Below are 131,155 nucleotides of genomic sequence, written 5' to 3'. Positions count from 1 at the left end.
CCGATAGTTACAAACGGTCGCATACCGCCTCCGCCAGACGCCACAGAGCAGCTGGAAATCCGGGCACGAGACGGTAACAGGTGTTGTATCACCGGCAAGACTGGCACTGCCCGGGATCCCCTAATTGTTGTCCCTGTTCTCCCTGTCCCGTCTGGATGGGTTGCAGACAATGTGCGTGAATGCCTCCTTCTATCAAGCCATAAATAACACTCCGCATACTAACCAGCCGTCTCCGAAGCCGCGGATATTCGAAATGCTTGGGGTGTTCTTTAGTCCTCCTTACCGCGACTGGTGGCTCTCGTATGTCAGAGCTCCTGAACGAATGCTGCATTATTACAGCCATTGGTTAGTTCAGAAGTCCGCTGCTCAGGCTTTTGCCCAGGGGTTGGTCAAGTTGGAAAGACAGCAACCATCAATGATTGAGGTGAGATTGACTCGACAACACTTGTCCCCCTGACCTTTGCAGCCAGTCGCTGACGCTTGCAATCACAAGTACAAAGTTGAATTCGTTCACATCGGGCCAGAGAGACCTATTGAAATTAAAGGTCCCTACCCGCTTTTGGGTGATCACTCGCGCGCTGGCATTCTCACCGTAGACGCACGGTTTATCGGCACCCAGGCCCGACTGGCAAGAAGCATCCGGTATGTCAAGATCGCCAAAAGCATTGCGCCGCAGATCTTGCCTCGTAAACCTGGAGAGCTTGTCCTCCCTGCCATGAACACCCGCAAGCCCTCCTCCGGACGCTCTCTTCACTGGGCCTGGTTATCGCCTTTGTTCGGACACGTCAAGTCTCTGATCAACTTCATCGGCCGTGGCTTCGTCTCAAGCTTGAGAATTCTGCCTAGGAGCGCCCGATCGGTCACCTACGATGCGCTGCGAAAGATCGGGGAGATGATTTACGGGCGGGACGACCCGTCGCTCTTTGTTCAGAGACTACCCTTTGAGCTCTTCTTGAAGTACAGGGGAACCGCTAACCTGGCCCGCAACGAGTTCAACGCCTTGCGGATGGTCCAGCAGAGGACTTGCATACCGGCCCCAAAGCCTCTCGACGTGATTCCCAACGGCGACGACTCGTATCTGCTCACGACGCGGCTGCCAGGGGTACCCCTTTGGCTCTGTCAGGAGGTCATGTCCGATGCCGACTGTGATGCGATCGTTACTCAGCTCAAAGACTACTTGAGCCAACTTCGAGACATACCGCAGACGGTCAATCCCGAGGCGCCAATCTGCAACACTCTCGGCGAAGCATGCAGAGACCACCGCATCCGCGGTGGCGACCCCATCGGACCGTTTGCCGACGAAGCGGCCTTCAGTCAATGTCTACGGTTCTCGGACGAACCGAGCCGCCGCGGGCACAAGATTGTGTTTACGCATGCCGACCTCAACCCTCGGAATATCCTGGTGGACCAGGTCGCCCTGCCTGACGGGACCACCGGCTGGAGGGTGACGGGCATCGTGGATTGGGAGACTGCCGGTTTCTACCCAGAGTATTGGGACTACACAAAAGCATTGTTCGAGGGCTTCCGGTGGAAGCCACGGTATATTAAAATGGTGCATAGGGTGTTTGAGGAATTCGGTGACTATTCTCGTGAGTTGGATGTTGAGAAGAGGAGCTGGGAGGCCGGTGATGGCATTTGATGGCGACAACCACTCCAGTTCTGACCAAACACTTGGGTGATATATTAGGGGTTGCCTTAGATTTCAAAGGTAATCTGACCACGCGTTTCAGAGCGCTCGTACCAGAAAATTGCATGAGCCATGGCGACGGCACCTCATTCCGAGAAAGAAAGAGAGAAAAACAAAGAAACAATTCACAGGAAGGAGAACTGAAAAGAAGAAAAGTCAAGGCGCGATATCCAGGCACCGTCTGAAACTCAGTCTACTAGTTGTGTAACGAGTGCGCAGGATTACTAGACGTGTATTATTCCATACAGAGATTTTGCCCATAAAAGCTCCCTGTCTGCTCATAAGGGTCCAGAACTGGTAGCTATGAGGACAACAAACCGCACCTTTTGAACAGCGAAGACCAGAAGCTGTCGTTGTTATGGGGAGGGTGAAAACGTGATTCTGGACCCGGTACTTTCATTTAACTCTACTGTGGTGTGATCCTAACATCGCCTTGTAAACAAGAGTTCCACCAACGCGTTTGCGGATTTTGTTAGCCAACCAAACGTGTTTGCGGCACTTCAACACTTCAATTCGACACTTCCACTTCATGTTTTTCGAACCTGCACTCAACTGGCCGCAACAAGTTCGTCATCGGTCAAAGTCTCAATTCTTGCTAATGAACATGGCCGTGCCCGAGGACAAGCGCTGGCCACCAGTTCCACCAGACGTCGACAGGAGCACGATTGAAGTCGAGACGCCTGAACTCTCGATCACAGGGAACAGCATGCTCTACAGAGTCAAAGGGCACCCCGGCATAGTCTACAAGGCCAGAGCTGAGCTTCGAGAATACGAACTCCAGAAGGCGGCTGGCGATTGCGCAATTCCGGTCCGGGGAAGAGTCATGCTCAAGTCAGCATCCGACGGCGAAATTGATTGCATGGGCTTCCTGATGGATCTCGCAACTCCGATCACCGTTCCGACGGGCCCGGCCCCGCCCTCGGCCCCGGTCCTGCCGCCATCTCGACGCCATGACATCATGCACCAGATGATTCGGCTCGTGCAGCGCTTGCATGCCAAACGCATCGTGCACGGAGACGTGAAGCTGGAGAACATGCTTCTCGACAACCAAGGCAAACTCCGGCTTTGTGATTTCGCCGAGGGGCGGTACGTGGACGAGGACGAGAGCGTCTGGGAGGGGAGTTCAACCTGGCATTACGAGTCTCCAAATAGGCTTCTGAGGGGGGAACGGATGGGAAGGGACCCGGCACCACCTACAATCGAGGATGACTTGTATGGCCTCGGTCTGAGCATCTGGCACTTGTATACTGGCAAGATGCCACATGAGGATATGGCTGGCGATGACGTGGGTCTGAAAGAGAGACAACGGAAGGGAGAGACAGTCGATGTGGCCAAGGTAGATGATCCGGAAGCTCGTGAGATCATCAGAGGCCTTCTTCGCCAAGGAGGAGCTCGGATTTAGTCCATGCAATTGGTAGATTGTAAGGTAAGGACTTCTAGTTTGCATCAGGGTTAGTTAATAGAGTTGATATTAGTTACGCACCTGACACCTGTTCTACGAGCATCTGTACTTGGTAATTTAGGTCCTATCCCCACTCCGTCAAGTGGGTATTAAATGGCGTCTACCTCAGGTAGGTAGGTAAGGCTTGAGGAGTTCGGTGGCATGTTGAAATGGACCATCACCCTTGTCCACACGTTCATCCGATGAAATTGAGTGCTCGTTTCTCCCCGCTGTGGCACCCCGCAGTGCCAGGGCCCCTTCCATGAATGAATGACTGTACTGGGTTAGGGTCTGCAAGATCTCCACTTGGCGTGCCAACTCGGAAGTTGTTCACATGCTGGCGAGTACCTATTCCGCAGCATACTCCGTACGTCCCGTAACTGAACTCGATCCACCAGACTGTTGCAGTTGGCTTGGGGTGCCTTTGCAACTTAACACCACACGTATCCATCACGACAACGAACGGTCTGCGCCCGCGACAAAACACCCGCGCGAGTCCCAATCGCCCCCAAGGAAGCATGGCTCGGGTTAATCTTGGTCCCGGCCAGGGGCCGCCAAGCTTCTGGAAACGACAAATTACGTTATGGGAACATTGAATGGTCCACTGCAGCGGTCGAGCCGGCAATTATTCACGAGGATGCGTCTCGCCGTTCCTGCAACAAAGTATCCGTATTTTTGCCTTGGTTCTCTTGGGGCTTCTACCGCGCATTCATCGCCCAAACGAGGTCGAAGAGCGGCCGCTTAGTTCGGGAGCGAACACCAGCGGGTGCATCCTGGCCAGCACTGGCCGCAGCAATCCACGATCATGGGCCAAGATTTCTCCGATGCCAGCTCCCGTTCTTCCTTCGACGACGACGACGACGACCCCGAGGCCGCCCTCAACCCGCACGGCGACGACGACGACGACACCGACAACGTGGCTCCCCTCCGCCTCCGCCGCCTGCCTCCCCGGGGAGAGCAGGATGCCAGCAGCGCCGTGTTGCTGCCCGGGGACGGCACCATCATGTCAGTATACATGATGATGCACCGGTACGTTGAGGGCCTACCTTTGCCCACATTCGGTCCGGAACGGGGAGCTTGGAGGCTGATGCGTCTGCAGGATCCGGCGCCTGGTCATTGCCGCCATCGGTGAGCCGCTCGCGAACTCAATTTCGAGGGATGGGAGGTCCGGCAATGTGACTGACACTTGACAAGATGACATCTACACGTTGGACGAGCTTCGAGCGCCCCATATGGACCGCCAAGTTGTGCGGCCGCTCGTCGACCGGCTTTACAATCCGCAGGACCCCGCGATCGGTCAGTATCACTGCGGTCTAACTCACCACGAAACGAATACCACAACTTACGGCAAGCTTGTTTGCAGTGTACTGTCTCGTCGCCAATCGAGTCCAGTTCCTCCGTCCCCGTTCCAGCGAGGCGCTGCACCAGGGTGTTCACGAGTCGCGTGCCATCCTCTGCGAGCTTGTCGCAACCCGTATCCTCCGCCGATTCCGTGAAGATCATCCAGGGCGCCCAGGTCTCCTCCTCCTGGCCAACATCCTGGTCTCCGGCTTTGATCCTTGTGATGCGGCGCCCGAGTCTGTGCGGTCCCGTCGTCCGCAATGGGCGATTCAGAAGCGCGGTGGCCACGAGCGGAAGCTGACTGCGCTGGAGCTCGCCATCATCTCGGAGAGCAAGATGCTCATCAAGTCTCCGGCCTGCCAGCTCGTCGTCGACGCCGTATACAAGGGAGTCGTTGTCTACACCCCCCTCTCTTTCGTCGACTTCCTCCCGGACCACTACAAGCACCACCCCGTCTCGCTCTATGAGCCTCGCCGGGCGCCCATTCTCAACCACCACCGGCTCATCGTGCCCCAGATCCGGAACGCGATAGAGCTGCTGCACTTCGCCATCCTACTGCTCCTGTACATGCTGACGGTGGCTCACTACGGGCTTGGTGCCGACATGGAGGGTCTCCGCCTCTACGAGACGTTATTCAATGTCTTCGCCGCTGGCTGGGTGCTCGAGCAGTTTGCGGCAGTCGTCGAGCACGGATGGGAGGTACACGCCCAGAACCTCTGGTCTTTTCTCGACCTTACTTTTGTCGCCATCTACGGCGCCTATGGCTTTGTGCGCGCGGTTGAGTTGCTGCTTTTCGACGACGCCTACTACGCCCTGCCGGTTCTCTGCACCGCGGCGCCCGTGCTGCTGACCCGGATCGCGTTCACCTTGATGCCGGATAACATCGTCTTCATTGCCCTCCACGCCATGATGCGAGACTTCACCAGGCTCACCTTTATTGCCGTCTGGTGCTTCGCCGGCTTCGTCGTCGGCTTGCTGTTCCTCGCAAGGACAAGCGGCGAGGACTCGCTGAACGCGGGCGTGACCTGGGCCACAATCACCAAATGGCTGCTGTGGTATGTAACCCGCAAACAGAAGAGTTCGATATCTAGAGGGGAAACATACAACGCTCGTTTGCTAACACACGCTTCAGGATCTGGTTCGGACTCGACGGGACGGGCATCGAGCGCTCCGCCGATTTCCACCTGATTCTAGGGCCGACCCTGATCATCACCTTTGCCTTCCTCGGCAACACGCTGTTCCTTACCATCCTCGTCGCCATCCTGACCAACACGTTCTCCAAGATCATATCGAACGAAGCGGCCGAGATCCAGTTCCGCCGCGCAGTCCTGACCTTCCAGGGCGTCAAGAGCGACGCTATCTTCTCATATCCGCCGCCCTTCAACATGGCCGCGCTGATGATTCTCCTGCCGATCAAGTTCTTGGTCGGGCCGCTCGCCTTCCACCGCATAAACGTCGCCGCGATCCGGGCGCTCAACGCCCCAGTCCTCCTGCTCATCGGCCTGTGGGAGCGGCGGCGCGTGTGGGCCCGGCGGGCCAAGTCGTCTCGGTTCCGGTACTGGCGCTACTTTGCCGGTCTGTCTCCCCACGGGGACATCCAGGCCGTCTTCAGCTCGGAGCCGCCGCCCGAGATCGTGGACGCCCTCGAAAAGATGGATGCGCTGCACGATCTGGCAACCGTCGACCGCGAGCTTGCCGCTCACTCGCCCAAGGATCTGCGCGCGCCGCCCGCATCGGCTGTACGAAGGCGAAGGACGTCCAACAGCAGCAGCATCAGGAGGTTTGAGGTGTAGCACTTGTTAAAGGGGGGGGGGGGGGGGGAATAACGTAACTCATGGCTTTGTTTATAATTATCTAACCACAATCACCTCTCCCCCCCCCCCCCCCCCGTCCTTTTTTTTTTTCCCGCCTCTTGAAGAGTCTTGACGGTAATTAAGATAATCAAGGTTCAACCAAACACGGGCGCGTTCCAACAGTTCGGACGGGCCGAGATAGACTTTTTTTTTTAAAATTCAAGGCATCAATCAGACTGCCCGTACAGCATGTCCCTGACGATGAGACCGACGTCTCGGGCGGCGTCGCGGGCGGCGGCGGACCAGGCCGTCATCTGCAGCCAGGCGTGGGTGAGGTCGGCATAGTGGCGCCAGCGGGCGAGCCCGCCGACGGCGCGCAGCTTGCCCGCGTAGGCGAGCCCGACGTCCCGCAGCGGGTCGTACCCGTTGGTCACGACGGCCGCCGGCGGCAGGGACGCCAGAGCCGCGCACGGCTGCTTCCCGGGGGCGACGTACATGAAGGTCGGCGAGGGGCCTGCCGCACGGATATTTCGCCGAATCGAATGAATGAGTTCGGGTGCGCAAAGAAGGGATCATTCGGTTAATTATTTATTAACTTACCGCTGATGGTATGGGGTAGGTAGTGGTCGGCGAAGCCAAAGATGCCGTTGAACTGCAGGTAGAAGCCCGCCCGGTTCTCCTCGGCGGCGGGGGTGTCGGTCGGCAGGCTGGTCGCCGGATACAGCAGCACCTGGGCGGCCACCGGGTGCTTGCCCTCGTCGCGCCGGCGCATGCAGACGGCCGTCGCCAGGCTCCCGCCGGCGCCGTCCCCGGCCGCGACCAGGCGCGTACGGTCAACCCCCCTCTGCTGGGCCGCCCCGTCCAGCACCCAGTCGATCACGGCGTCGAACTCGTCCAGCTGCGTGGGATAGGGGAACTCGGGTGCCAGCCGGTAGTCGGGGGCGAAGATCTGCAGATTCAATGCCTTCAGCAGCCGCTTTTTTTTTTTTTTTTTGTGTTCCGTTCCCGCGTCCCAGCAGTGGCCAGACAAAATGGTTAAATATTTAATAATAATTAATATAATTAATCATGGGTCAGGAGGGATGACTATTAGGACCTACGATGCAGGCCGACTCCTCGGCGAGGAGCCTCAAGCCGTTCTCGAACTCGTCCACGCTCCCGGTGCAATAGCCGCCGCCGTGAAAGTAGATGATGCCCCCCATCTTGCCCTCTCCCCTCCTGGGCTCCCCGTTGTCGGGATACAGGACCCGGATCGGGATGGTCCCGTGGGGCCCTCGGATGGCGGTGAACTCGACAGCGCGGATGGGATTAACCTTGAACTTTGGGAGCCTGTGGAGGGCAAATACCTCCATGTGCTTCCGGCGTTCTATGGTGTACCCTTGGGCGCCGCCGAGTTCGAGGTCCGGATGGTTGGCCAGGAAGTCGGCTATGTCTCCGTTGACCCTCGGGGCACGAGTGCCGACCTCAGGCACCACTATGTCGAGCGCTTTGCCGTCGCTCATGATGACCTCAAATGGAAACTGTCTTTCTCAAAGGTTAGGATTCTTGGCAGGAAGAGGGTAATTAATTGCAGAGACACAGGGGCAAAAATTAGTAATTATCGCTAAACTATCTCACCGTGATCAGGGACTTTGGTGTGTTCTATACGTGCTTACTCACCCGTGTGTGTGTGTGTATGTGTCCTGGTTTGATGCTCATCATGATGGTCGAGGGATGGGCCTACTGGTGTATAAGTGAGGTAAACTACGACGTAAGTTTGGGTTTGTTTGGCCAATTTGGCCACCTTGTACCCACTGGATCTGTTTCATCTCATCTCTTTTGGGATGACACCGCCTGCTTACACGTGCTCGCTAGTTAAAGATGCACCTACGAAGAATAATGTACATACTTTCTCACAAAATATTGAGTCGCTTCACCGAAATATGTGAGCACCTGACCAAGCATATAATTTGTATATTTTTTTGTAGGTTCTTGGAGTATAGTGCATTTGAAGTTCAAGATTTCAGTCCTTAATAATTATTAATTAAATACTTAATTGGCAATACCTAGAAACCTTTGACAACTATTACCTGAATTATTGGTTTTCCCACGCCTGCTGCGTCATTCTATGAGCCCAGCGTCGTTCCCTACGGTCCTGCTTCTGAAAACCACAGAATCGAATCGACCATCCAAGTGTTGATCCTAAACTTTGATATCTTGGCCATCCTTCGCCGAGCTGCCGCTTCCCTGAGAAGTGGCCAATGGGGCAAGCTTGTTGACGGTTCCCAGTCCCACATGGTTTTTTTTTTCTTTTTGCACAATCCAATCATTTTCAATTGCTGCCAATGGGAAGTTGTGACGGCCGGCCTCATTGGCAGCACGCTCCTGCTTGTCCTACCAGTGTTATCCTCGCCGAACACGGGGGCTGTGCAACGGCTGCCCATTTTGCACTGCGGCACCATGATCTCCTGGAAGGCGATGCGCCTCGTCTGACGCGATCAGGGTCGGTCCCCTAATGTTGTGTGTGTCGATGGACGAGTCGCTTCTTGTTGTTTTGGGAGCCGGCGCCGGGGGAGCGCTCTTGCAACGACAACAACGACGCTCGGCACCGTCCGGGATAACGGCCAGTGAGTTATTATTAATTATCACCAACCCGTACAGATTTACCTCTAAATCCATCTTTTTCGTTCGGTACTACCCACGATACCACCCGGCCCGTCCCCTTACCTGCCTGACTTTGGTAATATTAATTATTAGTTACTGGAGGCGATGCGGGACACGAGCCGCGAGGGACTGGTTTGGGTTGACCACGGCCTGGGCCCGGAGGCGCAGTGGACGCGGGAACCCGACCTGGGGGCCATCAAGCGCGTCTGCCGCCGCCACCTGGGCATCCCCGAGGACGCCGCCGAGGAAGCGCTGACGGTCTCGTTCCACCGCGACGGCGCCTTCAACAAGCTGTACCGGGTCGACTGCGGCCGGCGCCGCTTCATGCTGCGCGTGTCGCTGCCCGTCGACCCCCGCAACAAGACGCTGGGCGAGGCTGTCACCCTAGAGCTGGTCCGCCGCAACACGGACGTGCCCGTGCCGGCCGTCGTGGCCTTCGACGCCTCCCGGAGCAGCGAGATCGGGTACGAGTGGCTGCTGATGGACAGGATGCCCGGCGTGCCGTCCCACTACCGCTGGCGCAAGATGACCATGGCCCAGAAGGAGCGCCTGACCGCCCGCGTAGCCGAGTTCCAGGCCCAACTGCTCCGCTGCGGCGGCCATCATCTCGCCGAGGGCTTCCGGGGCATCGGCACCCTCGGCACGGAGCCGCCCCGGTCCGACGCCCACGCCCACGCCCACGCCGACAGCGCTCCGGAACCCGGGCCGATCGTGTCGAGCTTCTTCTTCTCGGGCCAGCGCTATCACTACCCGGTCCCCCGGGGCCCCTTCAGCTCGAGCCACGACTGGCTCCGGGCCCAGCTCAACGTCATCGTCCGGGAGCACACGGCCGCCCTGGCCGAGGCCAAGACGGACCTCGACAGGGAGTACGCCGAGAGCGCCCTGCGCGTCGCCCGTAAGCTCCTCCGGATGCTGCACAAGATCTTCCCGGCCGTGGTGCACCCGCCCGAGCGCACCGTCATCTGGCACGACGACTTTTCGCTCCGCAACATACTCGTCGACAACAGCGGCAACATCACCGCCGTCATTGGGTGGTACGTAGAGTCACTCGAGAGAGAGAGAGAAAGAGAAAGAGAACACTAACAAGAAACGGCAGGGAATGCGCCTCGGCAATGCCACGGTGGGTGGCATCCCAGGTACCCGAGTTTCTGCGAGGCGCGGCGAGGGAGACGGAGCCGGACCGCAACTGCTACACGGACGTCGACAAGGGAGCTGCCCGCGCCGCCGTCAACGATGGCGATGGTCCGGGAGAGGGCGGGGAAGATGACGACGACGACGGGCTCGACAACGAGGGCAAGACGGAGCTCTACTGGATCCACCTGATGGAGTACGAGCAGACGCAGCTGCGCAAGGTGTACGCGGCGCGCATGCGCCAGCTCCGGCCCGACTGGGACCTCGAGGTTGAGGAGAGCGCCCTCAAGGTCGACTTCCTCGCCGCCGTCGCCCGCTGCGCCGCCGGCTTCTACCTCCGCCGCATCGAGCAGTGGGTCGACGCCATCGAGCGCAGAGAGTACCTCCCCCTGATGGAGGTCCTCAGGGTCGGCATGCATCAGGCGGACGGTGCGAGCGCAACGAAGACAGGCGCTATTAGATCGGCGGTGACGTGGTCAACCAATACCCTCACTCTCGTGAGCAGGTTATCATGAGAACTGTGCTCCTTCTCTTTTCCTCGCCCTTTCTAATTTGTAGGATATTTATTTAGGCCTTGTACCTCCTATGTGCCTCCAGTAATTTGGGAGAGCGATCTACTTTTGTCACTACTCCGAAGAGTTCATTGATACATTTAGAGTTCACGATCTGTAGTGCCCTACTGCCCCGTGCCGCTGCCTATCCTTAGACACATTATAGAATTATTTGACTGCACTATAGTGGCGGCCTAAAACTGCTCGAGAACCTGAGGTAACACTTGGCAGGTATTATAAGCGCCCCCTGCGCCCCCCGCGCCCCCCAGGTCATACCAAGAGGTATATACTCTAGTCTAGTAGTTAGACGTATTAGATAAGAATAATAGCAAGTATGAAGCACTTAACGGACCGAATAGGTAAATCAGAGACTTGTTAAGGTTTATCTTCATAATGATAGAAGGTAGAGGAAGTCTAGGGAGTGGAAGCAGGGAAAGGAGAGCCTGTAGATATGCCCACAGCCCACTCAAAGAAAGGAAAAGGGCAGTCTGCAGCCACAAAGGGAGCCACAGGCAGGTGGCTATAATTACCTGCCATATTAGAGCATGATTTCTAGTTTCTTCGATACTATGCTATCAGAAGCTAGGGAGCTTCTAAAGCTCCAGCCACGAGCAATACAAGTCACCCTTACAAGCTTATGGACGTATAGATCATCTTTTCTTTATCTATTTATATTGCTCTTTCTCTCCTTTATAGATAGTTTAATAAGGCACTCTTTCCATTCCTTCCTTACCATTACTCTTAACGCCTCCTAAATGCTTATTCGAGCTTGTAACTATATTTAGTAGTTATAAGCCTAATGCCTTAATTACTCCTCTATTGGACTAATATTAACTAGTTAAGAGCTTGCTCCTCTATAAATATATATACTTTACTTTTATTATTACTTTATAACGTATTTAACTATGACTAAGTCCTCGAACAAGTACTCTATATACCTTATTAATACTAGTAGTTAGCCTTCCTAGTATAGTACTTTTAAGTCAAAGGCTAGATTCCTAAAGATCTAAAGGGAGGTTAACTTAGAAGATAATCATAAACTAAGTAAGTAGATACTACTATACCTAACTTATAAATAAGTACTAGAGAATATTATTAAAGCAGTTCGAAAGTAGCATCTTAAAGCACTTATACTAGTATCTAGTCCTTCTGGGATTTTTACCTCCATAATAGATACCTTTACTCTATTTACTAACCATATACCTACTATAGAAGAGATTAGTAAAGAGCTTTTAAGTCTAAATAAGTAGTAGAAAGTTAATATTATTCTTCCTACTAAGAACTCTAGGAATTATATAATACTCCAAAGCTAGATTAAGAAGACTATAGAATCGCGTCTCTACTATATAGCTAGAGCTAGGAAAGAAAGGGGTATGAATGATAATAGGGCTATAGTATAAGCGTTTTAAGATATAATTACTCTCTTGGAAATAGGTATATATACTCTAATTATAGCTTAGTACGTTGCCTACCTAGATATTACTAAGCACTTAGGAGTCAATCCCTAATACTAGCTCTGGGAATTTAGTATTATATTCGAGTAAACGCTCTAGTATAATATTCTAGAGGTATAAGGTGCTTAAGGAATCTTTACCTTCCTTAACGCTATTGGTATACGAATTTTACTAGACTAGGTGGTATATAAGAGAAGAGAGGCCGAAGTAGTAGACGCCCTAGGCAAGAGTCTTCTAGAGCTTAGAAAGCTTATATATCTAATAGAGATCTTTATTAATAATAATAACTTAGGGGCAATTTTATGGAAATATTCGATATTTATAACTCTATAGCTTACTATAGCTAAAAAGAGTAGTAAAGAGAAAGTAAAGAGCTTCTAGACTCATTAGAAAGATTATAAATATCCTTATAAGCGACCTGGATATAAGTAAGATCTAGTAGATTATAATATACCTAGGTAAGCCCTATATAGTAATAAATAATATATATATCTCTCTAAGAAGGAATATAAAAGAATTTATAAGTAGCTTAAATAACTAAGATAGGCTAAGCTAAGGAGTTAGCTTATTACTAAGTAAAGAGAGTTATCCTATTCTAGGTAATTAAGGGTAAGATATCTTAGTTCCCTTAATACTTTGGTAATTAACCCTTAGCTACTTAGAGAGCTTATAAGCTACTATTATATATTTAGTACTATTAGTACGTAACGCTATCCTCTATTAGAAAGCATTATAGTCGATACTTATAGGTCTACCTATCTAGTTAATAATAAGAAGTTTGTCACGGAAATATACATATAGGACGCCGCCTAAGCCGCCTTCCCCGACAAGCCAATAGGACAGCAGGCACGAACGGACTAATCAGGAAAGGATCACGCTTAGCAAAGTGATCTATACGCTATAGGATCACTATTACAGCCGTGATCCAGACAACAAAGGATCACTAGATAAAGAGTAATCCTAGGATTATATATATATATAGATAGTCACTCGTTATAGTAGACTCTAAGAGTTTACTAATAGTAATAATCATAATCACAATACTTATACCAAGCATTGCTAATTACTATAAGAGACAACTCTAAGTGTTATTATAAACCCTTTAGCTTTACCGAATCCCTTAGACGACCTGCCTGCCTGTCTCGCTTAATCTACCTTCGTCTAAACCCTTTTAGAAGAAGTCTAAGCTAGGTTCGTTACACGTTATTACCACTCCCTTTGTTCTGTCATGGTTTAGAACGGAGGTGACCTTGACCTCGATATCGATATAGCTACTAACGTTACGGCCGAACAGCTGCTTGCCTAGATCGGTTAACTCTAGTAGCAGATCTAGGAGTTAGACTAGAGAGATAAGGTTACTTAAGCCCGAATTAAAGAACTTAAGAACAGTAAAAAGTACTTATAGAAACTAGTTAACGAGGCTTATATTAAAATCGAAGTACTCGAGACTACTAAAGCGAGTTATATTAAGATTAAACTATCTAGCAAATATAGAGGAACTAAGGAGGATCTTATAGGATTCCTAATAAACCTCTAATCCTACTTCTGGCTTAATAATGATAAGTTTCTAGATAACAAAGCCAAAGTTCTCTATATAGCTATAAGATTAGAGGGTAAGGCACTTAGATAGTTCGAGCCTATATAGAACGACTATCTTACTAAGGAAGACGAAGATGACCAAGATACGTTTACATAGGCAGTCTTCCGATCTTACGACCGTTTCGAAGAAGAGCTTTAGAAGGTTTTTAGCGATAAAGACGAAAAGATTTATATATAAGAAAGACTCGCCAATCTCTGATAGACTAAGTTAGTAGCCTCCTATACCGTGTAGTTTAGATAGGACATATTCAAGTCTTAGCTTAATAACAAGGCGTTGATATAACTATTCTATAACGGCTTAAAGGAAAAGGTCAAAGACAAGCTATATAAGTACGACCGGCCTAAGACTCTAGACGAATATATCATATAGGCTATTAGAATCGATAATCGACTCTATATATAAGAGTAGTAGAAACGAGGACAAATGAACGGAACCACGGTTAAGGCTAACGACAAGAAAAAGCAAGTATACGTCAGTACCTCGTACGGGACGTACCCCGGAGCTATAAATGTAGACGTAACGTAAAAGCAGGACTAGAAGAAGACGACCAAAGACAAGTCTAATGCTACCTACTATAACTATAGAAAGAAAGGGCATTATAAGCAAGAATGCCGGAGCCTAAAGAAAGAATAGAAACTAACCCCTAGGAAGGAAATTACGGCTATTGACGAAACCACCAAGGACGTCATCGAAGTAGTAGCTATAAGCTATAAAGATAGGGATAGCGACATAGATAGTCTCGGATACGACGATAATGGTAAAGACGAACAAGCATCGTACTCCGAATTGGTCATTATAGACCTAGAGACAGGTCTTGCTAAATAGGATATGGTAGGAGAGTATGTACTACTAATTTCGATTCTCCTAGCCTTAAGATAGTAGGGTTTTACGGTTATATAGAGGTAGGATAGATCGTAGACAACCAATATCTAAGGAATCAAAAGACCTAGACCTAATGTTCTATTCCTCTAGGAATAGATCGAATAGTATTATAATAAAATTTTCTAGCTTAATACGGAACTACGTAAATAGGATAGACGCTTGATCTGACTTACCTAGTAGAGCAATAGAATATAGGACGAAATAAGGGAACTCTGACGTATCATAGAAACTATCAAAGGAAAACAGCCTATAACATACGATAGGCCCGATAGCTACGCCGAGTATTCTAACAATTAGTAACTTAGCCACGACGTATAAAACCCTAAGTACTAGTTTATATATACAAACCGCAGAAAAGATAAGCGTATGTAGGAAAGCTATTAGAAGAAACACTCCTACCTTAGCATTAGAGTATCTATAGTCTATATATAGTAGGAAGGATTTAGAAAAGAGTTTTAATACCTTCTAGGCAATGCTATACAACTATACCCGCGACACGAGGCATATATACAAGTGCCCTAGTTCCAGTGTATGTTACACAAATGCCAATACCACTTTCGCGACAAATTCGAAAATAATCACTAGCCGACCCGACAAGGAAATGAGGACAGAAGCCTCCGCCCTATAGAATGGGTCTATGATACAGGAAATAGAGCGGCCGAATTGCTCTGGAAGATCGAAGCCCGCGACCTAGAAGGCATTATGGTAGTTCTAAAACGAGCTTGGCCTAGGCACTACGGAACAGGACGAGACATATAGGACTCGTGCCGGAGTAACGACTGCCTCTACCATACAGACGAAAAGAAATCGCGGATCTAAGAGCTTCGGATGAAGCTATGGCATATACGACGAAAAGCAAAATAGACCTAATAGTAGGAAGCTATAAGTACTTAATAGCTTATAGAAATAAGTATAATTAATAAAGCTACTATTAGCCGAACAACCGAAGAGGTTAGTACTAACCTAGGAAACGGGTTAGGGCCTTTCGAGGGGCCTAAAAACCATTAACGCCTATATAGCAGCGAGTAGTAGCGTAGTACAGGAGGAACTGGCGTAAGAAACTACTATATCAAGACCTCTTAGTAGAAATATAGGAAATCGCCATAATCTTTGGACGATAGCGGCAAGACAAGCGATTATAGATAATAGTATAATGGAAATAGCACGAAATGCTTGTACTAGTAGATAGTAGAGTAGAGATAAACCTAATTTCGCTAATACTTATAAATTAGCTACGGATACCCTAGAGAATGAAGCAGAAGTATAGTATAGTCAAAGGGCCATTTCCAATATAATAGGTATATAGGGAGACTAAACCGATCGATATTACTATAGTAGGGAAGACTATAGTAGTCATATTTAGTATCGTAGATATAGGTAACGATAAAGATATAATATTAGGGTTACTATAGTATAAAGACTATGACCTAGACATTAGCTAGAAGAATAGTAGCTACCTACGACCCTAAACAGAGTTATATTCGACTAGCAAGATAGGAAGCGCGCAAGGATCGCAAGCAGACGATGCTTAGGGGAAGACATATCCTATAGATCTACTACAAAAGACGGATAGTGGCAGGCAGATTACTATAGACTCTAGAAGAAGCGGTATAACGACACCGACGTTACGATAGGAGGAACAAGCTAAACCGCCGATAGCTATTCTCTCTATTAACGAATATAGAGCACTATAACTAGAGTAGTAGGTTAAGATAGGAGAAATCGCTAGCATCGCCATAAATAGAACTAAGTTCGTATATTATTAGAAAATCGAGAAACGAGACGAGACTAGGAAAGTACCAAAGGAATACGAAGGACACCTAGCATTCGAACCGAAGTATCTAGAAGGATTACTAGAATACGGCCTATAGGATTACGAGATTAAGCTTAAAGAAGGAGTACGACTAAAGTTCTTTAAGATTTACTATACAAGCTAGACATAGAACGAAGAACTTAAGCGATACTTGGAGGAGAACCTTCGAAGAGGATATATCTGCCTGTTGACATCGTTAGCAGGCTACCTAATCCTATTTGTGCCTAAGAAAGATGGAAAGCTACGGTTATATATCGATTATTGGTAACTTAACGAACAGACCGTAAAAAACCGATACCTATTACCGCTAATCTTATAGCTCCGAGATTAGTTAGTAAGAGCCTAATATTTCACGTATCTTAACTTGCCATTAGCCTATAATTATATATAGATCAAAGAAGGCGACGAGTGGAAAACGGCCTTTAGGATACCCTATAGCCACTATAAGTACCTCGTCATGCTATTCGGACTTACAAATACGCCGGCAACGTTCTAAGCCCTGATTAATCAAGCTATCTGATCCTTTCTTGACAAATTTATAGTATGTTATCTCGACGACATACTTATCTTCTCCAAAACGATAGATAAACACCGGAAGTATATAAAAGTAGTACTAGACGTGTTATATACGTACAAGCTATTAGTTAACAAGGAAAAGAGCGAATTCCATATTAGGAAAACGGTGTTTTTGGGATACGAAATATCCCTAGGACAAATCTAGATAGAACCTTTAAAGATTAAAGCTATTAAGAATTAGCTATAACCGATATCAGTCACAGAAGTACGAAGTTTCATCGGGTTTACGAACTTTTACTAGATGTTCATTAGGAACTTTAGAGCGATCGTACGACCTTTGTATAAACTTACTAAGAAGAACGCTAAATTCTAATAGGAAGAGCAATATAAGCAAGCATTTACGTAGATCCGTGATGCCATTACTAAAGATCTAGTACTAGTGCTACTAGACCCTAAGAAGCCATTTAAGGTGGAAACGGACGCTTCAGACTATGCTATCGGAGGACAATTAGGATAACGAGACGAATAAGGGAAGCTATATCCTATAGCCTTCTTTTTAAAGAAGCTCGATAGACTACGTCTTAATTATTTGATCTATAATAAGGAACTATTTGCAATTATCGAAGCTTTTAAGGAATAGCAATTATACCTTAGTAATATAATTAAACTAGTACAAGTATATATAGATTATAAGAATTTGCGATACTTTATAATGACAAAGGAGCTTAACAGACGACAAATACAATAGGCAGAATTCCTTATAGAATTCAATTTTAAGATCTGCTACAAGAAAGGCAAAGAGAACATACAAGCAGATGCCTTAAGCCGACGAACGGATTATATAGAAGGACGAACAGAAATAACACTACCGTTATTTAAGGAACAAATAGACAGAACGCTATATTACGAAACGTAGACACCTATAAAAGATAATCTACTTGACTTGTTCCTAGAATATTATATAATCTTTCGAGAAGAAAGGATTAACGAGGTATAATATTAAGTAGCACCCGGACTATTAGTACCTGATAAAGTGAAAGAAAAAGATAGGAAACTCTGGTACCGAGGCAAAGCATATATCTACGACAAAGATCAACAGCTACGAATGATTCGAGAACTCCACGAGTCAAAACTCGGAAGATACAAAGGAGTTATAAAGACTGTCGTACAAGTTAAGAAATATTATAACTTTCTATAGTTAACGATATAAGTTAAGGAAGTTATATGGAACTACGACATTTGTAACTAAAGCAAAACGGCACAATATAAGCCGTATAGGCTACTTTAGCCACTGCTAACAGCTAATAAACCATAGAGCTTAGTTACGATAGACTTTATTACGAAGCTACTAGAATCTAAGGATATAGCTATAGGAGTAACTTATAATAGTATTCTTATTATAGTAGATTGCCTGACTAAGTAGGTATATTTCTTTCCCTATAAGGAGTCCTAGATAGCAGAACAGCTGGTAGACGTAATCTATCAGCAAGTCACATTAGTACACGCTTGGCCATAAGAATAGATCACCGACAGAGATACCAAGTTCATATTAAAGTTCTAGTAAGCGTTAATATAACGATTAGGCGTCAATAGCAAGCTATTAACAGCATATTACTTATAGACCGATAGACAAACGGAGCGACTAAACCAAGTTGTCAAGCAGTATCTCCGCTCTTATATTAACTACTAGTAAGACGACTAGGTCATGCTATTGCTAACAGTATAACTCGCTTATAACACGACGCTAACGGAAACAACTAAAGTCACACCGTTCTTCGCGAACTATAGATATAAAGTAGACCTTAGGCAAGGACTAGAGGTCACAGTGCTAAGAGCAGTAGTTAAAGTAAAACAAATATACATAATATATAAGAAACTCAAAAAGGAACTCGAATTTGTTAGAACTAGAATAAAGAACTATTACGACAAACATAGGCTTAAGGGACCTTGCCTAGAGAGGGGAAACAAAGTCTACCTAATCGTACAAAACTTACAAACTAAACGACTAAGTACGAAGCTAGACTTTAAAAAGGTCGGACCCTTCGTTATCAAGGAACGAATTTCGATATCTAACTACCGACTATCGTTACCGTTATCTATGCAATTACGGACAGATGTTTTTTATATTTTACTTCTCAAACCAGCGCCGAAGAACGTCAAAATCGCTACGAATATCAAAGCAAAGGACAAAGAGGAAGAATAGGACATCGAAGAAATTCTAAATTCATGTATTATCAATAGGGAACTATAGTATCTAGTTAAATGGTTTGATTTTGGACTAGAAGATAACTCATAGGAACTAGTTAAGAATTTGAACTACCCTAAGAAACTAGAATAGTTCTACTAGCAGAACCTAGATCGACTAAAGGAAAACCTAGGACAGAATCGAAGACAGCGCCCTAATTAATAACGTCAATATTACTATTAAGTTACATACCTAGAACCGCCCCTAATTCTTGTTACTCTACCTCTTCCAATTCATCCAAAGACATAAGACCCTGGCAAACCATCTCTGATCCTCGAGATAATAACGATCGCTTTTGACGACAAATGCAGTCTAAACGAGCTAGAGACTTGTCTAGACGACGCTACGCTTTTGCCAACGAATTACGGTCGGCACGGAGAGCCTCCTCAGCATCTTATTCTAATCGGTCAAGGCGCTTCGATTCGTCTACAATATAGGATACTACAGAAGTTAGTATAGGAAAAATACATTAACAAGGGAACACCGACAAGACGAGACTAGAACCCTAGAACCGTTATATAACCTCCTATAACGAACACATTCGCTATAACGAGAAGAACTCTCTATTATACGGCAGCAGAGGCCGCGAGAAAAGTAAAAAGAACAAGGCATCACTTCAAACCCTAGCTCGTTAATAGTAGCAGCCAGGGCAATACGCTCCTTGGTCTTTACAGACCTTTTTATTAAACGCTTCGCTATACAAGATATATTATTAGTAGTATACAGAAGAAAGAGGGAAATACAGGAGACAACTTACTAAGGGTTATTAGCGCTATTTAAAACGGCCTAAGATAGGCTTTCGGGTCGAAAGCCTTAAAGAAGGGGCATCGTATCACGGAAATATACATATAGGACGCCGCCTAAGCTACCTTCCCTAACAAGCCAATAGGACAGCAGGTACGAACGGACTAATCAGGAAAGGATCACGCTTAGCAAAGTGATCTATACGCTATAGGATCACTATCGCAGCCGTGATCTAGACGACAAAGGATCACTAGATAAAGAGTGATCCTAGGATTATATATACATGTAGATAGTCACTCGTTATAGTGGACTCTGGGAGTTTACCAGTGGTAATAATCACAATCACAGTACTTATACTAAGCATTGCTGATTATTGTAAGAGACAACTCTAAGTATTGTTGTGAACCCTTTGGCTTTACCGAATCCCTTAGACGACCTGCCTGCCTGTCCCGCTCAATCTACCTTCGTCTGAACCCTTTTAGAAGAAGTCTGAGCTAGGTTCGTCACAAAGTTCCTTATTCCTAGGTCCTTTATTAAGCTTAATAAGCTAGAGTTTATAGAAGTAGATATAATGATATTTCCTATAAGTAGAAAAGGAACTTAGATTATCGAGAATGCTCTAAACAGACTGTATAGTCTATATATAGAGAGTCTAATACTTTAGGATATCGCTATCATCAAAGGATTCTATATAAATATCATTCTAGAGACTCTGCTACTTAAGGTAGGAGTATAATACTATAGTCTAGATTACTTATTATAGTATAGAACGCTAGAGAAAAATATTATCCTTAGAAAGTTAGAATATAGGTATGACCTTACTTTCCTTAAATATAAGCCGCTTTCTTACTACTTAAGCTTTCTAAGCTATATGATAATTAGTAATATAGGTTTAGTTAATACCCGAATATCTTTCTAGAGTATGTTCATTATATAGGGGAGGAGGTCGTATATATAAGCTTCCTTTACTATAAGGGAGGATACTAAGGAACTCTAGCACTTAAAGGTAGGATACCTTAGTCTAGAAGCATTAAGAGTACTTATTAATAAAGCTAGGAACGTCAAGATTAAAGGGATAGTATATATTAAGTACAAGAGCTATACTTGTACTTATACTAGGAAGGTTATCTTAAGAAGACTACCTAAACAAAAGTCAGCCTATCCGTTCTAACGCGTTATATGGGATCTTTTTGACTTCCTGGAAGCAATTAATAGATTACGCTAGTTACTTATAATCGTTAACGAGTATAATAGTAAGCTATTCCCTTTTCTATTAATAACAAAGATATTAGAGGAGATCTTAAGAGTTATTTAGAACTTCGAGAGCTAGGTAAGACGTTAGTATAGGCTTACTATCTATAAGATTAAGTAGGATAACGATATTACGATAATTAGTCTCGTAAGGCAAGCGCCTTTATAGTACTAAATATAGCTAATAGAGAGCGGTATCGATCTTAAACTATCGCCGGCATATACTTATAAACCTAACGGACTGGCTAAGCAAGTAGGGTAAGAACTGATCTTATACTTAATTAAGATAATAAATAGAGCGAATCTACCCAAGAAGCTCTAGTTAGAAAGTATATAAGCTATAGTATACCTATATTTAATTAGTTTAAGCAAAGCTTATGAATTTAAAAGCCCTAACGAGATACTATACTCCTAGTTTAAATAATATTTTTACTAATATAAACCTGGATTTATAATTATAATGACTAATGACTTATACCTAGATTAGAGTAGTTTCTTTATATATAAGTATAAGGTATATATCCTCTATAGGGATAGGGAAGTAAATAGATATATAAAGGACTTTAAAGTGCTATTATATAGACTAATAAGGTATTTTATAAGATATTATATATCCAATATTTACTATATCTAGATATCTAAGCTTAATAAGGTCATTATAACTTATAACGTTCGCTTTAATAAGAAGATGTTCTTTTACCTAGAGGAGATATAACTAAAAGAACAACCTATTACTATCCTAAGTTATAAAGTTAATCTTTTTAACCTAGGCAAGGATTCCTAGGATAGTTAGTTTCTCTAGTAAGTATTAGAGTAGACCTATTAACCTATATAGGACTCTATTATCATAATTTAGCCCTTATTATAGATAAGTCTAACGATAGAAGAACCTCTCTAATAATAAGGTTAAGACTCGAAGGTAAGGGAAGAGCTCTTGGAAATGTAGCCTATAGCTAAACCAATAGCTTCTTAGCCACCTATAGTTTAAGAGGGAGCAACAGAAGAACTTACTAAGTAGATGAAGAGCTTTAGAGGGCTTTTAACCCCTAAATATATATCTAAGCCTACGTTAGTATACTCCATACTAGTAGAAGAAAGAGCTTACTATTAAGATAAAGGTTTAGACTTAGGGCCTCCTAATACTCTAGCTAGCTAACTAGTAGCTTAGGAGAGCAGGGAAGATCCCCTATAGAAGGGAGAAGTGCCTTCTATGGATATATCTAACATATATAATAAGTTAGCGGAAGAGCTAGAAGCTAGGGACAATACTACTAATATATCTTCCTAAGTATAGGATTAGGAGGAATAAAATACTAAGCAAAGTCCGGATTAGCTAGCGTATCCTCTAGAGCGAGTAGACAAAGAAGAAACAAATCGGTAACCTCCTATATAGAGAGGTAGAGATAGGAGGAAGGCTTTATAGCTACAGGCTCCTATACAGTCGAGCGAAAGACTATACTATCGAGAGAGAGTCAATTATAACTACTCCTTTCGAACTATTACTCTAGAGTTCTAGCAGTTTTATATAGCTTACCTGCCTAATTAATAGGAAGCTTGCCTAGACGACCAGAGCACGAGAATACTATATATAGTGAGCTAGTGCCAACCCTTTAGGGCACTACTTAGCACCTCCAGAACCTAACCTCCGTCTGGTCAGATAGGGAGGAGCCTCGGCTCAAAATGTCTAGGGCATCTGAGTATTCGCGGTCACAGTAGGCAAGTCCGACCATCCGGACGATAACAACAATAGAAGCGAAGGTAGCGATAACGATGTCCCTTTGGATAGACGTAGAAGAGTCTACTTACGTGGAAAAAGATACCCTAACTTACAAAAGAAAGAAGAACTACATCCCGTCACTTAGATCTATTAGAGCAAACGAGTGTTAAAAGCCATCTGTTGTCCTTGTCTATCTGTCTAGTGCCCCTAGATAGGCAATCCCTATTTATGCCTATCGTATATAGCAAAGCTCTATGGAACCGGAAAAATGAAACTGTACCCTATGTCCCTCTAGTCATATTAAAAACTTCTAGCCCTAGTCTAATGGTATTTATAGCTATAGTATAATAGAAAGATACTATGTGCCTAGGAATATCTCTAAATAAGCTATATTAGTATATTAATGAACTTGTCTAATTACCTAATAACTAAAAGGATCTATATAACTACCTATTAAAAGAATAGTTTAAAGAAGCTACTAGAGACAAGATATATAACTTAGAAAGTAAGGGAACGTAGAAAGTCATCCCTTATAAGTAGGTAAAAGTATAACCTATACTATTAAAGTAGGTATTTATATATAAGTTTAATAAGGACGGATTCCTGAAGAAGTATAAGTCGTAAATATATATATATAGTAATCTATAAGATACAAGCAGTCTAGAGAATATATATACTGCTATACTAGCGATATAAACATTCCAAATGATAATAGCGCTTATAGTGTATTTCGATCTTAAAGTTAAATAGTTCGATATAGTATAAGTATTCCTTAACGTAAAAAGGCTAGAAAATGACCCTATTATCTATAAACTTCTAGAAGGCTTTAAATAGCTAGGAAAGTATATAGAACTCCTATAAGCCCTATATAGCTTAAGGGATTTACCGCTTCTATAGTATAAGGAGTTCTATAAAATGCTTTCTAAGCTTAGCTTATAGCCTTTAGAGGAGGAGAAATGTCTATTTCTAAGCTAAGATAAACGTATTATACTTCTATATTAATGACTTCTTTATCTCTTTCTATTAAAAGAACGCTATAGCCGCTAAGTATATAATAGAAGGAATCAAAGCTCGTTATAACGTCTATAAGTAGGGGGATATTAGCTAGTTTCTCGGGATTACAGTAATTTAAGATAGATCTATACGTAAAGTCTAGCTTGTCTACAATTAGTATATTAAGAAGGTAGTAAAGCGGTTTAGGTTAGACGTACCTAGCGCTTTCAGGCCTACTCCCTTAAGCTATAAAGAACTTAAGAAGTTCGAAGGGACGGCTATTAATATATAGATTAAGGAATACTAGGAGCTTATAGGCTTAATCCTATATTATATAGTAATATTACGACCTAACGTAACATATACTTATATAGTACTATCTTAATATCTAACTAACCTAAGTCTAGACCACTTGTTAGAAGCAAGGCAAGTTGTAAGATATCTATATAGGACTTCTTACCTATTAATTTAGTATAGCAAAGAGTAAGCGCTAGATGATCTAATGCTTCTAATAGCTAGAGACGTATCGTATATAGACGATCTAGATATACGGTATTCGTTATAGGGGTATATTATCTTCTTATTTAGAGGACCTATTACGTAGAAAGCGTCGCGCTAGAATACCGTTATAACGTCTAGTACTAAAGTAGAACTTCTAACGCTCTCTCTTGTAGTAAGAGAGATTATAGCGCTTAAGAGGCTATTCGAAGATATCGCTTTCGATCTCGGCAAGCCCTGGAAGATACGCTACGACAATTAGCAAACTATTTAACTAATAGTTATAGAGAATAAACGTATTAATACTTACCTATGGTACGTAGATATCTATAACTTATGGCTATGCTAGGAAGTTATAAAAGGAGCGTTCAAAGTAGTATACCTACTAATTAGTCAAATGCTAGTAGATAGGCTTATAAAATGACTTGGCTAATAAGCGTTCGAGCGATAGAGAGCGCTCCTTAATCTCTAAAATATTAGTTATAGGCTTATATAAGTGGAAAAGTAAAGAAAACTGATTAAATTAAAAAAAAGCAAAATAAACTAAGGCGCTTACTAGTACCTAAAATGCTATCCTAAGCTCCTAAAGACATTAGACTAGTGTCTTACTCCATCTAAGCATTACTATTATATAAGGGGTAGGGTCTAGACACTTATAGAGGCCTTAGCACCCTCTAGTAGTACCTTAGTTAAAGCTAGAGTTACTTTAACGTAAGAGGAAGGACTAACATTTTAGTTAGTAAGAGCATAGTAGAAGCGATTAGTTACTAATAAGCAAGGGACGTATATCTTAAAACACTTATAACCACTATGGTAATAATAATAACAATAGGAGCCAGGGCCGGAATGATTATAACATTTGCTAAGAGAACGACTAGCTAATGCCAAGTATATATATATATTATAAGAGACCTTCTAAAGCTCGAGAGCATTAACCGTACTATAATCTGTTAGCTTGTAAGACTTAGAAACGATTAGTATAGCGCTTAGAAACTATAATCGAAGTCGACTTTTCGACTAGGAAACTATAAAGCGAAACTATATAATAAAGAAATAACGAAAAATCGCTAGAATCACTTAAAATCGATGGATTTAATAGAAAATTATAAAATTAGCAATAGAATTAAAGAAAATTAAATAAATAGAGTAAATAGGAGCACTTATAGCAACTTACTATTAGTATGTTTACGCTTCTAAGATATAATAGGTATAGGTACTAACCTACTAGCTATAGTAGCCCTAGCTAAACTAGAAGTAGTAATAGAAGACTTACTAAGCTTAACTAAGGCTATAATGGATATAATAGATATAGCTAGTAAGCTATTCTCTAATTTAGGTATAAAAGGTACTATTTTACTATTATTATTACTATTATTATTATTATAGTTATTATTACTATTATTATTAGTATTATTATTATTATAATAGTAATAATATTTAAATTACTATTTTAGAAGAATCGCTTAAATATCTTTAATTCTTTTAAAATTACTAAATTAAGAAAGTAGACGCCTAGAATAATTAGTCAAGGAAGGTATAATATAAGATATAACACCAGAAATAACATTACAATAAGCAGTTAAAGCAACTACCACACTTAACTAGGGGGTATATTAGAAGCTAGGGAGCTTCTAAAGCTCTAGCCACGAGCAATGCAAGCCACCCTTACAAGCTCGTAGACGTATAGATTATCTTTCCTTTGTCTATTTATATCGCTCTTTCTCTCCTTTGTAGATAGTTTAATAAGGCACTCTTTCTGTTCCTTCCTTGCCACTACTTTTAACGCCTCCTAAATGCTTATTCGAGCTTGTAACTGCGTTTGGCATATGCTAATTTTTAATTAGGAGTGTGCCTAATATAACTATGATTGGACTTGTAGAGGACCTGAAATCAGGCTACCGATAAGGTACGGTCTAAGAGCAACTGGTAGCCAAAGAGAGTAGAGTAGAGATAATTAGTAGAATATATCTGTAGTTAACTGCAGAGAAGGCTTCGAAATTGGTAGGCCACTTTGCATGCTTCAGTTTGACTATCTACTGCACATAGCTATTTAGTAGTGTGCCCCGTGCCCGGCGCAACTCATGGGTGTGTTTCTAGCCCTCTAGAAGTGGGCGAGATAGGGGAAAATGGCGTTTGGCGGCCACAGAGGTGCTTCTGTGAGCCCCGTCGCCGCGCCGCCCTTCACGGTCGAGCCCAAAAAAAAAAAAAAAAAAAAAAAAAAAAAAACATGGTAGGCGCCAGCTACATTCGGCGGCCAAAACAGCACTTTCTCGACCAAATATGTAGCTTTGGGTCTGTTTCAGTCTACGATGTAAGTTAATTAAAAGGTCAAACGGAGGCACTTATCCTTCCAACGACCTTGCCATCAAATGTGTCTCGGAAGACTTCATAGTTGCCCTCGTTCCTCCGGTCAAACACGGCGAACCAGATCTCCTTGAACCAGCCGCCCACGAACTCGGCCTCGCTGAGCACCTCGTCCCAGCACTTTGCCACCTCCTCGGGCGGGTTCTTGAACGCGCCGCAGCCGATGGCCCCCAGGACGAGCATCGTGTGTCCCCGGGCGCCGGCCATGCGGAGACACAGCCGCATCTTGTCTTTTGTCAAGTCGCGCGCGGCAGCGTCGGCAAACACCAACGGGCCCCGGGGTGCTTTCTTCGCCCCCTTCTCGTCTCTGCCCTTGTTGTCCCGCCCGCGCTGTGCTCGTTGGTCCGTTCCCAACGCTGCGCCATTTTTGGATTGAGACTCCCCCTTACTAGCACCACCGCCGGGCCCCTCTGCCTTGTTCCCGTCTGCACTCTCCCCCTCGGTGTTTAGCACCGCTTCCCCGGCACGCCTCACCTCGGGCCTCCGGATGCCCGCCACGCTCAGCACGCTCACGACGGGCAGCTCGGGCTCGGGCGTGTCGGGGACCATGAGGCGGTGGTCGGCGGCCATGGAGCGGCGGAAGACGACGACGTCGCGCGTGTACAGGCCGGCACGGGGCTCGATCGGGTAGTGCAGGTCCCGGCGCAGCGACGCGGCCAGGGTGCTGCGGAAGCATAGCGCCTCCTCCTGGGCCGCCGCGCCCTTGAGCCAGCCCCCACCCGGGCTGCGCTCCGACGCCATGTTGAGCACCGCCACCCGCCCCGCCGTCGCCGCGTCCAGGTTCTCCGGGGCCGACGCGCTCGCCCGGAGCTGCTCCACTCGGAGGGCCTCCTCCGCTTCGGCCGTCAATGGTGTCGTCGCCGTCGCCGTCGTCTTCGTCTGCTTCGGTGATGATGGGACTCCCAGCACGGCCGAGGGCATGGCCAGGGCGGCGTCGAACGTGTCCAGATTGAAGACGCGAAGGACGGTCCCGCAGGCCAGGCCGGGCTTGTCGCTGTCGTCGCTGCTACCACGCGCGAGTGCGAGCCGGAAGCGCGGGCACTTGGACGGGTCGAGGGGCGCGAGTTCCGAGAGCTTGAGCTTCTCGCACTTCGTCGTGTCCAGGTGGGGCAGCTTCGCCGCGATGGTGGCCGTGAGCTCCTGGGTCTCCTTGGCCACGGCGGCGAGCGCCAGGCGACGCGGGTTTTCGTAGTACTTTTTCCTCCACATCGTGGTGCTAGTCGAGTTCTCACAATGATTCTCTCAGAGAATGAAAGTTGGCGTTTGCGTGTTCGATGTGCTCCCAAGGTCTTTTGTGATTTGCACTTGTTGACTTCAGGTCGAGCACGTCTTCATTTCGTTCACTTCTATACCTAGGACTCAGAACAGAACGAACTGAGTCCTAGATCATCACTTTGTGAGTATATCGGTAGTTTTGTGACTCTCTTTTCGGTCAACCAAAACAGTTGCTTCGCCTTGATGAGGGGCTGCGCCTGTTTCGCCGGTGTGCGTCACAGGGGAAGGCACCGCCAAGCATCGTTTCCTGATCCGGCAACGCATCAACTTCAGGCAAGCGTTACTGCAAGGCGTGCCGAATCAGGCGACCTTTGCGGGAAGGTCTAGACCCGGGGACCCTAACCCTTGTCTCCCTTTCCCCATGCTCCCCATCTCCCTCCTTTCCGTGCTGTCGGGAGGTTAGTTGCATGGTCGGTGGAGTTGTCGACGTCAAAACACTCCTATCGACTCGTACACTAGGCAGCACTTTTTGCCTGAAAGTAGCTCCGCGCAACGGTGCTTCCGAAGCTTCGGTCGTTTTCCAAGGCTCGCAAATCGGGTTTAACTCCTTCCCCTCATCGCCAGCCTGCAGTTGACAAACTTAAGGTCAATCCAAAACAACAACAGCAAAAAAAAGAAAAACAGAAAAGAGTAAAAATAAAAATAAAACTTGATATCTTTAGCTCTTGAAGCAAGCGTTTAGCGCCCTTGAGTCAGTATATTCTCGGCAGTCCCCTCTAATTAACCAATTTAATCCACCATCGCAGTCCTGGTAATTATATCACGCCACATATATACCACACACACAAACGCACACTCACACTCCCGATCTCAGAAGACAGACCCAAAAAAGAGAAAAAAAAATGCCCGTCTACTGCATCACCGGCACTAACCGCGGGCTGGGGCTCGAGTTCGTCCGGCAGCTGGCCCGGTCGAGCGACAACACCATCATCGCCGGCGTCCGGTCGCTGGCCTCGACGGACCTGAGCGACCTCAGGGCGGCGGCGTCGCCGTCGACGCACATCCTCGAGTGCGACACGGGCAGCCTGGCGTCGATCCACGCCTTCGCCAAGGCGGCGCGGCTCGCGCTAGGTGAGGACCGGAAGATCGACTACCTGATCAACAACGCGGCCGTCAACCTGGCTTCGCACCAGACCTCGCTCAACCTGGGGCCGGATGAGCTGCAGGCCCAGATGGCCGTCAACGTGATCGGCCCGGCCAAGACGCTCGAGCTGTTCCTCGACGCCGGCCTGCTCTCCCAACACGTCCGCGTCCTCAACATGACCTCGGGCCTGGCCAGCCTCCACCTCACCGCCCAGAGCCCGGCCCGCAAGTGCGCCGGCTACTCCATCACCAAGGCCGCCCTCAACATGCTCACCCTCCACCAGGCCGCCGACCTACGCAGCCACCTGCCCGGCGCCGTCGTCGTCCTCGCCGACCCGGGCTGGGCCAAGACCCGCTTGGGCGGCGAAGGCGCCGTCATGGAGCCCAGCGACAGCGTCGCCGGCGTCCTCAAGGTCCTCCACGGCCTGCGCCCCGAGGACTCTGGCTCCTTCTTCAGCCACTCTGGTGACAAGATTCCTTGGTAAATGAAAGGAGTGGAGAGGAATATAACGACGCTTTTTTTCCCCTCTTCTTTCTTCTTTTACTTTAATTATTTTCTTTTTTTTTCTTGACATTCGATAGCTGGAAAATCATAATCATGTAACGCTCGATGTGACATCAGGTCATAATTAATTATGCTGTCTTACTCGCCATCCATCAACGTGACTAAAGGAGGAAAGTTGCGTTGATGTTGAGGCGTGAGATAACTCAAATGGAAAGAAACTTCCTTAAGAAGAGCGGAACGATGATAGAACGGCGGGATCATAAATGCGTTGGAGTAATGGGACGAGCAAGGGGAACGACAGCACGGTGCAGAGGACCGAGAGCACGGCGACGAGAACGAGGTGCCAGGCGCTGAAGCTCCGGCTGTTGCGGTATGCGTAACCCCGTGGCGCGGCGGGGCCGACCATCTTCTCGATGGGCGCGATCCCCTCCCTCTTGTGCGTCTCGTAACCGATGCGCATTCCTGGCAGGCCGTCCACGCTGTACGAGTTCCTGTACGCCCAGTACCTGCAGGACTCAAGTCAGCACCTGTGATCACCTACTAATAATAGTTGCCAATCAGGTAATTAATTTCACCCGGTAATTACTATCCACGCCGATGCCGGGAGGAAAATAATAAACGCACCTTTCCCTGCTCTCATCCGACGCGCCCTGCACGAACTTCTCTTCCTTCTTGGCAAACACCTCATTCAGGGTGGCGCGGAAGCCCTTGAACTCGTAAAAGGGCACCGAGTAGCCGCACGAGCTGGCGACCTGGTGCAGGCGGACGATGATGATGGAGCGGGAGCTCGGGATGACCTCGACGTCGTGCTTCTTGACAAAGTCGTCAAACGTGCTGCCCGCCCCGCCCCGCTCCGGGCTTATTCTTATCGGTATTAGGCGGGTCTCGTGGCCCGGCCGCTCGAGGACGGTGCCGTGGCCGAAGAGGCGGACAATGCGCGGCGGGCCCTCGAACGAGCCGAACATGACGGTGATGCGCCCGTTGCCCGGCTCGTACAGGTGCGCGATCGTCTCGGTCCCGCTGCCCGTGAGGTCCATGTACCAGAACGTCCGGTCGTCCAGCAGGCCAAAGTACGGGCCCCCCTTGGGCGACACGTTGACGTGCCCGGACGCCGCCAGCGGCGCCGTGGCCACCCAGAACATCTTTTGTTCCAGGATCCATTTCATCAGGTACTCTGGAATCGTCTCGAAAAACTGCCCCATCGTGTGTGTGTGTGTGTGTGTGTGTGTGTGTATGATGTCTCCTCCTCCTCTTCCTGCTGCTGCTGTTGTTGTTGTTGTTGCAATGGAGGATTTGAAAATTTGTGGCGCTCAAATTACCTTACCTAATTTCTCCCCTCATTACCTCAGTTGGTGCATTTCCGCATCACCACTAGAATCCGTATATCCTCTGTAGTAATCCGTCCAGTTTTCACTGCGGGTGGTCAAGTGACTCAGTGCGCCCTTCAATTTGAGAGGGCTGATTGGAGTACGTCCGTACTGTACCTCGTCTCGCAGCCAAGCCTCTCTGGCTGGTAGCTAACTAACTACTTGCAGTAAAGCCTGCATGGGATGCAACCCTTTCTGCCAATGAAAATGAGTTTGTCTACTCCGTACTCCGTAGATGGGTCCGCAACCTGGTGTCTCAATTAGGGCCGGATGCCGACGATGTCTCCCAAGTACTATAATCTGCAGTGAGAAGGCTCTTGGGGTACACGGCACCTGGCTGAAGGGCCTCCAGAAATAGCAGTTTGTGGCTGTGGGAAAGTTTCGATCTCCGCTACTTGCACAGATCTATCCCACGTGGTTCACATGAGCGTCAGTTTTAAGAAGATAAGTAAATTTGAGCAAGTGAGTCCAACAAGCGGCCATGGCATTGGCCCTCGTGTTGTCGTTTGGCTACAAGTTATAGCGGACAAGACCATATAAGTTTGTAAGGAACCAGGCAGGTATGTACAATACATACATACATACATACATACATGGTTTGCTGTGTACTGAAAGAGAGCACCAGTACAAATACTTGTATTAATGTCCTGGGGTAACATCGCCCATCTCAACGACAAGGGTTTGAGCACCCCTGAAGGGATGGCGCCAAGATTGGATCGGCAACGATTGGACCGTCTTATTCCCCCCCCACCGGCCGTCAATTTAAAGTGAGCTAACGCCTGAACTTTTGCTCTGTCCTTCCCGTCGAAGCGTGGCAGGACGACGACTCCGCGCCCACCGTCAAACATGAAGCTCGCCGCCCTTCTGGCGTCCTCGCTCCTCTGCGCGGGTGTTTGGGCCGCCCCGGCCACCAAGAGCGATGACAAGAGCAGCACCAGCGAGATCGATCCCCACCACGGTTACGTGAACCATGAGGGTCACACGTGTGAGATTATAGACGAGGACGACGTCAAATGCCGGGCGGGCCCAAGCACCGAATTCGACATCGTCACGACGTTCAATAAGGGTTTCAAGGGCACCTTCATCTGCGCCGAGAAGGGGAAGTGCGTGCTAATAGACGGGTTGGAGAACTGGTATGTGCCTTTGCCTTGCTCACAGTCGCCGCTGGGGGACGAGCAGATGTTTGGCCCATCAGCTCTAGGCCTATGGCCTACTCGTTAAGATTCCCGACTAACTCCACAACTCCACCCTTGTAGCACATGGGACCTCATCTATATCTTGGGCGTTCCTTGCTATGTTAGCGGACATTACACCGACTCTGAATGCGGGGTGGCCAAGTTGGGCCTCTGCTCGGGTGGCTGAGTGATCTGGTCGCATGCAGGGTACATGGGGACATGGGTTTTGGGTGTTGGTTAGAGGTTAAAAGGGAGAAGGAAGAAGGAGAGGACGGGAAGCGAAGGGGGGGGGAGGAAAGGGGGACCGCGCAGTCACGACACGAAGATTGGGACGTCTCTGCAGCACGACTCACCCACTTGCCGAGGACGTCATTTTGAACTTCGGATAAGGAACGGACTGTATTAACTCGATGATACCTGTATGAACCGATAGCGCGTGCTTGGGGCTCTCGGAATTGAAGATGTGCGACCTTCTGTGCACATTGTGCTTGACTCCACCCCTTATGGCTGCACCCAAGTTGTTCGTCCGGATCTCAAATGGGGTTTTTTACAGGATGCTTTAACCCTGCTCTACAAAAGTAAACATCACCGTCTCAGAAACCTGATCTCTTCTGCTCTGGCGCTTTGGCCACGAAACACGCACCCTGTGCGGAAGACTCGTGTCTCATGAGACCTTATTTGTTGCCCCTGAGAAGCCGTGCCTTACCAAAATATGCCTGGATAAGAGAGTCTGCGCCATCCATAACAGAAAATTTCTTCAGTATAGAACTGCCGGACCAGGAACCCCACGTGAATGACTTCCTGGGCTGTGTCCCCAGGAGGCTATAGATTCTCGATTGGCATCCTTCAGGTTAGGGAGGGTACTTTGAAACCCCAATCAAACTCGACATTCACCGATGCCCAGGTATGTCTGATTTCACAAATCCATTGTCTTGTCATCGTGCGTAGATCCCGGAAGGAGAGCCGTGTTACAGTATTTGACTGCCAGTGGGTCAGATCTGGCTGACCCACCAACAGGGATGACAAGCCAGGGTGTTGACATGTATTTAGACAGCATCTCCAAGTGCCTCTGGCACTTGGAACAATTAACGCTTTTATCACCTACTTCTGCAGACCGTAACAGTTGGTCCAGGAGTGCCGCCCACGGCGCAAATACCGCTGTGGTGTCGTACCTGTTTGCAGCCTTTCTGAGCTGTACTGATTTGCAGCCACCGAGCTGTAGCAAGCCGTATCGAGCAGCGTGGCTATCTTCACGAGGAGTTCGAGCCGAGCCTCGATCATCCGTTATCAAACCGACGCTCAGGGAACAGGCTTTCCCGCATCACCAACGGCTGTGACTTGGAACCGAACCAACCGAGGCCGGCCACCACCGCTGTGCCTACTTACTCCGGCTCATCCGTGAACGCCCAGAGACAGCAACACTTTCCTTTTCTCAGTCGAAAATGGACTGATGGTCTTCTAGTCAGCGTTCTTCCCATGGAAGAAATCAACAGAGTTTGGTGCTAGCTAGAACTCTGCCGGTATTATTTACCAATAACCGCTAAACTGGCTGCGGCCGTAGGGATTCGACTGTGTATCGACTTATCGCCTCGTCTTAGTTGCATAGGTGCCTACCTTAGGTAAGTCTTCTCATCTGCAATTAATTATTATGTATTTGTCTTGTTTCGTTCCTTGAATCTTATCGAGTATCCTGCGCTTCATAGCTCAAATCCGTTCTGTTTTGGGACCAGACATCCCATGTCCAAAGGAGCGACATGGAACACTCGCAGTTCTTCAAATACATGTGATGGTAAACTACGTACTAGGGAGCTAAGGAGGCAATCGCGATATATACCTATGTGGTGGGACCGGGCCCCACTGGGGTTCCGGGCCCCACCAGGGTTCATCTTCCCTGCAGGATGGCCCTGGTCAGCCTCTTCCTTCTCTCCATCATCGAACTCCATAGCAGTTATACGAAGATCGTTGATTTCCGCATCCATCCATCTATCTACCACAATCGGTTATCGTTGCTCGTATACCAGAACACATAGCTCCCCCGGCGCTTTGCAGTTACCGACCCCTGCAGCTAAGTCACGACCAATCAGCATCACGGATCGGAGCACACCCCCAGTGTTAACCGCTTCCCGAGAACAATAGCTGCTCTTGGCGACTATGCAAGCGGACCATCGATGGGATAATGGGAAGCTTCCCAACCGCCACGTGCCGAGGAAGAACAAGTGCAACTCAAGAGCCATAGTGACAGTGCAGTTCCTCATTGTCGGGGGGACCGGGGTCAGATAAGGACAGTGGAGTGAATATGTGGGCAGTAATTAAGTTGGGAACCGAGATCTTTTTTGCTACACTAGAGAAACTGGGCTAGGTTCGACACACGTGCTGTCCCCGGACAGCCCCCTCACCCAAGGGTCGTACGCACATAAAATGGGGAGTTGATCTCATACTTTCCAGCCGTTTGTGTGAGACAGGTGAGACCACAGCTCTCTCTCTTTCTCTCTCTCTCTGTCTTCAGAGAACCAGACCAACCGGGCCCCTGGCATCCACCATGGTCATGCTTCGTTCACTGATATGGTCGGCCTTGGTAATCCCAAGCCTTCAAGCCCCCCAGGGGCATGATGGCTTTGGTTCGGGCCAGGGAAAGGGCAAGGTTGCTCCCGTTAAGCGGATCTCACTCGGTCCTCGGCCGTACTGGCTTGTTGACAAGATGGACGACGGCCCGCTGAAGCAGAAGCTCGCTTCGTGCTCCGAGAAGGAGATGAAGAGGAGCGACTGGAGCATATCGCACCGCGGCGGCGGGACGTTGCAGTTTCCGGAGCATACCTACTCGTCCATCATGGCTGGGGTGAGCAATAAAGACTTTTCCTTTTTTTTGTGCTAGCCAGGACATGGATTCAGTGCTCGAGGATTGGTTATTAATTAATATTCTGGAATCTAACCCAAGACGTAACAGACAAGAATGGGGGCCGGGATCCAAGAGTGCGACGTCACCTTCACCAAAGACAAGCAGCTTGTGTGCCGCCATTCTCAGTGCGACCTCCACACCACCACCAACGTGGTGACCATCCCCGAGCTGAACGCCAAATGCACCGTCCCGTTCCAGCCGGCCTCCAACGGCACCGCGGCCAAGGCCAAGTGCTGCACCTCCGACTTCACCGTGGACGAGCTCAAGCGGATGTGCGCCAAGATGGACTCCTCGAACCCGGCCGCCGCCACGCCGGCTGAGTTCGTGGGCGGCACCCCGGCCTACAGGACGGACCTGTACGCCAAGACGACGTGCGAGCGGATCCTGACGGTGCGCGAGTACATCGACCTCGTCGACGGCCTGGGGCTCAAGTTCACCGCCGAGCTCAAGACGCCCGAGGTGCCCATGCCCTTCCCGCCGGGCGGCGACTACACGCAGGCCCGGTTCGCGCAGCAGCTGGTGGACGAGTTCAAGGCGGCCAAGATCGGCCCGGAGCGCGTCTGGCTCCAGTCCTTCCTCTACGACGACCTCCTCTACTGGATCAAGGCCGAGCCCGAATGGGCCCGGCAGGCCATCCTGCTCGACGAGAGCGCCACCACGCCGGAGGCCATGCCGCAGGCGGTGGCGCGGCTCGAGGAGTACGCCCGGGCGGGAGTCCGGATCATCGGGCCGCCGCTGCCGTACCTGGTCACCGTCGGGGACGACGGCGAGAAGATCGTCCCGAGCGCGTACGCGCGGAGGGCCAAGGAGCTCGGGCTCGACATCATCACCTGGACCCTGGAGCGCAGCGGCTGGCTGGGCGACGGGTCCCATGGCGGCTACTACTACCTCAGCATCGCCAACGTCACGGACAGCGAGGGGGACGTGTACAACCTGCTGCACGTGCTGGCCCAGGACGTCGGCGTGCGCGGCGTCTTTTCGGACTGGAGCGCCACCGTCACCTACTATGCCAACTGCTTCGGTCTCATGTTGAGTCGATGACATGGCCTCGAAGAGGACTAAGTACGTGGACGATGCGGGTCTTGCAAAAGTCTAAATGGTTATTGTTTTTCAAAAAAAGAAAGATGCAAATAATAATGACTGGCATAATCAGTGCGAACGAGCCTTTCGTCATATACCTTGATAATCTAATTTAGATGCAGTAGACGAGACAGGAAGGTTGGGTTTGGCTGCTCAGGTCCCCTAATAGTTTACTTGAGGTGCTGCACCTTACATAATTAAGGCAGGGTGTAAGTTCTGATTTTGTCTCTCCCAGTTGTATCCTAGACCTCTTCTTAGTTCATTGTAACTTGCAATTTGCGTTTTACAATGACTCGGACGGAACTACCAGTAATTACAAACTGCTTTTCTGCATAGCTAGCTTAAGTACCTAGGTATGTATTTCGTTCCGAGTCTGTTTAGTTCTCATTAAACTATTATCTACAGTAGGTACCAGTATCCGACAAGTAGAGTACCATTCTAGTGGTCCCGCAACCGCTGAAATTAGCCGGCGGTTCAAATGTCATGAAACCCAGAAACTCAGTTCAAGCCAATGCCGGGCCCACTAATTAGGGACACATTGCATCTTGCTGAACAGAAACACAATTAATTAATACTGTCTGGTGAGAAGACTGCCTTCCTTTTGTCCAGACTTTCCCTACCCGGCAGATTTCCCCAGATTTCCCCCATTATTAGCCTCCGAAGATGGCAGATGTAGGGCCAGCGACACGGGATCGCCGCTCTCTTTCGTCATTGTTTCTTGCTCTGCGTCTGCCGCTATTCCTGCTAATCGCGTTTCATGTCGCAGCCGCAGCGGCATCGTCCTCGTGGCGCTCGACGCAATGTCCAAACGAGCCGGGTCGGAGACTCCACGAAGCCGCCGAGACCAAGGACTGCCCCGTCCCGGGGAGGATCGGGATCGTGCACGGCGGCGGCGGCAAGGACGATGACGGCAACGCCATGACCTGGACCGTGCCCCCGAGATGCCTGGACCAGGCCTCCAAGAGGGACAACTCGCCTTCCCGGGTGGACTGCCTCTTCACCTCGGCCGAGTTCCGCAACGGCTACGGCATCAGCCTGGTGACCAGCACCACCAGCGCCTCCCATCTGATCGGCCTGGAAGCCTTTGTCGACAAGCCCATGCCCCAGCCCCACGCCTCCCGGAAGGAGGACGCCTCGCTCGGGCCCGCCTACGAGATCGTTCCTGTTGAGGGCAAAGGCGTGGGCGTGGTGGCGAAGCGACGGATCCGCAGGGGCGAGATCATCATGGTCGATGTCCCCTCCGTCCTGATCGGCATCCCCTTCCTGGCCGATGCCAAGCCGCACCACCGGCGCCGTATCCTCAAGCAGGCACTGAACCAGCTGCCCGAGGAGACCAGGAACCGGGTCTATACGCTCGGTCGAGGCTCGTCGCCGTACGAGGTGGACGCCATTATGGGCCCCAACACGAACACCGTCGTGATAGCGGACGACGAAGTGCATGTGGGCCTGTTCACAGAGGTAGCGGTAGGTTGTAACGGACAGAGTTTATTAGATGGCCAGTCTTGCGGGGGGAATTGAAGCTAGGTAGCTAATTAACTGACACGGGTGTTGACTACTACTACCCATTAGAGAATCAACCATGCCTGCAGACCAAAGTAAGTTTGTTCTCGCCAGTCATTGCTTCTCGATCAGTTACAATTGTCATCAACAAATAAATATACTGACAAAAAAATAGCGCATACTACCGCTTTTCTGAGCGGCGCTTGACCATGGAAGTGGTCGCTTTCCGTGCCATTGATGCGGGGGAAGAGATTCTCATGAGCTGTAGGTCTTGTCGTCGTCCATTGCCATATTCATCCGTTCATCATTCGCCGTCCCAGAAGCTTTGTTGACTAATTAACCGCCCACCACAAAATTCACCGAATATAGATGTGCCCCTGGAGACGCCGGCGGAAGAGCGCCGGAGGTACCTGAGGAACCACTGGGGTTTCGAGTGTTCCTGCTCGCTCTGCCGCGCTTCCCAGCTGGACCTCGACAACTCCGAGGTCTGGAGGAGCAAGGTCAAGAGCCTGAAGGAGACGATCCTGAACGCGAGGAGCGAGGGCTTCTACCAGAACGCCATCACCATGACCGAGGAGTGGCTCATGGTCTCCGAGTGGGACATGACCCCGCCCCTGATGGCCGAGTACCACGACACGCTCGCGGACCTGTACTTTCTGAAGGGGGACATGGTCAACGCCACGAGATACGCTCGCATGGCCGTGGATGGCTGGGCGCGGCTGGGCAGCGTGGATGACGAGCAACTCGAGAGGTCCAGGCTGTTTCTCCGCCGCATAATAGATATTAATTAGTCTGAACCAGAGAAAGAAGTGAACAAAAGATTACGAGACGATACCCGACGGGGGAAATGGGCTCCTGTTCGCTCAAGACCAAAAACGGGGTTTGAGACATCATTGTGGCTCGACTGTGTGTCTATTAACTGTTTTACATGTGGTGAAACCTTTTTCGTCGGCAAACGCGACGATGTGCCCAAAGCTCTCGGATTCTCGGCCCTCCACCATGATCCGAGCGCCTCGCCGGTTCAGCTGTGGAAAGAAGTGTATTAATTACGGATTTACTTTAGAAGCCACTAGAGTTGGAAGGTGGCAGTTGGAAGTAATAATAATTATGCGCACCTAAATCTCTATGTTACGCAGGTGACTCACGTCTCGGGCTCAACACCGCTCACCCCGGCTATGAGCTGCCAATGATACCCATGTGGCGCACACACGAAAGGCGGCATGGCTCAGGGCGTGAGTGGTTACGCCATCCACGACCGGTGTTACCAGCCCTGCGTGCCATCGTCGCTGGGGAGGGTCTCTGCGCTTACTGCATGATAGTGTAATTAATTAACCGTGGCTCAAGCTGGGTCATTGAAACCATTCGATTCCGTCGAATGTCAACGGGACATAATTACCTAGGGATGAGCGCCCTGAAAGTCCTCTAAGCTCTATTAACCACGATTGTGTCGCTGCGCCCTGGCCGAAGGACCCGCTGTGTAGTTCCCTCCAACGGGCGGCATGAAGAGAGCAGGGTTCAGCCACTTATCGAAATCATAGTCCCAGTCGAACGAATCTAACGCGAGTCCAACATCGCCCTCTGGTGGCTGTATCGGCGGCACTTGGGGCACAGGACCGATGCTGTTCCACTGGATGCCCAGACCACTAGCACCAAGACCTAGCTGTGCTTCGAGCTCGTCCAAAGTTATGTTGCTGGCTCCCACCACCATGTCCGGAGTCGAGTGAGGCTCTGACCCCGATCCCGGGTCCGTGCCTTGAGACAAGAGGGGCGTGAGGGTCGGCTCGCTGCCGCTCGCAGTCCTTCCCGTCTCTGCATGCTGCTGTGGACCGTACTCGCTCAGGGGCATCTGTGACTGTCTGTAGAGGCTCAGAAGCCTGGGTTGCAGACTCAGGACAATGTCGGCAACGCGGGGACGGATTCGCTCCTCGATGTCCGGGTATTCTTCCCGGAACAACGTCTCGAGCTCCCGCCGCACGAGCGTGGGCATCTCTCGGCGGATGAAGGTGGCGTAGTCCTCCAACTCGCCAGAAAGTCCCGAGTTGTGGTTATCCCCGCCATCCTCGGATTCGCTGTAGTCTATTCAACGCGTCGCCGTAATCAGGATCTACTTTGTCTTCTTCAAGGTCATGATTAGAGCCGATCAAACTTACATGGCGATGGAATGGTGTCCGGGTCGTCGTCCGGAAAGAGGATCATGTAAATCTCCCGCCACTTCTCCTCGTCAGTCATGTCCGCATGCGTCTTCTTGCGGCTTCGCAGCTTCTTTTCCTGGTCCTTGGTAAATCCTTCCTGAAGCGTGCGGTTGCTTTGGATGGGGCACGGCGGGTTTTGTTGCAGATGTGCCTGGAGCTGGGCGTCTGTCTTAAACGGTTCCCAACACCGGGGGCATTGGATGGGAAGGGGGTGCCGTCTGTAGAGGTGCGTTCTGTGATTGTTTGTCAGCGTCCGGGAGACACGTTGACATATATCCTGGCTGCGGCAACCACATACTTGACCCGGTGAACCTCGTCCCATCCCGGCCCGGGACACGAAGTCCACTTGCGATACTTCCTCGGGTTCCTCTTGAAATAGGGGCAAGCAAACTTTGGTAACCCTCTCCCTCCCTGAACGGCAGCGTTTGAACTTCGTTTGCTCTTCTTGCGCCTGCCATCACCGTCTGTTTCCTGCTCCACCTCCAGCAGACCATCTGGGCTCGAAAACTCCGGACTAGCCGCTCGCTTCACGTTCTGATTCACTCGCAGCAGACCTCGTTCCTCGTTTGGTTGCGGTTCAGTTGCAGGAACATGCGATGCCGAGGCAGCAAGAGCCAGGTTGGTGGCATATGGTGATCCGTGGAAATCGGGTGCCGCAACCGTAGGAGATTCGAAGGCTGAGTCGGAAGAGAAAGCCCCGGTCACGGTATCGGGGCGTGGAACGGCTGACAAGAAGTCCCGTAGGCTGGTAATAGCCGAAGAGGGGCCCTCGCTACCACGCTCGACATTGGCATTCGTGGTAACGTTCGAGGAGGTGCGCACCGGCGGGCCCCGTGATCCCCTGGCCGCCTGGAGTCGGGCGGAAACTTCCTGCCCCCGGGTAAGATGATCAGGTTGGCCACTGTTACGACTCGACGGCGCAGCAGGCCAGGATTGGCCGGGTAGGGCGGCCCCTTGATGAGCGATGCTAGGTAATTGCTGCACAGGAGGGGGAGGGGGAGGAGGAGGGGGAGGGGCGACAAAAAGATGATGAAAGTGGATTGGCATGGGGGTTGCGGGCAAGGGGGGCGGAGGCGGGGGCAGGCCTGAAGTCCCTGGGACCGGCCCGGCCGTCGGCGGCTCCGATCGGGGAGGCACTGGAGGGGGAGCATACGCTGCGCCAGGTGCCGGTGGCCCATTCTGGGGTTGAACCCATCCCTGGGGGATGCTCTTTTTTTTCAGCGCCCGTTTGCTCCGTGACTGCGCGAGGTGCGTCTCTGTGGTTTCCGTCTCAGCCTCCTTCTTGACTGTCGGCTGAGCTGTTCTCCCCCCGATCGTAGCGATTTTGGAGTCGAGAGAGGCACGGAAACTCTTCATGATGCGCTCGATCATCTCTGACCGTTTTCGTTCCAGGGGACTCTTCTCATAGGTATCGTCATCCAAGTCCGGGCCGGGCGACTCATCGGTTGAGATGTCCGATTCCACGTCGCCGTGATTGACTGCATTCCCGCCCGCCACGGCGGGGGCTCCTTGGGAGTGTTGCCCTTCATCGTCGTGACTACGCGCTGGTGGTGGCAGAGTTTCCGCTTCTTGGGAATCCTGATGCTGGAGGCGCGAAAAGTCATCGACCAGACGGGCAATCTGAGTGTCAGAGTCATCTCTCATCGTTTGTTGTTGGTCTTGTCGAGACTCTGTAGCCCTGTAGATAGGCGGGGAGCTGGCAGTTCGTTCATCTGAACATAGACGAGCTCCGGGTCTTCCTGCTATGTTGAGCCCAGTCAAATTGTGTTGCTGAGCGTTGGACATTCCGTGCTTCCTGAGACGTCGAGGGGTAGTTGGGCTGAGAAGTTTCAACTCGCGCGAGAATACGGGAACTGTCTCAGGTGGTGAACCCGACAAGAGCAACGGGTATAGGGTTGTTCTCAACTGCCATTAGCTGGTGAGGCAGCAGCATTCTAGGACAGGCACCCGAGTTCTGTTGTGCAGTGGATCCCGTATCCTCCTTCAACTCATGGCCCTATCTCTAGGCACCCACACCGCGGGGTATGGCCCAACCCACGTGACCCTAGGTAGGAAGTAGCACCTGGAGGTAGCTGACCGATTCCTCGCCCTAATAATTAGTGGTGAAGGTCAGACTGGAGAGTTGAATATGGCAAAAAAAAAAAAAAAAAAGGACCACGAAGTGAATCTTGAGCGCACTCAAGCTCCGTAGTCATGAGAACGAACGCTCGCTAATTATGTCAGGTACCTCCAAGGTAATTCGATAATTTGCTTGGGTTATAGCTTGGAAGTCCTTATGCACCCCCGTTGAGCAGCCTGGGGTCCGCAAATCTTCGTATACAAGTCCTTCTTGACACTACACAAGAAACATGCTTGTATCTTCCAGGATTGTCCTTCCCATAAATATCCAGTTATTCGACACTCTGGTACTCCAACTTGGCTGATTCGGTTCTTAAGATTGATCACATATTATAGAATGCTTGTTCCCTGTTCGCAACATCCCACTGGGATTAATTAATACTGCATCACATCAGGCATTCTCTAAATTCCAAGTACATGTTTTGGAGGACTAGGTGATTATTAGCGTGTGTCAGAATGCCTATAATGCTGCGGCTCTCAGAGCACATCCATAGTACACACAACAACAGAGCTTGATGGGGTATTGCTCGCCGAGATTGTCTCTCCGGCCCTATGAGGTCGATTATTTCGAGTTGTTTCCAAGTTCGCCATCAACAGAAACTCCACCGGCCGAGAAAAAAAGGAAAAGAAAAGGAAAGAAGAAGAAGGCAAAAGAAAAGGAAAGAAGAAGAAGGACGGAGAGGAATATCTGATCACCCGAAGAGTTTTATCCCACAACAACGTGCCACAGTAATCAAGATTGGGGGAGATAGTATTGCCCTCAAGCTCTCCCAGTGAGCCACAGAACATAACCCAAAGCCTTCAAGAACCCGCGCCAGAGGAAGAACATCAGGCCGGTGCTGTGACCCCACTTGATCCGCGATCTCGAGGTTGCGAGCACCTTGGTAGCCCGAGGGACGCTTACGGCGTCGTACTTTCGGACCGCATCCACGACCGAGTCCGCCGCCGTCAGCTTCTGAGCCAAATCCCAGCCGTCCTTCAGAGCCAAGCTGGCCCCGTATCCCGCAAAGGGGCTGACCGCGTGGTTGCTGTCTCCGATGAACACGATAGGCCCCGTCTTCGCCAGGTCGTGAGAAAATGGTTTCTTGTCTCTTGCCGGCAAGCAGAAGACCTCCTTGGGATCGGTGGCGGAGCCTGCGATGGTTTCAAACAGCTGTCCCAGCATGTGACCCTTCTGGAGAATCTCATCGAGCAGAACCCGCGCGGTTTCCTCCGAGGTTGGCGGTTTGATGGTCTGCCGAGGCGTCGACTCGCGGAAGCTGAACGCCCACACGAGCCTATGCTTGTCGACGGGCGAGTAGAAGCAGGAGACGCCGCGGCCACCGGACACCTGCTGGCCCCAGTTCTCGCCCAGAGGTGGCGGGATGCCTTCCGGGAAGTGGGCCAGCCCACCCATCTGGACGGCGCCGGCGTACTGCAGCACATCGTCTGGACGCAGGCTCGCCCTGATCTTGCTGCTCGCCCCGTCAGCCACCACCAGCAGGTCGCACTCGACCGTGGACTCTTGTGACCCCTGGTTGTCCGAGACGCGGACCACCACCTTCCCGCTCTCGGACTTGGTGGCCGATAGACAGGCAGTCCCCCACCGAATCTCGTCGGTCACGGCACCGAGGAGCGTCTCGCGCAAGTGTTTCCTCGCAATCCGGATGCCGGATGTCGGGAGCCCGGGAGCCGGGCGCAGTCGGACGCTCAGGACCTGGCTCCAGTCGGCATCCCAGAGCTTGAAGGCGCCCTTCTCGTCCGTGCCCAGGATCGCGTGCCCGAGGATCTCGTCCAGCAGACCGAGATCTCTGAGCGCAACCAGCCCGCCTGTATCGTCAGCACCCGCGAGCGAGAGGCTGTATCCCTCGCGGCCCAGCATGTCCTGTTTCGTGTCGCGCTCGAAGATGGTGACTCGCGGTGGCGGCACGCCAGTTGGCCAGATCTTGCGAAGGGCGACGGCAAATGACAGGCCCGCCATGCCGGCGCCGGCAACAACAATGTGCCGCCCAGACAAGAAATGGGTGCCCGTTGTCATGGCGGCTCGCGAGAGATTTTTCCGAACGAACAGGAGGGCTGCACCGAAGAGAGATTTGAAAAAAAAAATTACCTGTTAATCAGTATCTAGATTAAGATTAATTACCTGTTAATCAGTATCAAGATTAAGATTACCTGACGTGCGATGGCGATAATTAAGAGAAAGAAAATGACAGCTGGAAACGTGTCAATGATCGGAAAGCGGAAATTCGAGTCGCATTCCAGCCTCTTTATCCCCTATCGTGGCCGCGTGGACCAGCAGACAGCCAAGGGTACCGAAACAGAAACAGCCCCTGGAAAGGCTTCTCAAGCCTACCTATTGTAGATATTTTGTTACGTATGCTCGGACATCGGACAACTTCACTGGGCGATAGTGTCTCTGCTAGGACCACTTGTAGTGGCTTTTAGAGGAACTTGGTGGCTGGCGCCGAGAGCTGCATGACGTAAGCATAGTGTTGGTTTGGCAAACTCAAACCCAATACGGATTAGACAAAAGAGCTAGTAGCCTTCTGACCATACCCACGATTGAGAGAGAGAACATTAGCATTCTGACTGTACACAGTGAATGAAGTGCACTTTGTGGTTTGATGATGGTGGTACTTGTGTGCTTGATCATTACCATGAAAAGTCACTACGATAATGGACAGTTCTGGGCAATTACGGATTACATACAACTCGGTTCTACAACAGAAATACGGATACAGGTTACAAATACGGAGTAATCCGTACAATACCATTCGATCCTCTCAGTAACCCCACTTCCTCGAACGCAACGTAACCACTTTTGATCGAGAACTCACAATACCTCCGTACAACAGTCGTCATCGGGAATCACTTGATTATCGCTTCATCTCTAGAACTCGTCTCGAACCTTCGGTGTGCGCTTCAAATTTACGCACTACCGTAGGAAAACATAGAACTGGCACCTCTAGACGCGTTCCACTTGCTGATTGCAAGGGTCACAGTAACAATTTGGTTGCTTAACTGTGCTCTGACGGCCCGTGCGGGGCTTGTCTGCCCAGGGCATCCAAAGCATCTCGTAAGGTATCGGCGACTTGCACGTACCAGAGTAAACTACAGATATATCATACCTCTTTCCAAGAGGACTCACCTTGCCGAGCGGTGACAGCCCTTGGGCCAAGGCCTCGACCGACCGCCTCCGCAGTCCAGACCTACAGCATCGCGGTATCGAACCTCGGAACCTCTGTGGGCAAGTCGATCAGGTACACTGGCAGCCCGGCGCCTTCGATACAAGTCCCCGCCGCGAGCGGAGCACGCAACATGTCATTCCCCAACATCTACACACATCGCAAAGTGGCCGAGGCAAAGGCCAAGTCGTGTGACATCTGCTACAAGCCTAGCTCCAGCGTGCTGATCACACCCGACAACAAGGTCCGCCCGGCCGCGGCTCACCAGAGCTGCCCACCATCGACACCCTCTGACGCTCTCTGACTGGCAATTCGCAGGACTGGTTCTACATCTGTCCCGCGCACCTCAAAGACCCCGGGTTCTGCACGCCCAAGATCGACCAGGCCGCCATCGAGGCCCGCAAGAAGCGCGAGCTGGAGGAGGAGATTGAGCGCGTAAAGAAGGAATACGAGGAGAGGCAGAAACAGAAAAAGAACAAGGAGAAAAAAAAGGAAGAGGAAGCGAAAGGGGAGGCCAAGTCGGGCGACGACAAGAGCAAGGACGACGACAAGGCCGATGAGGACAAGCGGCAGAAGGTGCCAGAAAAGACGGAACCGGTCAGCAATCCTGACGGCCCCCTCCTCCACGCGACGATGCTCAGCGCTGTCGGTTACTGACTTGACTTGAAATACGGATACACGCTGCAGAGCAGAAGCGGTGCCTCAACCTCCCCGGCTGCGGAAGAGGAGGAGCCACGAGTATTTGAGTTGAAGAGGTGGGAAATATCTTGTCCCCGTCATCGCTCAGTTCACCCGGTTCCTCTGTCTTGCTGATGCAACAATCCCCGCGCAGCACCTTCTACAATCGACGGCTGAGCAAAAAGAGGCAAGCCGAGATTGCGAGGCGCAACTTCGAGACCATGCAGGATCCCAAGTTCTTCCCGTCAGTGCCCAAGGGCTTTCCATGATGCGGCACCCCTGCCGAACGCTCCTGCCCGGCCGCCCACAGATTCCCTACCCAGCATGCACATAAGACGGGTTGGTGACGAGATCTGCCTGACAATCAACTCCGGATAGCGCGGTCCCGGCCATGGCACGTTTCAAGCGTGGGGGGCATCCAACATTCAACCGGCACCCCCACTACTTTCTGCCCAGGCTGTCTTGTCTGCATTTCCGGGGCCAGATAGGGTTTTTTTTCCATCCTGACAGAAACGCCGTGAGACGGCAATGTCGGTTGATTCTGGATACGAGGGCCTCTTCCCAAATTTGCATGAGGTGGATTTGAGCGCCGCCTAAAGCTCCGGAGGGAAGCACTTCGAGCTTGAACCGAATGACGGCACACATACACGCATATGAACGAAGTACGGATCACACTTATCCGTTCCAAGCGTGCAAATTTCTTTCTTTTTTCTTTCTTTTTCTTTCTGTTTTTGTTTTCTCAACGAATCTTCCAGGCTTGCGACGGTGGGCTGACAGCACTCCTTCCACTAACTGGCGACATCGAACGACGACTCAATTAACGGAGGCCAACGTGCGTCTCCGTTTCCAGAAGGAACTTTAGGGTCAGAGGCAGGGACAAGGCTTGCAAGTGGATGACAATCATTCGCTGACGGAGGATGAAATGGTCGCCTCGACTTGTGCCCTCACGCATGGCACGTCTATTCTCGGTAGTTATCGGCCACTCCGTCCTTGGCGATCTGGCTCGGACTTTTCCCCAGGCCAGCACGCCAGGGGGAAAGCTCCCTTCATCCCGCAGGAGTGCTTAGTACTATCCGAATTGTCCTGAAGCAGTTGGGTTGTTTACGCAGCACCGATTCCTCAAGTAGAGCTCGGACGCATCGGACCACTAGCCTGAGCCCTCAACGACAGCAGCAGCGAGATCGTGGCCAAGAGAATGTCGTGGATGGTCTTCCGTGCTCTTGTAAGATCCGCGTTAAACACCCGGCGGCCCATTGTATTCCCATCTGACAGCGATCGCTGGCAGCATGGACAGTGCTTGTTAATACAGCAGGAGCCCCGGCCGCCGGCCGCCGGCCGCCAGGGAAGACAAGAGAATATATGCTTCTACATACATTCCAACGTACACCTCGGCAAATCAGTACCCCGGCTGTATCTATCTAAGAAATGCATTCCAAGGCCATAGGCAATTCATGGCCCAAAAGTCAAGCTGCCAGAAACCCGTTTGCTGCTGCTTCTGTAGCGAGACATGTCACTCCACGACGGAAACAAACCGCGGCGGTGGATTGAACCAGGATCATGAGTCTTTGACCTTCTGCCTTCCATGATGCCAGACCCCTGCCTCACCATCCGGAGCGGATCTCAGGCTCGGGAATCTTCCATGCATTCCACCAGATATATCCGTCTAACGTGTCCGCTGCTCCATGCCACATTAGTGCTTACTCTGTGCTGTCACCACACGGCAGCCGGCTGATGAGGAACATCCTGCAGAGTCAGCCAGCGCTGGACTAGCGGATGTCGAGAAACATCATGTACGGTATGAAATCCGTACACACACGGGAGCAAAAACGCCGTGGCACATGTCGGGGCTCTTTCCGCAGCATAGCCAAGACGCACTCACTGTTCGGCGTGATCGCGAACGGCCAGAGTGGCAGGAAATCGACCCGCGCGGGGAAGATTCTGACCAGACTGAAAAGCGGTTTGCGCCAGAGGACCGGGCCGAAGGGACTTGCTTTCAGCGGGATTCCCTCACACAGACCGAACCAACGTCGGAACAGGAGAGAGTTGGGGCAACGCATGGGAACGGCCAATAACGTGGCTCGGATCGTATACGTATAAACTTGGTCTGTGTACACACATACATGGTACATACACGGGAGGAAAGGCGGAACCGACCAGCGGCCCCATAAGGCTCGCGACGGCCCTGGAAGAGGCCTCCGGTGGGGGCGAGGGGGGAGGAGCGGCTTCCAGCCGGCGAGCCGCATCCTGCTTAGTACTGAGCGAAGAGGGAATCGCGCCATGATTGGCGTCCATAGCAATAAATGGAATGCGTTCGAATCTGACTTCGCGGCAAATGGTGCGGCGATCCTCCCTCCCAGGGGACACAGGATAGGTATGGTGTGTAAACCGGCACCACTACACACACCAGGACGACCCCACCGCGTAAGACACTCGAGGGCTCCACGGTCCAGGCGTGTCTCCCAGGTCGAGAGAGAGATTCCCCTCGCGTGCAGGATCCTTCAGGTTGAGAAGCTCCAGCTGGCCAACCGATCGTGGAGACATGAACGGTTGTGCAGATTGCACCTACCTTCCCGTTTTAATCGACGCGGAAGGGGAATCTGGGAGGGTCCAATACGTGTCTCGCCGAGTTCCCCCTCCTGGCATCTCCGCGAATCCATTGAGGATGTGGAAGGTGGGCTTTGAGGCGGCGGCCCCTTGTGGTTATCACAGATTCTCCTTGGATTTGTCGACCACGGCGCCGGGCGGGGCTACGGTGGGAGGACCTGCCATCCGCGGAGGCATGCGGATGCCCAGGGCAGCCATCCGGCTAGCTACGAAGGCGCCGCCGCCGCCCTGGTTCCCCCGCGTGACCACCTTGTCGACCTTGCTGGTCTGGAGCGAGAAGGCCGGGGCAACCCACTCGCCACAGCTGCACTTGAACCCCTGCCACGCGTAGCGGCCTATCGAAGCAGAGCACTTAGCGTTCGGGCAGGTCAAGCGGCCGTCGAGCTCTCCCTCTTCCAGGATTGGCCGCATCCACGACAAGGCCTCGACGAAATAGTGAGGACAGCCCGACCGCTCCGCGCCGGCACCCCGGCCTTGATGCGGCACGATAAACGGCCCCGTAGCGAGCACGCGCCGGCACTTCTTACATCTGAGCTCCGTGCATTGTTGTTCCCCCGCGCCGCTCCGCCCTGCTCCTGCTGCGGTTGCCGTCCCGCCGGCATTTCCTCCCGCAACCTCCGCCGCCGCCTCGTCCTCGAACCGGATCCGGTCGGGAGCCCGGCCGACGCGCGCCGCGTCCTCGACTTCCCGCCTGTACAACCAGCGCTGGTAGGCCGGGTGCTTCTCGACCGCGTCGTCGCTGTCGGCCGGGCGGCCCATGTCCCACCACATCTCGAGCTGGCGCATGAACCCTTCGTTGGGCTCGGCCACGGGCCTGCTGCGGCGAACCCAGTGGAGCGCCCGCTCGACAGCCTGCTGGGCGGTTCCTGCCGGGTCTGCTCGACCGAAGCGGTGCGGGTACTTCCAGAGGAGGTAGGCGATGATGGCGGTGGCGGAACGGGACTTGCCCATAGCGCAGTGGACGAGGACTGCGCCGGAGCGGGGAGAAGACGAAGAAGACCTCGGTGGTTCGGCTGCCGGGGCCGGGGGAGGTGTTACCGGTGTGGTCTCGTCGCGACGGCCTTTGTGGCGGAGGCCGTTGTCGATGAAGCGCACCATCCGGGGAAGGTGCACGAGGATGTCTTGGTCCTCCATGTCGTCGATGTCAATGCTGAGGTGCTCCACATCTCGAAACGCATCTTCGTCTCGGTTGAGTGTGTATTTGATGACGGATAGGATGTGGGTAAACTTGTGCTCCTGGATGAGTCTCGGGCGGTTGAGGCCGAAAACGCTGCGCAGCATTCAAATGGTCAGGTCTCGATTGGTTCGGCTTCGGAAGAGGTACCAAATGATAATTAGGGAACAAAAATAGTGAGAAGAGAATAAACACAAACTTACCCTCCGATGTAGAGCTCATCGGCACCGTCAATCCTGTTTAGGGCCATCTCAGCGGTGTCAAGTCGCTTGTTACTGTGGTTGTCAAGGTCCTGCCTACCCCGCGGACACGGGAAAAACCGTTGGAACGTGGTCACACCCTGGGGGGGTCCGCCCCACACCCGGCATACTCGGTAATTATCTAGCAGCCGAGCAAGAGCTGTGCATGAGTGCATTGCGGGGCTGATGCTCCCTCCCCCATCCCCCTTTTCTTTAGCTCAGGGCCCGGATGAACAGAGCAACCCTGAATGATCTCATGTACGAAATATCCGTATTTCATCTAAGATCGTCACGGCGGTTATTGTTTACGGGTACAAAAGTATCAAATTTACCGACCTACGAATATACTCCGTATTCGCCCAGAGACGCCTCAATTCCCAGAAAATGCAGCACAATTCTTGGGGGTCGCTTTTAAAACAGAACCATGCCCATCAAACAGTAAAAATAAAAATAAAAAAAGAAAACAGAAAGGAGAAAAGATAAAAAATCAGACAAAAACAGGGGGAAATGCTGAGCATGATCATCAGTTTTTATAGATCTCCCATCAAGGCAACACACGCCGGCTGCCCAAGATCCAAAGAGAGCCTTGACGCCCAGTGAATTCCGCCATGGCATGCAAGTGTGTAAAAGCCCCAGTCATAACTTCGTTCAAGCCGACAGGATTCGCCGTCTACTGGACGGCCGGGTGCAGAATGCGCACAGAAACGCTTGAGGTGGTCTAGGGCAAGTTCACCGCCGTTCTGAAAGACCGCCGGATGGTTAGTGCATCGCCCGATCAACTACTGTAGTTAAGAGTACTCCAGGTCGAGGGTGTGAGGTCATGGGTCGCCGCCGGGCCGATAACGGGACGCTCGGGATCTCCTGAAGAATCTGCGGAGGAGTACGGAGTATCGAAGATGGGTTCAGCGAACCGAAAGGCTCGAATGCCTCCCTAGTCCACTGCCTCCGCATGCCTCTGGAACAAGTGACAGACACAGGGAGAGAGAAGGCGCCAGCGGGCCCCAAGCAGGGATCCCGCCCATGGTTGGTCTGGCAACCGGGTCGAAGGGATCTGTCGGATGGACGGCGGTGGCCCCCGTGGACAAGGGCTCGTTCAGGGCCCATGGCCAATACTGCTCCCTGCTGCAGGGTTCCTGAGGATCGTTGCCCTTGCGCATCAAGCGGAACGTCGCAAGGCTATGATGCACTGGGCCACCTCCGCAGGAAAAAAGGACGTTTCGGCCAAACTCTTTCCCTGGCCCCACTTGCCGGACCCGGAAACGTCCCAACGCTTCCAAATCCTAGACCGAGCTTCGATGCGATTGGCCCCCTTCCCCCCTCTTTTTCCGCCGAATGTTCATCAGCCCTACACCTCGAGCACTCAGAGTTAAGCTTAACATGAAATGATAATGATAAAAAAAAGGGAAAAAAAAAAAAAGGGAAATGCGGTCGTTCGGCCCTGCCGAGACGCCGTAGTCTCGCGGAAATTTTCACACTCGACTTCGGCCCTAATGTGCCTCTCGTCTCGCCCAGATGAAACAGACACGACGAATCCTCTTTCTCGTCGAATCCCAAGAAGGGATTGGCTAAGAGAGGGGGGAGCCGGTCGGGTTCTCATCTTGTGGGGGCGGGGGGCTCTTCCTCCATCATACACGCGTTTTCCAGCATGTTGGTCCACTTGCCGCTGGTACCGGCATGGCTGTGTTTAAGGTGTTGACGGAAGTGGTCGGCGCGGTAGAACTTCTTGCTCGAGTTGCACTCGCGGAACTTGTGCACGTCCTGTAGGTGCCGTATGCGGTCTTCCCAGTCCTGCTCGCTCGGCGTCAGTCCGCCCGGGCTCCGGCCGGTCCTGGGGAACTCTTCGCCGCAGTAACCGCAGACGTCGGCTTCGCCGGGCCTTGCCGTGCTGTCGTGGAACGCCCGCTCGTAGCTCGTCAAGGCCGAGCATGACCAGCTGTGTCGCCGGACGTGGAGCGAGTTCTGATGTCTCTCGGCCTCGTTCTTGTTTTTGAAACGATTGCCACAGAATGAGCACCCGTACTGCTTTTCGGCTTCGTGCGCTCTAGATAAAGAAAAAGAGGTTTGGGAGATTGAAACGTTAGAAAAAAATAATATTCCGTCTTTGTTTCGTGGGAAGGTTGGCCAAGTAGCATACCTGAGGTCCTCTTCTGTCTCGAACTTCTTGGGTTTCTTGGGGCAACACTCGCACATGTAGGGACCCTTGAGCTTTGCGGCTAGGCTGCTGTGACTCTTGGGAATCTCGGCGAGCTTCCGCGGCGAGGCTACCGTGCGCGTGACCTGGGGTGGCAGGGGCTGCTCACAAGCAGTTCGTTGCTGTGACGAGAGCGCACTGAGCGAACGCGCGGCCGAGGGCCGGGGAGAGGCGGATAAGCTGGACGGTGGAGGATACGGGCTGCTACAGCTCATGGGGTCCGTCGGGGATAGACCAGCCGGGGACAGGGGGTGCGGAGAGCGACGCTCAAAGGAGCCCATGCTTGTGACGCTGCTGGCCGTGAGGTTACTGACGAAGCTTCCGCTTCGGCTCACCGACGACGCGCTCGAGACCGAGTTCTGGGGTATCATGAGCAGCCTCGGCGTGGGGGAACCTCTCGATAGCAGGCTGCCGTCCCTCCTTCGCAGCGCGTCGCTTGCAAGCGCGGAATCGTCACTCGGCGGCGACGAGGCCCTGCGTTTCTGGCCGGGCTGGTAATAGTCACGCTCCCTCTCCCTTTCCCGGTCCCTATCCCAGTCCCTTTCCCGCCATTGGTCCTCAATGGCCAGAGTGCGCATGCGCGTCGTTTCTTCCATCGGGAAATCAGTGTCGTCTTCGCGGGCATCATAGGCCCCATAGCCCGGACCTGGCCCATCGTCGGCCGCCGAGCCCGTAGGCGTTCTGTGGGGGCGCGAGAGGGGGGAGCGATCGTAGTCGCTTCCCGCTGCCTCTAGCGGCGAGCGGTGGTCGGCAGAACCGCGCCCATGGTTATAGCCAAAAGGTGCGCCGCCGACCGGGGACGTCGCCGACACGGAAAGGGGAGACTTGGTGAAGCTCGCGTCGCTGAACGGCTGCCGAGTTCGGTGAGGAAGGGAGAGCGTCGCTAGTTGAGTGTGGTGGGGACGGGGCCTGGGAAGGTCGTTGACCGACGCGCTGAGACCTGAACGGCGCGCGGACCGATTGAGCTTGTCGAGCATCGAGTTGTCAATCGCGTCGCCATTGGGGCGGTAGCTCTGAAGAGTGTGATGGCCAAACGGGGAAGGCAAGCCACAAGACCTAAAACTCAGGGCAGTGCGCGCGGGGTCAGTCAACCTGAACATGGAGCCCAGAGCATATTGGCAAGACTCGCCGCGCGGGGGGGGGGGGGGGGGGGAGGGGGAACCTTAAGCTGTCGAGGCTGTGGTATCCGTCATCAGAGACGTCGCTCCTGAACGATAGGCCGGGCCGCCGGAAGCTATGTCCCAGCGAGTCAGTGTCGGGACTGCCGTAGTTGTCCCGGCGCATGCTCTCTTTCAACTGCAGCTTGGGGTCGACGGGGCCGTCGATGGGAACCAGACGGGGCGGTGGTAATGGCGGAGGGACGTCGTCGTGGTCCATGCCGCGTATCATCATCGGAGCCGAAGCGGCCGAGGGTGAGAGGTTGCTCGAGAAAGGGACAGTTCGGCTCGGGAGGCCAAATGGTCCCGGGAGGGTCTCGCCGTGCCCTGTTGATATGGGCGGGAGAGAGCCTGGGCTGGTGCTCGCATCTCTCCCCCCATACCCTCCTCGCGAGGGCGCTTGGATGGGCATGGCCGCCATGACGTCGAGCTGGCCGGGTGTTGCGCGCCGTGGCAAGTACACGACAAGTAGGAGAGGGACGGCGGAGAGCGAGCTGACGAGCAAGGCGACGGGCGCTGCTCTCGCTGCCGCCGCCGCTTACGAGGGCCTAGCTGAACCGAGACCCACCGAGGCCGGTAAGCGAAAGGCGAAAATAAAAACGTCCCTCCAACCTTGGTGGATGGCGAGGACTGAATGGAAGCTCGCTGAAAACACTCAGCTGTTCAGGCGTCCCGGAAAGCCCGTCTTGCCGCGCTCTCTCAATCTCGGATTGGTTGCAGGCACGCCTCTCAAAATCCAGCATGTAAAATCACGAGGAGACCTCCCCAGCATGAACCAGTAACGAATAGGAGAGGCAGGGACGGGAAGGGGGCGAAGGGGGGCGAAAGGCGGTGGTAGAACATTAAATCATTTCACCTTGCTTTAGTGATGGACATTTTGGGGGAGGAGGTGACAAAAAAGAAAATAAACGCAGGGCGGCCCGCCACTACAACTGTGTTGAATCCCGGTCCAGGGACAGGCGTGCGAAGCCCGCCCAGTGGAGCGACCTGGCCCTGGGTTTGCTGGGGGGGGGGGGGGTTTACGCCGGGTATGCCAGTCAGCAGGGTGGGGGAGAGGATTTTGAGAGAGCCCACCACGTTTGTGCATACACTACGCTAATCCGTACTCCACTGTGGAAGGGCGAGTTGCCGGTGGGTTCAGCCCAGCACCTTGTGGGGCAGTCGGCAGCGTTCGAGTCGCTTCGAAATGGGCACACGGACGTGCACCCCCGCCATTCATTTTGGTGACTAGCTTTTGGAGGTATTGTACCTACTAAGTGTCGTTTCGATAGTTCAGCCGGCAGCGAAAGGTCCACGACACGGTAGTCTCGCTTATCGCCAGTGACGTAAATTGAGCGAACCTCCAGAGAGCGCAGGGTACAGCCGCGTTGAACTGAAATCTCGGTTAGTGTGGGTTTGCCGTTTCAAGAGCCCCAAAATTCCAGGGCGTTGAACACGCCGAGTCGTAGGGCTGTAGGGCGCGGGATCTGGCGGCAGAGCGACGGGACGGCCGGGCGGATGGAGAAACGCAGCACGAAGGATTTGGGCAAACGGAACACGCGGGAGCTGGCGTGGAACAAACTAAGGACGACACGGAACCCAAGGAGCCCTGTGCGCAGAAATTTCCGTCGCTAATACACGGAGTTAACGTACTGGTACCTTACTTGTTGTGTAAGCTTCATAGCACAGTCACGTACTGAAATGTGTACTATGTAAGGAATGTGCATACTGCAGGTATGGTACTTCTCCTCCGTACGAACTCCCCTTCCCTTTGGTGCTCTACGTACCATATTTAGGTGCATACTACCTCTGACCCAATGTTGTGTACGGTACTAGTAGCTCGTAAGCAAAACTCAGGTGATACTTTAGATGGGTAGCCTGTTTTGCACGCACATGTAGCGGGTACAATACGTGCATGTATGTACATACATACACGAGTACTGTATGTATCGTACCCTCATGCACAGGAGCTTCCTGAATGCGGTACACAGTACGGTACTTGCAATGGTGCCAGAGCTACGATTCTTCTGCAGAGCGCGCATTTGGAAGGGGCGGCCTCTGCAGATGCCCTTTACTCGGCACGATTTGCTCCCTGCACTCGCATGGCATCGCGCCGAATGTCGCGCCATCCAAAAAGGGTTCACGCCCGGCCCACCCATCAAGCCCGCCCTGCCTTTGTGAGTCTTGAGTTGTGGTATAGTAAGCCGTACATATACTTCGTACGACGGACCATGCCAGTCCGCAGTCCACGAGGCCCTAATCAGCCCCCGAGTGAGCTCAGAACCAGGAAGAGAAATGGAGAGGTGGGCCCCGAAATGTAGGCGGCCTGCGAGACGAGATCAACAGGCATCCCTGCTCGGGTGCGCATCTTTTTGTTCCACAAGCAGATTGTTTGGCAACCGATTCACCCTCCTTTCCCACAGCAGGCGCCCGCCCGTCTCCCTCCTCGGCCAATGCAACAGCAAGACAAGAGGTATTGTACTTCGTACTGCTCTTTTCTTCGAAGTAGCCGCCTCCCCCCATGCATGCTGTTTGCCTGCCGTTTGGGAGAGGTGCCTCTCTTCACCGAGGACGATAGGCATGGCAGGAAGGTGCCGAGCCGATGATCCATGCTAAAGCGGGGCTTTCGGGGCTTCGCCTTGCTGGGCAAAAAAGGGGTCACCGCCTGTGGGGGAACTAACCGCATCGGCGTGGACGGGGACCCAACAACAAGGTCGCGATGGACGGTCCACTTTCTTCTTAATAGATAACCATCTCCGAATTCCGTGCAATGCACGGCACGGGTGTAGTAGTGTCGCTGGCCGTCGTTGTGTTGGGTGTTGTGCAGTGTAACATATACATACATACGTAAGCTCGTGAAGTGCGTCAGAAGGGCAATCTTCCTTCCTACGAGTCCTTCGGCTGAAAACATGGAAAACACACCATACATTGACACCGTTCGAACACACATTACCATGCCCCTAATTAGGCACATCATTGGAATGTACGGGTTTCAGGAACGTATGAATGGATTACAGTTAATACGTGGAATGCAAACATGGGGCTCTTGGCGACCGATGACATGTTCAAGAGCAACTGAGTTGTGACTCGGTCAGGCAGATTGATCAGGTACCGATATTTAATCCATACAAAGTGCGCGTTTAACATGCTTATATCATGGTTGTCTGACTTCTCGTATACGAACACCCGATTTACGAGTACGATATACTAGTACACTCAGGGAGGCAGTGCATTCTCTGTGGGTTGTTCGTCATTCAATTTTTTTCTCCTTTCCCCGTGACCACAGCAGGGCGACCTGACCTTCCACTGAGCCTTCGCGTGGCGCATGAAACAGGAGGGCGGGTGGAGCGCTCATCTGGCAGGTGGCAATCGGTAGCGTGCCGGCGGCAAATGGCCGTTCCTCCGAGACACGAGCAACTTGCACGCTCAAATCGCGGCTCAGTGCTGAGACAGCGTCATCTCTCATCGTTTCTGTTCTGTTTCACCTATGGCAGTTTGGGTGGGAAACCACTGGAGAGGATGATGCGGACGTAGAACGCTGTGAACTGTATGTAACATTCCCGTACATCTAGAGTATTACCATACACCATGCTTTGACCTAGTACAAGTATGTACGTTCCCTATTAACCTCAGGATTGGCTGAGCAGCGGTTTGGAGCCAAATTCGGCGATCCATAAATCGTCTCGGGATGGCGTTACACTAGTCCACTCAGCCTCCTTCATCCCGCTGGTTCGGATTTCCCAGGAAGGTAACAATAATCTATGGTCTGCAGGAGGCCACTGCACGCGCCAGTGGATGCGTTGTTGTCATCCCCGGCGAATCGCCGTGCGCTCTCTTGTTCCACGAGGTCAAACACGCAGCTTTTGGAACCTTAGGCACCTTGGGTGCCTAGGGAGCTGCCCACCCGGGGCTCTAATACCCCACTCTGCCTTTGATCTCCGTACTGCTGCAAGTTGCCTGACCCGCGTCCCTCAAAGGGACCCCTCGGTTCGCCAACGTTTGTTTAGGTAGACAAGACGAAAAACAAGGACATCGGTTATCTATACCGCAACGTGCCCATCGAGGAGATTGAAGTCTGTGTTGCATGAGCGCGCGCCTCGGATACTGGGGGCTCGGGCGGGTACTCTGGGTTTGCGGCGCATCCACTAGCCAGTGTCGCACGCACGGTCCCGTCAGCAGGCAACTTGGAGCCCAGAGCCCGGCTCCCACGGATGGCGTGGGAAGGCTCTTTCAGCCCTACGGTAGGGACAGAGCGACCCTTGCCGGTTCCGAGACAGCGTTGATTGGCAGAAATCCAAGACACGCGGGCGTAATGTCAAACCGACTCTGACAATCGGTCTTAGTGTACGGACGTACACTAACTTGGCTTAATTACGGGAGTTCCTCCACAAAAATCTCCTCGTAATTACATACGTAGGTGCATACAAATACACACATGACACTGGATTTCCAAGGACCGAGGGCACACTGTCCAGCACCTGTCTCCGCTTGCGCTGGCCAACTCCGTCGTTCGTTCATTCCGGGTCGACTTAATTACCTCCTACTAGCACGGATTGCATTTATCGTACTGTGCTAATGTATGTGTGTATGTACGGTACCTATGTATTGTAGATATCCATACATACATACCTACATACATAATGCATACACGACTACTCCCTCGAAGGTCGGTTCGCCTCTCACATCGCCTTGTTGCGCCCACTTCTCGTTATAGTTGGGACCCATAGGTGCTTACATACCTACCTATAACACATCCCGCGAGGGCAGATTCCGTAATCACCGCACTCCCTGCATCGACGATCAATATAAACAGACAATGCCATCGCCGTCGGGAACTTCCATCCTCCGTAATCCATCCCCGCAGGCGGCTTTGCAATTGCGGGGTAGCTTCAGGACAAACTAAACCCGTAGTATACTCCGTACTGCGTAATCCGTACGTACTTGTCAGACCACTAAACTAATCCCTTCTGACACTAGCACTTGCACTAAGCCAAGTTGATGAAGCGGTGAGCAGCTCGAGAACCCCCATCCACCACGGTAACACCCGGCTTCATCACCGCGAGACGGCTTTAACCCCCCTCCCCTCCCCCCGCTGCAAAGAGGGCTGTAGCGTGAGCGGGGAACTGCACCATGCTGAGCACGGTCCTGCAGGTTGCGTCGGTGTATGTATGTATGTATGTATGTACATACATACATACATACAGTACATAGTGTATGGAGTAGCTCTATATAAGAGCCAATGTGTATGTAAGGTAGGTGTGTAATCCGTACTTTCGACAGCGGCCGAAGCGGAGCAAGCGCCGGCATTGCAATCGGCAGTACCAATCGGGGCGACGCAATGTCGGTACGGGTTCTTGGATGTGTTTAGCCTCGCAACCTTCTGTCCAACTGCTTGCTTGGACCTGGACGGAGCTTTCAATCCGGTACATATGTACATATATTTGGGACGTTTCGGTCCACAACACTGCTTCCCCCTCCCGGAGTGCCACCTACATGGCCTAGACGGCTCTCTCTCTTCTACCATGACCTTCCATGCGGATGAAGAGCAACGAGGAGGTGGGGTAGGGTAGGGGGTAAGGTTGGTGTCAGGGATGGTCACTGATCATCATGAGATGAAAGGAGGGAATAACACAGGTGCTGTACATACATACACTACACTAAGCCCATCCTTTCGCAGATGGAGCCACAACAAGGACGACTTCAACAATCATCCGCGATGCCAGTGCCTGTTACTCCCCAGACCTGGCCGTCTTACCCCGAATATTCCCGCCGGCTCTCGAGTTCCTGCTATCTCTCACCCCCTTTTTTTCTTTCTTTATCCTTTCCCCTCTCGAATGCAGAGGGTTGTACCCACTTGAGCGATAGAAGGAGCAGCAGCAGCAGCAGCAGCAGCAGGAGGAGGAGGAGGAGGAGGAGGAGGAGTGGGGTGTGTAGAGCAACCGGAGGCCGCTTGCAGCTCTTGTGGAACGATGGCAGCCGAAAGCCGTTTGATGCGGAAACAGGGTCCAGCCACTCGCCCACGCAGATGTCATTGTGCAGCAGCCAAAACATGGGGGGATATCAGTGCATTTTATGCGCATGCACACACAACAGGTAGGTATCGTCCACACACCAATCCAAAACTTCCCGCCATACAGGCCATACAAGTGTGACTCTCCATTCTCCCTTGCCGAGCCGATCCATTAATTACGTAGTGTTCATTACGTAGGTACTGATCGACTCAACTGCCGTGTAAAAAGCCCCGCCTTGACGAGGCGAGGCCTTTTTCTCCCTGGAACCGAGGATGCATTGTCGGAATGAACCCCGTGAATTGGCTCGGACTTTTCCGCTTTTCTTGTTTTTGTTATGTACGTAATCTTAGACTTGGTTGCACACTACTTTAGTGTGCATACATAGGGCGCAACTTGGGTGCCTTCAGCCTTTTTCCCCCAGCACCCTAAAGAATCGCACGGCCTATCAGAATCGTTCACTGTGGCCGTGGTGCACCGCACCAAGAAGCAGTCTAATGCAGGTAGTGCCCTGTTGGGTCTAGTACAACTTCTTCAACGGCCATGCGCCGGGACAGCATGGAAGAGAGAGAACCTCGCCTCCCGTGAACGCATGCATGGGTGTTGGCCGAACTTTCTCGGTCTCCCTGTCATTGTTGTTACCTTGGAAACAGCAGCCCACGATCGAGCTCAACCCGAGGTTATCCGTTGAGAACTATTTGAGAGGGCTGGCGATCCTGTCGATCAGGGAGGGAGCACCGTAGTAGGAAACCTGCGTTGCCATTGGCGTAGAGATAAGGACGCGGAGAGTAGAGAAGAGAGTAGAAGGAATAGAAGGAAAAAAGAAATAACAAAAAATTAAAGAAAAGAAAAAAAATACAGGAAAAAGTATCAGCCTAGAGAAGAGAGAGCAGAAGAATGGGAGGTCCGAGGGAAGGCTTGCGAAGCGCAGTTCGCGCGTCCAAAGTCCAGGATTCACGCGTGCACGAATGATCTCCCCTTCTTTTTTCAATGTGAATTTACAATGATGTCCAACAAAGAACACCAATCACCAGATGCTCCCCCAGCCGGGGGGGGGGGGGTTAGGAGCTACTCTTGCATGCGATCTGCCCCCTCCTCCTCCTCCTCCTCCTCCTCCTCCTCCTCCTCCTCTCCTTCTTCTTCATCGTCCTGGGCTTCACTGTCCTCGTCCTCTTCGCTGGATCCGCCTTCGCCCTCGCTGTCGCCCTCGCTCCCCGGATCGTAGTCCTCTTCGAGCTCGTCCTCCTCGTCCTGCAGCCGCTGCTCGGCCTCGCGCTGGGCCCGCTCCAGCTCCGTCAGGCCGTCGGCGCCCTCGTCCGCGGCCGCCGCGGCGTCGTCCCCGCCGGAGGAGGCGGCGGCGGCAGGCTTCCTGTGGTTCTCGGCCAGCTGCCGCTTCGCCTTGCGCTGCTCGGCCATGCTGCGGTCGGCGAGGCCGTGGCGGCGGACGTACGTCTCGTCGATCGCCTGGTAGTCCTCCTGGTCCAGCATGCCGAACTCGACTTCCTTTTCGATGGGGGTGGCGGCGGTGTTGTTGTCGTTCGCGTCGCCATTTGCGGGGGCGTCGGTGTCGAGCTCGACCACCATGTTGAAGGTAGTGCGGAGGACGTTGGTGTAGCTGACGGCGACGATCCGGTCCAGCGGCAGGAACACGAGGGGTTTCTTGAAGCCCCAGAGGATGCCGGTGGGGAGGAAGAAGAGGAAGCCATCCTTGGTGCCGCGGAAGGCCTTGACGTGCACGGCCTTCTCGCCGGGGCGGTGGGACTGGCGCGCGACGCTGTGGAAGAGCCTCGGGTCCGAAGCGATGAGCTCGCAGGCGTGGTTGCCGGCCGAGCGCATCGAGGTGACTAGGGCCCAGTGGAAGAGACTGCTGTACGTGTCCGAGACCGCCTCGGCCGCGGCGGCCGAAGGGCCCGCGACGGTGCCGGGCTTCGGCGCCGTGGCGGGGACGGTGAAGACGAGCGGCTCGAGGGGCTGCTGCTTGTCGTTGGTGTTGGCGTTGGCGCCAACCTGCTTCGTCGTCGGGAGGTAACTGTCGCGCGGGAGAAGAACGTAGTTATACTGTGCCTGCGACTTGTCGGGGACCGGTAGGTAAAACGCATGCTCTAAAAGGACACGTGGGGAAACGGAAGTTAGCAGGACAGCTTGGAGAGGACCAGCAAGTGAACAAAAAGGGGGGGGGGGGGGGGGGGGATAAGTTAGTTGTGTGACAAAGCGTACCGATATCTTTCCATGGATACACGATGCCCTGGACCGGGACCGACGTCCCCGACGCGCGGGCATACAAGTAGTGCTTGGTGAAACAAAGGTCGTACTTTTTGCGCTGTGGTGCTGAGACCGAAATATCCTTGATCTCGAGCAGTACGGGGTCGGCGGCGGCGGCGTCGACGCCGGCGCTCAGGCTGGCCGGCGGCAACCCGCCATGTGCCTGCCCGTTTGTTTGCGTATGGGTCGGCAACTGTGCAATGTCGACTCGCCTCCTTTTGGATGCGGGACCGTTCTGGGCGTCGGCCGCGCCGATCTGCTCATACACGAAACTGGCAATGTCATTGAACAATGCTATGCGCGCTGGGGTATCTATGGTAGTCCAACGAGCATCGGCCCCGAGACGCTTGCGTTAGCCGACGAAAATGTTCCTGAGCGTCCAGTCCAGCATCGCTCGCCCGATCGCACGAAATCTGGTGCCTCCTGTGCGCCGATTCTCGAGCAATTCGAGTCACTAGTGGGTGGTCGAGCGCAGAAGGAGAAGAGTGGCAGGCGCGCGTACCGGCAGCTTTCTGGATGCCGGCCAGGATGTCTGGTCGCGACTGGAACACGAGGCGCAGCGTCCGATCATCGAGCTGATCCGTCATGGTGGGCAAAGCACACCGTTGGTTGCCAGGGAGCCCGGGGAGACTCGACAAACGATGGGAATTGCGTCTGCGGTTTTTCTTTGCAAGACGGGGAGGATGTCTCGTGGTATGGCGGGAAGAACACCCGTTTCGTTGACGTTGTTTGAGCGCCGTCCGGGTCTGAGGGGTCCACAGCATTTGGTAGCGACCCTGACGCGTTAAGTTACCAAACACGGCTTTTGCTTGGTGCCAGAGGCCAGGGCTCTAGGCTCAAAGAGGCAAGGCGCCCGTGCCAAGGCGTCACTCTTAGCTCTGTATTTAGTCCGTTCACACACGATCAGATACCTAGGGACTCGGACGATTAAAGTACCTATACGACTACTACTATCACCAGCACCCTGTACGGATTGCACTATGTCTACAATCACTCTTGCAAGCGCAATGGTAAAGACCAGAGACGATTACTGTTTTCTGACGTTTAATCATAGTGGTGTATGTGTGTAGGTGCGAGGACACGTATATACAGTATAATTACTAGTATACCGTAGGCTCATATTATCTCTCTGTATAAATGTGATACTTATACCCAGATAGATAACGGGTAGGTGCTCACGTTTTCCCTCCCAGAAAGACTGTTTTCACTTTAATTTTCCATCTCTCCTTTTGGAATTGGGGTTGTGAATTCCAATCTTCAATATGTACTTGGCGGACAATCAGCTCGGTAAAAGTTGTCCATGCTCTCATCTAGAGATGCCAGCTACTTTATATGAATCGAGTCCATCCACAGCGAGGTAACAACCAAGTCAAATTCAACTGCAGTGAATCCGTATCATCAGCCACCAACAACATGCAGACCTGGCAAACCGTATATAGGTGCCTTGTGTGACCTCAACTGCCTACAATCGATGAACCACTTGAGCGGATAATTGGTTATTCCTAGGTACCTATACAACCTCTATGACCAGCTCAACGGCCACCTCCACTGTCTGGCTGTCAGAGCCAGGTGTGAGTTAGTTACGAACGCACCCGAGGTAGCATTTATTAACTGTTAATTATACATATTTGCCGCCAGGATGTCCTGGCAACCATCCGCTTCCGAGGGTAGGTTACGTTGCTGCATTCTACCTCGACCACACTTGTGCTGAAGGAAAAAGGCACAGAGAAGCCACCACCACGCAGCTGACTTTGCTGACGAGTTTCCGGTAGTCACTCCCCTTTCAGTAACAGACCTCGGATCATCGGTAGATGAGCCTGAATCAGCAAAGCAAACGATTGGATGGAAGGAAGGGGAGGGAAAGGGGACCAGGTTCGTCAGCGATGTGTGGTCGCACATAGAATTACACACAACCGAGACCAACCTACTAATTAGTATATCTTCCCTCGGAGCATTTCTACAATGCCGTGGTTGCCCCATGCCGGCAGCCGATAAAGCGAACCTCGGCCAAACCCGCCCAAAGCCTCATTGGCTCCTGCCCTGTTGTTGGAAATACGATGAAAGTGAGCATAGCACCTGATTCCCAATATTTTGACCCTAGGCGGAGCATCGCAAACACTCTTCGACTCATCCAAGATTGCAGGTAACTATATCCATGACCACTATGGTGTGTCTCTTGTTGTGTACCTCTTTAGGGCTATTGGCTATTTGCAGCGATGGCCTGGCTGAGGGAAGGCTGTTGTCTTCTTGATGATGTCCCTAGCTCGCTCGGCTACGTTGCCCAGTGCTGCCGTCGTGTATGTGTATTTTAGGCTCGAACACCGTTACACTTTGCTCCACTTGCCCACCGTTGATGGCGTTCTTGACAGGTGGTGCGGTGAAAGGTACCGCATTGTCTTGACTTCCGTGCCTCCAGGGTTGCAGTAATAGCGGGGGTTGAGCCATGCCGAAGCTACAAAATAAGGTATATATATGGCGTTGAAAAGATGGACACCGGAACCCGTCTGTCATTTATCTCGGCCTAATTGTCACGGGAAAGGTGCGTTGGCATCCTTAGACATATCGGGTTGATGATGCCTTAACGGCCGAGTCGGAGTGGGAAGAACAGCCTCTCTCTTTCTCAAAACTCGCTCTGTGGACTATGCTATTTACAACTATCTCGACCTTTGGGTTTCAATATGGTGGGTTTTGCCCGTACTGATACCCGTCCCCGTGGCCGTAACACCCCTGGTGGCCATGCGGCTGGCCCGGCTGATATTGCTGAGGTCGGTACTCCCCGTACGATTGGGGATTGACAGACTGATATCCTTGCTGGGGTGGGGGTCGCTGAGGTTGGTATTGCTCTTGTGGTTGGTACTGCGGGGCATGACTGTGTTGTGGCTGGTAAGGGGAAGCAACCGGAGCATGGCTGGCCGGAGAGGAGGAGTGGCCGAAAGTTGGAAGAGGAGCTGTGGACTGGTGGCCGCCCCCAAGCTGGATGTTGGAAGTCGGCGCTCCCACACTTACACCCTCGTTGCCAATGTCATCGGGCACCGAGATCTTGACTTTAGGGAGATACTTCTGGACCTTTTGCTCCACCATGTTCTGCACGAACAGCCAGCTCTGGCGCTCGAACTTGCGGTGCCCACCGTTGACGATAGCCAGGATGCTCTCCCGGAGGGTCTCCTGAACCTTTCGGACAAGACCGCGAATCTTACTGAGCAGCTTTGCTCTGATGTCGTCACCGAAACCGCGGTCGGTCGAGGCACCCGCGTCGCGGTCAAGTTGCGAGTCGAAGGGGTTACCGCCGAGAATCTTCTCTAGCGGCCGCTGGAACTCATCGGGCAGCAGCTCGAACAGCTGCTTTTCGATCACGCCCAGGATCTTGCGGAACTCGAGACGCACCTCCCTGTGAACCCCGGCCAGACCGGTGCTGAGCTTCTCGCTGATCAACTTGGAGAACCCCCCGGACCCCTCTGTCTCGCCTCCGTCGCGGTCTTGGGTCCGATCTTCGAGGCCCCTGGACGCCGCGTGGCTGGGTGTCTTTTTGTTTCCGAACAGCCCTCCCAGCCCCTTGACGAGGTCCTTGACCTGCTCTTCAATCTCCCCTTTGACACCGTCGCCAAGATCCCGCGTGCTTGTGTTCCCGCGCAGCCAGCGCTTGATGTGGTCGAGGGCGATGCGGGTGAACTGCTCGGCGATCGGGGCGTGCTGCTCTCTGAGCTTTGCGGCGACCTTTTCCTTGATCTCCGGCGCGATGAGGCGAGCCTTTTCCTCCGGGTCGCGCGCGGCGTCCTTGACGGTGTTACTGATGACACCGAGCAGCCCGTCCAGCTGAAAGTCGCCACCTCCTGGCCCTTTGCTATTATTCTCTAGGTGGCCCTGGACGGCCTGGACGGCGGCGGAAAGGAAGCCCTTGACGTTGTCGGTATGATCCGCTCCTCGAGAGCGTGACCCACCCGGGCGGTCACGGCTCTCGGTCAGGTCGAAGATGTCGCGCAGGTCGTCCCCCGCTTCGGCAGCGACGTCGGTGAAGCTGCGGGCGAGGTTGGCGATCTCGTCGGCGAACGGCAGCGACTGCCGGCCGTACGCATCGGGAACCCGATCGCTGAGGGTCCTCGCGGTGCTCTCATTGGACCCACCCGTCTCCTTGTTAAATAGAGAGCGGAAAGCATCGATAACCTGCTCCTCCAGGCTATCGATAGTCTTCTGCTGGAACACGTCGAGTTCTTGGGTGATGCGGGGCTGGATCTGCGGTGCCAGCGAATCGACGTATTCGTCCACCTTTTTGAAAAGCACTTCAGAAAGTCCGGTGGATGCCATTGCTGCCGTCGTTGTGAATAAGACGCTCTCGAGGTTATCGGCTTGGGTTGCCCGGACAGAGCAGGAACGGTCTCAGCATGCAAGGCAGCAGCTGGCTACCTACCTGGTACGTACAGTGTCTGGCATGATCCTTGCCTTGGCAAGGGGAGATGAGCGAGGGGCTGCCGATGCCCCACGTTGAAGTGAAACCTTGACGAATTGGGGGGCTCGGGCGGCTTGGCCCGCCTTGTGGATCGCGCCACACCTCAATGCGGGGTCTGGCACCCTGGGGCATGATGTATTATGTCCGTAGTGTATTCGCACGTCGGGATGTGAGTACCTTCATACGTAACGTATATATGTACGGATTATGTATGTACTGTATGTACATACATACATATATGCAAGGCCCCAAAACATATTAACTAAGTCCTACTAACTCTTGCAGGCCCTAGACTACCACACAGACCTTATTGTCGGTACCGAAGGATATAAGTACTGTACTCGTATGTAAACAGCGTGGAATGCTATACGCCCTCATAGTCGTTATCTCACTGACTCGGTCAATATCTGCCGCGCGGACTAATAAACAATATCTGTCGCGCGCACTAATAAGCAATTTATGATGCTAGTTGATGCCTTCAAGATAGATCAACATGGGGGGCTCATGCTTACCCCGACAAGATACAGTTGGGGGCCGTCGCCAATGGCCTCTAGTGTAGTCGGGCACCGGGCTCCTGCGTCTGGAAGTATTTGCCGAAGCAAGGAGCGGGGAGCCTAGTCCATACCTTATACTGTTATACAGTACACAGGACTGGCTAGTGTAGGGGACACAGCGCAGCGCGGGCAGAAAAATCTCCGCGGATAACAGCCTCTGCAGTTGACGTTTGTCCTGTCAAGGAGACTATATACCTTGCGTAGTAAATCTACTAGCGTGCTAAGGTGCCGCTCATCACGACAAGCCTTGCCATTCATCACCTCATCGACACCAGACCAGACAAGTTAAGTTAGATTTCAACCTTGAAAAGGTAGACCGGTGTTGTGCCAGCACCACGATAGCTCCGCCTATTTTACCTAAGGTAGGCAGTTATTGATGCCAATGCAATGCAACCCGCATCTTACAGACCGTCACCACGAGACCTTTTTATGGAACCCTTGCCCGGGCACGTATCAATGGCACCCGCGGACCCTGTCACCGCACATTGGGCCCAGAGCATCCATACAGCGATCAGCAGCTCGCTGCATTCAGTGTTCAGAACCAGCTTGGAGTTGAGCCAATCCTTACTGCCTGCCTCGCGGAGGACGGGGCTTACGACTCCCCTAACCATTAATACCCATTCACCCCTTCCTTCCCTCACGGCTGGCAATCTGGTTTCGCCCCCAACGGAACGCTCCACGAATCCTTGCCGCTGTGGGCCGGCAGTTGAGGCTGGAGGCTGGTGACTGGGCTCCATCCGGCGCTTCCTGTACATACATACATACATAATTACATAACCACCGCCATCATCATTGCCGTCTCTTTCTTGTCTCGTTTTCTATAACATCTGTGTCAGAATACCTACGGCCTAACTTAGGTGCAATTGCTGGAAGCAGCAATTGCGGCGTCGCTTTTGCAGTTTCGCAATCTGCGATCCTCTTGATTACCACCGGGCTTTGACAAAGCCCCAGGATCGGAAACAAAAAATGGCGTCCCCATTCCTCATCTTCCTCGCCGGCACCGTAGCCTACGCCCTCTTCCGACTCAGCAGGGTCGGGAGAAGACCAAAAGGGTGCCCACCTGGCCCCCCTACGTTGCCCATCCTCGGAAATCTGCATCAGATCCCAAAGAAGAACGCCCACGTCCAGTTCAAGAAATGGGCTGACGAGTACGGGCCGATCTACTCGCTGATCCTGGGGACCATCGTGACCATCGTCCTGTCGTCCGACGTTGGTGGTCAAAGACTTGCTAGACAAGAGGAGCGGCATCTACTCGTCACGGCCTGAAGCGTACATCAGCTCGCGAGCGAGCGATGGCTGCCGCATGGTTCTCATGGTTCGTGCCCCGCCCGCCCGAGGAGAACGCTGTCCGGAACTTTGGTATCAGATAATAATTATTCCCCCCGATCTGGAACGAGGGCTGACTGACGGGACGGAGCAGGAATACGGAAATCAATGGCGCCGCATCCGAAAGTTCTTTCACGCCTTCTTGCAACTCAAGGCGATCAAGGCGTACGTGCCCTGCCTGGAGCTTGAGAGCACGTCGGTCATGGCGGACCTCTTGGACAAGCCGCAGCTCATCTTCCACCATATCCGGCGGTACACAAACTCGGTATCCACGCAGCTGGTCTACGAATTTCGGACGCCCAGGATCGATGATCCGAAGCTCCTCCTGATGTACGACACCATGGAGAAGTTCGGCGACGTCACCGGGGCGGGGGCTGCGGCCCTGCTCGACGTCTTCCCCGTCCTGCGCTATCTACCGCCGGGCATCCGGCCGCTCTATAATCATGCACTCTCCATTCGGAAGGCGTCGCTCGATCTTGCCGGTGACCTTTGGTTTGAGGCCAAGCGGAAAGTGCGCGAGGGAACTGCCAAGGTAGGACCGGTTGTGTGTTTGTCTCCATGAATGTGACCTTGGCTGATTATTCTTCCTTTTCTTTTCTTTTTTTCCCTTTTCGTTTCCCCAGCCCTGTTTCTGCGTGGGTCTGGCCGATGCCCAGGCCAAGGAGGACGTTGACGACATGGGACTCGCAATGACAGCCAGTACGGGATTGGAAGCTGCCTCGGACACGACCGCGTGCATCCTGTCCGGCTTTATCCAGGCTATGGTTATCTACCGCGACGCACAAAAGAAAGCGCAGAAGGCGGTCGACCGTGTGTGCGGCGACAGGTTCCCAACCATGGCCGACATGGATAACCCCGAGGCGCAATACATCAGGGCTTGCGTGAAGGAGATTCTGCGGTGGATGCCCACGGCAACTCTGGGCGTGCCACATGCCGTCATCAGAGCTGACGAGTACATGGGATACCGGATTCCCAAGGGCGCGAGCGTCGTCCTCAGCATCTGGGGCATCCACAAAGACGAGAAGAGATATAAGAACCCGCGGGCGTTTGACCCGTCCCGTTACATGGACGACACGACGACCTCGAGCGAATCGGCACTGGGCCCGGATCCGACAAAGCGCGATCATTTCGGCTTCGGAGCGGGACATCGCATCTGCGAGGGCATGCACGTCGTCGACAGGACCCTGTTCCTCTTCATCTCTCGTCCCGTTTGGGCCTTTGACCTGTCCCCGGCCAAGGATGCCGACGGGAACGACATCATCCCCAACCAGGACGACTTGATCGGTAACTTTCTGAGACAGCCCAGGCCGTTCCCGCTCGGGGTCAAGCCGCGGAGCGAGTCGCGCGCCGCCGCGGTCCGTCAGGCTTGGAAGGACGCCCAGGAACTTCTCGATCAAGATCAGCAATGGAAGGAGACGCCCGAAGGGATGCCATTCACCTTGTGAATCGTGGGAACTCGAAAAGCAAACCGGGCCGAAAACAAATGACACAATTACTTGACCTGTGTTGTCGAAGAGTCGCACGAGAGAACAACTAAGGAGGCCAACGGTATGAAGGTGGCCTACGTCTAATTATGACTGTTGAGTACGGAGAATGATCTAAGAGATCTGATGTTTCTGTCATGATTCTTTTTCCGGGTCATAATTATAGCGAAACCACCTATCTTATATTATTTAAAGCGCATTTGGACTTAACCATGGCAAGGGAAGGACGGTCATGCCAGCGCGAAGAGCTTGTCCTGCCAAGGTGTGCCTATCAGCAACTATGAGCAACAACAACTTATTTATATAATAATTAATTATCTCTCATAATATACTAGCTGTATCCGGTTCCTTTTTGTTGCTGTTTGGGAAAACTGCTTTGCGTTAGGGTTAAGATGCCCAAACTGTCACTAATTAATATAGTATATACTTTAACTCGCGAGACATGACAAGGTGCCGAACTAATTACATAGAGGCTCTCTACCTCTGCTAACCCTTCATTTATGTCGAGAGAACTGTACCGGGATTATTTCCGTTGAGCTCATGAAGGCGCAACTAAATCCGTGCTCCACAGAAAACCCCGAATATGTGTGTAAAAAGATGCTCTCTCTGTCTTCTGGAGACACGGCTAGGAGTTCTTGTCTTGATTACGCCCCGAGCGATCACAATAGCGCAACAGGAACAGGATTTGTGCATAATTACCTAGCATAAACTAGGCCCCCCGTTTCCACTTGTATGCCCGCTTGTCTTATGCTACCTTCTCCTCTGCTGTTACTTCCGGCTGATCCAGGGTCCCCTTATTAAGGTCCTTTGGCAAGGTACCCAGAGACCTTTCGCCGAACAACAGGTCTATCTCCTCCAGGGAGAGCTGTTTTGTCTCCTTGAAGAAGAAAAAGACGACCGGAATGGTGACCAAGACGTCCCATGCAACGAAAAGAAAGTAGAACTTCCACTCCAGCTTCTTAAGCGCCATGGGGGAGAGCTGAGACCAAAAGGTCGACACCAGCCAGTTGCCGAGGCCGGTGGCGAAAGCATTCCCCCGGGCCCGGATCTGCATGGGCATGACCTCGGACATGTAGACCCAACTGATGGGGCCCCAGGACCACGAGAAGATGACGGTGACGCAGAAGAGGAAGAAGACGCCGCCGATGGAGAGCGCGTGGTCCGGATTGCTCTTGTCGATACGGCTGTTGATGGCCGACTCGCAGATCAGAGCGATGACGATGGCGACAGTGCCCCAGAGGAGGGGACGCCGGCGCCCGACGCGGTCGATGATGAAGATGATGAAGATGAGGTTGGCGAGGGGGCCCAGGCAGTTGTAGATGCCCGCCACCAGCAGGGCCCGGTTCCCGGTGACGCCGAGGGCCTCGTACATCTGCGTCTGATAGTACCCGATGACGTTGATGCCGGTGAACTGGGTGAAGACCTGGACGGCAACGCCGTGCATGAGCCGGGTGCGCCACTGCGGCACCGTGAACATGATCCTCCACCCCGGAACCGTGATGGCCTTCTCGGCGGCGATGGTCGTCTTGATCTCGTGGAACTCTTGCCGGATCCATTCGTCGTTGGTGCCGTCGTAGTGCAGCTTGCGCAGGACCCGCATCGCTTCTTCCTCGTTATCCTTCTCCATCAGATGGCGGGGAGATTCCGGGAAGAACATGATGCCGCAAACAAGGAGCAGCGCCGGCGCGGCCTGGAAAGCGAGCGGGAACCTCCACTGGAACTGGCTCAAGCCTCCGGACGCATACGAGGATCCGTATCCCACCCAGGTGGACCTGCGAGGCCGGTTATTAATCAACGATCGGGCGCGGAGCGGAGGGGGGAGAAAGAAAAAGGGGGTAGGGGGTGTGGTGTGGTTGGTATGGTTCGGCAGACAAACAAAGGCACAAGTTGTCTCGGCTGAACCACTGGGTACGGAAGGGGACTATCGATCAGTAAATAAACACTTACACGATGAAGCCAACACCAATCATCTGCTGAGACAAGCCAACAATCAGACCACGGATCCTGGGGTGGGCACACTCGGACTGGTAGACGGGAACCGACATGCTCAGCAGCCCGACCGCCCACCCGGCGATGATGCGGCCGACGAGGATCATGGGGAGGTTCCGGGCGGCGGCCTGCAGGATGGAGCCGACAAGGGCAATCATGGCCCCGATCATGATGGTCTTCCTGCGGCCGAACCTATCCATCGTGAGACCGCCCATCAGCGAACCAAAGACGGCGCCGCCGGAGAAGGTGCTGTTGATGGCCCCGATGATGGGGCTTCCGGTGCTTGTGTTGAAGAAGCTGAGGAAGTCATCGGACGCAATGACATCGGTCATCACACCCGAGTCGTAGCCGAAGAGGAACGACCTGGAGAACCGCCATCAATGTCAGTCAGCACACACCAAGCAGGGCTTCCTTCATCTTTGGCTGGGAAGTTGGCATGTACAAACCCGGTAGCGGCAAAGGCCGCAAGGCAGATGTTGAACACTTTCCCCATGGTGTTTCTGTTGGGTTCCTCCTGTCAACCGCCTCAAGATTCCCTTCTTCGGGGCCAAGCTAGACACCGCGGAGTGCCATCGCCGGCGTACTTATACGACCGCGGGCCCGGCCCGTCAAGCCGCATGCCCTCGATGCTACGCTGGCGGTCAACCACCTCGGAGGCATCCCCACCGCCGCCTAAGAAGACCGGACGGGGCTCCTCATTCGAAATAATATTGGCTCCCTTGAACAAGTCGTCCCGTTGGTTCGGGACTCCTGCACGTGGCCCGGCAGGCTTGTTTTGCACTAATTTTGGTAAATAATAATTAGTAATTAATAGATGTTCCCACTACGCAGCATGGAGGGATGTATGTAATCCGGACATACACACAGAACACTCATTGTATGTACACACCCAGAAAGTACACCCTCGTATTGAGTACATACTAGTACAAGGACGGTTGTAGAAACATCAGAGACTGGGGGGTTGTTGAGGAGTGGGGCTGCTCGGCTCAGTGTCAGTCAGCCTCCCTCCGCGATTCGTGCGCCTAGAGAAACGCCACCAGTGAGCTAGCTGGTCGAGCCAGACGCAAGACGGCCAGGTGTGGAGATCACCGCCTCTGCTGCGCAACAATGTCGAACAAGTTGGGGTTGGGGAAGGTCCTCCAGTGCGGGGATGGTCGTACCGAGCGCGCAGTAGTGTCCGGGGTAGTAACTAGTGTAATCCGCACATAGGTAAAAGCTTGAAAAAGAGTATGGAGCGCAGAGAGCACTAAGCAGCGGCCAGGATCGGGCCGTCGAACGCCTTACTCCGAACCTGGTGTGTAATTATACCGGGAAAAATGGGCCTTGGTGAAACATCTTTGGTAATTAACAATGAGTTGGAGGACAATGAAAGATAAACAAAATGAGAAGAGAAAACTGAACAGACAATTTTGAGGGAGCAACTGAAAGAGTGATATAGGTCATCATCCAGTTGGAAAGGCGAAAAATGAGAAGAGAATTAACCACACGACGAGGGCCAGTTGCGAAGGAATCAGAAGGAATTAGTGTGCAGAATCCTCTGTAGTTCTTCGTTCCACTGCCAAGACTAATGCTATAACTACTTACAGAATCACGCGCGAACGAGGAGCCCTCGCAAGGCAGCCGAGACCCGAGAGAAGCTTTCCATGCGCGTGCCATGGTTTTCTCAAGACTCATTACCCTGCTAGCCTCTTGCCTCAAATCACGAATGGTACAAGTGCGCTTGCTGTGTGAAGGCAACGTGGTTTGGATTAATTATACAGTTTCGCAGCTGTGTGATAGAAGATGGTTCCAATTGATGGAAGATGGTGGTTCCAATTGATGGAAAAGTTGGTAAGTTGTAAATAGTTCAAAAGTGCGATGTCTCCTTCCTACGTTTGCTGGCCCTGTTGGCTCTGTATAAGTAGAGGATAGGAACAAAGAACACTCCGTTTGCCAGCCCGTTTGCCAGATCCACAGGGCTTATCTTATCCAACCTTACATGATGGACGCGTCCGTAGACAACGTACTGCATCACTGTGTTGAACAGTGGGATGCCTTGGGGGGTCAGCTGTGTATGCTCCTCCAACTCCCAATTGCCAGTGCCTTACATTGCAATGTCTGTAATTCTGGGCCTCGTAGCAACTTGCGGGTTTGTATGTAATTACAGCATCCAGTGGCTGACTGGAATCTGTTCACCACTAAGAAGGAGCCAGGAACCATGAAAGACACGGTCCAATCAGCGAGCCAAGCCATAAGCAGTCCCCAGACTCCGGATATCGCATGTTCTGGCCATGAAGTCATCCTTCCACAGAAGAAATTTTATTTATAGGAAATGGGAAATGGGAAAAATTGGTAGATTCTCTTTCGTTCTTCCCTTAACCCCCTTGACATCATCGCCTTAGAGGATTCCCCTCAGGAGCTCACGACATTGATGACCGAGCTGCCAGATAGCAGTTCCTTTCCGATAATCTCCCCGTCCTTGACACGCAGGGTACCTACAGTCTTGCCCTCGGCGTCGACCAGCACGGCGCTGGCGCTGTCACTGGCAAAATACGCCCTCACCTCGACGTCGCTCGTGTAGTCGTACACGGTCCTCGTCTCTCCTTCCTTGCCCAGAACCAGGAGCGTGTTGGGCCGGACGTAGAGCGGCAGGGTGCCGAACCCGTGGGTCTCGGCGAACCAGCCGGGGCCCTCCTTGACCTCGCCGGTGAAGAAGTTGGTCCACTTGCCCCTGGGCAGGTAGAACTCGACGGTGCCGTCCTCCTCGAAGACGGGGGCGACGAGGAGGCCGTCGCCGAGCATGAACTGGCGATCGAGGGTCCAGGCGGTCGGGTCGTCGGGGAACTCGATGCACATGGCCCTCAGGCTGAGCGGGAGCCCGCCCCGGACGCTCTCCTGCGCCTGGGAGAAGAGGTAGGGCATCAGGCGAGCCTTGAGATGGGTCCACTTGCGCAGCGTGGCGGAGCATCCCTCCTCGGACTGGTCGTCGCCGTCGACCGTCCAGGGGACCCGGTACGAGTTGGAGCCGTGCAGGCGCGAGTGGGAGCAGAGGAGGCCGAAGGCGACCCAGCGCTTGTAGATCCAGGGAGGCGGCGACCCCTCGAAGCCGCCAATGTCGACGCTCCAGAAGGCGAACCCGGACAGGCCGAGGGACAAACCACCGCGTAGCGACTCGGCCATGGCCTCGGGGGTCGACTCGCAGTCGCCGCCCCAGGTGAGGGGGAACCGCTGGCAGCCGGCGGTGGCGGCGCGGGCGAACAGGACGGCCTCGTTGGCGCCGTAACGCCTCTGCAGGGCCTCGTAGACGAGCTTGTTGTAGATGAAGGCGTAGTAGTTGTGCATCCGCTCCGGGTCGACCGAAGGGTCGAACCACTGCACATCCTCGGAGGGGATGCGCTCGCCAAAGTCGGTCTTGATGCAGTCGACGCCCGTGTCGAAGAGGCGGTCGAGACAGGCGGCGAACCAGGCGCGGGCGTCCGGGTTGGTGAAGTCGACGATGCCCATGCCCGTCTGCCACAGGTCCCACTGGAAGACGTCGCCGTTCCTGCGCCGGAGCAGGTAGCCCCTGGCCGCGGCCTCGGCGAAGACGGGGGACGCCTGGCCCAGGTACGGGTTCGTCCAGACGCAGACCTTCTTGACGAGGCCGCCGGCCTTGAGGCGCCCGATCTGGCCCCTCGGGTCCGGGAACATGTCGCGGTCGAACTCGAAGTCGCACCACTGGAACGCCTTGAGCCAGAAGCAGTCGAAGTGGAAGACCTCGACGGGTATGTCGCGCGCCCTCATGCCGGCCAGGAAGCTGTTGACCGTCTCCTCGTCGTACGAGGTGGTGAAGGACGTGCTGAGCCACAGGCCGAAGGACCAGCTGGGCACGCTGCCGGGGGCTCCGGTGAGGACCGAGTACCGGCGCAGGATGTCGCGCGGCGAGGGCCCGTAGATGATGAACCAGCGGAGCCGCTGCCCCTCGACGCTCGTCTGGAGCCGGCAGCACCGCTCGCTCCCAATCTCGAGCTCGACGCGCCCGGGAGTGTCGACGAAGACACCGTAGCCGCGCGAGCTCATCCAGAAGCCCACGTTCTTGTACGCCTGGTCGGACGAGGTGCCCCCGTCCGCGTTCCACAGCTCGACCCTCTGGCCGACCTTGTTGAAGGGCCCGAAGCGCTCGCCGAGCCCGTGGATGGACTCGCCGACGGCGAGGGTGGTCTGGGTGAAGATGTAGTGGCGGAAGTTGCGCATGTCGGCCAGCTGCATGGGCGTGCTCGGGGCGGGCGTGTAGGCCAGGCCGACTGACCGGTTGAGCAGGGTGGTCAGGGGCTTCTTGCCCCCGGTCGGATGGAAGGCGATCTCGAACTCGTGCGGCTTGCCGCTGACTGTCGCCGAGAGCGTCCCGGACGACAGGGTGGTGCCGCTCTCCGTCTTGGTCACCTTGGCGTCCACCTCGGGCCGGCCGGCGGGGAAGAGGTCGAAGTCGGGTCCGCGACGGACGGCGCCTTGCCAGTGGGTGGTCTCGACAGAGAGGACGCCATCAAAAGCCGGCTCGATGTCCTGGGCCACGGTTGTGTGTGAGTTTGTATTATTCTTCTTGTAAGATCCAGCCACGGCTAGAGGGTTATGCGAATGTGCAAACGTCGAGCTTCACGTACGATGCTGAGCGTTGCCAGGTTCAGAGTGTTCCCACGGTTCAAGATCTTGCGCGTCGGGCACAAGAGGCTGATTCCCTTGCCCGAGGCCGTGGGAGTGATTCGGTATACTTCCTCGGCGTATTGGACTTGTACGCCCTCGGCCACGAGCCATTGTCCTGGGAAATCGCAGGGTCAGACGCTACCGAGGATATTGCGGGGAAAGGAGCATACCGTCACGGAACCTCATCTTGTTGTCTTCTTCTTCTTCTTCTTCTTCTTCTTCTTCTTCACAATTGCAACGCGTATGTGCCCAGAAGAACAGAGCACTGCTTGGCGGCAACCTGTTGTAGGCGCGACCGAGTTGAAGGGTAGCAAGCAAGCAGTCTCCCTAAATCAGGACAGTGGCATGATGTGAAGGCCCAAGAGATCAAGCAAGCATCTCTCACTTGGAAAGGTTTCTGTCCGAATCTTTGTGAAGGTAGTGGGGTCATCCCGCGTTGGAGTTGGATGGGGTACGTGCAGTAATCTATCTGTAGGGGATCAATCGTAACACCACTGGATTACCACCTGCTAGTGTGGGTAGGTGGGCAGGCAGGTAGGTCGTGTAGGTGAAGAAGCTGACCAAGGTACATACCTTGTACAGTACATTACATGTATGTACATACAGATACCTACCGACCCGCCAGGTCGGGGCTGGTCGGATATCCTTGGTGTAGGTCCTTAGATGTCCATCCAAGCTTGGGAAGACGCCGTGGGGTTTGTTGGCCAAACGCCTGGCATGCCAGCGCGAGTTGAGCATGTGCCTCTGCATCTGCACGATACTCGATTGGGGTCTTGGAGTCGCTTCCTCCTCCATCTTGTCTCGGTAATTCGGGCGAGCGCCGGCCGAGAGATGATTGGTGGAACCTCGGGAATCCTCCCCGATCCCCACACCAATTCCCGGAGGGGGCGGGTGTTTAGGTGCTCCGCTCTTACACTACGCCCCGCGTTTGGCGACAAGAGAGGACGGCGAAGGCGTCAATCAACAAGGGTCGGTAACTCCACCACGCGGGGCCCCAACTCTCCAAGCGAGCGGGTCTGCCTCGGCGGATTTGGACCGTGGCCCTACTTTTACACTAGTGTGTAGCCAGTGTATCCGCCGTGAAGTTGGTGTAGACTTTTGACGAAATCGCCGAAGGGAACAAGGCCCGGTTAGCCGGTCGGCGAAAACACCAGCCAATCTATGATTGTAAACCGCTGATTCTCCAAGAAGAGCCAGCGACGAGTCGTTAAGCCGACCATGCACTTCCTAGGTAGTATTTCGCAGGTACCTGGGCACCTTGTACATACATACATACTATGTACATACAGTACATGCTGATTACATAATTACATGCCTCGGTACCATGTAATTAGATCAGGTAGCGTATGATCCCGTAGAGCGTCGTTGAGCAGACGGGTATGTATGTACGCACCCCTGGCACTAGACCTTGGCAGCGATGGGGAGTTTCCTCGTATGGCCTTGGACGGGAAAAATGAGATGTGCGGTTTCACACTCGCAGGTATGTATTACTATATGTAGCGGCGTAAAGCCATCATCACTCTCTCTTCGTTTTCTCATCATGGGCAACGAGAGGGTGGACTCGACCAGTCCGTTCCACACACCCTTCGCCGACTCGACCACGGCCGACTGACGAGATCATGAGGTTCCTCCCCTCGACGTTGCTTCTTGCGGCGGCCGCCCTGGCTGCCGACAAGGGGCGCCCGAGTCTCAAGAATGCTGTGTACAAGAACCCCAAAGCCTCGGTCGAGGACCGTGTAGCCGACCTTCTCTCCCGAATGACCATCGAGGAGAAGGCATCCCAGCTTCTCCAAGGTGACATCCGCAACTGGATGAACGAGACGACCAATGCGCTCAACCAGACCGGTCTGGAATGGAGCACCAGATACCGGGGGAGCGCCTTTTATGTAGGCGTCCCCGTTCCCAATGAGTGGCTCACAAAGCACATCAAGGCCGCCCAGGATTACATCCAGAAGGAGACCTACCTGGGTATCCCGGCCTTTGTTCAGACCGAGGGTCTTCACGGTTTTCTTGCTCGTGGGTTCCCACCATCGGTTCACGCGCCGCATAATTATTTCATCCCACCCACCACACCACCGCTCCGCTCTCGAGAGCGCCGATGATTGCTGACTGTCTCATGCCCTCAGACAATGCCACCATCTTCAGCTCGCCCATAGGACTCGGCTGCTCATGGAACCCGTCCCTGGTTGAGGAGATGGCGGCTGCCATTGCCAAAGAGGCGCGCGCCCTTGGCGTCAACCAGCTCTTTGCCCCGGTCGCCGACCTCGCGCGGGAACTCCGCCACGGCCGTGTCGAGGAGATGTACAGCGAGGACGGCCTCCTCGCCGGCGAGTTCGCCCGTGCCTATGTCAAGGGCGCGCAGTCGGCCGGTGTCAGTGCCATGGTCAAGCACTTTGCCGCCTTTGGCGTGACGGAGCAGGGCTTGAACACGGGGCCCGTCCACGGCGGCGAACGAGAGCTGCGCACAACCTATCTGCCGCCCTACCAGCGCGCCATCATCGACGGAGGGGTCTATTCCATCATGACGGCCTACCACAGCTACGACGGCATCCCCGCCGTGTCCGACCCCCACCTGCTCACCGACATCCTCCGGGACGAATGGGGTTACGGATACTTCACCATGACAGACGCCGGCGCCTCGGACCGCCTCTGCGCCGACTTCAAGATGTGCGCCTCGGATCCCATCGACAAGGAAGCCATCGTCAAGTACATCCTCCCGGCCGGCGGCGACGTGGAGATGGGAGGCGGGTCGTACTCGTTCGAGAAGATCCCCGAGCTGGTGTCCAGCGGCAAGATCGAGGAGGAGCTCGTCGATACCGCCGTCGCCCGCGTCCTTCGGGCCAAGTTTGAGCTCGGCCTCTTCGAGAACCCCTTCCCGGGCCTCCCGTCCGAGGAGGCGAACAAGGTGATCCACGCGCCCGAGCACGTCGCCCTGGCGAAGAAGCTGGACGAGGAGTCCATCGTCCTCCTGGAGAACCACAACAACGTCCTGCCGCTGAGCAAGGATGCGTCCGTGGCCGTCATCGGACCCATGGCGCACGGATTCATGAACTACGGCGACTACGTCGTCGTCAACTCTTCGACCCGCGGGATCACGCCCCTCGACGGCATCAAGGCGGCCAGCCGGGGCAAGGTCACGTACGCGAAAGGCTGCGAGCGCTGGTCCAACTCGCAAGACGGGTTTCCCGAGGCCGTCGCGGCCGCCGAGGCCGCCGACGTCGCCGTCGTCGTGGTCGGCACCTGGTCTCGGGACCAGAACGAGCTCTGGCAGGGCCTGAACGCCACCACGGGCGAGCACGTCGACGTGGACAGCCTCGACCTGGTTGGCGCCCAGGAGGCCCTCGTCCGCGCCATCGTCGAGACGGGCAAGCCGACCGTGGTCGTCTTCTCGTCCGGCAAGCCCGTCACCGCGCCGTGGATCTCGGAGCACGCCGCCGCCCTCGTCCAGCAGTTCTACCCCTCGGAACAGGGAGGCGCCGCCCTCGCCTCCATCCTCTTCGGCGACGTGAACCCGAGCGGCAGGCTCAGCGTCAGCTTCCCCCGCAGCGTCGGCGACCTGCCGGTCTACTACGACTACTTGAACTCGGGACGCGGCGCCTCGCCTGATGCGGGCGTCGCTTACGAGAACGGCACTCTGGTGTTTGGGCATCAGTACGTCCTGGGTGACCCGAGGCCTCTGTACGAGTTCGGTTACGGGCTGAGTTACTCCAAGTTCGAGTACGGCGACGTCACTGTCGACAAGACGATCGTGACGGCCCAAGACACCGTCACCGTCACCGTCACCGTCAAGAACGTGTCGAGTCGGGAAGGTCAGGAGGTCGTCCAGGTCTACGTCAAGGACCTGATCGCCAGCGTCGTCGTTCCCAACATTCGGCTGAGGGGATTCCAGAAGCTGAAGCTGAGGCCGGGAGAGAGCAAGCGAGTGAGCATCAAGGTCAACGTACAGGACCTGGGCGTCTGGGACGCGAGGATGCGATACGTTGTTGAGCCCGGCGACTTTCTGTTCCTCGTTGGTGCGTCGAGCAACGATTTCAGGGGAAATGTCACTGTTACTGTCAAGTAGGGGGGACAGCAACTGTTTCTAATGAACTTATATATATGTATATACACTGACGTACATATAAAACCTAAGGTACCAAGCCTTAATCGATTAGTGTAGTGTCAGCTGATTTCAACCACTTATAGTTATTCCCTTACCGACTTTACTTAGGAAGGTACTGTACCTAATTAGGTTTAGGTAAGACACCTCTGCGGTACACGGATTGGATCAGGCAAAGTATGTACATACATACTTGAGTTTCCCCAGCTGAGATAATAATTAACGTAATCTGGCCAAGTTTGGGTTCCCAGTAACTACCTAATTAGAGCGCGTTGGCGTCGGGTGGAACAAATTGGAACAAACAAGACCGTCATTGTGGGGTCTTGGGGTTAATTAGGCAAAACCTTCCACCACAACAACAGCCTTCTTCGGACACAACTCGAGAAATTCACACCCTGATCCTCTTACCTGCAGTTTGTCGGATTTGCCAACCATGGACACCTCTAACAACAAAGTCATCACGTTTTACGACATCATCCTCGATCCGACGGCCTACCCTATCTCACCAAACCCGTGGAAGACGCGGTAATTAATTATGCCCTGTGTTCAGTTTAATAATTAATACCCCTCAGCTCTTGGTCTTTTAACTTTCCAACTAACCCCCTCCCCCCTCTTACCGCCTTCAAGCTACGCGCTCAACTTTGCCAAGGTGCCCTATCGCACGACTTGGGTGCCCCTTGCTGCCGTCGCAGAGACGCGGAACGCGCTGCAACTCCCTGCCAACCGGAAGCATGCCGACGGCAGCGACTTCCCCACGCTTCCCATCATCCGCGACCCGCTCGCCGCGACTACGTCCGGGTCCGAGGTCGTCGTGGGCGATTCGTTCGACATCGCGCTGCACCTGCAGAACACATATCTCTCTAATAATCCCCCCTCCTCTTCCTCCAATGACCCCTCCTCCGCCGCCGCTGGACAGCAGCAGCAGCAGCAGGGTCAGCTTTTCCCGGCCGACGGGAGCGGGACGGTAGCGCTTCACCGCGCGTTCAACGCGTTCGTCGACCAGATCTTCAGCCAGTACGGCGCCCCGCTCGCCGGCTTCTACATGCCGCTCGATCCGCGGACGGCCGAGTCCGACAAGGCGGCCTTTGTCCGGCGGATTCCGGGGGTGACAAGATGGGAAGATCTAGAGATCCCCAAGGGCTCCGAGGTGAGGAGCAAGATGCTGGCCGAGTTCGAGAGCGCTTTGGACACCAAGCTCGGGCCCTGCTTTCCGTCTCCTGCCCCCGCCGACGGAGCTAAGGGAGGACCGCAGGGGACTGGTCCTTTCATGGACGGACGCCAGCTCCCCATCTACGCCGACTTCATCGTCGGCGGCTGGCTGCAGTTTATGCGGGGATGCCTGCCCGAGTGGGAGGATATGCGCAACAAGTGGTCCGGCGGCAAGTGGGGAAGGCTGCTTGATGCGTTGGAACCGTGGGCGGACGTCGATGGGCGCGAGGGCGTCGTTCCGGCGAGGCGATGATTGCGGCTGATGTCGGCCGCTGGGAATCAACGCCTGGATGGGAGACTGTTCGAATTCAATTCAATTGATTTCGTAAACAAGGAAAGAAAGAAGACGATGAGATAGAAATAGAACAATATTGAAAGAAAACCGACAAGGAAGAAAATAACAACACGGTCATGTCTCGCGCCGTCTAATAATTATATTACGAAGTCTCTGGCTTCGTTCTCTGTTCTCATTCTCCCATAATTGCCTACCTACACGAATCGGACTTGTCTAGGCCCCAAGGGTAGAAGGAGGTTCAAAAGAAAGTGGGCTAATTAATTACCTAATAACTGGATACGAGGTAATAAGTACCTCTGTAACGTAATTACTACATAACAACATACCTCTTACTTTGTCAACTCTACACCTTTATTATTATTATTATTAATCCTCCGCTACTATGCCAAAGCATACCAGAGCCTCTCTAGTTATATACAAAAGAAACCGTACCTAATATGCCGGATAAAAACCTCTATCCCTCCTTTTAACGCCTAATCCGGAAGATGTCCGAATGTCGAGAATGGCATGGCAGTGGGACAGTCAGTAAGGGTATCTGCCCCAAGGCAACGACATTGGTGGTTCTGATTGCCCGCCATGGCTGCGCGGATCTTGTCCGCTGTCTAGGATCAAAGATTTCCAAGCAAAGATGCTAAACCATTCAGCAGGTGCAGCATTGAGAATAAATTTTTTTGTTGCGGACCGTCCGGACCTCGTGATATCCTGCGATACACTGCCGATTCATGAATCTCGCGGTTTATATCCTCCTCCGCCAGTCATTCTGACCCTATATGCGGCCGATGGTGATTCATCTGATCTCCCTTTCAAACAGTGATTGCGGGATCCACGTGCGGACAGGTCTTGGGCAGGCAGCCGCAGACTTGCATCGTGTCCTGCCAGATCACTATCCCCTCGCTAGCCGTCCGCTACGATCTTGAAAGCTAGCTCGGTATCGAAAGCAGCATCCTTCTCCTCAGTCGAGACCGGTCAGAGTCCTTGCAATCTTGCTCCTCCTCGAAGCTGTGCCTCCGCTTCCGTGACCGCCCCCGAGGCTGGTCCTCTTGCCGCTCAGCAGGGCCGAGCTCGTCATTATAGCAGCCATCGTTCTCAGAGGTATCTGCCCTAAAGTAGCCGCTATCATACAGCCTGGGGCTCTCCTTTGCCAGCAGTTCCTCAGCGGCATCGGCAGACCTCGGTGCGCTTCTCTTCCTAGGAGAGCAAGACCTGGCATTCTTCCACATCTTCCTGCACATCTCGGGACTAGCCTCTTCAGTCTCCCATTCACCCTTCTCGCGGTTCCAGAGGAGCAGGCGCCTCGGCACAGACGTCGAGGGGAGGAACATATCAAAGACACGAGGGCTTAAGATGGTCCAGGCAAAACGCGCGAAGAGACACTCTACCGCCACCGTCGCGGGGATGGGGTGAACGGCGCGGTTGTGCCAGAGGTTCGGGAGCTGTCCGCTGGGCGTCGAGTTGAAGACGTGCAGGACGAGCTGCGGCGGCTTCCGCTCAGCTGTGGCTCCGTCGCGACCTGTATCTGCCTCACTGCCGTCTCCCCCACTCTTTTCCCCAACCTTGGGAACAAAACAAAAATGTCTCTCGTTAAAGACGCTATGGAGATCCGCCCGCAGCGTCAGGAGGTTCGCTGGTCCGTCAATCGGGTCGGTTGAGAACAGCTGCGTGGGCGAGTACTGTTGCATCTGGTTCGAAAGCCACCAGTTGTCCTCGCCGGCCGGTACCAGGTGCGCCATCTCCAGGCCGTCGCCGTAGTTGGAGAGTACGCAGCGCCGAGCCGCCTCTCCTCCCATGCGTGTCGCCGCCGCATCTGCCGCCCATCTTTGCCACAAGGGTGGTAAATCATTATGCGGGAAGCGCCAGTGTGAGAAACGCGGCACAGTGGGGTATGGAGGATTAAGCGGGCCGGGAAGGTGAAAGAAGTACTGCGGCTCGCGCAGGATGCCGTCATCCGGGCGCTCCACACTCACGGCGCCGCTGCGGTCTAATGAGAAGAACCCATCATTCCACCGGTTGCCGGCAACAAGGCCGCAGGCCACCAGCGCCGTGTCGAAGTCGATGCCGCCATCGTCGAGTGCGGGCAGCGAGAGAAGCACTGCCCTTCCGGGGTAGCCGGGGTGGAGGAAGTCGACCCTGCAGGGCCGTTGCGCCGTCGCAGGGCTATAGTTCGGCTGAGATTCGGGCTCGTTTGCAGCGGGACGCAGTTGCATCTTGTGTGTTTTGTCACGATTATGAATTGGATGGAACGGGCAAGAGCCGACCAATGGATTGCTAATCAAGCATTTCGCGCGGCGTTGATCGGTTGGTCTATGCCCGCTCGGGCAGTTGTCACGCCAACCAGGCAAGATCGCAAGTAGAGTGTTAGGGTCTGCCCCTTCATGCGCGTTAATGCCCCTCATCCACTGCCTTCTCAAGTGACCTTTCGTATACCAACAACACCTTCAATTCGCCCTCCCTTGCGGCCGCAGCCTCCGAGATATGCTCTTCGACGGCTGCAGCACCTGGGACCCATTCCTTGAACCGGATCATCCCCCGCTTGACCTTCGTGACAGGGAGGGCCCGAGATGTCAAAGATGGTGGCAGCAGCTAGTCGGACGTGCACTCTATGAGTGCCAGTAATTTCATTATGGGTCAGATATGGGAACCCATGCACGATGGGGCTGCTGAAAAGTGACGACGTTCGTCCTCCCCTTGCTCCGCTCTTCTTCGCTTAGTTGGAGTCCTGTAGGCCCATCGCGGCCTTGCGTGTTGGTGCTGTGTCGGTTAGAACGGATCCGATGAGACATGCGTCCGGTAAGTCAGACCACCTAGATGTAAACCACCCCCCCAATTGGACCACTCCAGCTTTAACCCTCAGGGTTATATATACAAAAATATCCTCCCTTAACAACACAATAACTAGATATTCAAGATATAAAATAATAACAGGAAATTATTCCTTAAACGTTTCTTAATAATTAGTTTAGTTTTTCTTATTATTTATTATCTTATATGAATATTTAAAATATTAAAGATATTAAAAAACCTTAATATTTTTTAATAGCTATTAATAATATTTTTAGATCTTAGTTCTGATTGTCATAGCTATTCTAAAAAAATAAAATAGTAATTTCTTAGTATATTTTCTATATTACTATCTGCTTCTAAAGATTAAAGTCTATTGTGCTATTATGAGATATATAATATAGGATTAAAAAGTATGAGTTTGTATAGGAATGGGCAGTCTAATTAGGGGGGCGGTCTATATCTAGGGGGTCTGACTTACCTATAGCACTACCTGTTAAGCTTGAATAACTCTAGTCATATCAAAAAGGAATCTGTTTTGGGATACTTATAGATCTAAATAGAGCGGAGAATAACTTTTTGGGTAGTTGTACAGAGATAGCTGTGTGTGTGCATGTAAAGGGAAGTAAAAATCGGGAAGAAAATGATACAAACTGACTACCTTAGGTAGCCACATAGAAATAGCACTTTGGGAGAGAACCGTTGTACGGAATGGTTAAGATCGATAGCGAGACCCAATCTGATTATTAAAAGCCAAGAAAACCAGGGGAAAGGAAGAAAGTCACCAGAGCTTAAAAGCCTGGCCAAAACATGCTTTTCACCAAATCCCACGGGCATGAATTTCCACGTCCTCTTGCTGTCCATTGTGCTGGCCTTGTGAATTGTGGCCATTGCTTGCATCCGGCAACTCCCAATCGTCAGCGTAGCTCTTTGGCTGCACCAGATCATCGTCCGCCTCGGCCCTGCCTCGGCCATGTGCCCTGAGGTCCCATCTCTCGACGCCTTCGACACCCCGCAGGTCGGCGCCGTATTCACGGAACACGTCGGTGCTGAGCCGTTCGTACTCGGCGTAATCCTTGGGCCAGGAGCCCAGGCGCTGGATCGCGAGCTTGAGTAGACGCAGGTGTTGCCGGACCACCTGGCCGGCGTCGGGCTGTGCGCGGTGCAGATGCTGTCCATGGGCCAGGAGGCGGTCGAGGTCGAACTGGAGGGTAGGGCTCACGTCGCCGTCACCGCTGGGACTGACCGCGCCGCCGTACCCGTTGGTGTGAGTCACGAGGGCGACGTCGTCCATGCTGGCATAGGCCGGGTCGCTATAGACGCGCAGGATGTTCTCGTGGATCGCGGCGGCCTTGCGGTAGTAGCGGTTGGCCATGGCGGCACCGTTCTCGTCACCTCTCGCGTGCGGCTGGTTCTGGTAGCGCTGCCCGATTTCCGTGTACAGCTGGCTCAGCAGGACCGACATGTCAAGCGTGATGGGGTCGCGCAGGCCGAGGACGCGCCGGCAGTTGTACACAATATGCTCGGTCGCGCGCAGGGCGCCCCTGGAGTCTCCGTCGAGCCAGCGGGCCAAAATGTAGCGGCGGAGCAGGGCAAAGGTGACCGAGGGCGGCCACTCCTGCTGCGTCTCGCGGCTGCTCCAGAGCCTGGCCATGAGGGAAACGAGGGCATGCCAGTTCTGCTGCTCGCCGAGAAGGCCGATCAGCTGGTTCAGGTGCACAATGCCGAGCTTGGCCAAGTTGACATTCAGGTCGATCAGGACCTGCAGTGCACTCTGAAGGATGGTCCGCGACGTCTCGAGCAGCAGTCTGCTGCTTTCGGCGTTGAGCTTAGCAGACGGCGCCGCAGCACCCGGCTCTCGCCCCCCTAATGCCATGCCCATGGTCAGCACCAGCTTGGCCATCGTGGTGGTGCGGTATTTCTTGCGGGCCGCGATGTAGTGGAAACAGGCAACCGCCAGGTCGCAGGCATCCTGGAACCGGCCGTTTTTCCGCAACCGGAGGACCTGGGTGTTGCCGATGATGCCGACGGTTCGGACTATGTCTCTGGACTTGTGCGTCCCGAGGTGGTCGAGGAGGCTGTGCAGGAAGGCCTGGACCTGGGTGGTGCTAAGATTGGCCATGAGGTTGAGGCGCTTGGCCTCCGTGTCGTTGAACCACTGAGTGAAGCGTGAGAAGACGTACGCGGCCGCGAAGTCCCGGCCAGAAACCAGCAGGGAGTGGTAAAGGCGCGCAGAGGATGCGGAGACATCCAAAAAGCTGCTGCTGGACGAGATGAGAGAGCGGAACTTTTCAAACTCGATGTACTGGGTCGTCAGGTCGGCCAGGATCTCGGTCAGCGTGGCCGAGCTGCGACGGAGGCTGTGCTCGAACTGGGCCAAGAAGATCAAGCTCTCGCGGCCGCGGGACGATAGGTCGACCTGACTCGTCTTCTTGACATCGGCCGTCTCTTTGATCAGGATCTGAGAGTACACCTGGTCGACGAGCTCTGTAGCCTTCTGTACTTGGTTGACGGCCATGTAGTGCGAGGCGATCGTCGAGGCCGCCTCGACGAGCCGCGTCGAGGACGTCTCGGTCGCCATGATGTTCACGACAGCCTGCTCGAGCTCACTCACCAACGCCTCGGTCTTTCCCTGTCTGCTGTAGGTGTGCACCAGCTCCGTCAACGTGGAGAGGGTCTCCCCGTGAGCCCAGCCGTACTTCTGGCGGACAGACACGATTCGCTCACGCAGGACCGTCGAGTGGCGGTCTAGTTGCGACGACGTAACCTCGCTCCGGGTCTCTGACGACTTGATGGCGTTCACTTGGGCGTCATGCAGCACTTTCAGGTCGGCCGATATCTCTTCGCGGTTGATATGCTCGGATCCCAGTTGGAGGAGCTCTTCGTACAGCGCAATGGCCTTCTGCTCGTGCGACCTGGACTCCTGGTACAGCCTGGCCAGGATCAGAGTGACCTGCACGGTGATGGTAGCCTTGGCACCGTATAGGGCCTTACACTGCGCCAGGAACTGAGACGTGACCTCTTCGAGGACACTGAAGCTCACCCGCAGGCTGCGCAGGCAGTCGGTGTACTGGGAGAAGCACCCGAGCACCCACTCCTGGTCCTGGAACTTGGGGCTCGTCTTGGGGGCCTTGAGGAAGGTGGCGAACAGCGTCCTGTAGTAGGGCAGGGCGTCGGAGAACATGCCCCTGCTCCACAGCTCCCTGGCGACCACAATGACGGCCGGCAGGGCCTCCGGAGTGCTAATCTCGGCTTCCTTGTTAAGGGCGCGGACGATCTTGCGGTAATACTCGACAAAGACTGGCCGAGGGCGTGCAAGGTCCGCCAGCTCCCACAGGGTCTTGATGACGGCCGGGTGCTGTTCGCCGTAAAAGGTCGTGTAGTCCTCCAGGATCTCCTGGCGCAGGGCGATGAGCGACTCGGTCTGGGACGCGCGGCGGTAGAAGACGACCAGGTCGGTCGTGGCACGCTCCCGCAACTTGTCGTCGACTCTGCCGCTCGCCCTCAAGACACAGTAGACGCGCACCCGGATGTTCTCCTCGTGGCCCCAGAGGCGGCGCACGTGGTAGCAATCCGCCAGGCGCCCGGCGAGGTCCAGACACAGCTTGATGCTCTCCCGGGGCAGCTTGACTTCTTGCGCATGTGCCGAGAACAACGACGGCCAAATCCTGCGTAGCACCGTCTTGAGGAGACGAGAGGCATCGTGCCAGCGGTGCTGGGAAATGTAGAGTGAGACCAGGCTGTTTGTCGCCGAGAGCGTCAACTGAGTCTCGCTCCTGGAAAAGCCAAGCGACTCGAGCACAGTCTGCTCCAACGTGAATTCGGAATATACGCTCTCTGACGAGCTAACCCACTTCAGCACCTCGCGCGAGGTGGTCTCGATGCTCTTCTGAAGCTCTCTGTAGGTCGACGTCTCTGTGCGCCTCGTTGCGCGGTAGTAGTGCTCGCACTGCTGGAACAGGGACAGTGCCGCAAAAGACAAGTCGACAGACTTCATCACTTGGGCGATCTGGACCAGGAGCGACGCAGACGTCTCGGTGATGCTCCAGCCCTTGGACGAACCGTACTCCTTCCAGACGCCCACAAGGATCCCCTTGGCCTCGGACGTCCGATGCTGACTGTGCAGGAACTTGGAGTAGCTGAGCAGGGTTTGCAGGTTCCTCTCGACCCAGACTTCCGAGTATTGCACCCGGTATTCCTCACTCGCCCACCGCCACAGCGTGAAGTAGGTCTGCTCGGCCGATTCGGCATCACCATTGGCGGCATATTTCTCGGCCTTTTCAAGGAGGTCGCCGAAGTTGTACGACTTGGACTCGCCGAGAAGAAGCTCGTCACGTTCTTCGAATTCAAGACGCAGCGCCTGGCCGTCCTCGTGAGGGGTTGACCAGATATGGTACAGGTGAACTCGACCATTGTCGGGATTCACATAGTCTCCGCCCTCGGGCTTCTTGCGGTCCGTTGACCTGTCAATTTTTGTCTTGATCTCTTGGGCCTTTTGTTCTTGGTGAACGGAGCGGTAATGTTGCTCTAGCTGCCGCAGAATGGAGACAGCCTGGGTCGAGGTCTCGCCGAACTGCACCTTGTAGCCCTCTACCAGGACGAGTAGGACCTGCTCTCGCTTGTCCATAATCCCGGTCACGAAGCTGGTACGCTTGGACTCGGTCACCTCGAGGTAGCTGTTGGCCATCTGGATGGTGACGGTATGGCCCGGGCCGAGAAACTCGTTGCCGGTCAAGACAACCTCGAAGAAGAGGGAAGCCGCCTGATCTATCTTCCCAACCTGACGGTGGAGGACCGCCTGGAAGATCAGGAGCTGCAGGGTCAAGGCGCTCTTTTCCCGGTAGAGCTGGCGGTAGATGTCCGTGATGGTGTTCTGGTACTCGAGCAGGGCCGGTGTAGGGCGGTGTTCCCATAGGCTGGCCTGGAGGAGCAAGGCCGTGATGGTCGTAGGGAACACGCGGGAGAACGCCTTAGCCGCCCCTTCCTTGCCGCCGCTCCTGAAGTCTTGTGTCTTGGTGAGGTGGATGGGCCAGTAGAGCACGGCTAAGTCCAGCAGGGGGTTGTTGTCGAGCAACTGGCCCGTCTCATGGCTGTTCAAGACGGTGACGGACGGCTTGTGCTGTTCCGGCACCTTCGCCTTGATGTACAGCAGCAGACGGGCGACGAGGTCTCCCTGCGCGTCCGTGATCTCAGGGGCCAGCTCTGCCTTGGCGATCATGTCCAGGAGGGCGGCGCGGACCAGTCCGTGCCGGAGGTACATCAGACCGTCTTGGACGAACACAAGCCCCTGGACATGCTTCATCGTCGACAGCACATCGATGTGCCGGTTCGAGATGGTACCGTTGCCGACGTCGATTTGAGCCAGGATCGCGAGCTCCTTCAGCGACAGCGGACGATTTGCGATGGCAAGCCACACGAGCATATGCCTCGCCTCGTCTCTCACATTGGGGGACCGGACCTCGCGAATGACGAAATCCTTGATGGTCGGCTTTTTCGTGACCACTTCCTCAATAGCCTCGCGCAACTTTTCGAGGCCGACTGCGCGACGCAAGCGCTTGGTGGCCAGCTTCGCCCAGATGAACGAGCCAGTCGAAGACTCGGCGAGCCGCGTTACGATAGACTCTTGCTCGAATTCGGACATTTGCGAAAATTCGCTGTCCACGTCGAAGTCGTTCCGGATGACGGCCATGATGTCGTCTAAGATCAGATCCTCACTCATATGGATGCTCATGAGACCGTCGGCCGGCGAGTGCGCCTCCCGGCCGAGGGTAATGAGCCGCACATTGGTGCCATTTGCCGTGGCCTTTGCGAGCCGCCCAAACAAGGCGGCTTCGTCGCATGAGGCCTCATCAATCCCACTAACGACCAGAACGAGCTCTCGGGCGCCGGGCAGAGCCGTCGCGAGTGCCCGCTCCACGGCCATCCACATGATTTGGTCGTATTCCTCATACGTGGAGGCGTGCTTACTCTGGTCATGGGCATCGCAGAGTATCTGGAGGAGCTTGACGTTGCCAATGCGCTTCTCAAACAGCTGACCCAGAACGCTTTTGGCGACAGCCCGAGCCGAGGCTTCGACGGGAATCCTCTTGCCTGAGGACGTACATCCAACTGTGTCAGCTGCTTGTGCTCGACCAAATGGCCCCGCTTCAAGCGGTCCTTAACTAGAATAGAAGACCGCGAGCATGACCGACCGAAAGGCACAAAGAAGAAGGAGCAGCCTGCGAGCAGACTTACTTATAGGGATGTACAACGCGTCATAGTTAACGCCCAATATGGGCCGCTGAAGGTACTCCACTATGACGGAGGATAGAACGCTCTTTCCGGACCCCGGCCTGCCGCTGATGGATAGGATCTTATTCTCGCCTTTCAGAAACCTGGTCAGATGGGGAGCGATCCAAAGACAGGTTAGTTCCTCTCGGTCATGAGCCAACAATGAACGTCTGTCGGCGACGCTGGTTAGAACGCGATCCTCAGGAGCAAGCCAACGTTTGACCAGCTCGGCATCCGAAACTATTAATAGCAGACACTCTGGTTAGCCGGACCGTTTCCAGGTGTGTGACAAAAGCGAACGCTTTGGGACTGGAAGCATAAGGCGAGGACAAGACAGCAAACCTACCGGCTTCGGCATCCAACTTTGCCATTACCAGCTGATATCGCCACATGATCTCGCCTATTCTCTCGCAGCGTACCCTAAACGTTCTAATTTGTTCCGAGAAAGTGCTATAAAGGTTGAAAGAAGAGATGGGCGTGCTTGAAGTATCGAGCTTGCTTGAAGCATCGGGCTTGCTTATAGCATCCTCGATAGTATTGCGAAAATGCGTCGCTACGCTGCCGACCAAACCTACCAGATCCGACAGGGCGAGGATGAGCTGCTCCTGGATTTCCTTCGATACGTTGAAGAGCTCAGTACGCTCCAGGAGGTTGACCATAGGCATAGATATGGTGTAGAAAAATCGGAACGCCCTCATGAGGGCCTGGGAGTTTTCCTTGCCTAGCTAATTACATGGTGACGCGGAGTCAGTCATCTAATTATAATCTACAAGGATTGGCACAGCAACCCGAAGCAAATTTCCAGGACAGACACACCTCGAGCAAGATGAAACAGTAACCATATGCTACCTGGGCGGCCATGGTGCTTTGTCTGTCAAGCTCCCTGATGGCCGTGTCGAACGAGTGAAGACGCTCGATAAAGAGCTGGGCCCAGGCCAGCACCTTGTCGTAGTCGCTGCCCTCCGGGGGCAGGTGGGTCATCCTCTGATTCTTGATCCAGTTACGGATTGAGTCATATGTGGCGTTGAGGAGCTGAGAGGACACGCTCGAGCCAAGCACGTTTCCGCTGAACTGCTTCAGGGTGAGCACCATGTTGGCGATGCTCGACCGGTGGCTGGTGGAGGCGTGACTCGAGTCTGTCCCTAACGCGTGCTGCAACGCACCGTTCGACAGCATTGTGTGGCCCTCTCCCAATGCCATGACTTGTCGAGAAGCCGTCCCTCGCTCGCCAAGTGCGTAGGGGTGGCCCAATCCCGGCGCTTTTGAGATGAGAGCGCTTGGGGCCATTGTTATGAGTTTGGGATTCAAGATCAAGGTTTAATCTCGATAGAAAAGGGTGCCTCTACTGTAGACATAGGTTCATCGTCGGGAGAGAAGGTTCGAACGGGAAGATTTCGATACTTGGTTTCTCCTACCGTGGTTGTTAACTATTATATACGAGTTGGTCCCTAGGGGTGTTTGCTTGGGTAAACGTAGTTTGTCTTCACGTGACGTCAAAGTGAAAGAAAGGCTTATAAGGAGTAGGTAACTGTTCCATCAGGATGATATACGATCCCTAAGCAAACATTACAGTGTACTGGGATAAGATCTGACAACCCAAAAATCGCGGTTGCCATTGACACTTGATCGACTCGACGTTGCCTAGAAAGAATGACTAGGCTTAGACCGGCCCGATTATACCTGACTCAAGTAAAATCTCCCGATCAAGCCGAACGTTATGATCATCGACGTAGCAGGATATAAGGGAATTCAGGTTGTTATAGTAGATATATCCTTACCTAGCAAGAGCTTGAGGGTTGAAGGTTGGGAAGAGGGCGAACCCTAGACATGTTAGAAGTTTCAACAGAATCTGAGCACGATCATTGACGGTTGATGCAGTCAACCAGCTCTTCAGGTCTTTAGATTGCCTTATTGTCATAATTCTATGAGCTAATTTAATGCTTCATTACTTTCCTGGATCCCCGACTGGGAGAGGTTGAGTCCTTGTAAAGCAAACAACTAATTATGGAGTATCAATTCACGTCCAATCAATTTTGCGAATGTATGTCCGGATTACCTCAATACAGTATTTGTACAGTGCACACACCCTGCTGATTGAGTGACCAGACAGACCCCAAGTTGCAGAACGCAACAGCATACTTCTGTTCTCCTTCTGGAATAACCCCCTGAACAATACGCCTACCAATAGGCGAGAGCTACAGCGTCTATTACTCTGGAGTGCGGGTTCCATGCCACTTGCTTGCGCGTCGACTTCCCAGGTCCTGACGTCAGCAAATATGCGTGTCTAGTAGGCCGCTGGTGGCGTACAAATAAGCAGGTCTAATTATCTCCCAAAGGATGTCGGTGTCTTTGTATATCAGGAGCTGTACGGTGTAGCATTACACGCATCTTAGGAATCAATTGGCCTGAACAAAACAAGCACGACATCACAGCTCATCTGCAAAGGATTGCCGAGTTCCTACATTTACACAACCTCTTGTCTATACAGCCCCAGTGCTTCTATCATAGGCATATCGTTGACGGCGAACAAGTAGGCATTCCCTTCCTCCAAGGTATACCTGTGGGACACAGCACTCCAAGCCGGCACGCTGAACGTGTCTCTTGCCTTCCACCGCACTTGCTGTTTCACCCCGCCAAAGCCGACAATGATAGAATAATACCACTCTCCTTTGTAAGATTGACCTTGTCGTGGTTCCCGCAGCTACGCGCTCCTCCCGAGCCCCAATGGCCTGGGACAGATAGGCTCCGTTCTCCAATCGATATTCGTACCGCGCGTACATCTCTGCCGGATTGGCATCCAGCGCGGCTGCCGTCTGAGCCCAGGGAAACTTCTAGCTGCTGTTTTCAGCCAGGGTGCTGGGATACCTCGCTTCAGCGTTAGTTGTCGGCAAATTTGACGGGCAAGAAACGGTACACCGGTAGGTCCAGCCCATCAAGCCACACCATTGGGCCCATCCCCTCGCTGCCGTGGTCGTGCCAGTGCCAGCTCGGCGTCAGGATCACCCCCTCCCCCTTCCATCATCAGCTTTTGGCCCTCGACGGCCGTGAAGCCACGCGACCCCTCAACAATGAAACGCAGCACTAAAGCGACGTGCCGGTGTGCGGGTGCCGTTTGGCCTGGCAAGATGAGCTGCAGCACGGCATAGATGGAGTCCGTAGTGTAGGGAGCGAGCACCGAGCGTTGGATTCACGAGCATTGCTACAGCACGGCAGGGTGTGCTGCAATCGGGACAACCACAGCAGTGGGAGCGCTGTGGCAGGCACTGCTGGAACTCTCGTATGAGCCTCAGAAGTGGTGATGATGATGGTTGATTATTCTCTAGTGCCGGAGGCACTGATAGAAGCTCTCTAAATACATCTTGAACCCTGGTCCGTCATCCCTGGGGGTGGGTCGGCCAAGTCTGGCCTCCGAGTGCCTGAATCCTGTAAGAAGCATCAAGACTTGACGCTCGGCTTCCTCCGCCGTTATCAGTGTCCCCGAATCCATTAGCAGCGAACAAATGGATTCGTACGGCCATGAAGTAACCTGTGCTGTCGGGTTTACGCGTGGCGGAACCATCTTACTAAGTACGGTCCAGAGGGGAGAGACATTGTTAGACGCTAGCGCAGCATAATACTGCTCCTTTGTACTAGTCGTGTCCTTCGTGGCCATAGTGTTGCTCGCGAAAGTGTGTAGGTTTGCCTTAGTTGCTAGTGTGCTCGCGATAGAAGTCCGTTGTTAAGGTCAATGTCAGAGCGGAGATATCCGGCATTGGTTAGCCAGATGACCCTGTCACCAACCTTGAGGTTGTACTTGTCTGTGCCAGGACCTAGGGTTACGACGACACCCGCTGCTTCCCGGCCCAAAACCTCAGGTTTCGGTGACGGATACAAGCCTGTGCGGAAGTAGGTATCGATGTAGTTGATGCCCGCAATTTCGTTCCTGACTAGCACTTGGCCTTCTTTCGGTTGAGGTACGGCATGGTCACTTCGATGTTCCAGAACCTCCGGGCCGCCCGTCTTCTCAACCAAGGCTGCTCTCTGCGTGGACGGGATCTCCATCGGGACGGTGTACTGCTTGGCGGTTGAAAAATGAATTCGGGCGAATGAGGAATGAAAGCGAAGCGGGAACGAGCATTCTGGACTAGCAGTCACCGAACCAAACCCAAGGTCTCTTTGAAACTCTCGGAGTAGTACTTCGTACGTGGGGAGCCGGAGCTAAGTTGGCCAGGCCCGGGGCAAGCGGGCCTTGGCGGGACCGGGCCGGAGGAAGCCGGAGGAGGGTCCAGCAGGACCTTAGCGGGGTCCGGCTGTGTGATGGTCCGGGCCCCACTAGGGTTGCAGCCACCCACATCTTCCTGCAGGGTGGCCCCAGTCAGCCTTCACTTCCTTCTTCCACCAACACCATCGTAGCAGTTGCAGTATACGAAGATAGTTCGCTTTTCCGCATCCTACCGGCTGCCAAGCAGAAAAGAAGCGAGAAGCTCGCCCTTTGTGCAAGTCTTGGCACCGGAAAAGGACCCCTAGTTTACTGAGGAGGTGAGGATGTTCGCCGTCTTGGAGATTCCCAAGTTGGGCCTGGAGCATGGATTTGCCATTAGAGGAATCGGGAGAACGAGGCAGAGATGAAAAGCCTGGAGAGGGCAAGCAGGGCAGCTGTGGCGTGGTTTAAGGAGTGGCTCTAAATGCTTCACACTAATTGTGGCCGCATGAAGACTTTGTTTCTCAAACGCTACGTAGTAGTGTGCAGATGAATATACTCGTCCCATCTCGATCTTAACAGCGCATAACAATATGTGCATGTTAGTAGATGTCAGGTTTGGTAAACATATATAATTGCCTCTATATCATAAAGGAAAAGGGAAAAAAGAAAAACAGACAAAAATAGAAGTGAACCTATAAGAATTGTAGTATAATTATACACACGTGTATACCCGGCTAACAAACTGCATTCCTTGATGCTACCATCAGTTTACTCTCTCCTAGTTGCAATTTCCTTTTGGCAGTATGTAGTTTCGACCAACGGAGTGCTCAGTGCTCGAGCGCACCGGACGGCTTGCGGCGGCGCTTCCGCAATATCTCCGCAGCAGAGACCATTCCGCCGCCCCAGCCGTAGTGCTTGGCATTCACCAGGTGCTTCCTCCAATGGATTCGGATTCCGGATGGCATCGGCTAACAGGAGATAATGATGGAGAACAAGACACAATGCAGCTGTCGGTCAAACCAGCTGAGATAACGTCGGCTGGCAACGGCATCAGCTAGTAGTCTCTTGCCCATCACAACTGACCTATCATGTTAGGTACCTGAGTCGGACATAAGCCAGGGCATTGTCAGGTGACCCTGAATTATCTATACCTACTACGCCCTTTAGCTAGCTATCGGAAGCTAGCTGCCCCGAGCTCCAAATAATTCGTGCCGGACCAAGACTCCGTGTAGAATACCAGAAACGTGGCTATACCTGCAAATTCAACTCCTTCTACTTCCCTCTTCAAGTGCCTGTTGCCAACCCTTCACCTCTCCAAGACCCCACCCTCCCTTTAGTGTTGGCTTGTCAGAAGCTATGGAGCTTCTAAGAGTATTAGCCACATACGTGCCACAGCGTATAAGGCGTCGTTGCCAACGCATTAGCCAGTTCCTTTGTCTATAAATATTAGTCGTTTTGTCTCCTTTATAGATAGTTTAACAAGGCACTGTCTCCTTCGTACAGCCACCCACTACAGACACTGCTTTCAACGCTCTCGGAAGCTCATCACTACGTTCGGCAGTTATAAGCCTGGCGCCTTGACTACTCCTCTGCCGACGTATCTTTAATATTAGTGGTAGCTTCTTTCTTCGGTTACAAACTCTCTTACCCTGCTTCTATACGCTTTCGACAACGTATCCGTCTATTATGTCCGAGATCCTAGTTAAGACTTCTATACGCCTTATAGGGCCTAGTTCCTGGAACTTGTGGTATATTGAACTGTAATTATAGGCTAAATTCGCCGGTATATAGGGATTTGTTGACCCTAATGGCAACTACGAGCCAGATCTGGAAGTTCCGTAGCGCCTAACTTGTAAGCAAGCTAGAGATAACCTTATCCTAGCTTCTTAGGAGTAGCTCTAAGAAGGATTGTCGCCCTCGATATCTACAGATTTAATACCTTCTAATATAGCTATTATAGCTAAATTTGCGTAACTATAAGACTCCTTTTATAAAGATATGGTATATACTGTAGATATTAGTAAGTAGATAGGATAGCTATAACGCTAGCTAGTGTATATTATAGATCCTAAACTTTATAAAGCTGCGAAAGCGTATAGGAAGAAGGATATTAACCTTATTAGGGGGATTATCTAGGCGCTTTACTTTATACTTATACTATCTATCGTAACGCTCTATATAATGATTACCGTATAATATATAACTAGTTTTAATATAGCTAAGCGTTTAGGAATTAATCTATAGCACTAGATTTGTAACTTTAATATCGCCTTCTAGTAAGCTATCTAATACGATATCCTAGAAGTATAGGGTATATAAGGACTTTATACCTTTCTTAATACTATCGTTATATGTATCCTACTAACCTAGGTAGCGAATAAGAGGATAGAAATCGAGCTTGCTAATGGTATAGGATAGCTACTTCCGGAGCTTAGTACCTTTGTTACAATGGCCAAGATCCTAATTAATAATGATATATAACCTAGAGTCTCTCGGAAGTATAGAATCTTCTTGATAACTTATACACTAATACTTCCTATAGCTTAGAAGAGTAGTAAGGAGAGAGGTAGAGACTTGTATAGAGACTTTTATAGCGGTTAGTAATATAATATAGAATATCCCTATAAGTATCTAAGATATCTATAGGATCTAGTAAACTGTTATATACTTAAGTAAGCTATCTATAGTAATAAGTAATACTTATACCTTTCTAATAAGAAGTATAAGAGGATTTGCTAAGAGCTTAATAAGCCAAAGTAAGCTAGACTGAAAAGTTAATTTATTACTAAGTAAGGGGAGTTATCCTATTCTAGGTAATTAGGGGTAGGATACCTTAGTTCTCTTAATATATTAATTATTAGTCTTTAACTACTTAGTAAGCTCTTAACTTACTATAGGGCGTTTAATATAGTCGCTCTATAACGTTATCCTTTTTCGGAAAGTACTTTACTAGACTTATACGGTATAACCTACTTAGTTAACGATAAGAAGTTCCTTTTACCTAGGATATTCGTTAAGGTAGAAGATCCTAAGTTTATTAAAACGGGTACGATAACCTTTCCTATTAGTAGGAGGGGTACTTAGGTAATTAAGAACGTTTTAGATAGACCATATAGACTATATACTAAGAGCCTAACGCTTAAGAATATTATTATTGTCAAAGGATTCTATATTAATATTATCTTAGAATGTCACGGAAATATGCATGCAGGACGCCGCCTGAGCCGCCTCCCCCGACAGGCCAATAGGACAGCAGGCACGAACGGACCAATCAGGAAAGGATCACGCTTGGCAAAGTGATCCATACACTATGGGATCACTACCGCAGCCGTGATCCAGACGGCAAAGGATCACTAGGTGAAGAGTGATCTCAGGATTATATATACATGTAGATAGTCACTCGTTATGGTGGACTCTGGGAGTTCACCAGTGGTAACAATCACAATCACAGTACTCATACCAAGCATTGCTGATTACTGTGAGAGACAACTATAGTGTTGTTGTGAACCCTTCGGCTTCACCGAATCCCTCAGACGACCTGCCTGCTTGTCCCGCCCAATCCACCTCCGTCTGGACCCTTTCAGAAGAAGTCTGAGTTGGGTTCGTCACACGTTGTTACCACTCCCTTTGTTCTGTCATGGTTCAGAACGGAGGTGACTTCGACCTCGACACCGACATGGCTACCGACGTCACGGCCGAACAACTGCTCGCCTAGCTTGGTCAACTCTAGCAGCGGATCCAGGAGTTGGACCAGAGAGACAAGGCTGCTCAAGCTCGAATCAAGGAACTCGAGAACCGCGAGAAGTACTTATAGAAGTTGGTCAACGAGGCCTACGCCAAAATTGAGGCACTCGAGGGCGCCAAAGCGAAGCGTATCAAGATCGAACTACCTGGCAAATACGGAGGAACCAAGGAGGATCTCGCAGGATTCCTGACAAACCTCCGATCCTACTTCTGGCTCAATAACGACAAGTTTCCGGACGACAAAGCCAAAGTCCTCTACGTAGCTACAAGACTAGAGGGCAAGGCACTCAGATGGTTCGAGCCTACGTGGAACGACTATCTCACTAAGGAAGACGAAGATGACCGAGACGCGTTTACGCAGGCAGTCTTCCGATCTTACGACCGATTCGAAGAAGAGCTTCGGAAAGTTTTTGGCGACAAAGACGAGAAGATTCATGCGCAAGAAAGACTCGCCAATCTCCGACAGACCAAGTCAGCAGCCTCCTATGCCGCACAGTTTAGATAGGACATGCTCAAGTCTTAGCTTAACGACGAGGCGTTAATGCAATTGTTCTACAATGGCCTGAAGGAAAAGGTCAAGGACGAGCTATATAAGTACGATCGGCCTGAGACTCTAGATAAATACATCGCGTAGGCCATCAGGATCGATGATCGACTCTACGCACGAGAGCAGCAGAAACGAGGTCGAATGAACGGAACCATGGTTAAGGCCAACGACAAGAAAAAGCGAGCGTACGTCAGTACCTCGTACGGGACGTACCCCGGAGCCATGGATGTGGACGTAGCGCAGAAGCAGGACCGGAAGAAGACGACCCAAGACAAGTCTAATGTCATCTGCTACAACTGCGGAAAGAAAGGGCACTATAAGCGAGAATGCCGAAGCCCGAAGAAAGAGTGGAAGCTAGTCCCTGGAAAAGAAATCGCGGACATCGACGAAACCACCAAGGACGTCATCGAAGTAGCGGCCACGAGCTACGAAGACAAGGGCAGTGACACGGACAGTCTCGGACACGACGGCAACGGTGAAGACGAACAAGCACCGTACTCCGAACTGGTCACTATGGACCCAGAGACAGGTCTTGCCGAATGGGACACGGCAGGAGAATACGTACCACTAATTTCGATTCTCCCAGCCTTGAGTCAGTGGGGTTTTACAGTCACGCAGAGGCGGGATGGATCGTAGACAACCGACACCCAAGGAATCGAAAGACCCGGACCCAATGCTCTATTCCTCCAGGAACGAATCGAATGGTACCGCAACGAAGTTTTCCGACTCAACACGGAACTGCGCGAACGGGATAGGCGCTTGACTCGACTCGCCTAGCAGAGCGATGAGATGAAGGACGAAATAAGGGAACTCCGACGTATCGTGGAAGCCATCAAAGGAGAACAGCCTGTGACATATGATGGGCCCGATAGCTATGCCGAGCATCTTGACGATCAGCAACTCAGCAACGACGTGCGGAACCCAGAATACTAGTTCATGCGCGCGAATCGCGGAAGAGACGAACGAAACAGAGCGGCCGAATTGCTCTGGAAGATCGAAGCCCGCGATCTAGGAAGCATCACGATAGTTCTAAGACGAGCCTGGCCTAGGCACTGCGGAACCGGACGAGACACATGGGACTCGTGCTGGAGCAACGATTGCCTCTATCACGCGGAAGAAAAGAAATTGCAAATTCGGGAGCTTCAGACGAAGCTATGGCACGCACGACAGAAAGCAGAACGAGCCCAATGGTGGGAAGCCGTAAGCACTCAATGGCTCACAGAGATAAGCACGATCGACGAAGCCGCTATCAGCCGAACAACCAGAGAGGTTAGCACTGACCTGGGAAACGGGTCAGGGCCCTTCGAGGGGCCCGGAAACCATTAACGCCCGCACAGCGGCGAGTGGTAACGCAGTACAGGAGGAACTGGCGTAAGAGACCACCATACCGAGACCTCCCGGCAGAAACATGGGAAATCGCCGCAATCTTTGGACGACGGCGGCAAGACAAGCGATTGTGGATAACAGCACAGTGGAAACAGCACGAAATGCTCGCACTAGTGGACAGTGAAGCAGAGATGAATCTGATTTCGCCGACACTTGTGAATCAGCTGCGGATACCCTGGAGAATGAAGCGGAAGCATGGCATAGTCAAAGGGCCATTTCCGACATAATGGGTACGCAGAGAGACCGAACCGATCGACATCACTATGGCAGGGAAGACCACAGCAGTCGTATTTAGCATCGTGGACATAGGTAACGACAAAGACATAATATTGGGGTTACCATGGCATGAAGATTACGACCCGGACATCAGCTAGAAGAATGGTGGCCACCTGCGACCCCGAACGGAGTCGTATTCGACCAGCGAGATGGGGAGCGCGCAAGGATCGCGAGCGGACGATGCTCAGAGAAAGGCATGTCCTACGGATCCACCGCAAGAGACGGACAGTGGCAGGCAGACCACTACAGACTCTGGAAGAGGCGGCACAACGACATCGATATCGCGACAGGAGGAACGAGCTAAACCGCCGATAGCTGTTCTCTCCGTTGACGAATGTAGAGTACTGCAACTAGAGCAGTGGGTTGAGACAGGAGAAATCGCTAGCATCGCCATAGACGGAACTAAGTTTGTATACTATCAGAAAACCGAGAGACGAGACAAGACTGGGGAAGTACCGAAGGAATACGAAGGACACCTAGCATTCGAACCGAAGCATCTGGAAGGATTACTAGAACACGGCCTATGGGATCACGAGATCAAGCTCAAGGAAGGAGCACGACTAAAGTTCTTCAAGATTTACTACACGAGCCAGACATAGAACGAAGAACTTAAGCGATATTTGGAGGAGAACCTTCGAAGAGGACATATCCGCCCGTCGACATTGCTAGCAGGCTACCTAATCCTGTTTGTGCCTAAGAAAGATGGAAAGCTACGGTTATACGTCGACTATCGGCAACTCAACGAACAGACCGTGAAAAACCGATACCCGTTACCACTGATCTCACGGCTCCGAGATCAGTTGGCAGGAGCCCAATATTTTACGCGTCTTGACTTGCCATCGGCCTACAACCACATACGGATCAAAGAAGGCGACGAGTGGAAAACGGCCTTTAGGACACCCTATGGCCACTACGAGTACCTCGTCATGCCATTCGGACTTACGAACGCGCCGGCAACGTTCCAAGCCCTGATTGATCAAGCTATCCGACCCTTTCTCGACAAATTTGCGGTATGTTATCTCGACGACATACTTATCTTCTCCAAGACGATGGACGAACACCGGAAGCACGTGAAAGCAGTGCTGGACGCGCTGCACGCGTACAAGCTATTAGTCAACAAGGAAAAAAGCGAATTCCATGTCAGGAAGACAGTCTTTTTGGGATACGAAATATCCCCAGGACAAATTCGGATGGAACCTTCAAAGGTTGAAGCCATCAAGAATTGGCTACAACCGACGTCAGTCACGGAAGTACGAAGTTTCATCGGATTTGCGAACTTCTACCGGATGTTCATCAGGAACTTTGGAGCGATCGCACGACCTTTGCACGAACTCACTAAGAAGAATGCCGAATTCCAATAGGAAGAGCAACACGAGCAAGCATTCACGCAGATCCGTAACGCCATTACTAAAGATCCAGTACTAGTACTGCTAGACCCCAAGAAGCCATTCGAGGTGGAAACGGACGCTTCAGACTACGCCATCGGAGGACAATTGGGACAACGAGACGAACAAGGGAAGCTACATCCTATAGCCTTCTTTTCAAAGAAGCTCGATAGACCACGTCTCAATTATCCGATCCACGACAAGGAACTACTTGCGATTGTCGAAGCTTTCAAGGAATGGCGACCATACCTCAGTGGCACGATTGAACCGGTACAAGTGTATACGGATCACAAGAACCTGCGATACTTCATGACGACGAAGGAGCTCAACGGATGACAAATACGATGGGCAGAATTCCTCGCGGAATTCAACTTCGAGATCCGCTACAAGAAGGGCAAAGAGAACGCACGAGCGGACATCTTAAGCCGACGAACGGATCACACGAAAGGACGAACGGGAACAATACCACCGTTGTTCAAGGAACGAATAGACGGAACGCTGTATCACGAAACGCAGACACCCGTGAAAGATGATCCACTTGACTCGTTCCTAGAATGCTACGCAATCTTTCGAGAAGAAAGGATCAACGAGGCACAGTATCAAGCAGCACCCGGACCAGTGGTACCTGACGGAGTGGAAGAAAAAGATGGGAAACTCTGGTACCGAGGCAAAGCGTATATCCACGACAAAGATCAACAGCTACGAATGATTCGAGAACTCTACGAGTCGAAACTCGGAGGACACAAAGGAGTCACAAAGACTGTCGCACAAGTCAAGAAACACTACGACTTTCCACAGTTAACGGCACGAGTTAAGGAAGTCGTACGGAACTGCGATATCTGTAATCAAAGCAAAACGGCACGACACAAGCCGTATAGGCTACTTCAGCCACTACCAATAGCTGACAAACCATGGAGTTCAGTCACGATAGACTTCATCACGAAGCTGCCAGAATCCAAGGACATAGCCACAGGAGTGACCTACGATAGTATTCTTACTATGGTAGATCGCCTGACTAAATGGGCATACTTCTTTCCCTACAAGGAGTCATGGACAGCTGAACAACTGGCAGACGTGATCTATCGGCAAGTTGCATCAGTGCATGCTTGGCCGCAAGAATGGATCACCGACAGAGACACCAAGTTCGCGTCGAAGTTCTGGCAAGCGTTAATGCAACGATTGGGCGTTAACAGCAAGCTGTCAACGGCATATCACCCACAGACTGACGGACAAACGGAGCGACTGAACCAAGTTGTTAAGCAGTACCTCCGCTCTTACGTCAACTACCAGCAAGACGACTGGGTCATGCTGTTGCCAACAGCACAACTCGCTTATAACACGACGCCAACGGAAACGACCAAAGTCACACCGTTCTTCGCGAACTACAGATATGAAGCAGACCTTAGGCAAGGACTAGAGGTTACAGTGCCAAGAGCAGCAGTCAAAGTAGAACAGATGCACGCACTGCACGAGAAGCTCAAGAAGGAACTCGAGTTTGTCAAAACCAGAATGAAGAACTACTACGACAAACACAGGCTCGAGGGACCTCGCCTAGAGAGGGGAGACAAAGTCTACCTGATTGCACGAAACTTGCGAACCAAACGACCAAGCACGAAGCTGGACTTCAAGAAGGTCGGACCCTTCGTTATCAAAGAACGAATTTCGACATCTAACTACCGACTATCGTTACCGTCATCTATGCGCCTACGGACGGATGTTTTTCATGTTTCGCTTCTTGAACCAGTACCGAAAAACGCCAAGGTTGCCATGCACATCGAAGCAGAGGACGAAGAGGAAGAATGGGACGTCGAAGAAATTCTGGATTCACGCATCATCAACGGGGAACTGCAGTACCTGGTCAAATGGCTTGATTTTGGACCAGAAGACAACTCATAGGAACCAGTCAAGAATTTGAACTGCCCTGAGAAACTGGAACAGTTCCACCGGCAGAACCCGGATCGACCAAAGGCAAAACCGGGACAGAATCAAAGACGGCGCCCCAGTCAACAACGTCAACGCCACCATTGAGCTACACACCCAGAACCGCTCCCGATTCCTGCTGTTCCACCTCTTCTAATTCATCCAAAGACGCAAGACCCCGGCGAACCATCTCCGACCCTCGAGACAACAACGATCGCTTTTAACGACGAATACGGTCCAAACGAGCTAGAGACTCGTCCAGACGACGCTGCGCTTTTGCCAACGAATCGCGGTCGGCACGAAGAGCCTCCTCAGCATCTTGTTCTAATCGGTCGAGGCGCTTTGATTCGTCCACAATGCGGGACACTGCGGAAGTCAGTACAGGAAAAATACACCAACAAGGGAACACGGACAAGATGAGACCGGAACCCCAGAACCGTCGCACGACCTTCCGCGACGAACGCATTCGCCGCAACGAGAAGAACTCTCTATCATACGGCAGCAGAGGCCGCGAGAAAAACAATGAGAACAAGGCATCACTTCGAACCCTAGCTCGTTGATGGCAGCAGCCAGGGCAATGCGCTCCTCGGTCTTCACGGATCTTTTTGTCGAACGCTTTGCTACACGAGACATGTTGTTAGCAGCATGCAGAGGAAAGAGAGAAACACGGGAGACAACTTACCAAGGGTTGTTGGCGCTATTTGAAACGGCCTAAGATGGGCTTTCGGGTCGAAAGCCTTGAAGGAGGGGCATCGTGTCACGGAAATATACATGCAGGACGCCGCCTGAGCCGCCTCCCCCGACAGGCCAATAGGACAGCAGGCACGAACGGACCAATCAGGAAAGGATCACGCTTGGCAAAGTGATCCATACACTATGGGATCACTACCGCAGCCGTGATCCAGACGGCAAAGGATCACTAGGTGAAGAGTGATCTCAGGATTATATATACATATAGATAGTCACTCGTTATGGTGGACTCTGGGAGTTCACCAGTGGTAACAATCACAATCACAGTACTCATACCAAGCATTGCTGATTACTGTGAGAGACAACTATAGTGTTGTTGTGAACCCTTCGGCTTCACCGAATCCCTCAGACGACCTGCCTGCTTGTCCCGCCCAATCTACCTCCGTCTGGACCCTTTCAGAAGAAGTCTGAGTTGGGTTCGTCACATAGAAGCTCTATTACTTAAGATGGGCGCTTAATACTATAGCTTAGATTACTTACTATATTTTAGAATACTAGAAAATAATGTTATTCTTTATAAGTTAGAATGTAAGTATAATCTTACCTTCCTTAAATATAAGCTACTTTCCTACTACTTAAGCTTCCTAGACTACGTCTTACTTAGTAAAGCAGGTATCGTAAACGTTCGTATATTCTTATGGAATATATTTACTATATATAGTAAAAGGTCCTAGATATAAGTATTACCTACTATAAGAGAGGATACTAAGGATCTTTGGCACTTAAGAGCTAGCTACCTCGGACTAGAACCGTTAAAAGCGCTTATTAATAACGCTAGAAATGTCTATATTAAGGGGACAGTATATATTAAGTATAAGAGCTATACTTATACTTATATAAGTAAGGTTATCTCTAGGAAAACACTACCTAAGTAGAAGTCTATATACCTGTTCTAGTAAGTAACCTAGGATCTATTCGACTATTCTAAAGCAATTAATAGATCACGATAGCTACTTATAATTATTAACGAGTATAGTAGGAAGCTCTTCCCTTTCCTTTAAATGACAAAGTCGCTAGACTGGATTATAGGAGTCATCTAGAATTTCGAGAGCTAGGTAAGATGCTAATATAGGCTTATCATCTATAAGATTAAGCAAGATAACGATATTATAATGATTAGTTTAGTAGGGCGTATACCGATACGTTACTAGACTTAGGCTATAGAAAGCGATATTAATCTTAAACTCTTACCTTTATATATCTACAAGCCTAACGGACTAGCAAAGCAAGTAGGGCAAGAGCTAGTCTTACGCTTAATTAAGATGCTTAATAGCGCGAATCTGCCTATAAAGCTCTAGTCAGAAGGCGTATAAGCGGTATTATACTTATACGTAATAAGCCTAAGCCGTGTTTACTCATTTAGAACTCTTAACGAAGTGCTCTATAGCTAGTTTAAATAGTATTTTCGCTAATATAAACCTAGCTTAATAATTATATTAACTAGTAACTTATACCTAGACTAGAGTAGTATCTTTATATATAGATACCAGGTATATATCCTCTATAAGGATAGGGAAGCTAAATAGCGTATAAAGGACTTTAAGGTACTACCATATAGGCTGATAGGGTATCTTATAGAATATTATACTTCTAATATCTATCGCGTTTAGATACCTAAGCTTAATAAGGTCATTATAACTTATAATGTTCGTTTTAATAAGAAGACTTTCCACCGTCCAGGCAAAGAGTAGCCGATAGAGTCGTTATTAGCGGTAGCGAGCTAGGAAGTCAATTAATTCGATCTTGGCGAAGATTCCTAGGATACCGACTTTCTCTAGGAAACGTTATAATGGACCTAATAATCAGTAGAAGACTCTATTATAATAGCTTAGCTACCTCTATTATAAGAGAGTCTAGCGGTAGACTAACCTCTTTAATAGGGTTAAGACTTAGGGGTAAGAGAGCTTTCCGATATATAGCCCATAAGCAAGTAATCAGTTCTAAAGACTCTTATAGTAGAGACGTAAGTAATAGACGAACTTACCAAATAGATAGAGAGCTTTAGAGGACTCTTAACCCTTGAATATACGTCTAAGCCCTTGGTAACTTGCCCTATGCTAGCTAGTAAAGGGGATATCTACTAGGAAGTAGGAAGGTTTGAATTAGGGCTTTTCTAGTCGCTAGCTAGCTAACTAGACGCTAGGGAGAGTAGGGGAGCTACCAAATCTAGCAGAGGAATGCCTTATATGGAAAAGTCGAGCGTATATAGTGTGATAGAAGAGCTAGAAGCTAGGGATGGTATTGCCGATATATCGTACCTAGCTAGGCTAGAGGAGTAGAGTGTTAAGCGAAGTCTAGATTAGCTAATGTATTCTCTAAAAGGTAGAAGCAAAGAAGAAGTTACTTAGCAACCTCCTACGAGGAGAGGTAGAGGTAAGAAGAGGGCTTATAAGCCTAGGAACCTTATCTAGTTAAGCAAACGGCTATAAAATAAAGAGAAGGTTAATTACTATTACTCCTTTATTTATATAACTAAGGAACTCTAGCGATGGTTCTATAAGACTTACTTACCTAATTAATAGGAAGCTTACCTAGAGGACTAGAGCATAAGAACAATATATATGGTATTTGCTACCGCTATATGATAGAAGGATGCTAATTGCCTTAGAGCAGCCCTAAATAAGCCGCGTTAGTATATTAATGATCTTACTTACGTTCCTACTAATTAGTGAGACCTATATAACTACCTGTTAGAATAATAGTTTAAAAATATATCTTATAAGGAAATATATAACTTGGAGAGCAAGGGAATATGGAAGATCGTACTACGTAAGTAGGCGAAAGCGTAACCTATCTCGTTAAAATAGGTCTTTATATATAAGTTTGATAAGGATGGTTTCTTAGAGAAGTGTAAGGCAAGGATCTATATATAAGGAGATCTATAAGATATTAGCTTAATAGAAAGTATATACGTAGCTACTCTAGCGGTATAGTTATTCTATATAATAATAACGATCGTTATATACTTCGACTTGGAAGTTAAGTAGTTCGATATAGTATAAGTGTTCCTTAACACCGAACGACCGGAAGACGATCCTATCGTCTACGAATTGCTAGAAGGATTTAAGTAGCTAGGGAAATATATAGAGTTATAAAGAGCTCTATATGGCTTGAGAGACTTGCTACTCTTATAGTATAAAGAGTTCTATAAAACGTTATTAGACCTAGGTATAGAACTATTAGGCAAAGAGAAGTGCCTCTTCTTAAGCTATAATAAACAAGTTATTCTAATCTTCTATATCGATAATTTCTTAGTCTTCTTTTACAAAAGTAATGCTATAATGGCTAAGCTAGTAATAGAAGGAATTAAAGCTTAATATAATATCTATAAATAGGGTAATGTTAATTGGTTCCTTAGTATTAAGGTGATTCGAGACCGACTTATATATAAGATATAATTAGTCTATAACTAATATATTAGAAAGGTAATAAGAAGATATAAACTAGATATACCTAGTATATATAAGCTAACTCCCTTAAGCTATGAAGAACTTAAGAAATTTAAAGGGAGCGTTACTAGTATATAGATTAAAGAGTATTAGGAGCTCGTTAGATCAATCCTATACCATATAGTTATACTATATCTAGACGTTATATATACCTATTTAATATTCTCTCGATACCTAACTAACCTAAGACTAGACTACTTGTTAGAAGCGCGGCAAGTAGTAAGATATCTATTTAGGAGCTCTTACCTATCAATCTAATATAAAGGCAAGTAAGCGCTAGAAAGTCTAATACTTATAGTCACTAGGGACGCTTTGTATATAGATGATCTAGATATATAGTATTTGTTATAGAGATATATCTTCTTCCCATTCGGAGGTCCTATTATATAGAAGGCGTCGTATTAGGATATAATTATAATATCGAGTACTAAAGTAGAACTTCTAATACTCTCTCTCATAGTAAGAGAGGCTATAGCACTTAAAAGGCTATTTATAGATATTGATCTTAAGCTTAGGGAACCCTAGAACATCTATTATGATAATTAGTGAACTATTTGACTAGTAATAGCTGAAAACAAACGTATTAATACTTGCCTATGGTATATAGATATCTATAATATATAGTTATACTAGGAAGTAGTAAAAGGAATATTTAAAGCTATATATCTACTAATTAGTCAGATACTAGTAGATAGGCTTACCAAATGACTTAGCTAATAAGCCTTTAAGCGTTAGAGAGCTCTCTTTAATCTTTAAGATATTAATTATAGGCTTATATAACTAGGGGGTAGAAAATAAGTTAAATTCGCTAAACAAAATACTACCTAATATTCCCTATCTACTACTATTAGCTATTACTAAGATCAATAGCCTTGCCCTTACGTTTATCTCAGCCAGGCGATAACGTAACGCCTAACGCGTTATCAGACGTACTAATATAAGCATTACAAGCCTCCTTGATCTTGCCTAACTAGTAGAAGATCTTAACCCTAAAGTAGGCAATCTTTGTAAAACGCGCGAGTTTAGCTTTATTAAGCTCGTACTCCTCTATATTGTCTATACCGGCGTATTTAAGGTCATTCCGAAGAACTATATGTAACTTCTTAAGATCCTATATATAACTGTCAGCAATTTACCTATACGTTAGGGGTAGCGGTTTAGGATCTAAGGACTTATAGAAGCCTTAGCTCTATCTAATAGAGCCTTTATTAAATCCTTTGCCGACCTGACGTAAGAAGTAGGACTACCGTTATAGTTAGTATAAGCATTATAAGAGCTATCAGACGCGTAGGCGATTAGTATATATCTCCTTATACTTATAGAAACCGTAGGTATAATAGTAGTAATAGGAGCTAGCGCTAGAATGATCGCGACATTTGCTAAAAGAATTGTGACGAACCCAACTCAGACTTCTTCTGAAAGGGTCCAGACGGAGGTAGGTAAAGCGGGACAAGCAGGCAAGTCGTCTAAGGGATTCGGTGAAGCCAAAGGGTTCACAACAACACTTGGAGTTATCTCTTACAGTAATCAGCAATACTTGGTATGAGTATTGTGATTGTGATTGTTACTACTGGTGAACTCCTAGAGTCTACTATAACGAGTGACTATCTACATGTATATATAATCCTAGTGATCATTCCTGATTACGGTGATCGTGAGTGATCATATGGTGGTGATCACCCTGATCATTGGTAAGCGTAGTGATTACTATGCTTCCTATGCTATAATTAGTCCTTTCGTTCCTTTGACTTGATTGGCCTATTCGTGCTAGTGGCTTAGGCGGCATCTATATGTATATTTCCGTGATACGATACCCTCCCTCTAAGGCTTTCGACCTAAAAGCCCTCTTTAGGCTATCTTAAATAGCGCTAATATCCCTTACGTTCCTTGTATATGTTTTTTCTCCTTAGCCTCTTATTACCCTTTATACTATTAGTTATACTATCTAATACATATAGATCCCTAGTATCTATTTGTCATAAGCGTTTAGCTTAGTTTATTTCTGATTATAGGTTCGTAATGATGGCGTGTTCTCATTGTATAGAGTATAACCGAGTATATAAGATGATTGAAAAATCTCGTCGCTACAAGGCTTACATGTGTTAGGGTCGTGCTTACGATGGTTCTAGCGTTCTAGTTTCTTTTTATAAGTTCCCATTTCCTTGTGAGAATATATCTCTAATTATAATATAGTGGATCGTATTATACGTAAGTAACGTCGTTTAAAGGCTAAAGAGAAAGAGGCCGAAGCCTTGCTATAAGAATATCAACGTAAAGCTTCCAAGGCATTAGCCTGTCTGACTCGGGTCCGTGAATAACGAGAGTTCCTGGTGGAGAAGGGGGTAGATATAGTTATACAGGGTTTGTCAAATCTAGACGAATTGGAGGCGGTAGAATAGCAGGAATCGGGGGCCGTTATATAGCTTAACAGTAGCATCGACGTTATTAACTAGGGCGCTATTTTCGGTTCTGTCCTAGATTTGCCTTTGGCCGATCCGGGTTCTGCTAATAGAACTGTTCTAGTTTTTTAGGGCAGTTTAAATTCTTAACGGGTTCTTATAAGTTATCTTCTAGTCTAAAATTAAGCTATTTAACTAGGTACTATAGTTCCCTATTAATAATATATAAATCTAGAATTTCTTTGACGTCCTATTCTTCCTCTTTGTCCTCTGCTTTGATGTGTATAGCAACCTTAGCATTCTTTGGTATTAGTTCGAGAAGTGAAATATAAAAAACATCTATCTATAGTCGTATAGATGACGGTAACGATAGTCGGTAGTTAGATGTCGAAATTCGTTCTTTAATAACGAAGGGTCTAACCTTCTTAAAGTCTAGCTTTGTGCTTAGTTATTTAGTTCATAAGTTCCATATAATTAAGTAGACTTTGTCTCCCCTCTCTAGGTAAGGTCCTTTGAGCCTACGTCTGTCGTAGTAGTTCTTTATTCTGGTCTTGACAAACTCGAGTTCCTTTTTGAGCTTCTTATATAGTGTATACATCTGTTCTACTTTGACTACTACTCTCGGCACTATGACCTCTAGTCCTTGCCTAAGGTCTGCTTTATATCCGTAGTTTGCGAAGAACGGTGTAACTTTGGTCGTTTCCGTTGGCGTCGTATTATAAGCGAGTTATACTATTGGTAATAGTATGACCTAGTCGTTTTGCTAGTAGTTAACGTAAGAGCGGAGGTACTGCTTAATAACTTGGTTTAGTCGCTCCGTTTGTCTGTTAGTCTGTAGGTGATATGCTGTTGATAGCTTGCTATTAACGCCTAATCGTTATATTAGCGCTTGCTAGAACTTCGACACGAACTTCGTGTCTCTATCGGTGATCTATTCTTACGGCCAAGCATGTACTAATATAACTTACTAATAGATTACGTCTGCTAACTGTTCTACTATCTAGGACTCCTTGTAGGGAAAGAAGTATACCTACTTAGTTAGGCAATCTACTATAGTAAGAATACTATCGTAGGTTACTCCTATAGCTATGTCCTTAGATTCTAGTAGCTTTATAATGAAGTCTATCGTGACTGAACTCTATAGTTTGTCAGCTGTCGGCAGTGGCTAAAGTAGCCTATATAGCTTATGTTATACCGTTTTGCTTTGATTATAGATGTCATAGTTCTATATGACTTCCTTAACTTGTACCGTTAACTATGGAAAGTCGTAGTGTTTCTTGACTTATATAACAGTCTTTATAACTCCTTTATATCCTCTGAGTTTCGACTCGTAGAGTTCTTGAATCATTTGTAGCTATTGATCTCTATTATAGATATACGCTTTGCCTTAGTACTAGAGTTTCCTATCTCTTTCTTCTACTCCGTTAGGTACTAGTAGTCTAGGTGCTGCTTGATACTATGCCTCATTGATCCTTTCTTCTCGAAAGATTGTATAGCATTCTATAAACGAGTCAAGTGGATTATCTTCTATAGGTATCTACGTTTCGTGATGTAGCGTTCCGTCTGTTTGTTCCTTAAATAACGGTGGTATTATTCCTGTTCGTCCTTTTATATGATCTGTTTGTTAGCTTAAAATGTCTACTCGTACGTTCTCTTTGCCTTTGTTATAGCAGATCTTAAAGTTGAATTTCGCGAGGAATTCTGCCTATTATATTTGTCGTCTGTTAAGCTCCTTTATCATTATGAAGTATTGTAAATTCTTGTGATCTGTATATACTTATACTAGTTTAATCGTACTACTAAGGTATAGTTGCTATTCCTTAAAAGCTTTGACAATCGTAAGTAGTTCCTTATTGTAGATCGGATAATTAAGATATAGTCTATCGAGCTTCTTTAAAAAGAAGGCTATAGGATGTAGCTTTCCTTGTCTGTCTTGTTATCCTAATTGTCCTCTGATAGCATAGTCTGAAGCGTCTATTTCTACCTCAAATGGCTTCTTAGAGTCTAGTAATACTAGTATTAGATCTTTGATAATGGCGTTATAAATCTGTATAAATACTTGCTTATATTGTTCTTCCTATTAGAATTTAGTATTCTTCTTAGTAAGTTTGTATAAAGGTCGTGCGATCGCTCTAAAGTTCCTAATGAATATCCGGTAGAAGTTTGTAAATCCGATAAAGCTTCGTACTTCCGTGACTAACGTTGGTCGTAGCCAATTCTTAATGGCTTTAATCTTTAAAGGTTCTATCTAGATTTGTCCTAGGGATATTTTGTATCCTAAAAAGACTATCTTCCTAACATAGAATTTGCTCTTTTCCTTGTTAACTGATAGCTTGTACGTGTATAACGCGTCTAGCACTACTTTTATATACTTCTGGTGTTTGTCTATCGTCTTAGAGAAGATAAGTATATTATCAAGATAATATACTATAAATTTGTCAAGAAAGGGTCAGATAGCTTGATCAATTAGGGCTTAGAACGTTACTAGCACGTTTATAAGTCCAAATGGCATAACGAGGTACTTGTAATGGCTATAGGGTATCCTAAAGGCCGTTTTCTACTCGTTGCCTTCTTTGATCTATATATAGTTATAGGCCGATGGCAAGTCAAGACGTGTAAAATATTAGGCTCCTGCTAACTAATCTTAGAGCTGTAAGATTAGTAGTAACGGGTATCGGTTTTTCACGGTCTATTTATTAAGTTGCTAATAGTCGACATATAACTGTAGCTTTCTATCTTTCTTGGGCATAAATAGAATTAGGTAGCCTGCTAACGATGTCGATAGGTAGATATATCCTCTTCAAAGGTTCTCCTCTAAATATCGCTTAAGTTCTTTATTCTATATCTAGCTCGTATAGTAGATCTTAAAGAACTTTAGTCATGCTCCTTCCTTAAGCTTGATCTTATAATTCTATAGGCCGTATTCTAGTAGTCCTTCTAGATATTTCGGTTCAAATGCTAGGTGTCCTTCGTATTCTTTCGGTACTTCCCTAGTCTTGTCTCGTCTCTCGGTTTTCTAATAGTATACGAACTTGGTTCCGTCTATAGCGATGCTAGCGATTTCTCCTATCTTAACCTACTACTCTAATTGCAATGCTCTGCATTCGTTAATAGAGAGAATAGCTATTGGCGGTTTAGCTCGTTCTTCCTGTCGCGATATCGATGTCGTTATACTGCCTCTTCTAGAGTCCGTAGTGGTCTGCCTGCCACTATCTGTCTCTTGCGGTAGATCTGTAGGATATGCCTTCCTTTGAGCATTATCTACTTATAATCCTTACGTACTCCCTATCTTGCTAGTCAAATATAACTCTATTTAGGGTCGTAGGTAGCTACTATTCTTCTAGCTAATGTCCGGGTTGTAATCTTCATATTATAGTAACTCTAATATTATATCTTTGTCGTTGCCTATATCTATAATGCTAAATATGACTACTATAGTCTTTCCTACTATAGTAATATCAATTGGTTTGGTCTCCCTATATATCTATTACGTCGGAAATGGCCCTTTGACTATGCTATACTTCTGCTTCATTCTCTAGGGTATCTATAGCTAATTTACAAGTATTAGCAAAATCAGATTTATCTCTGCTCTACTATCTACTAGTATAAGCATCTCGTGCTATTTCTATTATGCTGTTATCTATAATCGCTTGTCTTATCGCCGTTATCCAAAGATTGCGGCGATTTCCTATGTTTCTGCCGGGAGGTCTCGATATAGTAGTCTCTTGTGCTAGTTCCTCCTATACTACGCTACCATTTGCCGCTATACAGGCGTTAATGGTTTCTAGGCCCCTCAAAGGGCCCTGACCCGTTTCCTAGGTCAGTGCTAACCTCTTTAGTTATTTAGCTAATAGCGGCTTCGTCGATTATACTCATTTCTATAAGCCATTAAGTGCTTGTAGCTTCCTACCATTAGGTCTATTCTACTTTCCGTCGTACATGCTATAGCTTTGTCTAAAGCTCCCGAATTCGTAATTTCTTTTCATTTGTATAATAGAGGTAATCATTACTCTAGCACAAGTCCTATATATCTCGTCTAGTTCCGTAGTGCCTAGGCTAGGCTTGTCTTAGAACTATTGTAATGCCTTCTAGATCGCGGGCTTTAATCTTCTAGAGTAATTTGGCCGCTCTGTTTCCTATATCGTAGACCTATTCCACCAGGTATAAGCTTCTATCCTCATTTCCTTGTCAGGTCGGCTAGTGATTGTTTTCGAATTTGTCGCGGAAGTGGTATCGGCATTCGTATGCCATACACTAGAACCAGGGCACTTACATATGTGCCTCGTGTCGAGGGTACAGTTGTATAGTGTCGCCTAGGAGGTATTAGAATTCTTTCCTGAATCCTTCCTATTATATATAGACTATAGATACTCTAGTGCTAATATGGGAGTGTTTTTTCTAGTAGCTTTCCTACGTACATTCGTCCTTCCCGTGGTTTACGTGTATAAACTAGTATTCTAGGTTCCGTATGTTGTTACTAAGTTATTAGCCGTCAAGATACTCGGCGTAGCTATCGGGCCTATTATATATTATAGGCTGTTTTCCTTTGATAGTTTCCATAATACGTCGGAGTTCCCTTATTTCGTCCCTTATTCTATCGCTTTACTAGGCAAGTCAAATCAAGCGTCTATCCCGTTTGTATAGTTCTGTATTAAGCCAAAAAACTTCATTACGGTACTATTCGATTCGTTCCTAGAGGAATAGAACATTAGGTCTAGGTCTTTCGATTCCTTAGGTATCGGTTATCTATAATCTATCCTACCTCTACGTGACTATGAAACCCTACTGCCTTAAGGCTAGGAGAATCGAAACTAGTGGTATATATTCTCCTACTATGTCCTATTTAGCAAGACCTATCTCTAGGTCTATAGTAACTAGTTCAGAGTACGGTACTTGTTTATCTTTACTATTGCCGTTATATCTGAGACTGTCTATGTTACTACCCCTATCTTTATAGCTTATAGCCGCTACTTCGATAATGTCCTTAGTAGTTTTGTTAATAGCTATAATTTCCTTTCTAGGGACTGTCTTCTACTCTTTCTTTGGGCTTTGACATTCTCGCTTATAGTGCCCTTTCTTCCTATAGTTATAGTAGGTAACATTAGACTTGTCTTTAGTCGTCTTCTTCTAGTCCTACTTCTACGTTACGTCTATATCTATAGCTCTAGGGTACGTCCTGTACAAGGTACTAACGTACGCTTGCTTTTTCTTGTTATTAGCTTTAACCGTAGTTCCGTTTATTTGACCTTATTTCTACTACTCTCGTATATAGAGTCGATCATCGATTTTGATAGCCTATACGATATATTTGTCTAGGGTCTTAGGCCGATCATACTTATATAGCTCGTCTTTAACCTTTTCCTTTAAGCCGTTATAGAATAGTTATATTAACGCCTTATCGTTAAGCTAAGACTTGAGTATGTCTTGTCTAAACTATATAGCGTAGGAGGCTATTAACTTAGTCTATCGGAGATTGGTAAGTCTTTCTTACATATAAATCTTCTTGTCTTTATTGCTAAAAACCTTCCAAAGCTCTTCTTCGAAACGGTTATAAGATTAGAAGACTACCTATATAAACGCGTCTTAGTCATCTTCGTCTTCCTTAGTAAGATAGTTATTCCATATAGGCTCGAACTATCTAAGTGCCTTGCCCTCTAGTCTTATAGCTACGTAGAGGACTTTGGCTTTATCGTCTAGAAACTTGTCGTCATTAAGCCAGAAGTAAGATCAGAGGTTCGTTAGGAATCCTACAAGATCCTCCTTAGTTCCTCTATATTTACTAGGTAGTTTGATCTTAATATAGCTCGCTTTGGCGGTCTTAAGCACCTCGATTTTGGTATAGGCCTCGTTAACTAACTTCTATAAGTACTTTTCGCGGTTCTCGAGTTCCTTGATTCGAGCTTAAGCAGCCTTGTCTCTTTGGTCTAACTCCTAGATCTACTGCTAGAGTTAACTAAGCTAAGTAAGTAGCTGTTCGGCCGTGACGTTAGTAGCTATGTCGATGTCGAGGTCGAAGTCACCTCCGTTCTGAACTATAATAGAACAAAGGGAGTAGTAACAACGTATAACGAACCTAACTTAGACTTCTTCTAAAAGGGTCTAGATAGAGGTAGGTAAAGCGGGACAAGTAGGTAGGTTGTCTAAGGGATTTGGTAAAGCTAAAGGGTTTATAATAATACTTGGAGTTGTCTCTTATAGTAATTAGCAATGCTTGGTATAAGTACTGTGATTGTGATTGTTACTACTGGTGAACTCCTAGAGTCCACTATAACGAGTGACTATCTATATATATATATAATCCTAGTGATTATTCCTGATCATGGTGATCGTGAGTGATCATATAGTAGTGATCACCCTGATCACTAGTGAGCGTAGTGATCACTATGCTTCCTATGCTGTAATTGGTCCTTTCGTTCCTTCGACTTGATTGGCCCATTCGTGCTAGTGGCTTAGGCGGCATCTGTATGTATATTTCTGTGACAAGAATGTCTTACTAGAGCTGACTGTATATACATTCTACAAGGCACCTTGCAAAGCTTATTAGTAGTAATATCGCTATATTTAGTTAGCTCGAACGATCTTAACGCGACTAGTAAAGCGCTAGAAAACTATAAAACCGGTATAAAATTAATTGAACAGAGACAACAGGAATACTTACGGTTTAGAAGCTGGTTTAGAAGCTAGTTTAGAAGCTTTAGCATGCTTACGCTTTCAAGGTGTAGCGGGAGCAGGAGTCGACCTGCTAGCGGTAGCAGTGTTCGCGACGGGCGTACCTGACAAGTCATCCGTTGATTTAAGCGTAGGAGGCATTATCCTATTATTATTATTATTATTATTACGATTAAAACTAGTAATACTGTCGCTACTACGACTATGATAGCTATATTTGATCTATAGCTTCAAAGGAATCGCTCTACTATACTCGACTCTTTCAGACTTCCGAATACGGAAGGCAGGCCCCTGAAGGAGCCATCGAGGTAAGAGCAACAAAGGACATAATACTAAGAATAGTATCACTATAAAGCGTAGTTAAACGACTATCGCCTTTAACTAGGGGGTATGTTAGAAGCTATAGAGCTTCTAAGAGTATTAGCCACATATGTACCACAGCGTATGAGGCGTCGTTGCTAACGTATTGGCTAGTTCCTTTGTCTATAAATATCAGTCGTTTTGTCTCCTTTGTAGATAGTTCAACAAGGTACTGTCTCCTTCGTATAGCCACCTACTACAGACACTGCTTTCAACGCTCTCGGAAGCTCATCACTGCGTTCGGCATGGCTTACCCAAGTCGGCACGATATGCAAAACGGGACTACATCTTCGTGAGTCAACGCCCTAACTCTGCTTCGCATTGCAGCCACCTGGCACTAATCATATATAATTATTGTTATTCTACTTAGATGGGATGCGGACCTTCTCCGCTCCCGGTTTGTGCGCGCCCTTTCGGACATGTACAGGAACGAAGTGCCGCTGTACGGTCAGCTGGTGGATATTGTCCAGGGCGTCGATCGTTCGGTTCTTGCCTCTCGAGGGCAGAGCTTAGATGACCTCCCAAAGCGTCACCAGCTTGAGCGCCACGGTGCCATCCGGCTGGGGACCCAGCACGAGATGCGTATGATTAGCCGATTATTTGGCATCATGGGCATGCATCCTGTGGGATACTACGACTTGAAGATCGTTGGGTATGGTTGAACTCCCTTGTTCACCTCAGGTGAACGGACAGAGACCATCGGGACGGTGCTGGGCTAAAATAACAACATCAGGTTCCCCCTTCATGGTACTGCGTTCAGGCCCACGAGCGAGGAATCGCTGCGCAGGAACCCCTTCCGCGTTTTTACTACTGTTCTACGACCTGACCTGATCTCATCACCTTCAGTGAGGAAAAAGGCAACGGAGATTTTGTCCCGGCGGACTCTCTTTTCCCCGCGGCTGTGCGAGCTGATGGACGCGGCCGAAAAGGATCGATCGATTTTGACGGCCAGCGATGCTGACGAGCTGATCGCGGAAGCCCTCAAAATCTTCAAGTGGCATTCCCGCTCCACCGTGCCCTATGAGACCTACCTTAGCCTTGAGCAGGAACATCCCATGGTTGCCGACATTGTCTGCTTTCCCAGCGCGCACATCAACCATCTGACCCCTCGTACACTAGACATCGACGCCGTCCAGGCCGAAATGATTGCGCAGGGGTTGCCGGCTAAAGAAACTATCGAGGGCCCTCCGGCCGGGCGAAAGTGCGAGATCCTGCTTCGGCAAACAAGCTTCAAGGCCCTCGAAGAGCGCGTCACGTTTTCCGATGAACAGGGCAGTCCCGCCGGCGGAAAGAACGGCACGCACACAGCGCGGTTCGGCGAGGTAGAGCAGCGCGGTGCAGCTGTCACCAGAAAGGGCCGTGAGCTGTATGATCGGCTGCTCACTTCCGCTATTACCCTTGCGGAGCGCGAAGGGCGCGTGTTGAGCGAGGTCCTCGCCGAGGCTTTCCGAGAATACCCGGACGACTGGGACGAGTTGAGGAAGCAGAATTTGGTCTATTTCCGGTACCGCGTCCCGCAGGGCGTGACGCAGAAGAGTCTGGATGCCATTGGTGTTGCGAAGGAGTCGTCGGTACATATGGAGCAACTTCTCCAGGCAGGGTTGGTGGAGTGTGAGGCCATTACCTACGAAGATTTCCTACCCTTTTCGGCTGCCGGCATTTTCACATCGAATCTGAAGGAAGAGCCCGGTTCAGAGGGCAACGGAACTACTCGGAGGAAACTTCAAGAGGTAGAAAACAGCGGTCGCGACGAACTGCAGAGGCTGCTGGGTAGCGAGATCCCGAGCGAGATTGATCTGTACAAGGAGCTGCAGAGTGCCAGTGTTAGAGAGTGCGCGACCTTGCTGGGATTGAAAGAGGTGTTGCTGGCCTGATCATAAGCAGGGCGGGTATTGCACGGGTTTCATGAGGATAGGTACTTGAAGTGGTGCCATTTTGTGTCAGTTCTGTTCGCAGTATTTTTAGTAGGGGTGTGTATATACATACAAAACATAATTAATACATAATCATTATCGTTACCAGACCTGTGCAAGGAGAGCGGGAAAGATAGGTTACCTTCTCCATAGGCACCCTCTCATCTGGATAAGGACCTCAACCTTGCTGAGTAACAAGGTGGCGATTGGGAGGGAAAAATTGTGGATTGGTGTAGGATGCTTGAGCGCATCTGCTCGTTGAATAGAAACCCTTAGAGCCCCTAGGTTGATTATTCCAGGGTAGGATCTAGAAACCTCTTCTTTAAGGCCTTCCGATATCCTATGTCTACTGCTGAATCTGGAAGTAAGCATGAGTGATATAAGATGAGTAAGACATGTTCCCACTAAGGAAAGGGGAGGGGGATGCCTCTATTGTCTTCGTTTTTTGATTCCCTGACATGATTGAGTTCTATATACATACGTGCACACACCTAATGATTCGGATCGTCGTGAACAGCAAGTATCCCCCCCCCCCCCCGGGCCCCCCTTACGCAGAACATACACATCAAGGGACACTTGATGTGGTTCAAGTCTGCGGGTCTCTTTTTATAATTCCGACCTCATCGTCCTCTCGGGACGACGCCTCGTCAAACTCAACGGTGGTCTGATACGACCTTTGGACATATATGCCGCCTCCCGTCTGGTTGTGCATAGCATCCAAGGGAATTGACTCGGCCACCATGACGGTACGCGATTCCGAGTTAGGCCCATATCCGCCACCGTGGCTGCGGTGAGTTGCCAAGCCTTGAGGAGTCCTAGCTGTCCCATAGCGGCTGCCCTTGGTACGCGAGGAGCCATGATACTTCTTGAGATTGCGCGATAGTAGTGCCTTGAGCGGTGGCAGGGATCCGACGATGACGGCGGTGGCGGTCTCGACAGCTCCCCAAATCGCGAGGCCGATGAGGTCGACCGCGTCTGTGCTGTTGGGTTTAATGACCTGGGTCATGCGAACAATGGCAACTGTGATGATGATTGCGCCGAGGCTGAAAGCAATGCCTAGACCGATCTTGCGCCTCTTATCGAGCTTCAGAGAGGGCAAGATGGATATGGGCAGTGCCATGATCATGAGGTCGGTCGCGACGTCAACTGTGGTCGAGTAAATGACGTTGAAGCTCTGATTCCAAACTTCGCGGGGCGAGTTGCATTTGCCTGCAGTAGCAAAAGGGGGTTACATGTTAGCAGACGGCCGTGTTCGAGAACCAAGCGAGTCTGACGAGCATACCGGCTTTGAAATAATCACTCGGGGGATTGCAAGTCAGCGCACTCGACAGCCAGCAGCCAATGTAGGCGAGGGCAGCGATGACGGCAACGCAGTACCACAGGCGACGAATGACGGGAAAAGGCTTGACGAGGCGGAAGAAGACTGTCATGAAGCTCGCTTTGACGGACCACAAGGTGGTCCAGAAGAGCTTGATGATGGGGAATTGCCAACGTGTGAGCTGTTCTGTCTTGTGGGCCGTGCTCTGATCGGGGACGATGCGGCCCGCGCGGAGATACGTTAGATACCAGAGAGACGGCATCTGAAGTGTCTGCAGAATCGCCATGGTAAGGAGGGTCATCCAAGCAAACATGATCCAGTAATCGTCCGCCAGGAAGAAGTGGTTGCCTCGAAAGCGGACGATCAGGCGCAGGGCGGCGAAGAGAGTGGCAATCGAGAAGCAGACCCAAACGACCGCGACAAGGCCGCTCTCGGAGACGGACCGCGCGGCCCCAGAAAGAGGCGCATCCGGATGGGGGGTGAAGGCGGCCGGAGGGGTGGCTGCTGTTGCCGCTGCTGTTGCCGTTATTGACATGGCTGCGATTATCCGATGTCAACAAGAGGGCCGAAGGGTGTACATACCAAAAGGGTCCGAGTGCAGCAGCACAGCAGCAAGAGCAAGAGAAACTTCGAAACCCGACGTGAACGGGACACGGGGCCGGGACGTTGCGGTCCTATTTTACATGGCAAACCTGCTTGTATCACTGATGCATGCGGCGCTTCAACAGGCCGGCAAGTCCTAGCTTACTGCAATATAATAATTAATACGCCGACGAATGCAAGCCACCATGTGTCAGCAGCGAGCCTGGGTTGCGGAGAAGGTGTCATTGCATGAGCATGTGGAAGCTTGAAAGCCGAGGAAGGAGGTAATGCTTCATCCGAGACCGACAGCAGAGACAGATTCCCATGAGAGAATGGGGTTTCGATATTATACACAACCCCCCTTACAGAGAGCCAAGGACCTGCACGAAACTCGGTCGGACGCCCTTTCATAGACGACAGGGTTAAGACTTACCCGACTTGGCTTGGTTCGACGCGGAAGAATGCAAGAATGATCCTGTGCTGTTAACTAGCATACAGTGGCGCACACTAGTACTATGTAAAGTGTTCTTTGGGAGAATCGTGCTTGAGGGGGCCAAGACTGAAGAGTCGCAATTCATCGACAGTCCCTCCGAGAGCGCGACGCCCGAGCGGCACAGCAGCGGAACGGACCAACGACGGAGGAGCTGCAGGGGTCAAGCCGGGGCACGCTAATGCAGGTGTATCCTCCCGGGTGCATCGTTGACGTTACACGTAGTCCTCTTGGCTGTGTTCCTGCATCAACAAGAAATTCCTTCTAGGATTCCATGCGGTGGAATTCCCAAGAACGACCTTGACCCCCGAGCTGGATAGTAGGACCCAAGTTCCGAATTTAGCCAGCTCACCAACAACTCTCCCAAGTGCTGGGATTTTCCCCCCCAACTTGATCAAGTCCAATGATTGTCCCGTAGGCATGGGGAGGCCGGCTGATCTTCGATCGATGATGGAGATTCTAGCGTGATCTGTACACTAGTGCTTGTAAGATATTTGTGTCTGGGCTAGTCTGCAATACCCCATGACAAGCTTGTGCCAAAGATATAGTGTAAAGCTCGGTCAAGAAATAGCACAAGATACCATGTCTACGGAATCAAGCCTTGTATATAGTCATTGGTCTTGGGATGCATCGTGACCCAATATATATTATTCCGTTGTCGAGGCATCATGCTGGATGCCTCTATTGAAAGGATAAGTTGTCTCGAGTACTTGCCTCAAGATAAAAAAACAATAAAGACTTTGTACAGATCAGTATGATCCGTAAAAGCTAAGGGATCGAAGTATATAGAAAGGGTAAGGCGGTTCTGGGGAGGAGGTAGCTACGATTTCGTTTCAATCCTCATGTTAATTACTCTAGGTGGCCCGGGCAAGAACCATAAACGGTTAGACACCGTGCACGCAAAAATAACACCGTAAGCTCTGTTGGGAACTTCTCGGAGTTGTCGGAGACACCTGTGCATTAAGGGTTCAGGGTTATTACACTACACTTACAATCGTTAGCGGATGGAGTAATGGGCCAATTTGCCCTGGTTTCCCCTTCCCCCGCATCTGCCTCCCTGGCCGTCTGGTTTAGGTTAAATGAACGACATGTCTCTCTGTCATTGACTTTTCTAGTCTGTGCCGCTATCCCACCTTCCGCCCCGGGCAGTCCAAGATAAATCCGTACCGGAAAAATGCGTCTGCATATAGCACTGTCGCTCTTTTACACTCTTGGGCATGCTGTGGGGGCTGAGCCGCAACACGCCAAACGTACTCCCAAATGTAGATGTGTAAGTCGGCCTGCGGCAAGAGGAAGGAAGCCAAGACTGACCGTTTTCGAATACCATAGACGCCGGGCGAGGCCTGCTGGCCCGACAACAGCGTTTGGGAGGCCTTTGACAAAACGTTGGGCAAGGGCAAGCTGATCAAGACCTCTCCCATTGCTCAGTCCTGCTATGATGGCCCTCAGAAGGACCTGGATCGGTGCGCCTACGTGAACAAGATGTGGACCGACCAGGACTTCCAGACCAGTGATCCCATCGGCAGAAACTATCCCTACAACATCACATGCGCGCCCGTCGACTACGCTGCGGGGGAAACCCCCACGTCGTGCATCCTCGGCTCTCTGCCCTACTACGCCGTCAATGCGTCCACTAGGGAGGACATTACTCTAACTCTTAACTTTGCCAAGCAACACAACATCCGTCTTGTCACCTCGAGCACCGGCCACGACCTCCTGGGCCGCTCTGACGGTTATGGCGGTCTCGAGCTCTGGCTGCACTCCTTCAGAAACGGCGTCCGCTTCCAGAAGAAGTATACGTCGGCCAACAAGTGCACCAAGTCCGGATGGACGGGCAGCGCCATACACATCGACGGAGCCTACCAGTGGAGAGACGTGTATACGGTTGCTCAGGCAAACAATGTCATTGCCGTCGGCGGCGGCTCCCCCTCTCCCGGCGCTATTGGCGGCTGGCCCTCCGGGGGCGGCCACGGCCCGGCTACCCACAATTTCGGCCTTGGAGCCGACCAGGTCCTCGAGGCCCAGATCATGCTGGCTGATGGAAGGATCGTCACCGCCAACCATTGCGAGAACTCCGACCTTTTTCGGGCCATCCGCGGCGGCGGCCCCGGCTACGGCATCGTCCTGAGCCAACACATCAAGGTCCACCCCAATGTCAAGGCCGTCACAGCCCACCGGCTTGCTATTGCGCCGCGGAACGAGACTGCCGAAAACAAGGACCTGCTAGATGCTATCGCCGTCCTGCACCAGCAGCTCCCGGCCCTCAGCAACAATGGCGTCGCTGGTTACGGATTCTGGTTCCGCAGCTTCCCCGGCCCCTTCGTTGGCGACGCCCACTCCGGCTATACCCATGGCTTCTGGACCATTGGCAAGCGGCAGGCCGAGGCCGAGAAAGCTGTGGCGCCACTCATGAATGCGCTCAAGAAGTTCGAGGACAAGCTTGTCATCACGTCGACCTTTGCCGAGTACCAGGACTACTGGTCCTTTTACTGGGCCGAGTCGGGCCTGCACGACCCGGTCGGGTCTACGTCTATCATCACTTCGCGACTGATCAACCCGGAGGCGTTGACCGACTACAACAAGGTCCGGGAGGCAATTGAGGTAGTGGCGGGCAAGCCGGAGGAGGTGTCATCCAACGTGGTCCTGCTAGTATCGGGCGGCCAGGTGTTCAAAGATAAGGCCGACACGTCGTCAGGGCTGCACCCGGCCTGGCGCGTCTCGCCATTCGTCATGATTAGTGGACAGGGCATCCCCAAGGTGGCCTCGCGCGAGATTCGCGATTATGTGCAGCACCAGGTTACGCACGTCAAGGGAGCCGCCTTGAAGAAGCTGGCTCCGAACACTGGCGGCTACATGAATGAGGGCGACGGTAGCGATCCGGAGTACATTGACGCCTTTTACGGCAAAAACTACGCCCAACACCTTGCAGCTAAGCGCAAGTACGATCCGGACAACATCTTCTTCTGCCGCACCTGTGTAGGCGCTGAAGACTTCATCGAACGTCCTGATGGACCTCTGTGCCGCAAGTAGAGAAGGGCCATTTTTTAACATTTATCGTTAAAAAGGCTTTGCTTTATAGACATACAAATGTATAGTACGTAGTATATAATAACTACAGTTATTTTTAACAAGTAATGTTTGTTACAGTACGCTGGTGACAGCTTTTCAATATCTATAGGATGCTCCTACAAGTTTGGAGAATCTGGGCTCTCGGAGGGTGCCGGCGGTTTTTCTTGGCCAATTGCAACACACTCGCTTCGTTGCCTAGCAAATAAGACAAGACGGGTCCTTTAGTGTCTCCAGTCGGCAACGTAGCTCTCGAAACCAAATGGTAATTAACTCTTGCTAATAGGATTCAGGAATGAGATTAATCGCCCGGCACGACTATAATCATGACCGCCGCTACCATTACGACATTCTATCCACTTCCCCGCCTCCCATTCGAGATCCGCGCTCGCATCTGGGAGCTGAGGGTCGAGCCCCGTATCGTCGAGGTAGTCTACTATTACCCGAGCCCCGCCAAAATGACCGACCCAGACGCGTGGGCGAAGGGGTCGATGAAGAGTCTGCCGCCGGTGCGCCACCCACCTGCGCTCGTCTACCGCAGTTCCGGCCCAACTGCAAACTCGGAAAGACGACGTTGCAGTTTACACACTTTTTCAACAACAGCCCGCCGCTGCCTGTCCTCGACCGCCCCCAACTCCCTGATCTCTAGTTCTTTCTCCCTCGACTTTTGACTCCGCTTGTGATTAAGACACGATGGCGGCTCCAGAACCCCTGCGGACCGGCGGCTTCATGGCACGGTCTGGCCCGGTTGAGATTATCCTCCGCATCCTTCAATGCTGCCATTCGACGCGAGACCTCCTAGCCCTGGTCTCGACGTGCCGGCACGTTTGCAACGTCTGGCGCGGAAATGTCGCCGCGGCGCTCTGGCCCGTCTGGCTCCGCGAAATCCCTCATTTCCAGGACGCGCTCAGCGCGGTAAGTACCCCCGGATGGTTCAGTTTGCATGGATGCAGCCAGTCACTAACCTAGCATGCCAGGCCCGCATGACAGAGCTGGTGGTGCAGGCCGAACGCCGAGGAGAGTTGCCGCCAACGCGCATCACGCCTGACCTGCTTCAGCGCCGGCAGCCAACGCTTTCGGAACTGAGGGCCGCTTTCGGTCTCCACCGACTCTCCCGTGCCATCGCAGCATGCTTGTGCAGCCTGGATCTGACATATCCCGATGACAGGCCGGGAGGGGACCTTAGGCCCCCCGAGGATCCCGCCCGTATGCCTGAGTGGACGGCCCGCGTCTCCCATGCCGTGTTCCGACTTCTCATCGTCGGCGCGGCGCTGGCGGGGGCTTACAAGGAACCCCTGTTCAAGGCCCTCGAGCACCCGGACCCCGAGATCCAGGCTCTCCCGCGGCGTGTGCCACGGGAGCCCTCACACATTACGTGGGAATGGGCCAGGGACAACAAGCTTGGGCACAAGGAGATGGCCTTTCTCCTTCAGTTTGCCGTCTGCGACCTGGACGCCTCGCTCGAGGCGCAGGACGCCGTCTTTGGCCCCATCGCTGACTGGCTTCTGGAGAGCATCCTATCCGACAAGGAGTCTCGACAGGCCATGGCGGACCGCTTTGAGCAACGCCGTGGCCGCGCGACATACTGCCTCCACTGGGAAGAGTGGGAGGAGGAGGGACTTCAGTGTCCTGTGGGCCTCTTGACTGACGGCCGTGGCACCCACTCGGACGCGCATCTTGTCGTCTGGGAGCTGATGAAGATGCTCTGGCTGGTTGAGCAAGTCCATCCCATAGCAGGTTCCTATGGCGTTCTTGACCGCCTCACGTCCCGGCCCCCTTCAACAACGCAGGGTGTTAACGCCGGCGAGCACAGTCAGGGCCCGCTCGAATCCGCAGTCGCGGTATTCTTTGGAATGTTCAGGGCCGAGGAGACGCTGCTCACGGCAAGACGGCTTAAAGGGCCCATCGAAAACCTAATAACGTACCCGGCGGTGCCCGAGACAAAGGAGGAAGGCTACGGCGATGAAAAGCTCCCCAGTACCATGAGCGTGGTGGTGTTCTTCGACTACATCTTTAACAACTCCGGGCAACCGAATCACATTGTGGGACCGAAATATCTTGTTCCCCCGTTGGAACTCAAGTTTTTCGAGTATTTCCTCCAGCGCCATCTCGGGCTCTGCTTCAACGATGGGGCTTTTATAGACGACCCCGGGTCCGAGAGCGACGACCGGTCATATGAGCGGTTCGTCGATACCGCAACTATCTTCTCCCATGACGATGTCGAGAACCGCTGCGCAATGTCCGACGCGCTGAACTTCGCCGACTTCCTTGACGGCTCCGAGATGCTCACGAAAGTTCCCCAAGACTTGACGCGGATTTACCTGCAAAGACGGCCGTGAGTGGAGGCTGCAAGCGAACAGCAATCCCTCTCGTGTTGGTGCAGGGGTTAGTAGCGAGGTGACATTGACACGCGCCGGTTGCGAGCTCACGGACTTCATACTCGCAGACGAGTCCCGCAGTAACAATGTTGCATTATTGGACCCTGCATATGACCCATACTATGTATGCAGACCGAATACTGTCCCCTGTGCAATCTCCGTGGGGTGATCTTGACTCGTCCCTCGGTCCAGGACAGGCACAGGGGAGAGGGCAGATAGGAATAGATAAGTCTAGTAGATACTTATTAGTAGCTTAATACTCTTAAGGCTATTAAGTACTTCCTTAAATGCTATATATACCCTGTCTTTATATTAGTATAACTATAGTATATATTATATATACCCTAATCTAAGTGATATATAATATAGAGCTTAGCTATGAAAAGCCTGTTAGTAAGCGACTTAAGTAATTTTAGCACTTAGATATCCTTAGCACCTTATATATTAGTACTAGCTAGCTATATTTACTATTAGAAGTCAATGCTTAGCTAGTGATTAACACTTAATATCTTAGTAGTTATATAAAGTTTTAATATATAAGGACTTAGTAGTTATTATAGGGGGTATTAGATACTAGTACTTCTAAATCGATACTACCCTAATATAATATATAGTAATAATATCTATTAGGGGGGCTACTATATACTTATACTTCTAAATTAATATTATATTATAATGTCCTATTATAATTACTATTACTTAGATAGGTTAGATTCCTATACTATTATATTATAGTTAAATATATTTAAAGGTAGTTTACTTATAACTATATTTAGAGATATATTACTCCTACTTTACTATTCCCTTATTAATATAAAGTATATTCTAAGGTATATTATCTTAGATATAATAGTAAGGAATCTTATAAAAGCTTCTCTAAAAAATAGCTTCTCTTGCATCTTTGCGAAAACCCTACCAAAACACACAAGACTACCATCGCTAGAAAGCTCTCGAAAAACGCTATCTAACGGTACCACTTTCCACTGCGCGCGAGCCGTTATAGGTGTGCAACAGGCATCGTAGGCGTAGGAACCGGACCCGACCGCAATCCGACCATACCTCGCACGCCTGTCAAAATTTTCACTACACAGACCACCTAGCGCCCCTAAACGCGACGTCGACTTAAGGCCTAACGCTAAGCCACTAAGTAGGGAGGCCTATAGCTTCGAACTAATTAAAGGGGGGCCTACTATAGGCCTACCTTACCCTAGATATTAAGGAGCTAAAGGGTCTTGTTATATAACTAGTCGACCTTATATTAAGCCCTAAACGGGGCAAGGTATGGGACCTTGCTAATAGGCTCTTATAGAGCCTTATAATTACTATTATAGGCCTAGTTCTAAACCTATAGGAACTTGTAGCTAAAGAAGTTAAAAAGGGGCTTAAAGAAGCCCTTAAGGCTACCCCCTGCCCTACCTAGGTATAGGTAGCTATAGGGCCGTAATAAAGGGTAATAGGCCCCTAAGTAGGCCCACCGTCGGCTAAGGCAGTGCTGTTATAGGCCTTGTAGGAGGTTATAATATAGAACGTAAGCCTATAAGAGGACCTTAAAGCCCGAACCCTAGCTAAGATAGTCTAAGTAGTTAATAGGGCCTCTAGCTACTAGGGAGCCGTCATAGCTAGGAAGCTCCTAGGCAGGGATATAGTAGTGGTCTTTAAGGATAAGGCTATTAAGGATTAGCATTTACCTAATAAGCGATAGGTAGCTATAGCCTTTAGAGAGGAGGCTAGGGAGGTCGGTAGGGCCTATATAGTCCTAGCTAAAGAAGTCCGGAAGGAAGAGCTATAAGGGGTTAGTAAATAAGACTTTAAGGGGGCTATAGGCCTACACTTGATCGAAACGGTTAAGTTCCGGCTGCTAAAGAGCCTATGGAGGAAATGGGCTACAGTACTCCTAGGCTTATAGGACCTCGAAGAGGCCCAGAAGGCCTATGATAAGGGCATAGTCTAGGATGCCTAGGTACTAGACTATAAACCTTACTAGGATGCTCTAGAGCCAAGGTAGTACTATAAGTATCAGAGCTTTGGCTATACCTAGTGATATTACTAGTAGCCGGCCTATTATAGCTACTATAGTGTAAAGGCCTATAGGGAAAGGGGGAAGACTAGGGAGGCCTAGTGCCTTACTTACTCTAACTAGCTCCCTTATAGGATATAGCCTATAGGGGCCCCTATATAGCCTAGTATAGGGGTTGCCTAAAGAAAGTCGAAGCCTAGGAGGGAGCTAGGGAGGCCTACTAGTATAGACTCTAGACCTTCTAACTACTAAAGTAACTATACTAGAAGGTAGCCTTCGAGTTTAGCAGCTAGTTAGAGGATAACGACTACTACCAAACCAGGGCTAAATGCCCTTATAGGAGGCCTACCCTAACCTAATAGGTAGCTAGGAGTGCCTTGTTCGATGCCTAATAGACCTATATCTCCTTTCCATAGCCTAGAACCTCCTCCCTCTTATAGCCGGCCAAGAGGGTAATGGCTATGGAGCCTACTACTACTACCGTACCTTTGTCCTTTGCCCTAGCTACCTTAAATGTAAATTAGGAACCTTTAGTAGAATACCTAAGGTAACAAATAAGCCTTTGAGGTCCTATTAAAGGAGGCTAAATATAACCTACTAGCTATCTAGGAACTATAGATTAACCGGTTTATAGGGTTAATATACTACCCCTAGGCTTCGAAATACTACCTAGTCTATAAGCCTAAGGGTAAAGCGGCTATTCTAATAGCTAAACGGTTCCTGGTTAGCTAGTAGGACTATTTGGTAGAAGAGAACTAGTATAAGGTAACCTTTCTAGCCCTAGGAGAGAAGGGGTTCGAACTCTAGTCAGTCTATGATAATAAAGGCAAATAGGCCCTCTTATAAGACCTGCTAGCCCTACCTCGGCTAACCTATCCCCTAGTTCTTATAGGTGACTTTAACCTTTACCACCCGGTCTAGGACCTGTTCGACAGGCTTAGCCCGGGGGCTAGGGACCTCCTTAGCCTTACAGACTAGTAGGACCTTGACCTATATACGCCCTATAGCTAGGTTACTAGGGCCCCCTAGGGGGACTAATACGGCCGGCCTTCTATAATGGACCTATTCTAGGCCTCGGCCGGGCCAGAAGCAACCTATAAGGACATCGTAGAACATAGGAAATCTGACTATGTCACGAGCCAACCATATACCACGACCCGGTAGGGTGTAGCAGGCTAAATGAGCCACCAATCAAGAAGGGCACGAAGCAAGGCTGACACAGGATCGCTAGGGAGCGCGGGCTACCACGGGCGAACAATTGCTAAAAAGGGAAAGATAGCAGAGGATAGCTAGCTACCAAAGGCGATCTAAGGACAGGATAGAAGGGGACTATAAGCGACCGATAGAAGTATATATATATATAAATAGTCACTTATTATAGTAGACTTTAGGAGTTTACTAGTAATAGTAACCCTTATAATTATAATACTTATACTAAGCATTGTTATTAACTACTATAAGAGATAACTCTAATATTATTATAAACCCTTTAGCTTCACTAAATCCCTTAGACGACTTGCCTACTTGTCCTACTTAATCTACCTTCGTCTAAACCCTTTTAGAAGAAGTCTAAGTTAGGTTCGTTATACGTTACTATTACTCCCTTTATTCTATTATAGTTTAGAACGGAGGTAACTTTGACCTTGATATCAATATAGCTACTAACGTTATAGCTAAATAGCTGCTTACCTAGCTTAGTTAACTCTATTAGCGAATCTAGGAATCGGAGTAGAGAGACAAGGCTACTTAAGCTTAAATCAAGGAACTCGAGAATGGCGAAAAGCACTTGTAGAAATTAGTTAACGAGGCCTACGCCAAAATCAAGACACTTAAGGGCGCTAAAGCTTAGGGTTAGGGTTAGGGTTAGGGCTAGGGCTAGGGTTAGGGTTAGGGTTAGGGTTAGGG

The 131,155-nt window shown here is 50.9% G+C and overlaps 34 protein-coding genes across 34 annotated transcripts in view; 16 read left to right on the top strand and 18 right to left on the bottom strand.

Annotated features, from left to right (window-relative positions):
• The window catches only part of MYCTH_2309733 (uncharacterized protein), a 2,296-nt gene extending 390 nt beyond the window's left edge, over window positions 1-1,906 (top strand). Inside the window, exons 2-4 of the mRNA XM_003665696.1 lie at window positions 8-171; window positions 239-424; window positions 494-1,906. Of these exons, the coding sequence (XP_003665744.1) occupies window positions 8-171; window positions 239-424; window positions 494-1,639 (1,496 nt within the window). The 3' untranslated portion in view covers window positions 1,640-1,906. The remainder of the gene's footprint in view (window positions 1-7; window positions 172-238; window positions 425-493) is intronic.
• A 242-nt stretch (window positions 1,907-2,148) lies between these two features.
• On the top strand, window positions 2,149-3,183 carry MYCTH_2309731 (uncharacterized protein). Its single transcript, XM_003665695.1, has one exon. The coding sequence runs from the start codon at window positions 2,292-2,294 to the stop codon at window positions 3,087-3,089; it is 798 nt and encodes a 265-aa protein (XP_003665743.1). The 5' UTR covers window positions 2,149-2,291; the 3' UTR covers window positions 3,090-3,183.
• Window positions 3,184-3,650: 467 nt separating this feature from the next.
• Window positions 3,651-6,265, top strand: MYCTH_2309729 (uncharacterized protein; the record flags this gene model as incomplete). Its single annotated transcript, XM_003665694.1, has 5 exons — window positions 3,651-4,157; window positions 4,228-4,256; window positions 4,323-4,424; window positions 4,492-5,524; window positions 5,602-6,265. Exons 1-5 carry the CDS (start codon window positions 3,934-3,936, stop codon window positions 6,260-6,262), a joined length of 2,049 nt encoding a protein of 682 aa, XP_003665742.1. The 5' UTR covers window positions 3,651-3,933.
• Window positions 6,266-6,489: 224 nt separating this feature from the next.
• On the bottom strand, window positions 6,490-7,764 carry MYCTH_2069956 (uncharacterized protein; the record flags this gene model as incomplete). The annotated part of the gene is made up of 3 exons (XM_003665693.1): window positions 6,490-6,776; window positions 6,863-7,211; window positions 7,363-7,764. The coding sequence occupies 3 exons, from the start codon at window positions 7,762-7,764 to the stop codon at window positions 6,490-6,492; spliced, it is 1,038 nt and encodes a 345-aa protein (XP_003665741.1).
• An 896-nt stretch (window positions 7,765-8,660) lies between these two features.
• MYCTH_2309727 (uncharacterized protein) lies at window positions 8,661-10,673 on the top strand. Its single transcript, XM_003665692.1, has 3 exons — window positions 8,661-8,868; window positions 8,999-9,939; window positions 10,002-10,673. Exons 2-3 carry the CDS (start codon window positions 9,011-9,013, stop codon window positions 10,549-10,551), a joined length of 1,479 nt encoding a protein of 492 aa, XP_003665740.1. The 5' UTR covers window positions 8,661-8,868; window positions 8,999-9,010; the 3' UTR covers window positions 10,552-10,673.
• A 15,919-nt stretch (window positions 10,674-26,592) lies between these two features.
• On the bottom strand, window positions 26,593-28,155 carry MYCTH_2309725 (uncharacterized protein). The gene has a single exon (XM_003665691.1). It carries the CDS (start codon window positions 27,871-27,873, stop codon window positions 26,629-26,631), a length of 1,245 nt encoding a protein of 414 aa, XP_003665739.1. The 5' UTR covers window positions 27,874-28,155; the 3' UTR covers window positions 26,593-26,628.
• A 604-nt stretch (window positions 28,156-28,759) lies between these two features.
• On the top strand, window positions 28,760-29,578 carry MYCTH_2309724 (uncharacterized protein). Its single transcript, XM_003665690.1, has one exon. The coding sequence runs from the start codon at window positions 28,782-28,784 to the stop codon at window positions 29,505-29,507; it is 726 nt and encodes a 241-aa protein (XP_003665738.1). The 5' UTR covers window positions 28,760-28,781; the 3' UTR covers window positions 29,508-29,578.
• Window position 29,579: 1 nt separating this feature from the next.
• MYCTH_2309723 (uncharacterized protein) lies at window positions 29,580-30,909 on the bottom strand. The gene is made up of 2 exons (XM_003665689.1): window positions 30,152-30,909; window positions 29,580-30,033 (listed from the first exon to the last, which is right to left on the bottom strand). The coding sequence occupies exons 1-2, from the start codon at window positions 30,727-30,729 to the stop codon at window positions 29,751-29,753; spliced, it is 861 nt and encodes a 286-aa protein (XP_003665737.1). The 5' UTR covers window positions 30,730-30,909; the 3' UTR covers window positions 29,580-29,750.
• Window positions 30,910-31,674: 765 nt separating this feature from the next.
• MYCTH_2309722 (uncharacterized protein) lies at window positions 31,675-32,664 on the top strand. The gene is made up of 2 exons (XM_003665688.1): window positions 31,675-32,027; window positions 32,151-32,664. The coding sequence occupies exons 1-2, from the start codon at window positions 31,741-31,743 to the stop codon at window positions 32,254-32,256; spliced, it is 393 nt and encodes a 130-aa protein (XP_003665736.1). The 5' UTR covers window positions 31,675-31,740; the 3' UTR covers window positions 32,257-32,664.
• Window positions 32,665-34,466: 1,802 nt separating this feature from the next.
• On the top strand, window positions 34,467-36,253 carry MYCTH_2309720 (uncharacterized protein). The gene is made up of 3 exons (XM_003665687.1): window positions 34,467-34,905; window positions 35,014-36,027; window positions 36,119-36,253. Exons 1-2 carry the CDS (start codon window positions 34,768-34,770, stop codon window positions 36,004-36,006), a joined length of 1,131 nt encoding a protein of 376 aa, XP_003665735.1. The 5' UTR covers window positions 34,467-34,767; the 3' UTR covers window positions 36,007-36,027; window positions 36,119-36,253.
• Window positions 36,254-37,269: 1,016 nt separating this feature from the next.
• MYCTH_104665 (uncharacterized protein) lies at window positions 37,270-38,336 on the top strand (the record flags this gene model as incomplete). The annotated part of the gene is made up of 4 exons (XM_003665686.1): window positions 37,270-37,509; window positions 37,615-37,640; window positions 37,721-37,809; window positions 37,915-38,336. 4 exons carry the CDS (start codon window positions 37,270-37,272, stop codon window positions 38,334-38,336), a joined length of 777 nt encoding a protein of 258 aa, XP_003665734.1.
• A 523-nt stretch (window positions 38,337-38,859) lies between these two features.
• On the bottom strand, window positions 38,860-41,018 carry MYCTH_2309715 (uncharacterized protein). Its single transcript, XM_003665685.1, has 4 exons — window positions 40,891-41,018; window positions 40,036-40,607; window positions 39,696-39,970; window positions 38,860-39,621 (listed from the first exon to the last, which is right to left on the bottom strand). The coding sequence occupies exons 1-4, from the start codon at window positions 40,930-40,932 to the stop codon at window positions 38,978-38,980; spliced, it is 1,533 nt and encodes a 510-aa protein (XP_003665733.1). The 5' UTR covers window positions 40,933-41,018; the 3' UTR covers window positions 38,860-38,977.
• A 1,563-nt stretch (window positions 41,019-42,581) lies between these two features.
• On the bottom strand, window positions 42,582-44,130 carry MYCTH_2309712 (uncharacterized protein). Its single transcript, XM_003665684.1, has one exon. It carries the CDS (start codon window positions 43,870-43,872, stop codon window positions 42,616-42,618), a length of 1,257 nt encoding a protein of 418 aa, XP_003665732.1. The 5' UTR covers window positions 43,873-44,130; the 3' UTR covers window positions 42,582-42,615.
• An 807-nt stretch (window positions 44,131-44,937) lies between these two features.
• On the top strand, window positions 44,938-46,052 carry MYCTH_2309709 (uncharacterized protein). The gene is made up of 4 exons (XM_003665683.1): window positions 44,938-45,263; window positions 45,338-45,616; window positions 45,707-45,774; window positions 45,852-46,052. The coding sequence occupies exons 1-4, from the start codon at window positions 45,153-45,155 to the stop codon at window positions 45,964-45,966; spliced, it is 573 nt and encodes a 190-aa protein (XP_003665731.1). The 5' UTR covers window positions 44,938-45,152; the 3' UTR covers window positions 45,967-46,052.
• Window positions 46,053-48,389: 2,337 nt separating this feature from the next.
• Window positions 48,390-49,767, bottom strand: MYCTH_2309706 (uncharacterized protein). Its single transcript, XM_003665682.1, has 2 exons — window positions 49,679-49,767; window positions 48,390-49,571 (listed from the first exon to the last, which is right to left on the bottom strand). Exons 1-2 carry the CDS (start codon window positions 49,723-49,725, stop codon window positions 48,401-48,403), a joined length of 1,218 nt encoding a protein of 405 aa, XP_003665730.1. The 5' UTR covers window positions 49,726-49,767; the 3' UTR covers window positions 48,390-48,400.
• Window positions 49,768-51,201: 1,434 nt separating this feature from the next.
• Window positions 51,202-53,684, bottom strand: MYCTH_2309704 (uncharacterized protein). Its single transcript, XM_003665681.1, has 3 exons — window positions 53,068-53,684; window positions 51,849-52,961; window positions 51,202-51,755 (listed from the first exon to the last, which is right to left on the bottom strand). Exons 1-3 carry the CDS (start codon window positions 53,280-53,282, stop codon window positions 51,308-51,310), a joined length of 1,776 nt encoding a protein of 591 aa, XP_003665729.1. The 5' UTR covers window positions 53,283-53,684; the 3' UTR covers window positions 51,202-51,307.
• Window positions 53,685-58,594: 4,910 nt separating this feature from the next.
• Window positions 58,595-59,200, bottom strand: MYCTH_2309702 (uncharacterized protein). Its single transcript, XM_003665680.1, has one exon. It carries the CDS (start codon window positions 59,090-59,092, stop codon window positions 58,829-58,831), a length of 264 nt encoding a protein of 87 aa, XP_003665728.1. The 5' UTR covers window positions 59,093-59,200; the 3' UTR covers window positions 58,595-58,828.
• Window positions 59,201-60,090: 890 nt separating this feature from the next.
• On the bottom strand, window positions 60,091-62,087 carry MYCTH_2309700 (uncharacterized protein). Its single transcript, XM_003665679.1, has 4 exons — window positions 61,814-62,087; window positions 61,267-61,623; window positions 60,210-61,151; window positions 60,091-60,179 (listed from the first exon to the last, which is right to left on the bottom strand). Exons 1-4 carry the CDS (start codon window positions 61,896-61,898, stop codon window positions 60,118-60,120), a joined length of 1,446 nt encoding a protein of 481 aa, XP_003665727.1. The 5' UTR covers window positions 61,899-62,087; the 3' UTR covers window positions 60,091-60,117.
• A 1,815-nt stretch (window positions 62,088-63,902) lies between these two features.
• Window positions 63,903-65,734, bottom strand: MYCTH_2309698 (uncharacterized protein). The gene has a single exon (XM_003665678.1). It carries the CDS (start codon window positions 65,611-65,613, stop codon window positions 63,985-63,987), a length of 1,629 nt encoding a protein of 542 aa, XP_003665726.1. The 5' UTR covers window positions 65,614-65,734; the 3' UTR covers window positions 63,903-63,984.
• Window positions 65,735-67,275: 1,541 nt separating this feature from the next.
• Window positions 67,276-69,080, top strand: MYCTH_2120504 (uncharacterized protein; the record flags this gene model as incomplete). Its single annotated transcript, XM_003665677.1, has 4 exons — window positions 67,276-67,503; window positions 67,547-67,624; window positions 67,730-68,167; window positions 68,259-69,080. The coding sequence occupies 4 exons, from the start codon at window positions 67,276-67,278 to the stop codon at window positions 69,078-69,080; spliced, it is 1,566 nt and encodes a 521-aa protein (XP_003665725.1).
• A 784-nt stretch (window positions 69,081-69,864) lies between these two features.
• On the bottom strand, window positions 69,865-71,601 carry MYCTH_104673 (MFS sugar transporter-like protein; the record flags this gene model as incomplete). Its single annotated transcript, XM_003665676.1, has 3 exons — window positions 69,865-70,891; window positions 71,067-71,471; window positions 71,555-71,601. The coding sequence occupies 3 exons, from the start codon at window positions 71,599-71,601 to the stop codon at window positions 69,865-69,867; spliced, it is 1,479 nt and encodes a 492-aa protein (XP_003665724.1).
• Window positions 71,602-73,499: 1,898 nt separating this feature from the next.
• Window positions 73,500-75,953, bottom strand: MYCTH_104674 (glycoside hydrolase family 31 protein; the record flags this gene model as incomplete). Its single annotated transcript, XM_003665675.1, has 3 exons — window positions 73,500-75,629; window positions 75,728-75,882; window positions 75,938-75,953. The coding sequence occupies 3 exons, from the start codon at window positions 75,951-75,953 to the stop codon at window positions 73,500-73,502; spliced, it is 2,301 nt and encodes a 766-aa protein (XP_003665723.1).
• Window positions 75,954-77,386: 1,433 nt separating this feature from the next.
• Window positions 77,387-79,830, top strand: MYCTH_58882 (glycoside hydrolase family 3 protein; the record flags this gene model as incomplete). The annotated part of the gene is made up of 2 exons (XM_003665674.1): window positions 77,387-77,783; window positions 77,894-79,830. The coding sequence occupies 2 exons, from the start codon at window positions 77,387-77,389 to the stop codon at window positions 79,828-79,830; spliced, it is 2,334 nt and encodes a 777-aa protein (XP_003665722.1).
• A 352-nt stretch (window positions 79,831-80,182) lies between these two features.
• MYCTH_2309695 (uncharacterized protein) lies at window positions 80,183-81,495 on the top strand. Its single transcript, XM_003665673.1, has 2 exons — window positions 80,183-80,391; window positions 80,494-81,495. Exons 1-2 carry the CDS (start codon window positions 80,300-80,302, stop codon window positions 81,326-81,328), a joined length of 927 nt encoding a protein of 308 aa, XP_003665721.1. The 5' UTR covers window positions 80,183-80,299; the 3' UTR covers window positions 81,329-81,495.
• A 742-nt stretch (window positions 81,496-82,237) lies between these two features.
• MYCTH_2309694 (uncharacterized protein) lies at window positions 82,238-83,875 on the bottom strand. Its single transcript, XM_003665672.1, has one exon. The coding sequence runs from the start codon at window positions 83,572-83,574 to the stop codon at window positions 82,291-82,293; it is 1,284 nt and encodes a 427-aa protein (XP_003665720.1). The 5' UTR covers window positions 83,575-83,875; the 3' UTR covers window positions 82,238-82,290.
• A 554-nt stretch (window positions 83,876-84,429) lies between these two features.
• Window positions 84,430-91,510, bottom strand: MYCTH_2120499 (uncharacterized protein; the record flags this gene model as incomplete). The annotated part of the gene is made up of 5 exons (XM_003665671.1): window positions 84,430-84,453; window positions 85,089-90,238; window positions 90,383-90,658; window positions 90,765-91,143; window positions 91,235-91,510. 5 exons carry the CDS (start codon window positions 91,508-91,510, stop codon window positions 84,430-84,432), a joined length of 6,105 nt encoding a protein of 2,034 aa, XP_003665719.1.
• A 1,372-nt stretch (window positions 91,511-92,882) lies between these two features.
• MYCTH_2120498 (uncharacterized protein) lies at window positions 92,883-94,070 on the bottom strand (the record flags this gene model as incomplete). The annotated part of the gene is made up of 5 exons (XM_003665670.1): window positions 92,883-93,038; window positions 93,079-93,249; window positions 93,317-93,424; window positions 93,459-93,548; window positions 93,861-94,070. 5 exons carry the CDS (start codon window positions 94,068-94,070, stop codon window positions 92,883-92,885), a joined length of 735 nt encoding a protein of 244 aa, XP_003665718.1.
• Window positions 94,071-94,108: 38 nt separating this feature from the next.
• MYCTH_2069736 (uncharacterized protein) lies at window positions 94,109-94,459 on the bottom strand (the record flags this gene model as incomplete). The annotated part of the gene is made up of 1 exon (XM_003665669.1): window positions 94,109-94,459. The coding sequence occupies one exon, from the start codon at window positions 94,457-94,459 to the stop codon at window positions 94,109-94,111; it is 351 nt and encodes a 116-aa protein (XP_003665717.1).
• Window positions 94,460-103,791: 9,332 nt separating this feature from the next.
• On the bottom strand, window positions 103,792-104,563 carry MYCTH_73162 (uncharacterized protein). The gene is made up of 3 exons (XM_003665668.1): window positions 104,542-104,563; window positions 104,273-104,479; window positions 103,792-104,225 (listed from the first exon to the last, which is right to left on the bottom strand). The coding sequence occupies exons 2-3, from the start codon at window positions 104,394-104,396 to the stop codon at window positions 104,080-104,082; spliced, it is 270 nt and encodes an 89-aa protein (XP_003665716.1). The 5' UTR covers window positions 104,397-104,479; window positions 104,542-104,563; the 3' UTR covers window positions 103,792-104,079.
• Window positions 104,564-117,755: 13,192 nt separating this feature from the next.
• MYCTH_2112541 (uncharacterized protein) lies at window positions 117,756-119,360 on the top strand (the record flags this gene model as incomplete). The annotated part of the gene is made up of 3 exons (XM_003665667.1): window positions 117,756-117,778; window positions 117,857-118,138; window positions 118,220-119,360. 3 exons carry the CDS (start codon window positions 117,756-117,758, stop codon window positions 119,358-119,360), a joined length of 1,446 nt encoding a protein of 481 aa, XP_003665715.1.
• A 436-nt stretch (window positions 119,361-119,796) lies between these two features.
• Window positions 119,797-121,611, bottom strand: MYCTH_2309692 (uncharacterized protein). Its single transcript, XM_003665666.1, has 2 exons — window positions 120,682-121,611; window positions 119,797-120,608 (listed from the first exon to the last, which is right to left on the bottom strand). Exons 1-2 carry the CDS (start codon window positions 121,250-121,252, stop codon window positions 119,986-119,988), a joined length of 1,194 nt encoding a protein of 397 aa, XP_003665714.1. The 5' UTR covers window positions 121,253-121,611; the 3' UTR covers window positions 119,797-119,985.
• A 1,246-nt stretch (window positions 121,612-122,857) lies between these two features.
• On the top strand, window positions 122,858-124,918 carry MYCTH_2309690 (alcohol oxidase). The gene is made up of 2 exons (XM_003665665.1): window positions 122,858-123,059; window positions 123,119-124,918. Exons 1-2 carry the CDS (start codon window positions 122,964-122,966, stop codon window positions 124,817-124,819), a joined length of 1,797 nt encoding a protein of 598 aa, XP_003665713.1. The 5' UTR covers window positions 122,858-122,963; the 3' UTR covers window positions 124,820-124,918.
• A 263-nt stretch (window positions 124,919-125,181) lies between these two features.
• MYCTH_2129567 (uncharacterized protein) lies at window positions 125,182-125,526 on the top strand (the record flags this gene model as incomplete). The annotated part of the gene is made up of 1 exon (XM_003665664.1): window positions 125,182-125,526. The coding sequence occupies one exon, from the start codon at window positions 125,182-125,184 to the stop codon at window positions 125,524-125,526; it is 345 nt and encodes a 114-aa protein (XP_003665712.1).
• A 22-nt stretch (window positions 125,527-125,548) lies between these two features.
• MYCTH_2129566 (uncharacterized protein) lies at window positions 125,549-127,194 on the top strand (the record flags this gene model as incomplete). The annotated part of the gene is made up of 2 exons (XM_003665663.1): window positions 125,549-125,770; window positions 125,833-127,194. 2 exons carry the CDS (start codon window positions 125,549-125,551, stop codon window positions 127,192-127,194), a joined length of 1,584 nt encoding a protein of 527 aa, XP_003665711.1.
• Between the last annotated feature and the right edge of the window lie 3,961 nt (window positions 127,195-131,155).

The sequence above is a fragment of the Thermothelomyces thermophilus genome, chromosome 6 (assembly GCF_000226095.1).
Source record: "Thermothelomyces thermophilus ATCC 42464 chromosome 6, complete sequence".
NCBI lineage: Eukaryota > Fungi > Ascomycota > Sordariomycetes > Sordariales > Chaetomiaceae > Thermothelomyces > Thermothelomyces thermophilus.
This window is presented reverse-complemented; position numbering and strand designations above follow the sequence as displayed.

Coding starts and splice junctions, on each gene's coding strand:
- MYCTH_2309731 (XM_003665695.1), top strand. CDS start 2,292: ATGGCCGTGCCCGAGGACAAGCGCTGGCCACCAGTTCCACCAGACGTC.
- MYCTH_2309727 (XM_003665692.1), top strand. CDS start 9,011: ATGCGGGACACGAGCCGCGAGGGACTGGTTTGGGTTGACCACGGCCTG. Junction 9,940..10,001: donor ATCACCGCCGTCATTGGGTG/GTACGTAGAGTC, acceptor AAGAAACGGCAG/GGAATGCGCCTCGGCAATGC.
- MYCTH_2309725 (XM_003665691.1), bottom strand. CDS start 27,873: ATGTGGAGGAAAAAGTACTACGAAAACCCGCGTCGCCTGGCGCTCGCC.
- MYCTH_2309724 (XM_003665690.1), top strand. CDS start 28,782: ATGCCCGTCTACTGCATCACCGGCACTAACCGCGGGCTGGGGCTCGAG.
- MYCTH_2309723 (XM_003665689.1), bottom strand. CDS start 30,729: ATGGGGCAGTTTTTCGAGACGATTCCAGAGTACCTGATGAAATGGATC. Junction 30,034..30,151: donor TCGGATGAGAGCAGGGAAAG/GTGCGTTTATTA, acceptor TGAGTCCTGCAG/GTACTGGGCGTACAGGAACT.
- MYCTH_2309722 (XM_003665688.1), top strand. CDS start 31,741: ATGAAGCTCGCCGCCCTTCTGGCGTCCTCGCTCCTCTGCGCGGGTGTT. Junction 32,028..32,150: donor ATAGACGGGTTGGAGAACTG/GTATGTGCCTTT, acceptor CCACCCTTGTAG/CACATGGGACCTCATCTATA.
- MYCTH_2309720 (XM_003665687.1), top strand. CDS start 34,768: ATGGACGACGGCCCGCTGAAGCAGAAGCTCGCTTCGTGCTCCGAGAAG. Junction 34,906..35,013: donor ACTCGTCCATCATGGCTGGG/GTGAGCAATAAA, acceptor AAGACGTAACAG/ACAAGAATGGGGGCCGGGAT.
- MYCTH_2309715 (XM_003665685.1), bottom strand. CDS start 40,932: ATGGGTTCAACCCCAGAATGGGCCACCGGCACCTGGCGCAGC. Junction 40,608..40,890: donor CCACCGGCACCTGGCGCAGC/GTATGCTCCCCC, acceptor ACCCGGGGGCAG/GAAGTTTCCGCCCGACTCCA. Junction 39,622..39,695: donor GGACACCATTCCATCGCCAT/GTAAGTTTGATC, acceptor CGCGTTGAATAG/ACTACAGCGAATCCGAGGAT.
- MYCTH_2309712 (XM_003665684.1), bottom strand. CDS start 43,872: ATGACAACGGGCACCCATTTCTTGTCTGGGCGGCACATTGTTGTTGCC.
- MYCTH_2309709 (XM_003665683.1), top strand. CDS start 45,153: ATGTCATTCCCCAACATCTACACACATCGCAAAGTGGCCGAGGCAAAG. Junction 45,264..45,337: donor TGATCACACCCGACAACAAG/GTCCGCCCGGCC, acceptor GGCAATTCGCAG/GACTGGTTCTACATCTGTCC. Junction 45,617..45,706: donor TGCCAGAAAAGACGGAACCG/GTCAGCAATCCT, acceptor TACACGCTGCAG/AGCAGAAGCGGTGCCTCAAC.
- MYCTH_2309706 (XM_003665682.1), bottom strand. CDS start 49,725: ATGGCCCTAAACAGGATTGACGGTGCCGATGAGCTCTACATCGGAGG. Junction 49,572..49,678: donor GATGAGCTCTACATCGGAGG/GTAAGTTTGTGT, acceptor AATGCTGCGCAG/CGTTTTCGGCCTCAACCGCC.
- MYCTH_2309704 (XM_003665681.1), bottom strand. CDS start 53,282: ATGGACCACGACGACGTCCCTCCGCCATTACCACCGCCCCGTCTGGTT. Junction 52,962..53,067: donor CACAGCCTCGACAGCTTAAG/GTTCCCCCTCCC, acceptor CCTGAGTTTTAG/GTCTTGTGGCTTGCCTTCCC. Junction 51,756..51,848: donor GAGACAGAAGAGGACCTCAG/GTATGCTACTTG, acceptor TTCTTTATCTAG/AGCGCACGAAGCCGAAAAGC.
- MYCTH_2309702 (XM_003665680.1), bottom strand. CDS start 59,092: ATGTTTTGGCTGCTGCACAATGACATCTGCGTGGGCGAGTGGCTGGAC.
- MYCTH_2309700 (XM_003665679.1), bottom strand. CDS start 61,898: ATGACGGATCAGCTCGATGATCGGACGCTGCGCCTCGTGTTCCAGTCG. Junction 61,152..61,266: donor GTATCCATGGAAAGATATCG/GTACGCTTTGTC, acceptor GTGTCCTTTTAG/AGCATGCGTTTTACCTACCG. Junction 60,180..60,209: donor CAGCGAAGAGGACGAGGACA/GTGAAGCCCAGG, acceptor AAGAAGAAGGAG/AGGAGGAGGAGGAGGAGGAG.
- MYCTH_2309698 (XM_003665678.1), bottom strand. CDS start 65,613: ATGGCATCCACCGGACTTTCTGAAGTGCTTTTCAAAAAGGTGGACGAA.
- MYCTH_2309695 (XM_003665673.1), top strand. CDS start 80,300: ATGGACACCTCTAACAACAAAGTCATCACGTTTTACGACATCATCCTC. Junction 80,392..80,493: donor CCAAACCCGTGGAAGACGCG/GTAATTAATTAT, acceptor ACCGCCTTCAAG/CTACGCGCTCAACTTTGCCA.
- MYCTH_2309694 (XM_003665672.1), bottom strand. CDS start 83,574: ATGCAACTGCGTCCCGCTGCAAACGAGCCCGAATCTCAGCCGAACTAT.
- MYCTH_73162 (XM_003665668.1), bottom strand. CDS start 104,396: ATGCCTTGTTCTCATTGTTTTTCTCGCGGCCTCTGCTGCCGTATGATA. Junction 104,226..104,272: donor TGGGGTTCCGGTCTCATCTT/GTCCGTGTTCCC, acceptor TGACTTCCGCAG/TGTCCCGCATTGTGGACGAA.
- MYCTH_2309692 (XM_003665666.1), bottom strand. CDS start 121,252: ATGTCAATAACGGCAACAGCAGCGGCAACAGCAGCCACCCCTCCGGCC. Junction 120,609..120,681: donor GAGTGATTATTTCAAAGCCG/GTATGCTCGTCA, acceptor TTGCTACTGCAG/GCAAATGCAACTCGCCCCGC.
- MYCTH_2309690 (XM_003665665.1), top strand. CDS start 122,964: ATGCGTCTGCATATAGCACTGTCGCTCTTTTACACTCTTGGGCATGCT. Junction 123,060..123,118: donor GTACTCCCAAATGTAGATGT/GTAAGTCGGCCT, acceptor CGAATACCATAG/ACGCCGGGCGAGGCCTGCTG.